The sequence below is a fragment of the Hyalella azteca genome, unplaced genomic scaffold (genome assembly GCF_000764305.2).
Source record: "Hyalella azteca isolate HAZT.00-mixed unplaced genomic scaffold, Hazt_2.0.2 contig1885, whole genome shotgun sequence".
Lineage (NCBI taxonomy): Eukaryota > Metazoa > Arthropoda > Malacostraca > Amphipoda > Hyalellidae > Hyalella > Hyalella azteca.
In genome coordinates, this window is record NW_025932180.1 from 150473 (window position 1) to 272714 (window position 122242).

A 122242-nucleotide genomic window follows, 5' to 3' on the forward strand; every position below is an offset into this window, starting at 1 on the left:
GTTTGTATTTATTTCATTTCGAATAGTTTTCAATAATTTTTTTGATCTTGGGCAACATTGTTTCAAAATGTTTGAAAAGGGAAAAAGCCAATTTTTTCAATTCGTATACATTAATTGCAAGAAACTGATTCTGTTATTTTCAAGTTATTTTTTAAGACACGATGCAAAATAAGCGACATAAGGTAAAGCCTAGGAGTGAATTTCTCTGAGCAAAAAATATTCATGTTAAATCTTTCCCCAAAAACAATTATTTTATTCTATTCAATAAGACGAGCGATCATTGTTGCCGAGAACGAGTAGTTATAAGTTATGTACATTTGAGAATAAGCACTAAAGTGAATAAATACCATCCTTATAATTGTACAGAAACTGTTGCCACTTCTTCTCGCTGCTTCAGGTGATTACCTCGAAAATGGCTTGTCTCGACCATCACCTTCGTTGAACTTCAATTTTGTGAGTTTAAACTCTAATTTGAGGGAATATGTTACACGAAAATCATTTAGTAATACAAATATTTAGAAAATATATCTCTGGTCATTATTGAAAAACTTAATTTTGTTGCGATAACTTGGTTAATTTAATGATAGATTTAGTTCAATCTTCTTGTGAATGAGATTATTTTTAACCGATGAAACCGGATAACAAAATCTTAAAATTATTTGAGCGGAAAAAGTGAGCAAGATTTTCTGTTCCTGGTGCTAAAATAATTCGTGTTTGTATTCGTTTCGAAGCGCTCGAATATCTTACATTTACCGCTATCGACATACTATAGACTGACATAAAGTAGGGAAGCCTGTGAAACCCGCGCTTAAGTTAATATTATTCAATGACAATGTGAAGGCCACTAAATTAAGACACGAATATTTTCTCCAGATTCTGACTTGATTTGTGGATGCTGGCCCCGGGCGCTGTAAACCGAACGCATTCTCTCTTCTGCACTGTTATCTTTATTTCATTTATAATAGACATCATCTCCATTCTATCATATCATTTTGGGTGAATAAAAACCATTTATGAACAATAAATTAGAAAATGTAAATCATTTTACGAAGATTTATCGCCGCTGATGCGTTGAATGAGTAGCAGCCATTCACAGATGGATGATTTAAAACAGAATGATTTGAAAGAATTACCAGATAAATCAGGGCAGCTTACAACATTGAGCATAAATGATATCGCATGCCTTCGAAAGATACTTCAGGAAAATTCACGTACAAATTTGTAATTTGTCAATATAGTATCATTCAATTGATGCTTTCGAGTTTTTACTAAATTGCAATAATGTTCTGAGAAAACCATATAATTAATATACATTGGTATCACAAAATAGATTAGAAAAATAAACAATTCTCTGACGTTGACAGTCAGACAGTGCTTCCTTATCCTGGCAACAACCGACTGTGAATTAGTGAGAGACTACATACATCAATAATCGGAAGCCAAAATTACTGAAGGCTTTGTCCACATTCAAAAATATATAGCAGCCCACTTGCTTCACCAGCCGTCCTTTTATTGTGCGAGAAAAACAATTGGTTGCCGATCGGCTCGCAGAAATATATCATAAAAATCGATGTAGGTTACGTTAGGTATTTAAGATCAAAGAATCTTAAGCCTGCTGTACACGATATTCTCTTCATCAAAATTATATGAATTCTCAATAATCGAGTGTGTTGTAATCAGAAATATTAATTGTATGATATATTATCTCTACAAAGGAAATGTTATGCTAGCTGTAGTCCACAATAATGTATCAATGAGTTGCAGTGTTGAGGCTTACGTTTGAAAGGGACAAGGAAAATGTTGAATGAGGATGGTATGTGCTTTGTTTTAAAATTTGTAATCACATTCCCGCCATAAGTCATTTCAAAACACTGTTTAACTTCCTACTATAACTTCCTACACGTGTCCAATGTATTTTCATATTTCAATCGAACATTTTTCGTGTGTTTTCATATTTTTCCGCTAAATTCTAAAAAATTGAAAATTTTGCACGTGTCCTTTAACAATAATAAACTACCCTAACAAAATTTAGAGTCGCCCCAGCTTCTGGTAGTCCAAATCAGAAGCTGCCGCGTCTGTAAATTTTCACTGGGTAAGTGGAAACATAGTGTGAGGTTTCAATTCTGTTATTAAGCCGCTACCAATTTATGGTCAGGTGCATAAATATTTATTGTCTCGTAGAATATAAAATTATTTTTCGATGCCAGAAAACTAAACTACGACAATCATAAATCAAAACACATCATTAATATAACAGACCAATGAAATAAAATGAAAAAAATAACAAGAAGTAACAATAATTGCTGGTACAAATGCCGAAAGATGTTTAATAATTTTAATTAACGTCATGACTTTTGCACTACCTTGCCACATACGGTGCTATTCGCTTACTGCAATCAATTAATAACAAAAACAAAAACAGCAAAAACAATCACGGTGCAAAATATTGAAGCGGTCCTAAATCTCCAGTATGGTGCAGTGAAGTATACTTATAGTCTAGACAAGCAGAAAATGGCACCGAAGATATTGTTACGTGGGTGTGATGAGAAAGACAAGCCTGTCATCTATACAAACTTACAAGCGGCTTATTATCAATTTGTAGTTGTCCTAGAATCAAGCCATTTCAATATATTTTATTTCCCGCTGTTATTCCGTAAATAATCAAAACGTGATTGGTCAACCTTTCGAGAAGTAAATGAGCTAGAAGAAAGCTCATTGTCCCCAAGAATAAAGAGTCACTTAAGGTACAAGGGTGCCCTCTAGTAACACGTGATGGAATATCTTCATCTAAAATACACTTTGTTCTTGTTTGTGAAGCCTTAAATCAATCAAAACCTATTAGATGATTATATATTAATCTTTTTATATGTACAGCAGAGTATTTGGGAGTGAGGGAAGAGGTCCTCAGAGACGATAACAAGTATACTTAATTTGAGAAAAACTTAATATTTATATTCATGACGGATTTCTGGGAGCGCATCATAATTTCCAAACAGCCCACAATGATGAACATATTAATAAACTGGTGCCAAATTCCGTAATTAATATTAATGAGCCTTGTTTACATAGACTCATCACTTTATTAGCGATGCCTATCATCAGGACATAAACTATCACCAGTTCAATCACAACCCAGAAATAAGTTTTCGTTATTCAGGTAGTCAACAACTTTACATGTGTAACCATTAGCTTATAATTAGATCAACAGGATAGCAATAAGACTTTACCGCTTATCGCTTACCAGGAGGTTTCTGTCCGCTATTGTGGATCTGAATATGCTTTGCCAAATGAGCTTTTTGCCTGAAGCATTTGCCGCACTGCGTGCAGTCGAAAGGCTTCTCGCCAGTATGTGTCCGCAGATGAACGTTAACGCTGTACTTATCTTTGAAGCCTTTGTTGCAAACGTGGCAGAAGTGAAGAAGTCTACCTTTAGCAGTGGCTTCTTCAGAAGTTCCTCTTTTAGTGTATTTCCGTTTTCTCATTTTAGATTCTTGAGCGCTAGTCGTTGTTGATGCTGCAGGAGCAATCTTAACCGAATTGTCGACTGAGGAATATTCATCTGTAGGCACCGGAATGTAATCATAAGACGAGTACATTCCGTTTGTACTTGTAATTTGAGGTTGTGATGGAGGCAGGCCAAAGTTTTCATTTTTAAAAGCCGTATTGATAGACGGGAGTGGCGTCATGTTTGTCATGACGGTCAAGGTTTTCTGGACTTGCGGTCCACCACTGTTGCGTCTCACTGTGCCTCGTAAAGCGCCTTCGAGGATGGTCGTTCCGTCATGTGCAGGCGCCATGTACGAAGGCGGGTAGCCGTGAAATGATTCCAAAGACGTGATTTCTTCGTGTTGTGTGCTCATGGAATCTATCGCGGTCCTCACCATAGAGTCGAAGTCGCAAGGGAGAGGCGAGGCGTTGTCGTTCGAGATACCGGAGTCGCTGCACGCTGAAGCACTGACATACGACACGCAATCTGACCCGGGGGAAGGGTGATTATGTGAGGTCATTATGTCGATGGGCTTTTCGTGAAGGAGAGTTGAAAACAATGTCAAATTCTCTACTTCGGTCTCTGTCGGCTGTTCGATAGGTTCACTTTTACAAAAGGTGTTGTAAAAGATTCCACCTTCTGTTTTGTTCGTTTTACCGTCGTTGAGCATCCCTCCAACTCCTCCGCCCCACATTTTATCGCTGCTGTTGTCTGCCTCCCTGTATATAGGAGGCAGCTGTGTCTGCTGAATCCCATCTTGGTAGAGGGAAAACTGGTTCCACTGCTGGGACACAATCTCGCCATCATTATTGTTCGTTATTCTAGTGTCGGCGAGGTCCTCAAGGCTGCCAAAATCGGTGGGCGTGAACTGCAGGTCGACAAGTTCCAACAACCTCGAGCTGTCGACGTCGAACGCCACATGATCGTCCAACCGCAAGGTCGGACTCACGTCCATCACTGATTCGCTGACCGAGTCCGCCCCGGTGTCCTGTAAATATCATCGAAATTAATCATAGAGATAAATTTGTCTGAAAAAGGAACATCTACCGATTCTATTCAGTATTCAAGAAAATAAAGCTACTTTTGATTTTAAATTTATATAAACTGTGAGTAAATTGACATTCGCATCCAATAACATCTAAATATAACACAAACTTCTATAGATGAATTTATGAAACTCATCGTTATGTAGGTTAAATGCTGCACTTTACTACACTCTGCTTAAACGTAGTGATTTTTTTTAAAAATGATGAATATTATGATAGGCATTTAAATATAAACACGATCATCCTCTAGAGCACCGTCGATATTCTTTCAAGATCTTTTGCACTAACTATAATAAACGATCGTTGTGCTAACTATCCAACAAGCTGCATTTACGGATCTTACAATCAACCAGGACCGTATCTGATATACAGTATTCTCGTAGAATAAATCATTCTTAAATAATCTAAAATAAAAAGGATTGTTGTGGCACATTTTTGTGGAAGCCACCAATTTCCGATGATCAAAGTTGAATTGGTGGATACCATGAAAGTGATCTCTCTCCTTTCAGGCACTTAGGAAAGCAAATACTAAAATCCGCCCTATCTCTTATGCTTGCTTTATACCCCTATCATTTATGCTAACTTCAATCCCCTATCTCTGATACTTGATTTATATCCCTATCTCCTATGCTTACTTTATCCCTTTTCTCTTATACCTGCTTTATACCCCTATCTCTTATACACAATTTATACCCCTTTCTACCCTCCCTGTTGCCAGCTCACTGCATAGGCTCAGCAGAGCGAAGAGTTCCGTCGCACGTTTGAAGTGACCGTCGGTTTCTTCTCACTCAACATTCACTGAGATCGTGAAATTTTTGCTGTAACTTTTCTTGTGCTTCGTGGTTCTTGAGTTGAAGTATAGTTGAAGAAGTTTGTTGGAATATCTCTTCTCTTTCAGTTATGGTGCTCCTCCAAATTTCCCCTTGTCTTCAAAACGTGTAATTTTGCCGAAATTTTTTATTACAGTTTTATGGTAGCCAAATATGTTAATAATTCTGACAAATGTGAATATTGAGAGGTAACGTTCTTATTGAGAAGGATTATTATATAATGCAGTTTGATGCTCTTTGTGAGATTCGTTCCTTTTCTGCAGGTACATGTGTCCCAGTAAATTCAAGTAAATGTTTGTAACTTGACTAATGGTAGTGTTGAGGTGTTGGTCCGTTCAATGGATGATTTTTCTTTCTTCTCAGCGTTGCTTTCTTTTTCTTTCTCCTTCGTGGACCTGCCCAAAAGAAAATGTTTGTTACTAATTTTACAACACAAAAATTCTGGTGGTATAATATAAACTATAGATAAAAAATAAATTCGGTGACTTTCCAGAGCCAAAAAATGCTTCCTATTGAAATTTTCAAATAAATACTAATATATTGATTTATCACTTTAAGTCGGTTGATCAACGACCTTCAGGGCATTGCAGTTTCTCCTACAATGTGAAGCATCGTGATCTGTTTACGCTCGAAAATATCGGAGATGTTGCAAAATGAAATATTCGCGCTTGGACACGTAGATTTTTTGAACGATTGATCATTAACTTAATACACTTCCTACAAATTCTGCTACTCCATAATCAGCAAATCATTCGTAAAATACGTAAACGAAATAAAAAAAATAGCAAGGTTTTAAACAGTCACTTCAATTTTATTTACCGTGAAAATAATAAAACATTTGAATAGTCAATAAAACAGCTAGCATGAGTACGCTTTCACGAAATTTACCCAAAATATTATTCCAATCTGTAGCAACATTGAGGATCATTATGGCAATGAAATTTCACTGCATATTTTGAACTCTTTGCTTAAAAACTTTTGCTGTTTGTTCCATTACGTCGAGCGTTGAAACGTCATCAAGTGAGAAGATTGTTACATTTGAAGATGTAAAAAGTTATAATTTGTTGTTTGAGTTAATTTGCGTTTCATTAATCGTATTCAATACTTGTTGAAATTGAACCTGTTGTTTTGGAGATGATATGCAATCCCTCTCTATTATTTGAACAAATCTTTCTCTCCCGATTTTAATTTTTCTAATGGTGAAATTAGTGGGATCAAGCGGTGCAAATCAATACTAATGAATTCAGATCGAAAAAAAATTCATATGAATACAATAAATTCGTCTAATTCTTTTATAATATTTCCGGGAAGTACCTAAGATTTTAATGCATAAGTCTCTTCATATTTGTCAGCAATGAAACCTGCAAAACGCAACGCGAATTTGAATCTCATTTCACGAGTTTACAAACCGCATGCAGGAGCTCGCCTGTAATTAACATGGACTTCATCATCGCGCAATAATCAAATTTTGTAAATTGGAAGCGCATCTCTTGACGAGCCACGCAGCCCTCTACCAAAATACATCTCTCGGTCCGCCAGCGTTTGGCCAGTTGAGTTCAATTCCACACCTGTTATTTTTCCTGCATCACTCCTCGAGGAAGATTGTACAGAAGCGTTGCAATGTTATTAGACTCTTTCGGAAGTTCGACTTCAGATGTATGTTGTAAATTCAGCAAACAAGATCTTGAGACGGTTTCTCTTCCTCGTCGACCTGTTCTCATCATAAGTTTCTTTTCTTATGAATTTAATATTTAATTGAACCAAATTCGTAGTTTATTTTGCCTAATTTAGTTATCGCAACGATATCGGTTAGGTGAAAACCAACAACATCAGCAATTTAATTTAACAGCACATGTATAGTTTTTATGATGCTGAGATAGCAATGATATTCCACCCTCCTGTCATTTCAGAGAAGTATTTGCTAGCCATGATAACCATCCGATCCTTCCTGATAACCATACATTTTACTAGTTATGAAGGACACCTCAGGTACGCATTAAACGCGGGCACGAATGAAATAGTTTGTGCAATAATACTGATGTTCGGAGGACTCAAGGGAGATTCTTAAATAAACTTTGCAGTTGACACAATTCTATAAACGTTGGAGTTGACACAATTCTATAAACTTTGGAGTTGACACAATTCTATAAACGTTGGAGTTGACACAATTCCATAAACGTTGGAGTTGACACAATTCCATAAACGTTGGAGTTGACACAATTCCATAAACGTTGGAGCTGACTCATTTTATTAGTGAATGATATTACTTTTTTAGCTCGCGTGATGTTTCATACTCTCCAATTGGCGAGTGGATGTGTCCAATAGACTGAATAGAGTATACTTCGATAAGCCAGCACAATTATATGACTTGCTTTGGTATAATTCTCACAGAATGTTAACCTAAATTTAGCTCACATATGCCTGAAAAATATTTTATTTGAAATAAACATTAAATTGCGTTTCTTCACAAAATTCATTGTTAATTTTTCCGAGCAGCAGTCGTGATGGAAACTAACTAAATTAATTCAAGAAGAATGAATGAAACACTAACGTCTAAATTGAAAAAATCGTCCGATTTGAATAAAAAAATCAGCCTAAGAAAAAGTTCTGCGTATTCAAATTATTTCAAGATAAACTGTGTCGTCTGGATGATTCCCCAAATCAACAAAACATTAATCCGTCTTCGAAAAGATCAACAAACAAAAACAAAAAATCAACAAAAACGGCAGTTCCTCCGTGGGTTTGCCCTCGGTTCTACGGTGTTCGGGTCACGGCAGTAAACTGCTTAATGTTGACCACGGGGTAAATTTGAGGGTAAATCGGGAGGATTTATTCTACAGTAATGTACGTTTTCTTCAACTTAATTCTCTACAGATTAAATTTTCTACTTCTTCTCAGATTTTTAACTACATTCGGGTGCCCCGCGACCTTTTTGAAAGACGGATTATCTCATCCTGTAAATTTTATGCTCCCATCAGCTGAAATCGGAAGATGATCAATAATTACAATCAATGTGTTCAGTTATATTAGGCTCTAGCAAAGATCAGTCACGTAAATTCAACAGGTTCACTCACTTTCCATTCATGAATGCATATCGATGAGAAAATTTACTTTGATATGTAGCTATTCTTTCCAATCATTAAATATACTAATACAGGTTAATGCTAAACAGGGTAAAACAGAAAATGCACATTGACAGATCACCGACAGTTTCCATTAAAATTGTTACCCAGCCTACATATTAAGACAAAATTATTTTATTATATAAAAAATTTATTTTTAACTCTCTGTGCCTCAGTGTAACAGTGAAGACGACAGGAGCACTGATAATTTATACTGTTTTAATTGCTGTCCTAAATTTTCATATACAATTCCTATGAAATGACGAAAGGTAACAAATGAATAAAATAAAAGGGAGAATTTATTATTCGTCCTCTTTGATTCTACAGATTAATGTTTCTAATTAATGTTTCAGCTAGAAAATGATGTTACTCATTCGAGCACCAAGCATCCGGAAAAATATTAAAATATATATCAACAGAAAATTTTTGTTCGAGGTTCATAAAAGTTAAATGATCTTTCGTTAGTGTCTCTGCGAGTTAACTCATAGAATATTTTTTAACTCCTAGTATTTGACTCAAAATAAGGCACAATTAATTATGTTGCTTCTATGTAAGGATAAGTACGAAATGATGCGCTAGGAGCTTAGAACATTAAACTAGTTTAATAATATCATTAAATGAGATGTTTACTGAACGTCTCACTTTCAAGCATAACAACGCTAACAATGATCTTCATAGAAACGGAACTTTACTCTAGATACAGGTAACTGGCTACCAATTTTCGATCTGCGTGACGACATTCTTTTTTTGACAATTATGTAGGAAAATGGTTTACCTCCTCGGACAATTTTGGCATTTTCGTAATTTCTTTTTACTAGTTTTTACTGTCATCCTAAGTAAACACTTGCCCATTCAAAGTACAAGCACAGTGGCCATCATATGGTCTGGCACAAAAAGGTAGTTAAATATTGGGTCTGATATCCGTGGATTTCACCAAGAGAGTGTCAGCGGGCAAGTCTATGAGGTATTTTTTCCGAACGATATAAATACCTTCGAATGCAACTTTTCATTATCTCTCCCTCATTCTCAAACTCTCTATTTCTTCATCTCTCCTCATTCACCATATTTCCCTCATTCACCATCTTTCCCTCATTCACTATCTCTCCCTCATTCACCATATCTCCCTCATTCACCATCTCTCCCTCATTCACCATCTCTCCCTCATTCACCATCTCTCCCTCATTCACCATCTCTCCCTCATTTACCATATCTCCCTCATTCTCAAACTCTCTATTTCTTCATCTCTCCTCATTCACCATCTTTCCCTCATTCACCATCTTTCCCTCATTCACCATCTCTCCCTCATTCACCATATCTCCCTCATTCACCATCTCCCACTCATATTCAATGGTTCCACACCTTCATCACCTTCACATCACCACCACCACCACCACACCCTCACAACCATCACATTCTCAAATACTCTTCCCACTCAATCTAAACATCTTATACGTGACCATTACACACCAACACACACCACCACTACACACCACCCCTACACACCACCACTACACACCACCACTACGAACCACCACTTCACACCACCACTACACACCACCACTACACACCACCACTACACACCACCACTACACACCACCACTACACACCACCACTACGAACCACCACTTCACACCACCACTACACACCACCACTACACACCACCACTACAAACATCTCCCTCATTCACCATCTCTCCCTCATTCACCATCTCTCCCTCATTCACCATCTCTCCCTCATTCACCATCTCTCCCTCATTTACCATATCTCCCTCATTCTCAAACTCTCTATTTCTTCATCTCTCCTCATTCACCATCTTTCCCTCATTCACCATCTTTCCCTCATTCACCATCTCTCCCTCATTCACCATATCTCCCTCATTCACCATCTCCCACTCATATTCAATGGTTCCACACCTTCATCACCTTCACATCACCACCACCACCACCACACCCTCACAACCATCACATTCTCAAATACTCTTCCCACTCAATCTAAACATCTTATACGTGACCATTACACACCAACACACACCACCACTACACACCACCCCTACACACCACCACTACACACCACCACTACGAACCACCACTTCACACCACCACTACACACCACCACTACACACCACCACCACATCACCACCACCACATCACCACCACCACATCACCACCACCACATCACCACCACCACATCACCACCACGTCACTTTCACCCACCAGCGCCGGCCGCTTCTCGTCGTCCGCGCCGCGAATTTTTCCTCCAGCTCATCGGCCGGCGGAGCGGAGCGGGTACTCAACTATTTTATTTGTTTCCCCTCGTGCTGTCTTGTTTCCCCTCGTATTACTTTCTATTCTCTCGTATGCTTTATGCCCTCTTGTATTCATTGTTTGCACTGTATATATTATTGACTCCTTTTCTTCTTTCCCATCGTATTACTTTTTATTTCTTCGTATGCTTTATTACCTCTTGTATTCATAGTTTGCACTGTTTTATAGACTCCTTCTTCATCTCTTATCGCTATTTTTATCCTCCTTAATGCAATGTTCCCCATCGAATTGCCTCGTTTCCTGTTGCATTTCCGTTGCTGTTTCATTTGCTGCATTTGGTAGCTTTGTCTTTTTTTGCGTTTTACAAGCGAAATAAATTTCTTACAATTTTCCTTCCTTCGCATTGATTCACAGACCTTTGCATTCATGTTGCCACCTAATATTTTTTCCTTTAATGGTTGGGTCCCCCTGAATATTTTGTTTATCCTCGCACAAGATTATTACTTTTACTCACTACTTTTTTACGATTTCCCTTGATTACCTTATTTTACATTAAAAACTTGTTCGTCTTCTATGCTTTTAATTTATTTTTTTTTTCATCCTTATGCAGTGCTGATAATTACTCTGTTGACTTTTCATTTCCCGTTTAAACTTCTATATTTTTTCAAATTCTTTCTTTAAACAGTCGCACAACCTAAGTTCATTTGCTCTCTTCCCTTCTTTCTCTTTCCACCCGTACTCTCCATTGCATCGCAGCGTCTCTATCTGAAAAGTCTGACCGTGTCGTCGCATTATTCGCTCAGTTTGACCACATGCTTTTCAGATACATTTCATTCATATACAGCTATTTAACCGATATCCTATTTTCCTTCGTTTTAGCAATGTCATGATTTTCATCCCATTATAAGCCACTCATCTTCAAAGTAATTATCGACTTCTAGCCCATTCATCCTGATTATCACGTTTCAGGGAAATGAATCAAACTGATTCAATGTAACTTGAAATGAAGTTGACAAATTTAAACAGGTATTCATTTATTGAATGATCTTATCAGAATATTTTATACCAAGCTTTTCCTCATCAAATTGTTTCACCATCTGTTATGTGGGATCATTTAACCTCATTAGAGACAAAATCAAAAGAAACTGCATAAAACTTATCGACTAAAGCACATGGAACTCCGCGTAATGTGCTTTTTTTCGCTTGCAGAATTTCACGTTCCAGCGTTTGCGATGACCGAGTGAAAAAAAAACATTACCATTACTGACGTAGGTGCGTTAGCTTTTCGTTAGCTTTAGCGTTGTGTGTCTGAGGTAGCGTCTGCTTTAGCGTTGTCTGTCTGAGGTAGCGTCTGCTTTAGCGTTGTCTGTCTGAGGTAGCGTCTGCTTTAGCGTTGTCTGTCTGAGATCAATGACGTGGTCCTTGATTCCAAAACAGAATCAACGTCTGTAATCCATACACCCAATATTTCAATGGTAATAAATTACAGTTAACAAACTTGTGAAGAAATAGAAAAAAAATCAGTTAACTACCGGTTTACGATTGCCACAACAATTTGTCACGGATCTGCAGGGCGGCTAATGAACAATCCGCGACGCAAGCAGTTTCTGGATGAGCGGCTGGAAGTTGTACAAGTGTGATTTCAGAGTATTTGAGTGAGGATTAAATATGAAATTTTCACAACCGACTTCATATTTTCGCTTAGTGGGAGAAATTAATATCTCAATCTCGAAAATGTATTAAAAGATCCATACATTCTATCGGCAGGTTTAAAAATATATCCATTGCAGGCTAATTCATTTTAGCTGCTGGCTGCAATGGACGAGGATAACTTGTTGACAATTGAACAGCTAGCAAGCCAAGCCATTATATATTTTAATGAGTTTACGTCGAACATTAGCCATAAACTAAGTTGGTTTAGCCATCTGCACTACAGGAAGACTTTGGAAGGAACCTCTTATTATTCAAATTGAAGAAAAAATTAGCTCAAAATCTTTACTTTGCAAGGCAAGGCTATATGACATTCTCTGAGTAAGATCATATTCTGCTGGCAAATTCTTGGTTGATATAAAAATTGTTTGCCAATTACTATGCAGCCTGTGAATTTTTGAAGTACACTAATAATTTGACAGTATAAGAAATGAAATGTAAAATTATCTTCTACCTATTATAAAATTGATTAAATTCCCTAACATTCAATATTAAAAATCAAAATTATTATTGAACAAAACACACAAATTGTAACGATTCTTTGTCAATAAGAAGCAATAAAAATAATTTTAATCTAAGAGCAATAATTGTAGTAAAAATCAGGGTTGCCATGCTCACGCTTATTACCTAAAAGGAAATCGTAAAATTTTATACAAACTTCACTCTCAGTAATTTGCTGAATTTCCTGAAAATGCAGACACGTTTAAAATCATGCATACAACTTCTCGTTTGATATTAACTTTTATTAAAACTTTTGATTGCCTTTAACAATTAACATTTTTGCCGCAGTAGATCGTCGTTGACATCAATGCTACGCATAAAATGCAGTCTTTGAAAAACTTCAAACCCAGTTACGATGAGAAAAACTCTAACGATATTCTTCGAAATATCTTAAGAAATGCGTGCACGCTAGAGGCCGGTTATTTGTGATCCACACTCTGAATAATTTCTTCAGGTCAGTACGATTTATGCATGAACAGCCGATGAATAGAGTTCGGTCACACCGACGTGTGCTATATTATCGTTGGTACAGATATATTTGCAGGTATATATGTGATCACTGCATATAACATAGCAGGTCGAAGCAAGCCTTCCATAACAGCAAGTTATATTGTTCAATTATGCTTTATCTAAATTTTTCTTCCCAAATTTTAGAATTCATTTCTCTCTTTGAGGCCAAGAAATTGCTCTTTATTTGCTATGGATTACGTCAGGAACCCAGCTAAAGATAGTGATAAGATTTCATAGTTTTAGGAGAATTTGAGAGCACAATCTATATATTATTACCCCCTTGGGATAATTCTAAATAAAATATTGAAATAGTAAAGGAAGCGGTTAGTTGATCCGATAGACAATAACCATTCATGGTTAAAATTAAACCTTTCAACCACAAACGACTTGAACCCGACTCACGATCATCTTATAACTTTTTATCAACGTAACACTATACCTATATTTTTTATTTTTCCGCTACCGACCTCTGAGAGACGCAAATAATATTGTGAAGCTGAGACAGTGTGTATCAATAATCGTACAAAATGAAAGAAAATTTTTCGAAACGCAAAGTCCATCAATGCAATTCATCATCAAACAAGCTTCATAAAATATAATCGAATTAAATCTCACACGTAATATTTTTAGTCGTCAGGCATATATAGTCTCACCTGGATATATTTATCTATCAACAATTGCAATCTTCTTCTCTTATAGCTCATCCGTGGACGATGTGTTAACCAAACTATAAAAACCAGCAATCAACTAACAAGTACCTTACAATTTATATCTCAACATTAAAATGTTCTCAGATCACGATATTTTCGCTTGTCTCCCGCGCTTGTAACCCCCTATCCAACGTTCGCACAGTTACCCCCCATCCGACAACTGATCCCCCCCCCCCCGGAGCCAGATCTCACTTTCAATCGTAACTTTCTCTATTTTTTTCGCGCTTCGCCAGAGCAACTGCAGTCTTTTTATTTATGTCGTCGCCGTTGTAGCTACCGTCACATTGATGCCGTTCAATGAGGTTTCATTTGTGAAGAAAAAAAAAACAGTAGAATTAATTACGAATGAAGAGTAACAGGGCCTTAAAAGCTGGATTTGAATCTTCGTCTAATCAGTCTTGAGAGAATTCCAGAAAAAGAAAATTCTACACTATAGGGAGGGCCTTTGCAATAGTGTGAACGACACTGCGCTTGTGAGAGAAGCTTGTGAAGACGTTGCTTTGTAAGCCATTGAATTATAATGGCTACAGTGCTGACACTTAACCGTATGCAAGGCAACTGCTCATTAGAAACAAGTTTCCGCAGCAATCAGGTTTCTCTTCTAGAGTGGTGACCAATTCTTTATCATTAATAGGTAAATAACTGGACATAGTTGAATTAATTATTTCCAAAGATATATGTAAAAGTACTGCCTTAAGTGTGTCTATCAATAGAGCTAGATCGAAGAGGTTAACCTTCCAAAGCCTGGCACGTAGCGCCTGAATTTGCACGACAATACCGAAATTGAAGATAGCAATAAATTCTGACTGACGCTGCACTACCTCAAGTTCCTTTTATGTATACCCAGCACATGCATTCTCTACTCATCGCCGTTACTCGTACACTGAGCGTGCGTTCGGTGCTGTAGAGACCCTCTCTAGAACACGACAAACAAGCCATGCGTTTACACTATGCGAGTCCCGTGCTCAGGTCGCCATACTCATGCGAGAAGCTGCGTCTTGGTGGCGGTTGCCTAAGCAATGTGGTGGGCCCTGGGGCGGTCAGTTGCGCAAGATATTCTTCTTCTCGCCCAACATGACACTGCGAAAATCTCCTACACTCGGTCACTAAGTTGTTAGTGAGCCGTTGCAGAGCATTCAGTCCTGCGCACGAGGCTATCGTCCTTGCGGCATTCGAGCAAAAGACATAAAATTCCTTGCACTTGTCGGATCTTGAAACACAGACCGGTTCCTTAGAACGACAGAGGCGCAGCCGCTAGCGGCCTTAGCTGAGGCGACCCATGGAAAACGGAGAGCCCGGTATTAACGAGGTATTATTGCAGCGTGACTCATCAACTAGCCTCATGCTACACAACGTGCAAATGAAAACTGAAAAATGCACAAAGAAAATAATTTAAGAGAAGTTTCACCCCTACTTAATGATGCAAAAAATAACCTCGCAATACCTCGTTAAAATTAGCAAGGTAAAATTTTCGGAATAATTTATGACTCGACGTATAACATAAAAAGTGCGGTGTGACAAAATGAGCTATGTTTCCACCCGCAATTTTAGTCTTTTTTTACTATGATGCATCAATACAATCCTAGTTCATGAATTGAATTCCACTAACAGAGTGAAAGAAGTCTTAAACATGTTTATAATATATAAAGCCATATGTAAAACAAGGTCTAGCATATAATGAATGTGTCCTTTGACACCATAGTTACCCCTTGGTGGTACAATACTTGGCAAATATTGCTGCAAAGCCTACGGCTTTATTTTATTTATAACAATGTAGCCTGCTGAACTAGACAATCCTATGATCCTGGTTGATATGTAAATGAGATTGCAAAAATATCGGGCATGGGTGAGTGTGTGATGGCGGCGGAGTTATAACACTTATTTAGATTTTTTTCAGTACTCCGATTCAGAATAAAGACAATTCCAGATTGGCATTACTAATCTTACTGTTTGATTTGTAAAATGTTTTCCTATCATTGAGTTCCGACTAATTGAACGAGTCTCAGTGCTTGATTTCTGAAATGCTCTCTTGTCCATCAGTTCCGATTGGCAGAAATGGTCTCAGGAGTCGATCTCTCAATTACGGTTGGTTTGCTGAACTGCCAATGATTTAGAGAGGCCGAATTATCAACTTTTCCGGTTGATAACTCGGCCCTTCAATCGAATCATTGAAGGGCGATGTACTCCATCGAAAGCCTCAATAATAACGTGCCTTCATAAGCGAAAGTTGAGTGTTCACAAACGAAGCCAAAATCAAAACGCTAAAATTTTCTAGGAATGTTCGTCATTATTTCAAAACTCTTTATTTTTATCTCTTCATCTGTTTTAGTACCAATGATTACAGGCAAATTTTTACAAGTTTTGAATGGGTATAGAAAATTTTTGTTCTCAGTCATTCTTAAACTCTGCACAAAGTTGAAAATAGAATCTCAATTACTAACTACTGTGTGCCAAAAACTAAAATTAAAAACGTTCCAATACATAAAAGAAACTAATTGGTTGCGCAAAACGACTGAACTTTAAAATTCTGTTGAGTGACGAAAAAATAATGACACTTTTTTCGAAAGTATTAAAAAACACTTCTCGATTAAATTTATTTTAATTGCTTTGCAATCTGTTGAAGTCATCGCGCCAACACAAGTCTTTTTATAAGGGTCGTGTCGTGCAGAGAAACAAAGTAAACAAACCAATTCCTTCTGAATACATTTCCACATCATTCATTTTCATAAAAAATTTTCGTGTGACCTTGGGAGAAGCGAAAAATGAGGGTGATGGAAACGCTCAAAACCGTGGCCTCAAGAGGACGATCTTCTTTTATACAATTTTTTTTCTATAAAAACAAATTATATTTTTCAGTGACTTGATACCCATGAGACCAAAATCGACCTCGCGTAGAGGCAAACAGTCTGTGCATGTTATTGAATACTGCAATGCAGATCATTTCAATCATCCAGTTCTGTCAGCGATAAAACATTCTGTATGATCCTTAGCACTGATGACTTCAGCCAACCTCATTACCATTTATAGATTCCTTGGATACAGTGACACACCGTTGTTGTTTTTCTTCTTACTTCCCTCCTAGAAGAATGCCGAATAATAGAAATAAATCATATAATAGAAACGTAAAATATTTTAAAAGATTTTTTAACAGTTAAAAACCTTAATTTCCCAGTAGCTCTGTAAAATACCAAAGTTAGTAAATCTAAAATTTTTCTCGTTTACCAAATTTCTTTACAAATATTTAAACGAAAATTTTTATATGAGGGAGTATTATTTTAAGCTATTTTTCTTTATGAATGGCGGGTTGGCTTTGTTTGACAGGAGTGAAACAGGAGCTTTTTTCAGGAGTGTTATAAATTTAATATCCAAAGAACAGACGGTTTCCAGAACTATTTGAGCGCCATGTGTGCAACGCACACGTAAGTTGTTAAGATACATGGTTTGTAGGTTTATATTGTAGATGTATATTGTTTAAGTACAATGTACACGTAAGTTGCTGTCTTAACCACACTGTAGACGCCATCAGACAGAGCGCTTCAGCGATCTCGTCATATCGCAGGAATGAGGTCAACTCCTGGAAATACCGTCGAGCTGAAGGCATCCTTCCTGCCACAAGATACGAGGTCAGGACGCGTGAATTCCAAGACTGCGGTGTTACTCAGTACAATTTAATATGAATTAAGCGTGAAAACTATATAAATCCTATGCATTCTTTTTTGTGCTGCTTCTCTAATACAGAAGCTAAAAGTAAGTTTTTGTAGAAAATTTTTATTGGGATTCGATATTTCTTTTTTTCATTTTTAACTTATGCATGGACTTTAGCAGAATAGTCAACTTAGGATATTAATTCAACCAAGAACAATCAAAGGAACAAAAAATATCGGTTTTCCAACAACGATCGAACTGTCTTACCTATCAGCGTTGGCCTCTGCAAGTCTATGCCATACACGATAAATTTTCACAAGGAATAAAATTAGAACTTCGTCTGTTTACTCAAGGAAAGTCAGAATGTGAAAGTAAGTGCTGTGTTGTTATGAAAGCAAAGATGAGCTCGACGCTTATTCTATGAAAGTGAGAGCAGTGAGTACTGTGTTGAAAGTGAGAGCGGGGTTGAAAGTGAGAGCGGGGTTGAAAGTGAGAGCGATTACAGCGGGTTTCTGCCGACATCAAAAAAATGCTCACGTAACTTTCAGCAGCCGCTGAATGTAAGAGTTTGGCACCAAATGCGACAACGCTGTTGATTGAAACTGTTCCTGTCAACATATACGACTTTGACATCAACTTTGTTGTCCAAGGAAAATCATTAAATTGATTTTACTTAATGGTTATTCAATGCTCGATAGTTACACGGAAAATTGTATCGTGGCATGACTGAATATGTGCGATAAATTGAAACTTCATGTTAATTTAACGAATAAAATTTGTATATGTTATTTAAAAATAATTAGTATTTTAATTATTTGTCTAAAAAAATCAATAATAAATGAACAAATGAAGATATTTTCCGAACATTTAACTATATTTGGAGCTTAAAACAAAAAGCGCAATGGTAATCCAACTCCAGTTTACGACAGTAACAAAAAAGAGTTGAACACAGCTAGACATCCTGTTTCTTGGAGGTTTTCCAGCAGACTTGACCTGTTAGAACCACATCCGGGTCTCTGACTCGGTCTTCGGCATCTCCTGCACACACACAACTTCTTGTGAGCCGTCACGCCGAAACACACATGTATGATTGTACGTTTCTTCAATAAACCATTTCCCATGATTTTAATGCGTGCGACAAATCTCAAATGCCTCGTTAGTCGTTAATATTTCTTCCATAAACCATTTCCCATGATGTTAATGCTTGTGACAAATCTTACATACCTTTTTAGTCTTTACTATTCCGATAAGAACTTTTTATATTATTTTTTTTGGTTGAGCATCGCATTCGTTGTGAACAAATGGAGTATTTTTTACATTGTTAATACTAGAAGCAAACATCTTAATACAAACAGCGTCTTAGAAACTATTATTAAGACACGGAGCTGTAGTAATACTTGAAACATAATTTATATTAATTATTTGTGGATCATCATTGACTAACGCTCTTATATATCAGTTCACCCCCGAAAGTTACGCGTTAAAAAACTTCACTGATTCTACCGTAAATTGAAAATGTATACCCATTCCTCCAATTAAATTAAAGTACAACTTAAACACCTTAAAATAAATTTTCGTGAGCAATATCCCCACTTCTTGATTTATTCCTACATTGTGAGCACCCATCAGTCGATCACAACTGATTTCTAGACGTTATAGTGAAGCGGAAGCTAAGCGCGTTTCTCATACACGAATGTCATTTGTCCTAATCATGAAGAGAGGAATAGCCCCCGTATTCAAGACCGCAGGCCATCGCTCTGGCTTTGCAGTGTAATTTGTCTTTCATTTGCGAGCTAAACGATCCTCGAGGTAATCTTGCTCATTCCGCTCTCGCTCAGGGCCATCTTCACAGTGGCTGAAACGGGGACCAATGAGCAATGATATATTACAATAAACAGCATCCTTTGCAGCAGCAATTGGTGCAAAAACTAAGCAGCAGCGACATGTAACTGACGATTGAAACTGAGACCACTGCAAGAAATGGCGAATGACACTTTATTTGGTCGAAACTGACTTCAATTTGAGGTGCTGCGAATGATGCTCTATTCCGCTGAAACGGAGATCAATATAGCAAGAGCCGCTATACTCGATCGTGATTTACGTTTGAAAACCTAAATCGCTGACCAACGGTAACTAATTAACAGTGTCCGCTGAATATATTTGGAAAAAGCGGACGTTTCAACTGGTAATTTTAACTAGATTCAACTGAACAGTTTCAACTAGTTTCAACTGAGCAGTTTCAACTGGTTTCAACTGAACAGTTTCAACTAATTTCAACTGAGCAGCTTCAACTGGTGTCAACTGAGCAGTTTCAACTGGTTTCAACTGAGCAGTTTTAACTGGTTCCAACAGAGCAGTTTTTACTGTTTTCAATATAGCAGTTTCAACTAGTTTCAACTGGGTGTTTCAACTGGTTTCAACTGAGCAGTTTCAACTGATAATTTTAATGATAGTTGTGAGTGTACGTCACTAACCATCATCAATTGATGTTTCTAAGCGTCAGTTGATTATTAAAAATTGATTGTAAGATTGATTGTTTATTAATTGTTGGTATGATTGCTGTTTTAAGCAATACATACGCTGTTCAAACCATCATTTATAAGCGCCCTGTAATCGTTCACATCATTATGGTGCTTATGTTCTCGTATAAAATCTGAAATAAAAAATTCAAATAATGGATCTGTATAGAGGTTAATACTTGTGTCTGAAATTATGAAGGACAATTTATCTATTAGACTGATTTTTAAATTATATTGCACGTTTTTAACGACCAAACACCACGGTTGTAAATTTGCTTCATGTGAAACACACACAGAAGTACACATTTCTCAACCGAAGCCAATTGATTGATTAACACTAAACCTGTCATCAGATGATGATTAATGATAATTTATGACTTTTTAATTGAGGCATTCAATGATAATCGATTCTATTACACGTATAGAGGAGTCACCGGGAGTGCAATCGCCTGGTTGAGCTCACGACTTGACGATAGCGGCAAGGCAAGTGTGTGTAGGTGTGTATGTGTGTACACACCACGCATACACCACACATGGCTGCTTCTACGCACCGATACACGCAGTGTGTGTAGGTGTGTATGTGTGTACACGCCACGCATACAACACACATGGCCGCTTATACGCGCCGATACACGCAGTGTGTGTAGGTGTGTGTGTGTACACGCCACGCATACAACACACATGGCCGCTTATACGCGCCGATACACGCTGTGTGTAGGTGTGTTTGAGTGTATTTATTTACGGGCTTTTTAAAAGTGTTGTGTGTTCCTGAGAGTTTGTGTGCGTGTTTACGAGTCGATGAGCGTGCAATAATTAATTACGATCCGTAAACAGCGTTGCACAAGTCCAGAAATGAAAGCATGTGCAGTCAATAGTAAAAAAATCAACAGAGCGCAATCTGACCGTAAATTTTGTGCAACAAGATGCGTACAAAGCTACGAACCAAAAATATAAACAATAAAAAATCATATTTTCGCATTGGTAAAGAAAAAGTGTGCATATGCAACAATAAAAGAGAGAGCTAACTCAATTATTAATCGTATTCTTCTTTCAGGCCCAATAGAAACGTTCACACGCATTATATAAGCAACTTACACACGCTTAATGAGACGCGTACACATATTTATGAGCCGCGTACACAGGCTGTATTAGCAACGCACATATGTTTTATGAGTCGCGAAAACAGGCTGTACAAGCAGCCTGCACAGGCTGTACAAGCAGCGCACACAGCCTGTATAAGCAGCGCACACAGGCTATACCAGCAGCCTGCACAGGCTGTACCAGCAGCTTACACAGGCTGTATGAGCAGCGAACACAGGCTGTACAGGCAGCGCACACAGGCTGTATGAGCAACGTACATAGGCTTTACCAGCAGCCTACACAGGCTGTACAAGCAGTATATACAGGCTGTAGAAGCAGCCTACGCAGCCTGTATAAGCAGCGCCTACACAGGCTGTACAAGCAACGCACACTGGCTGTATAAGCAGCCTACACAGGCTGTACAAGTGGCCTACACACGCTGTACCAGCATCTTTCACAGGCTGTATGAGTAACGTACACAGGCTGTATGAGCAGCGCACACAGGCTGTATGAGCAGCGCACACAGGCTGTACCAGCAGCCTACACAGGCTGTACCAGCAGCGTACACAGGCTGTATGAGCAGCGCACACAGGCTGTACAAGCAGCGTACACAGGCTGTATGAGCAGCGCACACAGGCTGTACAAGCAGCGTACACAGGCTGTACAGGCAGCGTACACAGGCTGTATGAGCAGCGAACACATGCAGGCTGTACCAGCATCTTACACAGGCTGTACCAGCAGCGTACACAGGCTGTACAAGCAGCGCACACAGGCTGTATAAGCAGCGCACACAGGCAGCAGAACTACACAGGCTGTATGAGCAACGTACACAGGCTGTATAAGCAGCGCACACAGGCAGCAGAACTACACAGGCTGTATGAGCAACGTACACAGGCTGTATGGGCAGCGCACACAGGCAGCAGAACTACACAGGCTGTATGAGCAACGTACACAGGCTGTATGAGCAGCGAACACATGCAGGCTGTACCAGCATCTTACACAGGCTGTACAAGCAGCGCACACAGGCTGTATGAGCAACGTACACCGGCTGTATGAGCAGCGCACACAGGCATCAGAGCTACACAGGCTACGAGCGCGCGTGTATAGGTCCAGCTATACCTGCCCGTCCGCTTTCCTTGCTGAAGAGAAGAGAAAGTTGAGGTGGTGATGAAGGTGATGGTGAGGTGACGCCAAGTTACATGGTCACAAGTTGGTGGTGATGCAATGGATGATTGAGGGTGATTAGGAATACTTTTACTAGTTATGATACTTGTAATTGCTTGTGAATGGTTATTACAAAATCAGTGCATGAGGAGAAAAGGTCGTAAATGTCTAAATAAAGCATGATTGTAGTTATCGATTTATTTCTAATTGATTACCACTTATATTAAACAGCAATACAAAAGTAAGATAGGTTCTAAAATTTTGGAGTCGTACATTATTTTCAATCCAAGAAACTATGTTCGTAAAGAAAACAATCATTCATAAAGAAAAAGTAAACCATAAGGAAAACAATGCTTATGTCAAACTATAATTCATTAGGAGAACCATCATCCATTAGGAAAACCATCAACCAATAGGAGAACCATCATACTTTAGGAGAACCGTCATCCATTAGGAGAACCTTTATCCATTAAAAAATCCATCGTACATTATTATAACAATCATCAATTAGGAGAACCATCATACATTAGGGGAACCATTACCATTAGGAGAACCTTTATCCATTAAAAAATCCATCGTACATTATTATAACCATCATCAATTAGGAGAACCATCATACATTAGGGGAACCATTACCATTAGGAGAACCATCACACATCAGGAGAACCATCACCCATTAGGAGAACCATCACCCATCAGGAGAACCATCATCCATGCTGAAATCAATCAACCAAATGAAACAACTTTACCACGGACGGATATAGTAGATGTATGACCGTGAGAAGCTGCGGTGATGCTAACATCACGAACCAATAAAGCATTCGTGACTGTATCATTGAGACGATTATCGTGCAGCGATAAAACTCTCTAATTTGCGACACGACAGCGAGACATGATCGTTAAAAGGAATTAATTGAAAAGTAATACTCTCAATTATCGGTAGCTTGTCTGCCTCTTCGGGATATTTGAACTTCATCACTTTCTATTTTATTTTTCACAGCACCACGATCTCCATCCCAAATCAGGGACTAATCATTGAAATCAATTTAAACCTAGATAATTAACAGGTTTTTAATCATTAGTGACAGTTGTATTTTCAAACCATCGCCTTCTCCGACTTCATTGCTGAAAGAACCTGAAAACTTGAGTTAATTCCAGAAAAAAAATGTTTGAGATAAAACCACGTGATTAACTGAATATTTTCATCCGAACCTATTTTGCAGAACAGCTTTCACTGAAATATGGTAGAAAAGTCGGAGCAAATTCTCAAATTTGTGAACAATTTAAATTATTTGTAATTTTCATATTGGGCACTGGAAGGGAAAATTCAAATGAGTGGCGATTAAAATTGCCAAGCGTTATATAATTGTTGGTGATTATGCGATAAAAAATATTGTTCCTCCTCGAATGAACTTCATCAATTTTTAGGGCATAATTAGCTTCAATATTCCTAATAATTCAAAAATTGGCTCACACCTGATAACCGGCAAGCATTTTTTATCTTAAATAATTTAATTAGGCATTATTTTGCCCGATCCACCGTATAGGCTGCGCGAGAGAACGTCCCAACAAATGTGCTGGCGCGTGAGCAGAAGCCGGAGCAGACATCAAGGAAGTTATATTTATCGCAAGCCTTGTTTAAAAGCCTGTCGCGTGCTGCCTATTATCATGCTCACACGTTTTTAACTCTTTGGTTCTTTGTCGGTTTGGCATTTACTAGTCTTTCTAAGTGAGTGATAGTCTTTTCTATATATTTGCTTTACTGTTTATCCTGCAGTTACAAATACTTTCTCTAATGTTATGATCAGATGTGACTTATCAGAAAACATATCAGGACTATGTACATGCAACGAGTAGTTTGCATGCAGGATACATTGCTTCTTATTCATCTAAGACCGTATCCACCACAACTAAAGGGATTTAAAATGAGCTCGACTAATCCTCTATTCGCTGCTCGTCAAGGAATGCGATTTACGGAATGGAAGGCAACAAATTGCAGGGATTGATTCCAGCGTAGCAGTGAACGGCCCTGCAACTCTAAGTTATTGCCGGGATTGCTCGACCAAATCCCTGCGATGAAAAGCCGAGAACCTCGTAGCCTGGCTACGAGGAATGCTCGCGATGCCTGACAACCGCAAAGCTTCGATAATTCTTGGAGTTCGCGACTAAAACTCTGTACATTGGGGTGCAAGATTATAAAGAACCTGTCTGCTAGCTCTCAATATCTCTAATTTCTGATCCAGAATTATGATGGCGAATTATTGCCAGCTTGTGTGCTTAACCATGCCAAGATTTTCCACAATTATTTAATTATCTGATTGTTTATAGCTCACAAATTTTAATTTTTTCGAATGCCCTCATATGGATAAATTTCTAACATAACAAGACTTTAATTAAAAATAAAAAACGCTTTATAGCACAAAAGATCACGAATGAAATCGGGAAAAGAAAATATGTTTGTGCGTCGTCTTGAACTAATTTTTATAGTTTCCTGCTACATCAAGGCACAAAAATGATTGCTTCAGTATCAAATATAAGAAATCATCATTTGTTTCACAAATCTATGTTATTTTAAATTTAAATGTTAGACAGTGCAATGAGAATTTCTATCTAACTCAACAATTGAAAGCAGAAGATATTAAGAAATTAAATATTACTAAAAAATCCAGCTTGGATAGTAAATTGAGCCAAACCGCATTCATCGGATGGAGTGTTCAATTTTTTTATTTGGCTCAGTGCATTTTTTAGCAGCTCTCAAGTTCACAGAAAAAATCGACCTTCCTACGTAAATAAATCTAGGATGAACGAAATTGCTCCGGAGTCTTTAACTATATTGACATGCATGTATGCCGTTTAAAGTTTAGGCCGCGAACCTAGGTTAACGTAATGAGAGGTTCCAGATAAGCTTAAATGTACTAAAAACACTTCGAAATAGGGATTTTTAAGTCTCTGGAGTCACCCTAACAATGTTTGGCATTCATACCATGAAGACTGGTGTTCTAATCAATCCTGAACGGGTTGCTCTAGCTAGGCTGTTACCTACGTACGTAGGCAAGTGTACGATATTCTAGAAATGTTTTTTCATGCGTTGCGCAAAAATGCCGATGCGATATGAGCATCAGCGAAGTATTTGCGTCCCAAGACTGACGTTTCATTTAAGTTCGAGAAAGGCTGCACGTGCGCTACGTACATAGACCGACGTTACACAAGTTAGCAGGACCGTTACATCATACGAGCGGCCATTGATCTCATAGATGCTGTACACGAGAAGTCGTGGCTGGCTTCTTTTGGGCCATTTGCTCCTGCTAACCTACTCCTCCCTGACAAGAATTCCAAAAAATAAAACCTGGAACCTGTCGAGCCGACTAACAGCTCCTACGACTGAAGAATTTGCAGACTACTTCGCTCGGAGTCACTGCCGTTCGTTCAGCAGCTGAGCTTAATCTTGCGTTCAGTTTCGCTTTCTCTCCGATGGCGGACGAAGAACTAACTGTAGCCTAGGACACTAACAGTTGGTCGGGTTGATGTATACTAACTGTTAGCCGGTTTACTGTCAGCTGGCTCGCCGTAGTTACCTGTACAATGACTGGAAGCTACATCACTAAACAATTGGCGATTATATTGTTCACTGGTCCATTAACTGTTAAATCATTATAATAAATCGCACCCTGCAGCTGACCGGCGCATCGCAGTCTGCTGACCGGCGGATGTTCATCGACTGGGAATAGTTAAAAAGATTTTATGTATCCAGGCCAATAAATTAAAATCGAATTCAAAATGCTGGTCCACCATTCAAATGTTTCCCCACAGCGCTATATTGTCACGTTCTTTTAGAAAAACTCGAACTTGTCCATATCTTTTTTCAAATTCATCCAGATGAACCATTTCAGCATTAAATTAGTGAACGACGAGTGTCCAACATTCCATGAAATGCCATGTAATGTAATCTTGACACGCCATGTAATGTTAATGCAATTATTAACAAATATATCAATTGTTTCATGTGCTCAAAGTAAAAGCAGCCAAAACTTAGACAATAACAGACTTCATTTGATTAATGCCCAGAGATCCAAAAGTCCCCTTCCAGCTTCACTTTATTAAGGCTTCACTATCTGCGCGAGGCAAGTTTCGCATCTCATGCTGAATAAGCAGCGGCAGAGCAGATAATTTCTATACTCATACCTCGGTTCTGCGTGGTGTTATCAACACAATAAATTTTCCGGTCACGCAATTGACTGAATAAATCTTGAGGGCATTAATCATCGCATGCAGTTAGGTTAGAGAACTGGTCGTGCTAGCTGAGGGAACTTTTACAGTAAAAGTTTGCGTGCTTATAGCATGGTTGGTAGCTCTAATGCCTCAGAGAGACCGCTACGGATGGCAAGAATTAAGATAATGTCTACAGTTAACACATTGGCTAGACTGGCAATGTTTCTAAACAAAAAAGTTCTGAAATTGCAGTCCCTTGTTCGCAAAAATATGCCGTCATTCTTAGGTAAAATTACGTGCGAAGTAAATTAGAGGTATAGATATATAATTAAGAAGTAAATTAAAGGTAAAGTAAATTAGAGGTATAATTGCATGTGAAGTAAATTAGAGGTATAGAGGTTTAATTAAAAAAGATGAATTAAAGGCAAAGTAAATTAGAGGTATAATTGCATGTGAAGTAAATTAGAGGTATAGTTAAATGAATAAGTTTTCTTCAGAGCGAGGCGGCGCATGCAGTGCACCGAGCGCGCACGCCTGATAACGGACGACTCTGAACTCGCGTTCGTCTTGTTGACTTCTGCGCTCAGGCGGCGCTGTGGCTCAGCGAGATGAACTCGGTGAAAGTTGCTGCTGCTGCCGTGCTGCCGTGCTGCTGCTGTGCTGCCGTGCTGATGCTGTGCTGCCGTGCTGCTGCTGTGCTGCTGTGCTGATGCTGTGCTGCCGTGCTGATGCTGTGCTGCCGTGCTGCTGCTGTGCTGCCGTGCTGATGCTGTGCTGCCGTGCTGCTGCTGTGCTGCCGTGCTGCTGCTGCGCTGCTGTGCTGATGCTGTGCTGCCGTGCTGATGCTGTGCTGCCGTGCTGATGCTGTGCTGCCGTGCTGGTTGCTGTGCTACTGCTGTGCCGATGATTTATTTTTGTGATCAGCTGGAACTTTCGGAATTGCTTGTAATTTGTAGTGAGAAGCTGACTAAATTATTCATTTCCGTGCCTCATTCAATATCCTTGTTCTTTGCTGCGGGTAACTTTGAGCTTCTAAATGCAACTTAGGAATCTTGGGCAGCTGGGAATCTTAAGCGTTGGAGTGCAACTTAGTAATCTTAAGCAGCTGCTAATCTTAAACAGCTGTAATCTTAAGCTTTGAACGTTTGTCGTTGACAAAATTACGAGTGGGGAGCACCACGATACAAGTTCGATATGACAAGTAAACATGAAGGTGAAAAGAACTTGACAGAATTGTTACTTGTTTTTGTTAACGGCGAGCTACACATCTTAATTTAATACGCTTAACTCATAGTCATAATTTCATGCATGTTACATCACTGAAATGCTTCTCTGTCCTGCTGCAGCTCAATCATCATGAGGTGATGACATGCGATGTTGCACTAAATGCCTTGTGAGGCTAAATGCATGAGCTTTCAAGCTAGATTTTTGAAGTAAAAACATTTACATTTATTTACGTTCTTGATATGGATTCATTCCAAAAAATACTTCAAGCTGGGCTTGTTAATAAAGGTTCTAAGTTGAGTTTTAAGACTGTCTTAATAATTTCTTCTTCTTTACGCGTGTGATATAATAATAAAACATTACATATTATGTCTTCCCAGAATCCGTGAGCAATGAGGTGTACCTGCCTAGCTTCTACTGTTGTCCAGTTCATAGCACTATAAATAACATCAAATATGTTACTTTGTTTGTTATTAATGAGATATTTTTATTTATAAGTTATAATAATAAGATATTATGTACTGAGTATATTTTGATCATAGGAGCTCAGTTCAGTAAACATAGAGACGACTTCTACAACAAATGGGGATAGTTACTTAATATTTGTTTTAATGATATTATTTATCTATTTTTATTGTTTTATTTTTTATTAGGATTTCTTTCTTTTCTTGATTTCTTCAACAAATCAAAATGAGCAATAATTTAAATATGAAATTAGCTGCCTTAATATACGCACGTATCAGTTTACAACTTATACTGTAGCTGTTAAAAAGACTGCCTATTGTTTTTCTATTTTTCGATCGGAATGCACAAGGCGATTGTAGCCACGAACATCGTAAATTTTCTTGGTTGAATAACGCGTGGGAAAGTTTCGGCTCTACACTTGAGGGCGGTACGCGCGAACACTTATTTTGCATGCATTTAATTACGTTACCATAAATTAGGTAAATAATTTTGAATAATTTTATTTGTTGCTTAAAAATGTGTTTCATAAGTCGTATTTATATATGACCAAGTTTATTAAAAGATAAATTACATTTATTTTCCTGTAAAGTCCGTCTTTTTGTTAAGTTAAACATTAAAACGAAATGAAGGTTCTAATTTGGCCAACGAATTCCATTTTTTTTCTTGCATTCCGACTGACCTTCTGTCAACACTGTGAATGAGAATGATCTTCTAGCAAGCAATACGTAATTTTCTGAGAATTTTTTAGCCAAAATAACTACTGATCAAAAGATGACAGATTTCTAACACTCAAACCGTGCTTCCTTTTTTCAGTTGCTTTAAATTTTTTTATTTTTATTTTTTATTCGTTATTTTTAAATTATAATACTAACTAAAATTCTTAGGCTACTACATCATTTGCTTGCTTTTGGATAGTCGCATTATCTCACTTATATAAAGCATGTGTGCTAATATTTACTCGTACTCATGTTTATTCAAGAATAAGATAGTAAGGCTCCCCGGCAGAGTCGTGCTTCAACGGAGGATCCATCGCAGTCATCCATCACAACAAAGCCACTGATGACACTCAAAAAAATTACTGGGGCTAATGTACCCCGCCTGGATTAGGAGATTTTCAAAGCACTATGAGAAACTTGAAAAACTCAAGATGTTAAAATCTATTTTGTTCATTCATGATAGGGGTAAAATTACAGTTTGTTTCATCTCGATGTTTAAAAGTTACAAATGATAGCTACAAAATGGCTACGTGTTTTTCAAATCACTGCCAAGTGAGATTTTTTGATAAAACTCTTGTTAGGTTAATAAGAGTTGTGTTGTGTTAAGAATCCAAATTTAATTTCATAAATGGTGATGCACTTTAGTATAAATGCAACTCTGTAGTACAGTAATGTATCACAATTTCAGTATTGGAAATGAGCCGCTCTGTTGAGTATTTTAGATGATATATATACATATACGCGATTGAACTATGAATTATCGTAATGCAAAGATTGAAATATTGAAAATTTAGCATTACCTTTAGAGAAGCAGGTTTTCAATTTGCATGGTCGATCAATGTCAGCACGACATAATTTCCTTGATAACAAAAATGTTCGATATAAACACAAATGAAAGGAATCATTTAATTATATTCAAGTCAATGAAACTCTAAGAAGATTCCGAAATCATCACAAAGTAATATTTAAGTCCTTCATTTGGAAGGATTGATATAAGAAACTGTATGAAAACTTAACCAAACGGTCAAGCAGAAGACAAGGACGGAAGATAAAAATGTTCGCTGAGTGAGTTTAGAAATATTTTAATAGAATCACAGCAAGTCTGGTAAACAAGTCGCATCTACCAAGAAAGAAACGCATGTGCCCGTTACGTTATTTCCTCCGTTATAGCCAAGCTAGGTCACTGCACAGCGTACTGCATGCACCATTGTTCTCGTCCTTAACAAGCTCAATAACAGCCAGGCAATTAGCGAATGCAATATCACGTAAGCTCATGCGGCCGTCCCTTGTTTGAAAAAAAAAACACCAAAGTCAACAGTGAATGCCATTTTACATGTATGGGTTTCTTGAAAGTATGCGAAACTCTATCAAGGATAATTTAAAGTTATCTATAACTTAATAAATTACCGATATTTTCTACATGAACCGTGTTACTTATTACTACTTTTTTCTTGTAATGTGAAGCTATCAATTCAACGCCCGTTTATTTTCTTTACACTCAGATGTAAATTTGGGTGGTTTCGCTCATGCTCAGTGAAAGATCGTGCGCAATTTGCAGACCATGGAAAATTATTAAACAGAAAGGTGTTTAAAAATTGTTAGTATTGAGTCTGTGAACAGAACTAATTCGATGCGGGAAAATATCCATTTGGGCAAAAATCCATGTTCCTCAAAATTTCGAAAATTTTTGTAAGCGTATGAAAAGGAATCAAATTTGTTCGAGTTGTGAAAATATCTGCGTTTTCTTTACATAAACTCTGCACAGAATAGTGAAGAATACAAATAAGAAGATAAACACTCTCAAGCAATAAAGAAACTTTACACGAAAACTACATAATAAAAATTTGCAGAAATACCGTACTGCTGAGAGCAGTAAAACAAGTTTAGCGAACGCTTCAAATTTTGATAAATTTTCACGAATATAATTTAAATATAAACAAGAAGATGATTGCACACTAATGTTGAATTCTGGTCCAGCTTGTCGAATTGATTTTTACCCAGCTTAGGTAAAGCGGAATTCGTCAACGATTCTAAATTAATTATAATCGGAAGAATATTAGGAAGGACATCTGCATGAGATTACTTTCTACTGCGCATTGAAGTCTCCATCAAAAACGTGACTGTTGCGAGCTCAATGAATATTTGTGGCTTAGTTACGTGTTCAAATTTTAAATTCTAATTTGAAAAAAAACTTATCGTAAATAATTTCATGAGATTTTCTATTAGATGCTGCAGCAAAAATCATCTAAGTTTACGATTTAATGATTATTTTCTGCGGAGCCACTCCACATCATATGCAGCTGTTAATAAATTCTAAATTTGTCATCGAATGAATTTATATACTTTTTTAAATTTATTAAATTTAAACAGTGAATATTCTTATTAAAACGGTCATATTCACTCAATTCCGAAGTAGATAGACTCATGTCCTTACAACAGCCGATCACTCATAGGTGAACCGTCCACTCTGATATCACTTCATGCAACAGAGGCCTTATTGGCTGTAAACTAATTGCCCTTCATTACGTAAAGTTGCATAAGTGGATCAAAGTTGTTTGTGTTCGATAGCAGGTCATATGAAACAATGGCCTACTGCTTCCTTGTATCCCTTGCTGTTGCGTTTGAGTGACAGCTGCACAGAACTAATTATGCACGTCCATTATATGCAGTTCTGTTACGGTGAAGTGTGTGTGGCAGTGACACAAGACTTGTTTACAATCACAGTTTACTTTGGTTCATTTTCTTGCTTGAATGTCAGCTCCATCCTGATAACGTGAGACTTAATACTATATGGGCGCTCCTACAAAAATTACATGTAAGTTTTCCTGTATAAGAAAATCTCCCGTGGGTTATTAAAGCAGATAAGTTTCAAATAGATTGACTTGTCCGAGTAATGATATTGTTGGTATAGTTTTCGGTTCATTGTACTAGAGTTTCAATGTGTCGTCCACACGCTTAAGTCAACATCGGAATGATTATAGTTGAGTAATTTTGGTAAATAGCATTGGAAGCATTATAAAAGTACTAGCTTTCTATTGAGTAAAGCCGAATTTAAATTTAAATGTAGCCTGTAAAACATAATCTGCTTGAATTATCTTATCCCCGAATTGTTTCAGTGAACTCATACAAATGTGTATCGTCGTTTATTGGATGCATTACTTCTAACTGAAAAATATTTGAATCAATTTAAAATAATTTATGAGTCATATATCTAAATATTTCTCATTTAAGCCCTTTGTACCATTTTAAGTATAATCTGTGCCATGACAAGCCAGCAAAAGTGTCGCAATGCTCCTCATGTCATATGGGCGAGTTTTTCAACAGCCCTTCCTTGAGGTGTCAATGGCCTGTCCACTTTCCCTCTCAAAGCCGCACGCTTCGTCTTCCATTTTGCTTGTAAATTTTGTCATCGCTGTGACTAAGCAGACAAGCGCGTCAAGATATTAAATCAGATAAACGTAATTCTTATGTGTCCGCATCACGTTTCGTGCGCCCAAAAGGCTGTCCATACTCACTTGATATAATTAAACGAGAATTAAACCATCCAGTTTATGAATCTTATATTCTTAATTTCACTCTAAGTTTGCTTTGCAGCGCATGCATTCAACAACGATGGCCTAAAATGACAAGCTACCAGACAGATCCTACACGAATTTTTATTTATTTGAGTTAAATTTAAAAAGAAATACTAAAAAGTATGGCCTAAAAAGGAATCATCTAGCGTACGTATATTTACTTTCTGCATTACGTACAGTTTTTACTTTATTTTATGTATATTCTTACTGGAAAAATACTCTTAACTTTAGCTTTTTAATGATTTTGATTTGCCGATATATGTGTTCTTGTGTATTACAGGAAAATCCTAGAGCCAGAAGCACAACTGATTTAAAATCCTATAAAATTTTTCAAATGAAACCCCGTGAATCCTCATCCGTTTTTTCAAAAGAGGTAAAAATTATCAAATTGCTATCATGTACTAAATTTCAATGAGCTGCACCCGTCACATTATGCCTTTTGCTAAGACTACGTAACATATACCTCAAGCCAAGCACCTCTTGCGTCCGATTATACATTTTTGCTCACTGCGAAAAATCCCTCAAAAATCTATTGAAACTTCATGCACTCACCTGATAAAGAGGCCTGAAAACGAGCTTGGTAGTATCCACCTTTTGCACTATTTTTTTAATAAAGAGTGCTGATCAAATCCACTCTTTCCAAAAGACTTTATCGTTCACTGACAAACAAAAATTTGAACAAAAATTCACTCGTACGTATTACTTAGAAAAATATTTGTAAAAATTTTTGAAAACAATAAACTCTTCGAATAAATTTCAAAAGTTAGGAATATTCATTGGCAACACCAATGCTGTGTAATTATTCAGAAATGAGAAGTGTACATCAAATCGTTGTGAAGATGAACAATCTACGTCAAACACGACCACTCTCGTAATCCTTTCCTCACGCTAAAAAATCGTTTAGTTATAAGTTGCTGCAGCTATCACGAGGCATCAGCAGCACTGAGGCCTCCTACAACTCATCACAGATCTCCTCTACAGGCGTCCAGCAACGACCGTCTGCAAAATGAAACTGAAAGCTGGTGACCTCATTCTACGATGGAGGGAAAACAGCAGTCTTGCTGCTGCTAGTGCTGCTGCTGGTGCTGCCTTTTGCTCAGCTCACTGGTTCGTTCGTAACCCATCGCTTGAAATGGTGTTCGTCGTACGTACCTGTTCTAACCAGCGAATTTCTCTTCTGTCAGGCTCCTCCTTCGAACCGATGCCGTCATCTCTAGCGCCTCCTACTTCGAGAAACCAAGCGGTCTCCTAAGTCTTTCTTTAAGAATTATTATTCTTTATCTCCTAAATAACTACTAATAATTATTTCAAACCTGAAGAAATTTTACAAGGCTAACGAAATCCAAACTCAGAAAACATAACGCGCCCCTGCTATCGCATGGAAGATTTACTTTCGTCCAATCCGTTATCACTTTTGGTTTCATCGCAGCATGAACGGCCGGCAGCGTCAGCTGCGGCAACTTTCTCTGGAAGCAGAGACTCCGGTTGTACCTCCACGTCCCCCTTACGCAAGCTCCGTAATTACCCCGCCTTGTACAAGGATCCAGTAACCTAGCTAAGGCAGTGAAGGACTCCATGCAACACCGTTTCAAGTCCATGCAAGTGACTTGGCAGCACCTTCCTCTTCTCAAGGAATAGTTTGGCAATGGGGCGAACCCACTCTTATTCGTGTGCCGAAGATGACAATTAATTCTCATCGGCTGTGATGAGGCTTTACGAATGTCTACGCCATCAATGTCACAAGCAACAATGTCACAAGGAGTGATGTGCGTTGTGTAATCGCATGATATGACCTGTCAGCTCAAACTTTAGTGAGAATTTCACTATTCTGAAAGATGTGTCGTGGAACTAACAATAATATCATAATATTTTAGACATGTAATTGGCAAGCACGACATGAGACAACAATGCACAAAACCAAAGTTATTGAGAAGAGATATATCAGAGGTTCTCAAGTATTTTAAATTGTAAGCATCTCAAGGTTTCTGTCCAAATCTAAAAAATCTTATACTTTTCATTCAGCGAATTTTTCTTGGTCTGAATAATAAAAAGCATGTTAATTAAGCTCCATTGTATACTATGTAGAAGCATGCCATAGTAGCGTGTTGCGTTGCGACATACGTTCAATACAAGCTTGGCTTTCTTTTTGCTGAGCCGTCACGAGTGAGAAGTTCTTAATTAAGAGAAAGAGCGCGCGCTATGCAGCGCTGCAATGCTGGCCGACTCAGCGACCAGCGCTGCTCGCGGGACCAATGAAGGAACCTCAGGCTCGTATATAATTGTGATATAATTTAAGTATCTGACCAGAGATCTATTATGTGATTGTTACTTATGCATTGTCACCGAAATCAACGATTTTGACTTGAACCATCGGCATAAAGGATCTTGATTTCAGCCATCGGCATAAAGGTTTTTATTTCAGCCAGCAGCATTAAAGATTTTAATTTCAGCCATTGGCACGAAAAATATTGATTTCAGCCACCTGCATGAAAGATTTTTCTTTCAGCCATCGGCATAAAGGATTTTATTTTCAGCCATTGGCATGAACAATTTTGATATGAGCCATCTGCATGAAAGATATTTATTTCAGCCATCTGCATAAAAGATTCTGATTTCAGTCTTCGGCTTGAGGATTTTTGCATCAGCCATCGCCATAACGAACTTTGCATCAGCCATCGCCATAACAGCCATCGGCATAAAGAGTTTTGATTTGAGCAACTGGCACAAAGGATTTTGATTACAGCCAATTGACATAAAGGATTTTATTTTCAGCCACCGGCATAAGTAATTTTGATTTCAGCCATCTACATGAAGATTTTTCATTACAGCCATCAACATAAAAGATTTTATTGCAGCCATCGTCATTAAGGTTCTTGATTTCACTCATCGGCATAAGGTTTTCATTTCAGCCGTCGGCATAAAGGATTTTGATTTCAGCCATCGGCATAAATGATTTTGATTTCAGCCATCTGCATGAAAGATTTTTATTTCAGCCGTCGGCATAAAGGATTTTGATTTCAGCCATCGGCATAAATGATTTTGATTTCAGCCATCTGCATGAAAGATTTTTATTTCAGCCGTCGGCATAAAGGATTTTGATTTCAGCCATTGGCAGAAAAGATATTGATTTCAGCCATCGGCATAAAGGATTTTGATTTCAGACATCTGCATGAAAGGTTTTGATTTCAGCTACGGGCATAAGGGATTACACTTCAGATCAAACCCATCTTTTGCGCATTCAGGACTTGTGATTTTAATTCGTTTAGGATTTACGAAAACCGTAGTAACGAGTGAAAATTAAGTTCCAGTTCCATGTAAAGAAGGTATGCAATAATGGAAACCAATTATGAGAAATTTTTCACTGCTAATGCCAGTCTTTACAGGAAACTTCTTGTGAAAATATGAAAATTTACGCCGCATTGTACCTTCAATTTACTGATTGCATATGTTACGATAACCAGCTGTAGACCGACTGTATAAGAACCAGCATAAAAGCTGTATTGAGCAAGATTTTCTTAGAGATTAATTACATATCAAAATATATTTTATTAATACATTTTATTGATATTATATTAATCAAATTTTTGTCAACATTATCGAAACAAGGATGCTCAAACATCGCACAACAACGAAGCACCAGCGACTCTAATCCAGTTTTAATGTCAACTCCACAACGTTAGACACCATCAACATGGTAGTGTGGAAGATAATTATGAAATCATTTGAAATTTATTTATCTTGCATCTATACTAATTACACCTGAAGGCATGGACTGTAGAAACGAAATAGATACTTGTGATTCAATAAAGTCTGGGCGTCATTTACACACCGATATAACTGACAATATATAAATTACTCAAATATTTATGCATTTATTATATCATCCATGCTATTGATTAAATAACGTCAAAACAATATTTGATTTGAAAAATTCATACTCAAAATTCAAATAAATTTACATTTCTCTTTGGAATGGTCAATTAACAGCGATATTCCTTCAATCTACTATCTATTTCAACTGCAATAATTTATTAAAGAAAATGTCTCATATCCGAACTAGAACCATGCAACTATTACGAGATAGTCTAACGCGATCTCTGAGCTTTACGCAAACCTCATTAAAATGGTATCGTGCGCTGAAAATACTCGTCGTTTTCTCAGAGAAAGCTGCCGTGACTCTCGCTCTCGGTGCTCACGCTCATCTCACGCTCACGCTCTTCTCATGCTCACGCAACCACCGGCGTTCATGCGAGCCTCAGCATTGCCGGCACGCGTCACTCAGGCGTCTCACGCTCTCAGTTTTACCAAAGTTTTTTTCTCGGCACTGCGCAGCAAAAGAAAATTTCAGGCGTTTCGATTTGGAGAAGAAATTTAACAATTATATTGTGGTATTTAACAAATGTAGTGTATATTAGATTTAGCATAGCCTACTGCAGTGCTGCGTGGAGCTGCATAACCATCCGTAGTGATATGAATGCCTCCATAAAGCCATAAGAAGCGAACTATTTATGCAGTCTCATAAAATTTATTATTAATTGAATGCTTGCATATTTATTGTTCCGCTTAGTGCTGCATGCAGCGGCATAACAATCACAACAGGGAACAACACAGCTCATTCTCACTCACAAACCCAGCTCAGTTAGGTGCACTGTATCCAGGTGCACCACACGCTGCAAGCTACGGTGCACTGCAGGCAGGGACACCACACGCTGCTAGCTACGGTGCACTGCAGGCAGGTGCACCACACGCTGCAAGCTACGGTGCACTGCAGGCAGGGACACCACACGCTGCTAGCTACGGTGCACTGCAGGCAGGTGCACCACACGCTGCTAGCTACGGTGCACTGTAGATAGCTACACCACACGCTGCTAGCTGTGCTCATCACAAAGAACGGAAGAATTCGCTGCACGCAAAGGTCATCGGAGGCTACGCTGTGCTTTCTTTCAAGTCTGCAGCTTTATTCCCGGGCCACAAAGAGAAGCTAGCGGCGCCCCCTCCTTCAGGACGTAGCATGGTCGCTGTTTGACTGAAGGTAAATTAAAACGTTGCTTTTTAAATCAGGTAAAAGCTTTCGTTGAGTTCTGTTGTGATGTTAAAAATAATCTTTAATTGTTTACTTGCCTCAAGTTGTATTCAAATGCAATAGTTTTTTTTGAAAACTATATACCGCGTGAGAAAGCGGAAGTTTTGGTCGGCTGACACTGATTCAGCTCCCACAGCCGAGACCGCTGAAAATTGAGTTATGGAGAGGATTAAATAATAGAAAATATTGAAATTCAAGTGAAATGTTCTCTTAATGCTCATAATTTATATTTGTACCTAATAATTTTAGGTATTTCATAATTCTGAAAGATTTTGTATTCACCCAGTAGCAATTTTGTCCCTTACATACGTTTTTATTGCGGTATAATAGCTATTAGAAAATAAACAAATTTTGTGTAATCATTTTAAACATGGAACAAAATTAAATTCATCATTTTGAGTTCTCAACGTTTGTGAAGTTTCAACGTATTGCTTTTAGATGTAATTATTCCAAAGTAAGGCAATATTATCCTGTAACTAAATTGAAGCTGCTGGAAGGCAAACTCAGCGCATACATGTTGCACTCCTCATCACTGGTCGCCATTTATATTGCATTTTCAATTATTTTCACACAAAATTACATGTGGACTCCAGTTTGCAGTTGAAACAATCACGATTAAAAGAAGTAAAGAACTCTAAAATTTGAAATTAGGTGTAGAAACCTGAGTTACATCGTAAAAAATAATTTAATTACGGTTTAATTAATAGCTATGTAAGCTTAATTTTCAACGCCAGGCTGACGATTTTCCAGCGAGATTTCCAGCAACGTTTAGGGTCCCATGGGCAAGTGTGCGAGGTACGCTTGGCATGAGGGTATGCGAGATGGGCGCTCAAGCAAATCCACCCGCAGATCCATTTATGAAAGAGAGAAAGCCACGCCCAGCGAACTAAATTCCACTTGCTTCGTATTTGCAGATAAAATATCGAGCTGGCCGACGTTAGCTTTCCCTCTGCTTTGCTTTAGTCGCCAACTTCCGAGGTGCCGAATTTCGTCCTTTGTCTCTAGCCAAGAGAAATGCACGGAAACTTTTGAGTTATCCATGAGAAAGTTTCTGAGCAGAAGGCCACTTGCTTTAAATTAGCCAATAATTCAGACAGAAGGAGCAAAATTATTTTAAAGAATTTTTGCTCTAAAGATAATCCAGAGTATACTTTATATTCGATTGACTGTGCAAATAAGCGAGTCGCATTATTCCCAATCAGATTCAGAGCAGCCGCTGCATATCAGTGCAGATGTGGGAAACCACTTCCCCTATAAACCCCATAACAATGCACAATGTAACGCATGCTTTCATAAATGGATAGATATACATTGTATATAAAATTTTTCAACTTTCAAGCAACAGCCAAGTATAACTGATATACAGTGTATAGTGAGCGCTGTTTAATGTTGTTTCCAATCCTGTTGGCGGCACGAAAAAATAATTAAAACATTCAAATCCGACGATGTACAACTGGTAAATAATTTATTGATATTAGCTTTCTGACCAGGCAATGTTCGGGACGTTCTGTAACATTGTTTTACTCTATGGTCATGGATAGAAATTAGCAAAAAGTGAGACAACATTAGAATTCAATCCCCTCGAGACGCATCGAACATACTTTTTCTTTATACTAATCATCGGTTGCCAAATTTCCGTTGTATCCTGATATTGCAGAGACTGAGGATATATTTTCGCAAAACTCCTTTACAACCATACTTCAAAAGCACAAACCGAACGGCAATCCACCTTAAAGTTTATCCGGCAAATCCCAGTGGTTGAGAACGATTAGAAATTAACTAACACGTCAGGTTAGATAGGTGTGGTAGACATATCTAGAGTTGCTTATAGGAATGACTATTTTTCGTGCAACCCCTCGGGAGTAAATGCATTCTAGCATAGATATAGATAAAATTAGAGCGGGTAAGCGCTCAATGATATCTGTTTTTCAACAAATAAACTTACACGCACGTACAAACTTATAGATTTATTAATATAACATAAAACTTGAGTTGTGCACAATTTGAAATGCCATCCTGAAAACTAATTTTAATTTCAACTTCTATAACCATCAAACTTTCGGCTTACGCAACACTGCAAAGCATCAACAAAATATGGCGTTGCATTCTAAATATGATTAATTACTACGTAGAAGCTATTTAGTTTTCGCTCACAATGCAGAAACCGTAATAGTAACAAGTATAGTTATTGTTATAAATAATTTGTTACCAGTGACGACGCATCTTGGACTCCGCTCGTTGTTTTGGAAAGTGAAATTTCCGAGAAAAGCTTCATCTCGAAACTAGAACTCTTGCTCCCGCCATCACTGCAATGGATACACGACTGTGTCTCACTCGCTCTCTGTTTAAGGCATTCACCCGAATAGCTTTCTTCCTCACATTCAAACTCAAGATTTGTGCACAACTCCGCCTTTGAGCTCATTTTCCTGGGTAAAATTTTAATCAGAATAAGCTGTTGTTGCTTTCCAGTGGTCAACATTAAGTCATTATTTAGAAATTATTATAGTTCAGCAGAAGTTGTTTTTAATGGAACTTTTCCGATGACAATAGAATAACTTTTTATTAACAATTTTATTAGAGATTGTTACTATCCTACTAGTGCTGATTAAATGCGGCAGACGACACATTTCCTGTCATGATAGAAATTTAGATCAACAAATGAAGTTTTTTTTTGTGATTTTTCCCATAAGCAAACATTCGAGCTCCAACCATTTAAAAAAACTCCACTCGCCGGAACTTAATTGGTGTGAAGTTAAAATGGAGCCAAAATACTACACTATTTATAATAGGATACCTTCAGGTTTACCTCAGGTAAAAGCAAATTAATTACTGATGATGTTCTGCGAAATATTTCTATAAATAAATGTAAATGATTTTAGAATCTTGAAGCAAACTGAAGAGAATCTCAGTTGAGATTCTCTTCAAGAGAATCTCAGGCCCCTACAGACCTAATCAGTTCATCACGTCTGCCACCTTATCGAAAATTACTGTCCCCCTTATCGCGTCACTGCATTTTATGTGAAAAATTGAATGCAGAATATCTTATTTCTTAGTAAGCAAAGTTGCCTTGTATACATTAATACTTTATTGAAACTAGTTTAAGATATAAATCATTATCCGTGAAGCTTAAACAATGCTAGCGGTTATGGAACACCAATATTTACCACAAACTGATATTTCTGCAGCACCAATGTCCCGGCCCCAAATGTGGTTTTGTGACCCAATTCTGAAGAGCAGCGATATGAGCAGCCGGAAAACCTGGATATGTTACAGGAAATGCTGCGACTCTGACACGTATCTCTGGGGCTGGCTGCAAGCATTCCCAGAATGCAGCGTAAAACCCAGATTAACATAATTATAGAATGTTTAATCGTCTTAAGATTAGTTTCAGGATTTTATTAGCTGACGAAGTTTGTTGAAGTATAATAAATTTAAATTGTCGATTTTCGTAGGTGCAATACTTTGCACGCCTCACACCTAGGAACAGTTAGAAAAGTGCAGAATGCTACAGAAAAAAATTAAGTGCCGGATTTACCAAAATTTCAAAACTAATTAGTTTATTAATGAAGAGGGGAGTGTTTTTCCGTTGGTGTTCAAGATTGTGATTACCGTAGACCTTTCAATTTTCCTAAATTTTAATTTGCTGGAATAGTATGCAGTTTAGATAAATTATTCAAATGTTTGCTCCTTTCAAGATCTTCGTTATGAGCTGAAAATACTGGAACAAATAGAGCGACCTAACTCCTGTTAACGGAATGCACTTTCTACCGCGCTAAAAACTGACTATCAAATCTCTTCAATATTTTTTCAATAAAATAAATTTTCGAAATAAAATGGCTTGCAATTACATTGTAAAGATAAAAAGCCAGTAAATTTCCGATCACTTCCGCATTCCATAATATTCCTCAATTCCATTGACTCGATATTACAAATTTATCAGTCTATTCAAATCACCACTCAAGCTTAAACTACAAAAATACTTAATTTCTACAGGTATAAACCGTCGTCCAGGAAAGAACCAAGTTCCTGAGCTTCATTGGAATCAGAACCTCTTCAAAAAAACGGCCTGGTCTTGAAGAGGTCAGGAGGGATTCCCTCGGCTGGTTTCTGATGCAAGACTCAGGCTGGCCAATCGCAGGCCGTCCCGACCACAGCCGCCGCTGCTGCATACAGCTCATCCTTGACACAGTTCAAGCACAGCGGCCTCACTGCGTTGTCGGCTTACTGCGTCATACAACCACGATGCATTCTTTCCTGAAACCGTGAACACTCCTAAAATATGGTTGAATCGTTTTATAGTTTCTTAGAAGCAATATTGCGTGCTCGCAATTCTCGAAACATAGTTAAATAATAACGGTACAAACGTCGTGATCACGACTGAACACCGAAATAAATATGAGAAGAAACATTCCGATTTCATGCATATTCACTTCCAGCATATCGAAGACATTGGTGTAAATTATCAAGTAATTTGATTTCGAAGCACACAAATGGAAACTATTTGCTGTAAAGTTGGTCAACTCCGTCATTTCAACATCAGTTTTACTTTCTTAAAATACTTATGTACGATGTAGCACTAATATGTTAAAACGTTAACCTCTTTTCAGACATAAATTTAATCTCAGTTACAAGTGTTCTCTTTTCCATCGACCCTGGAAGAGAGTCACAAGCTCATTTCCATCGGTGACTTGGAAGGCTACTTATAATGAGGACCTGTAATGTACGTTTTTTAGAGTTAACTTGATTTACGACACAATAAATGTCGAGGAAGCTTCCGCAACACAACGTTATTCTGCGATTTGCACCTCCAGGGATGAGCAGATGTTTGAGTTATTGTTATGTGCAGGCAGGATAGGCACGCGATTCTCCCGGCTATAATAATTCTTCTTGTGTAAATTTTATGCTCCTGCCGAAATTGTTAAATATAATAAATAACAATAACCTTACTGATGTTACACCTTCATAAGAGGCTCTGCATAATGATTACCCAAACATGAGCATTCATCACATGAATATATACAACTACAAGACTTCTAAGAAGTAGATGTAATAGTGAAAAATTCCAGACGTATTGTGCTGAAACAACGATTTGATTTAACATTCGGCTCAAGTATTTCAAATATAATTAAAAATAATGATCATTGTTAATATGTTCTGTAGAAGAAAGCATTATTTTTAGTTCGAAACTAAATGAGCCAACAGGAAAATTGCAGAGTCAGCGCGAAGTTAACTCGGCATTTATAATCGAATTCACTGTTCGCCATCCTAATCAATCTACGGCGATTAACAAACCAACGAACAACTTAAGGCAGCCTCGTCAAAGTCTCTAGACTTTTGAGGTTGTCACACACAAAGGTTGTGGAAACTTTCAGTTCATCCGCGTGAAAAAAAAAAAACTGAATTTTGTTCTTATGAAGCAAGTAACTATTTGTTCGACTTAAAGATCTCTAAATGCTTTAATTAGTACATCAACTTGAAGCAAGTTCGACAACAAAAAAATAATAGGTTTTGCGGCGCGTCATTACTTCGAAAAAATTTTCCTTTAAGGTCTAACTAAATTATATGTAGTGTTTATGATAGGAAATATTTTTTACTTTCTTTTATAGGAAAATGAAGGCAGATCAACGTATATGCATCAGCTTACGCATCTGAGCTGATTTTCTTTTCAAATTAAAATATTGGCTCTATATATTTGCTATAAGGTTATTTATTGGCATTGGTACCTTTATGTGTTATAGGCCGGGAGGCTATGCTCTCTCAGATTTATGTTCATATCTAGGTTAATAATGACTGGTTTTGTCAGTTTTATATAGAATTTGACAGTTTTATATAGAATTTTACAGTTTTATACACCGAATTATTTTTTCCAAAAAATAAGAATTTTAATAACTGAACATACGATTATTTAGGAAGGCTGAATAATATTTTAGAGGTGCTGAAGCGCCCCTAAAATTGGCCTAATGACACCACTGGACCAGTCGATAATATATTTATAATATCTCTAAAGATGTATTTGAAATATTCTTTTTATTTTGGAATTGGAATAAATTCCAAATAAATTGTATCGACCTCCGAAATACGCTAGCTATGAACCATGCGAAACCACTCGGCGACGGTGTTCAGCATTATTCTCACTTCGCCCAAAGTATTCCTGTTTCTTGCTCCGTTCATAAATAGGAGCAATGTAATGCAACAGAAAAGGCAGTCATGCCAGCTGATTCATGTTGTCGTTGTATGGGTGCGAACGAGTGCACTAGATTTCACTAGCAGTCGTTCTTCCACTTTTGTGGATGTAAGTCAAATCTCTAGAGGAGCTCTCACTTTCCTCCAGCACTTACACTCAGTAGCACACTTTCCTGATCGTCACACTCTCGCTCTCAGCTGCGCGTCAGAGCCTTGTGCGCCACGCTTATCAGACTGGCAGTAGCGAAAGCGATCGTTATCAAAATAAACTCTTCTAGAGGAAGCTAGAAATAAATTCAAAATACTGCCTCATTATTTAGTTCTATTTCTCACTAATTGACTCAATTTTGGTGTACAGCTAATACGTGAAATCTTTATTTGTATGTAAAAATGTGAGCTGTCTTAGACATTCATAGAAGAAATCTCACAAATAAATCATCGCCTGAGCACAAAAGCATCCTAAGCATACTAAGGCATACTAAGTGTAACAGAATCTCAGTCATCTATAGTCCGTATCACACACATCTTAACTATTTGAGCTTTCTTGGACTATATTTCGATATGTCTACTCTCAGTTCCTCTTAATTGATGTTCAAATGATGCCCACAATTCAAATCAAGATAGGTTTTACTAGGAACAGAAATTTTGAGCATTTTTCATTCGCGTTCATACAGTTCTGTTTACGGAGAAAATTAGTCACAAGGAGCCTAGAAGGTTAGGTTAGGTTAGGCTCCCTCTAGCACCGGCAGCAGGAAAGATATTGTCGCGAAGATCAGTCGCTCAAAAGCCCACCTTTCATACTTTTTATGAATGCATGACGCTGGCGTTTTTCATTGTTGGCATTAGCACCGATTTTTTGCGTTCTTTTCGCTAATTCTACAATCGGATGTTCAAATTTCGAAAAGTAATAATGCCAAAGATTAGTAGTAATTTTTTCATTTAGTAAAATAAGCTCGAGCATTATGCATAACACATTAGGATAGAATATCCTTATATCACGCTATTTATTAATGAATGTAAAGGGTATATCTTTACTACATATACAAATAGAAGACCTGGGTTTTTGCGTCAGATAATAATGCGGAAAATTATATTTGCACAAGATGATGTAAGTAGACAACCGGCGGCCTACAACTCAGAACCGTTGCTTTGCCTCAGCGAATAAGTGCCACATTGAACGCCAAGAATGCACTGGGTCGATCTTTGCCCCGTCTTAAAGAACAGGTCTTTTGTTTGGCCACAACTGTAACGAATGCGCATGTGTGGCGGTCTTTTGATCGCTCAACAGGTTCTTCGTGGTCGCCCGCGACCAACTTTCACTGGCAGTCAGTGTTGCCATACGGCGTGCAATGTTTAATCAGCGGTTGCTGCTGAATCGTCGTACATCGGTGCTGCAGTGCAACTTGTTGTAGACCTTCCTAACTTGAAACTCTACTTGTAAAAACTTCGTTTCAATAATCTCAATCTGTGTCTTAGTGCTACTTATGCGCTTATTTACCAACAAGCTTTCTTAAAAAATGCGTATCGTTCTCAATTCCTCATAAATTAGATTTGCAAGACAGTGTGCAAGAGATTATTTAAGAAGATGGTAGCAGCTTCGGTCCAAAAATGCTGGAAATAAAACTGCTGAGGAGCTCAGTGGCCAGCATCGAGTGAAACTTGGCAGAGCCTTACCGCCAGAAGAGCCTGTTTGGCTCCCACAGCACAAGCTGCACCACCGTGGCTGCACCGGTCCTAACGTCACATCTCCGTGGTCGAAAGGGCAGAGGCTTACTGTATCTGACTGACTTGCCGCACAACTTCATCTTACGGTACATATGATAAAAGATTTAACAATGGTGTTTTAACGAGGAACTCTGGCTTAATTTAGTAAATGGTTGCTCAAATTTGCAATTCTGATATACCAAGCTTAGTAACGACAGCAACTTCGAGGCTTTAGCAACTTTAAGTAGCTTAAGCTGGTGCCTATGTAGTGACCCAATCACCGAAGTAAACTTCAAAGTTTGCCCACACGCATTGTTTATATGATATCATGCGCATATAACTTGCATCACATAAATTTGCTCACGATTGCGCTGCAGTTAGAAAGTGAACCCGAAGAAGAAAGTATCACTTAGACGCCCAGGGTTGCCAAGGTAGACTAAGCAAGCAGACAGTATTTTGATAGTAAAATGTCAGTTTAGACAGTATTTTGGTTATGAAATATATAAGAAAAAGATTAGTTAAGCGAAAGAGTTGATTTAAAAGACGTAAAAACTAGTGAATAAATTTAACTTCCACATATTAACATAACATAGTGATGTCGGCGCTAAAGAGTAGGACTGATGTGGCCTGACGCCGATTCTTGAACTTTTCGTGATTTGTTCACAGAAGATCTAAAATCGTGTCATCTGACCGGATCTTTTCAAGACTGACGATAGTTTGAAATAGCTACTAGACTTCCACCGGCTTCGATATGGTGCTAGGCATTTATTTTTCCATAGCTATATCTAGTCTGTTGCTGAACGCGTATTGTACTAGGAATTTCAAAAATGTCATAATTATGTGTTTATTTTATTATGCTTCAAGTCTAGTGCCGTCATAGTAGTAGAGCCTGGAGAAACAGCATCGACATCGCGAATCGCAATTCGTGTAGCCGTGGACCGCAATGGCTGCCACGCTCGTCGTCAGCTGCTCAATTGTCGGTAACTGGCTAGCACTTAGCAACACAGGAAGCAGGTAGGTTGTAGGAACACGACTTTCTACAGCCAAGTGCTCGCGAAATAAACAGTAGGCACTGAACTATGTTCGGCTTTTGTTTAAATTTTTCATTTTCAGCTAGAGCTCCTGATTTAGTCGGAGCTTGCCTAGATTAAACAGGTTCAACGTAAACAAAATAAAAATTAACTAATAATAGAAATAGTGACTTCCGTCAATCAATTGGACTTGTCTCGAATAACAAGTATACAGTTTTAGTGTTCAGAATTACCAACCTTTTTTTATTGAAACATTAAATTAATGATGTTGAAACATCATATAAGGCTGAAACTTTGAAGACATTTTGGAAATTCATTACGCTGGTCAACGAGCGTAGGTTATAAATAAATATTGTGATGCTTAATTATTTGATAAACAAGAACCCGACGGAGTTCAGCCAGAATGCTGTTAACACAATTGTTCCAGCTACGTAAAAAAAATAGCCGCACGACTAAAACGCAGAAACTAGTACATGACACTCGCAAGAGAACTTTGTATTCATAAGTTTTCCATCAATGAATCCAAACTACATAGACTTCCTCTCCAGCCTTTCGAACAAGACATGCGGATTTCCCTATGGACAAGGAATTGAAATAAAAACACAGAACTTGTCATTGCTATGTTTTAACATTCCTCTAACATTGTTTACATGGAAAACCTGTAGAAAATCCTTACACCGATGACATTATCACAGATGACCATAAAATTAAGCAGACAGGCAAGAGATAACGGAGCACAGTCAGCTGATGGCGTTCCAAGTAGCGCACAGCTAGCGTATCGCTATGTTCTTCAGAGCATAATTGGACAAGCACAACCATAGACACGCTGGAAACCAGTGAAATATCATATTTTAAAGTAGCCTAAATTTACTTGTTCTACTTACAATTTGAAGGTAATCTAAGCGATTAAAGCTCTATTCCTACATTTAACTACGTCACCGAATTCAACTAATAAATCTAATGAAACCTGGTCTCGTGACATCAATATCGAAACCAAATAAGATTCAGTAGGGAAATTTCAATAATGAACACATTGGAAACAGTAGCTGAAACGTAAACTAACACGGAACTTCCAGATAAAGTGGGCCAATATATCAAAACTGAAGATGATAAGCAGCTCAACCAATTTCTTTACTTTAATGAACTTTCGAATCTAATTGAGTTCAAAGAAATTAACGAATTATTAAGAGTACAGATGTAATTATAAAAATTAAAAGATTAGTGGAACGATTAACAGATCCCTTGGTTACAAACTGGAAGCGGAGTATGATCGATATACATATAGTAAAATATACCAGTTCGATCCATAAATGGTCAGGGAAACACAAAAGCAAAAAATTCAGCAGTTTTTATAATTGATATTGATATACCCTAAGTGTATTCAGTTAGTCTGATAACTGATTGTTAGAGCCGGCAACCGTAGATGACAAAAGCGAATGATATTTACGGACCCCTTGCTACATTTATCATCATTATCAACGCTGTAACTAAGAGGCAAGAAAAGTGGTTCAAGTACACGTGGGATATCATTTTAACAAATGATACGCACCTGGTCACATTCGCACTTGCTTGGGTCAAAAACTTCCACAAAACACGAGTAGAAGAAGTTTTAAATCATCGTAGCGTGACCGAGTGTAACCTACACCCTGCGTTTTGGTGAGAACAGTATTGAAGTAAAGCATAGAGGTATCTACTCAATTGATTCAGAAAGTTCTTTTTTAACCATTAACTGTCACAGACACCTATTCCCTGTAACGTTTCGCATTTTCACAACATAAAAACCGCAGATTTTTAAATCGATAAGATGATAATCATAATGCAAATTAGTTGCTATACCACATGAAGAAACGTTATGTTAAATTTTTTTTAAATGGTGGCTCCGCAGTTTTTAATTATTAAGTTTAGATAGCATATCGACAATGGGCACAAGACAGGTTATACATGAAGCACCTGGTAAATGGCAGCACAAATTCAATTAATTAAACAGACATCACTTCCTTATCATTGCTCGAATCAGAACAAACTTCAGATCACTATATCACGAAACCAAAATCCATTCTTAGTACAAACCCACCCCCGGACTTGCTCTGACTGCTACGATAGAGCACCATTTGTGGAACAATTACAGCTAATATGCGATTATGATAATTGACATCAACGGAGCATATTGGACACTCCACAAGAGCCATTAGCACAAAGATTACCCCATTAAAGATAATTAATTTTGATAACAAAATCACGCTGGGCAAACAAAGCGCACCTGGGTCGCCAAAAAACTCCCTGACAACCACAGATCCGAGTGCCATCATTTGCATTACATCTACTGGCAATTATTATCAAATGACGTCTTCAAGAAGAGAGGTGTACACTAACGGCTGAACTGAACGCTGTCACAGAAACCAATAACCCGTGACGTTAACAACAACACTAAAGTAAATATGGATTTTTTTGTTTGCTGCGTACAGAAATGAAAACGCTTGAGTCCAACATCTAAAAGAATGTCAAAATTCGACAGATCAAACTGCAGGCAGAATATGAAAACTAGTTATTCACATGTACAGGAGTCCGGAGAACAGGAGGGAAATATCGTAATAACAGATAATTTACTGACTCGAAGAATAATTGTTATTATTGGTTGTTCCAATTTTTTATCGACAATTTTGAACATTTTAGAATTCAAAATTTTCGCCACAAAAAAAGCCGCTTATTTCAAACGTTAGGGATCGACCTTTATACTATGGCCACTCAGAATTTCCGCAATTCTAGGCCTTGAAAACGTGCCTTTCCTAATCTACGGACCAGAAAACTAAGAAAATACGAAATTTCAGTAAAAATTCACAGGAGCACGTCATACCGTATTTTCACGGCAAATAACATTTACATCCTCATGGAAAAAAAAATATATGAATTAGCTTATTTAGCAGCAAATGATAATGATAACTTTTACGTAAACGACAGTGAATCCATGTAATGAAATATAACGTTCACCAAACCTTCATTTCTGATGTGAGATACGTTGGAGACACTACAAGGCCAAATATACTGGAATTTACTTGACATAGTGGAGCTTCAGATAAACTTTAACTAAAGCAAATCAAGAAAACACAGAAAAACGCGAGAAAACAAATTATTCTAGTTTAAACTGCGTATTGGCTGCTTTAAATTCTCAATCATTATTATCGTGTTGCCCAAGAACAGCATGAATTGCACAGGAGTTTCCTCCGCGCTCTCACAATAATACAACATGGAAAGCAACAAGTTAACTCTAACACTTCTTTGAGTCCGACACACCAGAAACGGCAACATCGTCTTCTCGTATGCAACACCTAATTAATTTGTCCTTAAATTACGCAATAAATAGTTAAAAGTACTCAGCTGATCACGATCAAAACATTGGGAACAGCCTTCATATGCAGTAAAGCACAGGGATCAAACTAATGAATGGGAGCCTTTCTGGAAATCTTTTTCTTATCCTTGTTTCTGCATTATATACCAGCATGGAATCCTATTCAATGACATATGAATTCAATTCATGAAGCTCTGAACCTAATTCAAAAGCTTTGAATTTCGATTTTTTCATATCACTATGAAGGGACAAGCGGCCAGCCTTGCGAAATAGCAGATCTTTTGGTACACGATTTAACCCGCTAACACAAGTGACATGAGAAATCGATTAATTTCATGTATGAGGGAAGAGTGAGGCGACTATAACAACGACCTGGCAATGGAATTTCCACCACAGCACTGGCCGGAATAACCACCTACTATGTTCAGTAAACTCTCTCCTGGTAAGAAGATATGTTGTCCTGATTCCTGGGCGGCATGACTTGTTGCTGCGGTCCCGCTGGCTTAATGGCGCCACGTCTGTGTCGCGTAGGCGCGAGGTACTCGAACATGCTCATGGTGTGATGCGAGAGCGTCGTCGACAGGTCAGCTGGCAGGGGATCGTTCCAGAAGAAGTCGTGGTCTAGAGCCAAGGTCGCGTCTATGCGCTTGCTTGGGTCCAGTACCAACAACTTGTCTATGAGCTCCATAGCCTGCGCGTGAGTTGAGTCAATTAATAGCACAACCAACATGTGGTTAACAAGAATTATCAAAGATAAGAATGAGAATTACCATTGCTCACACAATAACAATCACCATGACGGGCTCTGGAGTTATTGCATGAAGAAAAATTTTTCTGAAAGAGCCAAGCCAAATTCGAATGTACACTCAGAAAAGTTTAATGCTTAGAATATTTACAACAACGCATTTTAAATGTAATTACAATAACTACGAGTATATAAAGGTGACGACGATGACGATGTTTATAAAAATTTTGTAAAATATTTTATGAACTGCACACAATTACCGAGTTGTCTTTGATGTATGGCAATAGTCTGTCCTTGGTTTTCCTTGGTGCATTGGCAAGTAGTTCTATTTTACCATACATCTCTAGCTCCACGACACTAGGCCAAACTTCAGGAGTAATGGAACCGCAGAGCTTAGATATGAGGTACAGTTGTCTCTGCTCTGACTCGCCCTGCAAACACACAGCAAACGGATCTATTGAATGCATCATCAATAAAGTTTATGAAATATACTAGACGCAAATGACTCAGACTGATTATCAATTTACAGTGTACAAATATGTAATTCATACACTGCTTCAATGGAACTACACTGTAACAACTCATTACTACACGAATGCAATACAAATTAAAGCCGGTATAAAAATTGCATCAAACTACAGAAATGTCAGGTAAAAAATAATTACACGTTAATTGTGCCTTCAGTGAACAGGCTACAAAATGAACATAAAAGAAACAATAAAGTTACACTCATGGCATATTATGGCTGTTTGGTGTAGGCATTGTTATAATATTCATTTGTAGAGTATTACCTTATGCTAGAAAAATACCTTTTCTAGAAATTATATGTGGGGAATACAATAAAGTATTTGAAAAATTTAGCATGTATTGGGTAGTTTAATCATATATTCGTGATAAATGGTGTCTTTAGCTTTACACTCAGGTTTCAATGTTGTTTTAATCCAAATAAGAATGAAACTTCCAGGCACGAAATAAAGATGCGGTGGTGGCCTAACACCTTTGCCTACTCAGAGTAAATGGACGAGTCGTTTGATCTGTGACATCACTACAAATATTCAAATTTTTTTATAACTTTCAGTTGATTAAAAAATTACCTGAAGGATAGGGGAGCGCACCCATAGCTCTGCCATGATGCAGCCCGCGCCCCACATGTCCACATGAGGTCCGTAGTTACGCTCTCCCAGCAGCAGCTCCGGAGGGCGGTACCACAGCGTCACCACACGGTTTGTGTACCTGGAAGTATAATGCACATGAGCAACCAAATATCTACACAGTTCCAGTGTACCGGTAGTATAATCACGTGCACATGAGCAACCAAATATCTACACAGTTCCTGTGTAGCTGGAAGAATAAACACGTGCATATTTACAAAGTAGATATGCAAGTATAATCACGTGCATGATCACATAACCAAATATCTACAATTCTTGTACGTGAAAGTATAATCAATCAACAACCAATAGCCTAATCGCTTTGTGAACCATAAATTGTAATAAAATTCAAATGAGCAACCAAATACATGCGTGTACACATATAATCACGCTTAAGCAAGGAACCAAATTGTGTAATCTCTTACCATGCAAATGAACACAAGATCATTAAAATAAAAAGAAACTGATTCAGGGCAAATTTAATGGCACTCAGTTAACAGGAGCTGGCAGGTAGAAAACTTCCCGTTCAAATGACAGAATAGAATAGAATCTTGTCAAGCAATCATAATCCACCATCAGTGCATAAGCATGACACAATCTTGACAATTGACATTGCAAAAAAAAAACGCACTTGATGCAGTATAGTATATTCATGAAATATATGAGAGAATGCTGGGAAAAGCTATACAACATGGAGTCAATGGTTAAAAGTCTTAATTTAAAAATAAATCTCTGGTGAATAGTTTACATTAAATTCACAGATCAGCAGGGGATTGAATTGAAAATGGAATTTGCAATGTATTTGACATAGGTATATTTGCATTGCATAATTTTGGAGTTTATAGTTGAGTTTATTGAAGAATACTTTGCACTGCCAGAAACAAATTCCACCACTAGACCATAACCTCTCACTGAGTATGTGCAGAACACTCAATTTAACTCAAATAAAAATTATTTCTTTAAAAAAAACAAAAGCATGACTTAAGTATCAATATAACTCATCCACAACTAGGTACCTCACTTATTTAAGTATGTAAACTAACCGGTTTTTCTGGTTCCTAGGTTTACTAAATGCTCGAGCCAGACCAAAATCTGCAAGCTTGAGAACACCTTTCTTCGTGATAAGAACATTGGAAGCTTTCAAGTCACGATGGAGGATGTTGTTGGAATGAATGTAGTACAGGCCATTCAGCAGCTGCTGCATTATCTGCACATTAAATCGTTCAGAGATTGATATGAGTAAATTTGGTGGAGGCTGCATTCCTGCTCAACATATCTACATGATTTCAATACGAATTAATACATTCAATATGTTGGCTCTTTTCAGAGATGATGTAATGAGAAAGTCAAATATTTATCAATTTATAACAAAAGTTTAATAAATAAATTAAGCTAACATCACTCAATTTACATGCTTCCTCTATTATACCTACAAACAAATACACTTCCACCTAGAGATGTAGAACAAATATACCGTAACTCCAAAAGTGATCAATGAATTATCAAGCAGTTCAAAAAATGATTTTAAAATCTCTAAAACTTTTCAACAAACTCTGAATGTACGGTACAGCTTATCATCACTAACCTTTTTGATTTCAGCCATGTTGAACTTGACTGCAACATTAGAGAGCAGTCCAGCAAGATCATGTTCACAGAATTCAAAGACCAGAAAAAACATTGACACGTTGATACCAAAGGGGGGTCCTGGAATAAAAAATTCATTATCTAAGAAATTCTTTCACTTGGACAATTTGGATACTAAATTTATCATGAATATGGATACCCAAATTTCATACAGAACTGGATTGATTGAAAATTATTTGCACATTCTACATTGCTTTTAATCAATAAAAATATAATCATGGATGTATTTAATAGCAAACAATCTAATAATATTTAAGAATATTATACACAATGCATAACTTGGAATGTACATTTAAAAGAAACTTCACTGAAATGAATGGCATGAAAATAAGTATTAACAATGGTAAAGGTACTATGCAGGGAAATTAATCAACATAAAAAAAATGCTTGTTTGTCTTGACTGACCTGGATTGTTTTTGTTGGAACTTCCTGGAAATAAAAAATGATTTATTAGTTCACAAATCAATAAAAAGAAGTTTTTTTAATCCACAAAATTTTCATGGGCCAACAGTTAACTTGAAATTTGTAACAATTTGGTTAAGATTCAGTCACCTAAGAAATTGTACCGTACTTCAGTAGGTAGGTATATAGTACCTATATCATCTTAAGAAAAAATTAATCTATTATAACCTTGGTGTTTAACCAACCTTTGCCAGCTGTTTTGTGCTGGAACCCTGTAACATAAAAGAAGGAAAGAACATAATTAGAGTCAAATTCAACTCAAGCTAGCTGAAAAAAAAACACTACCGTATTAACAACATGTTAAGTAGATCAGGATACTCTTTAAATGTTTGGAATGGAACAGAATTTGTAACTTTAGATTCTACAGTTTTTATAAAAGATTCATGTCAGCAATTCTTTCAGAATGCATAGGCACACTAGACAATTTTGGATAAGCATAAAAATAGTATAAAATAGAAAAGTTCCTCCCATAGTCTCACCTTTTTGCCTGCTTATGCCCAGTAGACTCACAACATTTTCATGATTAAGCAACTTTAAAATACGGATCTCGCGAAGAGCAGTTATGGGAAACTGGAAATGAATTTACATTTTAAATTATGAGATTAGAACAACATTATATTAGAATAACAATTACAAGGCTTACTTAATGTAATGTGGGGCAATGCTGTAATAACCTACTAACTTGCTAATATCAAATACAAATGAAGTGTAAACTGGCTCTTAGTTATGATGGCAGGTGCCTTACAATTAAACAAATCATGCACACTAAAAACAAAATGTTCCAATTATATACCTAAAATGTCAAAATGTTTTCTCTATAAACAATGGCTAGGTACGGTACTATTGATGTTAAAAATGCAATATTAATTAACTTAGCCATAAAAACAAATCAGGAAAAACAAAACTAAAAATTAGTCAGAGAATTTTGAGATAGTGACCAGCACTTTTCTGTAAATATATCTGTACATTTATATGAAAAATATGAAAGACTAATTTTACAAGTTCATTAAATATTCAAAATTATAGATAAAACTATGTACTTTGAACTGAAAAAAGATTGAAAATAAATCAATCCTGACTGAAAAATTAGAATTAAATTAACCTGACTTACCCCTTCTTTTTCATTGTCCATCAGGATCTTCTTGAGCGCAACAATTCTGCCAGAGTCGCGGGCCCGAGCTTTGAAGACCTCCCTAAAAAATGTTAAGATCATAAGTAACAGTACACTGCAGACTCTAATCATGTTTTTAAAGTAGCTGCTTGCAATACACTGTCCTTATGAGTAAAAATACATTAGCATACTCTTATGTTACAGTCTAGGAAGATGTAAGTATCTGAAGTTTGAAATTTGTATACCTAAGCATGGAAAAATACACAGCTTGAAATAAAATTTCAACTATTGAAATTATTCATTATGACTGCAAGTAACAATATTCTTTGACTCTAGGCTTTGAAAAATTATCTTCAGCCCAAAGAGTGGATCATTTCCTGTTTTTTGGATTGTGATACTAGAATAAAACGACTGTACAAAATAGAATTTTTTGAACCCCAAGTAGGTATATATATTATATGGTATATATAGGTACCTATATCTATAAATTAGTATTAGATGGCAAAAAAAGCTTGTTCAAACTAGGGTGGTTAATGACTATAGAATTCATTGATATAAATTTTCAGATGATGTTGGTTAATCAAAATGCAGGTTTTAGGAAGTAGGTAAGTTTAATTTATCATGGATGCTTCAAATGTGACAACATTCATTTTCAAGTTATAGAAAGTGTGACCGGAAACACCGCCGCGAAGTTGAAATAATTATGAGTAGCGTGCCGACTTGACGGTGACTTACGTATTGGTTTTAACACAAGGGCTAAAGAGTCGCTCTTTGGTCCGGCTCTAAATTCCCTTGCGTTTGGAGAGAGGAGGAATAAGCACGAGGAACTTTTCTTAATATATTGGTGATCTTCGGGCGATACACAATTCCTTTATACAAGGCACACAATTTATATCATAAATTAAACCCTTTAGTTAACAAAATAATAATATCACAGTTAAATGAAGTTCCTTATTTCAGTCACAAAATAAATGTTACATCAATTGACTGGTCACTAACCTAGCACAGGATTAATAGAACGTACAAATAAAAAAAAATATACCACGAAATGAGCATCCCGTCATAAAAGCATTGAATACTGGAATTTTGGTAGAAATAAGTACCGTATATGACACACATAAATATGATGTGATATGAAAAAGAACCATGAAAATAATTTTGAAACCATCTGAAAGATCAGAAAGTCCAGTACGTAGTTATGAGATGGATAGCTAGAGAGAGACCAGTCAGTAGAGCACTGAGAGAAATGGGCGGGTCTGGATGACCCACTTTAACGAGTCAACCGCGTCCGAAAATCGATGCACTTTTTTGACTCTCTTGCCCCATTTGTGGGTCATACTGACCCATTAAATTCCAGGCATGACTCACTTGTGACGTCAAATCCCTTATGACGCCACCCGTAGCATGGATACGTAGTTAGCATCTGGGCGTCAGAGCGATTTAACGCCACAAGTGAGTCATGCTTGAAATTTAATGGGTCAGTATGACACACACATGGGGCAAGTGAGTCAAAAAAGTGCATCGATTTTCGGACGCGGTTGACTCATCAAAGTGGGTCATCCAGACCCGCCCATTTCTCTCAGTGAGATGTCAGGAAAGTCCATGAACAATATTGAACATGAAGATGATGCTGTTAGGTTCTTGCAGCACAGTAGCAGCTACAGTTTCATCAAGTTTGATGCTGTTTTTAGGATGATGCTTGATGTTGATATAATGACCTTAAGTCCATGACTTACGAACCAGTGTTGAATTCTGGATAGGTAATATATTCTCATGTTTATATAAGAAAATGGATCAAAAAGCCTTCCACATTACACTTTTCACAGCGGTGACAATTGATACACCAAGCTAATCAGAAACTGTGGTGATTCTGATATCATGCATAGTTCAAAATCGGATACTGGGTCAGTAATGCCTTACTCAATTTTATTCACTACCTAGTCAATTATTTGTAACTGACAAATTTTTGCAAAGAATATGTTCCAAAATAAAGAAAATTATGTCAGCTTTGATAGAAAATTTTCATAATTTTACTAATACCAACAAAATTTGCGAAACCACAAAATGATGAGATAAACCGCAAATCTTTCACAGCATTTGGCACATTGTGCTGTGATGTGTAGATATGAAACAATGGTGTCCCATACCTTGTTTTGGTAATGTCAAATTTGATTTCACAATAAATAGATTTGATCCACATTCCACACAGAGTTTTAAATTAAGCAAAGTTGTTTCAAAATTTAAACAACTTTTGATTCCCATCTAGATATGAATACTTCATGCTATTGCCCTATTTGTAAATAACTTCACTTCAGATTCTGACAGAGATTTTGTCTCCCATCACAAGTTTTTGAAAGTTTATTAGAGCTGCGAGATTTCCATACCTAGGGTAAACGCGTTATATTCCGACATCGTGGGTAATTCCGACACCTCTCTAGTTTTTCCTTTCTATTAAGCTTTGTCTTAGTTCCACGCATTTGTTGATGGTTGAAATAGTGACGTCATACCTTTGCGCACCAAACTATTGCCAAAACAATAGGTTTGGGCTGTCTGGTGGGAAAATGTTGAGATACAAAGAGAGACAGTGCATGCTACCCAGTGAGATCATCGAAAAATGTGTCAAAGTTGATAGTTGACCTTGCTCTACCAAATAGTGATAAACTGCTTGTGTAGAAAAAATATTATGGTTTGAGACTTTTAAATACATCTGTGAATATATTAGGAATCCTTTAAGTATACCGGTACCTACTTGTATTTGCTGATTTCAAGTGGTAAATAAATTAATAGATGATTAAGTTAAGAAACAGATTTAGACACATAAAAACTAATTCCGACACAACTTGAATTGGACACACACAGCTCGCTCCAAGCTGTGTGCAAAAATTAAAATTTTCTTAATTAAAAGCTTAATAGCCGTTAATTAAAAACCTAATTAAGTAGTGTTCAATATTCAATAGTGTTCTAATTCAAAGCCATGTCATATTCCAATGCTGGCATGAAATATATCTACTTGGCAAGCCGCGACTGAATTTTTTGAGCCGTGGTTTTATGGACTTGCCAGCCATGATTCCATTTCTTCAAGCCGTGATTCCATTTCACCGAGCCGTGAATTCCATATCTCAGCCATGAAAAGCCATTTACAAGGCGCAAATTTATTTAGAATGTCCAAGCACATGTTACCCCAAATCTCTAATTTTACCCTAAAACAGGCAAACCGCAACAATAAAATTTGTCTTTACTGTAAGTTGAGCACATGGTAATGCAGTCTGACCACTTTGACATGCCCGCAACTATGCGCGATCTTCAACAAAATACTTAGTTGATTTGTTTACATTACGATGTTTATGTTTTTTCTGCAAGATATTTTGGCGGGAATGGTAAAGCAATGCGTATTGCGCAAGTTGACAATTTTATGAAATGACATGTTTGCAAAGTGCAAACCGCGATTTTTCAAATGAACAAAAATTTATGACATTCAAGCCGCGAGATTTCATACCTACCGTAAAATGGGGTAACTTAGACCGGCGGGGTAACTTAGACCACTTTTTGTTTTTTTAACAAAAACCCCCACAACTCAAAAACTATTTGACATAGAAAATTTTGTCAATGGGCATTAAAGGCCTAATACTGAGGCTACATAACACAATAGAAAGATTTGAAAAGTTTGCATATCTAATAGGTTAGAAAATTAAAAATGTGACTCACGAAAAAAAGCTATTATTTAAAGCCTGTCAGAGTACCCCCTCCAATTTTTTTTATTTTTTGGTTAAATAACTCCAGGTTTTGATGCATTGTAGTAGAACTCCTCTAGTTACATATGCAAATGACAAATTTTAGGAAAGTGTCATAGTTTGCAAATGGGGGGTGCCGCCCCGAAATGGGGTAGGTAACTTAGACCACCTAATGTCAGCCCTGACGGGGTAACATAGACCGGCTTGGAAGTTAATATAAAATTACCATATATAACATATTTTATGTTTGACAGCCTATTTATGTTTTTTCTTTATGTTTCAGACTCTACAGAGTCTTATATATGGTAATTTTAACTTAATTTTCAAGCCAGTCAATATTACCCCATCAGGGCTGCCATTAGGTAGTCACATTTCCCTCATTATGGGGTGGCGCCCCCCATTTGCAAACTATGACACTTTCTTAAAGTTTGTCATTTGCATATGTAACTAGAAGAGTTCTACTACAATGCACCAAAACCTGGAGTTATTTAGAGTTATTTTACCAAAAAAAATTGATTTTACCACCCGGTCTAAGTTACCCCAAGAGCTGGGGTAACAAAGACCATCACTTTTTTTGAAATTACATAAAGACTATGAGAGGCAGGAGCCAGCAATTTATGGTGAGTGAAGCTAGAGTATAGACATGTATTTTGCATGTTTCAATTTAAGTTTAATTTAGCTAGTAAGAAAATGGCATCATTTATAAGAAAAAAAGTGGTCTAAGTTACCCCATTTTACGGTACTGAAATTATATGATATTAGAGCCACAATATTTCAGACAAAAATAGGACTTTTCCAGCCCTGTTCCAATACAGCTCACACAGCGATCAGAATTCGAACACATGGATGTCGGAATTACGTATTAGTAGAGTTTGAAATTGAAGCGCGGCCGGAATTTGTCTCACAATGTGCCAAATTTAGTCACAGTCACACACAGCGTCGGAATATAGGGATTTGGTAGGTTTGCATTCTAAAGGCTTTTAAATAAATATGGCAACACTTTGTGACATTTCATCGTTGCTGGCGCGTAGTGTGGTGTTTTGAGAGAATGAGAGTCATGTAAAGCAAACAGAACTCAAGTAATGCATACGGCTATTTTTTTATAGTTTTTCATTTCTTGATGCATCCTTAATGTGTCGGAATATACCGCATTTACCCTACTGACCACTGTGCAGAGAGTGGATGAATATTGCAAGATCTTTGGCAACACTTCAGTAGCCAAATTTTCGCCTTCAGAAGATCTTGCCGACACATTTAGATTGAAATTCTTGCATTCAATATAATTCTCAGTCTTCTGCCAACTATTTAGAAAAAAAGTAAGGTTTCCGGTACGTTGGATGGATTACAATGCAGCGAAGCTTGTCCGGAAATCAGTTGCGATGAGTTCCCGCAAAAAATGTAAACAACGTTTTTTTCGATTGCGTAGTTTCGGTCACATTAGAGCGGTCAGACTGCTTTATTACATGTTCAGTTGACACTTGCTGTACAATCGGACTGTTTTTAGGGTAAAATTAGTTATGTGGGGTAACACGTGCATGCATTGCCATGCCACTATGCAGAGGGTGGATGCAGCGTCGGCAATATATGGATTTTTAAGCCCAAAGCGTCGCCGGCCATTTTAAAGATGTGTCGCCGGGTAATTTTTAATGAAAAGCCATTTACGCTGAGTAATGACAAACTATTTACAAGCCACGAACTTTTTACAAGGTTGCATGCACGCAGTGTGGAATTCTAGAGGGATATTAAATTAACCAGTACACATAGCATATTGGAAAGCAGGACCTGAAAGCTTGGAAAGCCCAGGAACTTTACACTTTCAGTCAATTATTTACATATCCTATCCCTTTCCAGAATTCCAGTTGTGAATTTGGTTGATGGGATTGTGATTTTTAGCCCCTTTCAGCTTTCCAGCTGTGATTGGTTAATGGAATTGTAATGTTATCTGCTTTCTAGCTGTGATTGGTTGATAGGGAGGCCTTCCAGCAGTGATTGGTTAATGGAATTGTAATGTTATCTGCTTTCTAGCTGTGATTGGTTGATGGAAATGCTTTCAAGCTGTGATTGGTTGTGCCCATAAGCCCCGCCCCTAATATGGTATATGTACTACAGTACTGGTTAACTAAATAATTAACTTAAACTTGATCATTACAAACAAAGGGGCATGGAAAATTTTCAAAAATTCCATTAAATAAAATAAAAATATCTATCAAACTTGAGACATCCAAATAATTCTATAACAAACCTAATGTACTATACAATTGAAACAGTTTGTCCACTTTTGTTCCACCTTTTCATTTATAGTCAGTTACCTGGCAGAGCACTGTATCAAAGGAAAGCTTTTCACCTTGGGTGGAAAGCTTTTTTATAAGTGAACTTCCATTCTTAGAATTCCAGCCTGCATGCACGTGTTACCCCAAACAACTAATTTTACCATAAAAACAGTCCGGTTGTACAGCAAGTGTCAACTGAACAAGTAATAAAGCAGTCTGACCGCTCTAATGCAACCGAAACTACGCAATCGAAAAAATGTTGTTTACATTTTTTGCGGGAACTCATCGCAACTGATTTCCGGACAAGCTTTGCTGCATCGTAATCCATCCAACATACCAGAAACCTTATTTTTTTTCTAAATAGTTGGCTGAAGACTGAGAAATATATTAAATGCAAGAATTTCAATCTAAATGTGTCGGCAAGATCTTCTGAAGGCGAAAATTTTGCCGATAATGCGTCGCCGTAGGTCTTTAAATCTTCGTTCACTCTCTGCACAGTGGTTGCCATGCAACCTTGTAAATAAGTTCGTGGCTTGTGAATAATTTGTCATTACTCAGCGTAAATAGCTTTTCATTAAAAATTACCTGGCGACGCATCTTTAAAATGGCCGGCGACGCTTTGGGCTTAAAAATCCATATCTTGGCGACGCTGCATCCACCCTCTGCATCATGGTGGCAGGAATATTGAAAATAAAATGATTTAAGCAAGTATTTCTTGCATCAGAGATAATTCAAAGTTTGCTAATGTTAACAGCATTATAATACATGCAGAAACGTAAATTTTTTTTAGAGATATTTAAAATTTAGGCTCTATGACTTGTAAGTTGTATACTATACAGTCGAATGAGTCGATAGGATTTCAAGTGGATGCATTCAAATTCAAATTCGGTCCACCACACCCCACGGCCAGTGTAGCTGTCAGCTGACTTTCTTCAGAAGTGCAAAAGCTTTTGCCGGTGAAGGTGTTTAACGATCGGTCCGTAAAGAAGCGTTGATCGGTTCAAAATGACATAAGAACAGGTTCTTTTGAATAACCTATGGATTGCCACCATGCTCTGCATAATGGCCTACTGATTACTGAAATTATATGATTTTGGAGCTGCAATATTTCAGAAAATATAGGACTTTTCCAGCACTGATTGTGTAAACGTGCATGAGATTTTGCTCACTTAAATAGTGTTTAGGGTGTGAATCATTTTAAACTTTTATTGGTGACATGATTTGTTATTGATTCATAAATGTTAATTTGTTTTGTTTGACTTAGAAGTTAGAGACAAATTGCTAGTGAACTACTATTTAATCTAATTGAAATCTTAAAATATTCAATGTTGCAACTTGCAACCATGGTGAAACCTACCTACATTCTTGACTCTTTTAAGTGCAGCTTAAATCCTTTTTATTTTTATTCTATCTCAACTAAAATTTATGGACCAAAAAAGTGGCAGAGGTTGATCAAAAATAATATACAAACCATAATTTCAAGTATTCTATCCTGCTATGAACATTTGTTCACCGTTTGACATTCACCGTTTAGTAGGCTAGGTCAATAAGTTGAATATTTTTTTGGGACATCTTTGCTGCGCAGCCTGCGCTGGATTCCTCATTCCTGCTGGCATGAAAAGTGAAAACAAACTTTATTGAAACTAATATCTAATTGTAAGTTCACAACTTACCCGAAAGTTCCTTGCCCAATTTTCGTGAGCCGTTCATAGCCAGAAATATCTTCACAGTATGGAAAGACCAAATCTTCATAATATGACGAATTAGGAGGAAATTGAGTTGGCACGGGAGCTGGAACATTTTTCGGGGTTCGAGAGGTATTGAATCGATTGGTATTCATAGTTCCGTTTGTTTTGACGAGAAATTTTAGAGCAAATTACTAATATCACAAATGAAAATAGTCCAAAAGTATACGCCAGTTTTTTCGATGGGCAATGCGAAGCAGAATTCACGTGAATTTGCTAGAAACGAACCAGCTGACTATTTCAGTTCGAAGTCTCAAATGAAACGCAAAACGAATATGTGGAGATTTTCGTTTTAAACTGGTCATGTCGGCAATAATTATAATTGAGTATTTAATAAGATACCTTGATACCTACCACAGCTATACAAACTTAGTAACAGAAGAAGATGGTTCTTTCCTAATACTTCAAAAATTGATTCAAAATGTACTTTTCAATAAATAAATTCATCTGAGATGTCACATCATGTACACGAATTGATAATCGAAAAAATTTACATGGATAAACTTTGATCTATAGCAGGCATCTATAATCTTAAATAACGCTTAGTCAAACCTTTTAAATTTTGTCGTTTTCAAGTTAGGTGGGTAAACGTTACTCTGCAAAGGTAGGTTCACGAGTGTCCTTAAATTAAGTTAGATCCCAACGATGAAACCAATTACTTCCAAGAAAAAAGCTAATTGTATTAGTTCCGATCGGTATCGTATAGGTGGCCTAGTATTTGATTTTAATATGTCTGCCAGAAACAATGTCAAGTGTTGCTTAAGGTATGCTCCAAGCACAAAAGCCTACAATTTCTGCGCATGGTGCGCCGAAAAATGTGCAGCTGCGAGAAGATGATCGATACATGAGTTGACTGGGCTTATACATGACATCTGTGTTTTAATGGGGAGCGTAGCCGTGCACCACCAATTTTGTGCACCAATAAGCCCTGAATCGAACGCCTTGGATCTCTCCGGACATCCACCAATCAGCCGTGAACCACTCGGCTTTGTCCTCCTCCGGCGTTGCATAAAACCTACCTTGCACCACTAGGCCGCGGATTGAATATGACTTTCGGGTATCGTTAAATTACGTAATTTTACGTTCACCGCATCTGAGGTTAGGTTTCAGATAGCATAGTTCTGTTCCAAAATTTATCGTCCTTCGACGAGTGGCCGTTCGACCGAGGGCTGGTTCGACGCACGGCCTAGATATGATTGTCCAGAAGTGTTGAAGTCTACGTTCTGGAAGGCAGGAATCATGATGGTCCATTACATCCAGGGCAGTGGTGGTCTTCGGCAGGCGACCCTTTTAATGCTGACTACTGTAACGTGCTTCACGCTTGTGAAAATGATTAAACAATAGGATACAATATGTTAAAACATTTCTGCAACGATTGGATAGTAATAAAAAATTAGACAGAGGAAGAAGATTTGGTAGTTTATGTCGACAAGAAGTTTATGTTTTATAGGCACATTTAAAGTAAAATTTAGAATAATCAAAACTGGAAACTCTCCGAAACTATAAAAAGACAAAAGATGAGACGAAGGTCTTCATGGACGGGCAACACTGACAATTCTTGTCTTAAAGGCTTGATCTTTTGAAGCTTAAAAGTCTTTGTTTTTGACGTTTGCTTAATCACGTTATTGATATATATGCAGCATAATAATAGCTTGTAAAAGATAGCAGAAGAATTAATAGTGAAAATGGGGAACAGGAACCAACTAGTGGCCCATGGTTGCAAGTTTGAACAATAATTCGTCTCTTCTCGATATTATCGCGCAATATGGTTTGCGTAATATATTGACGGCAGCCTCTAGACGTTCAATATTATCGCGCAATATGGTTTGCGCAATATATTGACGGCAGCCTCTAGACGTTCAATATTATCGCGCATTATGGTTTGCGCAATATATTGACGGCAGCCTCTAGAGTCTAGACGTTCAACATTTTTGCCCCTGCCAGAATTTCAAGATGTCAACATTTTGAACGAAACTGAATCTCGTTGTGTCATAATTATACGCCGAAAGTTAATGAATAAAAAAGAGAAAAGGCTTACTGAAAGGGAAATATGTTTCAAGCACTTGTTTAATGGAGCATGAGAAGTTTATTCACAAAAAATTACTATTAACATCCCATAGAAGTGTGCAGACCACTATGCAGCTAAGATTCTTAATAAATACCTATAAAGCCCAAAGGTAGGGGGCTACTTTATACTTTTTATCGTTTCTAGTCACCGAAACGTGTAATAGGCTTTTCTGCAGGCATCGTTGACACCCCGAGTTTGGATGTATTCAAGAACTGACTAGATTAAGCTGTGCAGGCGAATTTGTTTAGATTTGAGTATGTACCATTTACGGGCCTTGTAAAAATCCAGAACCATTTTAGTTACAACGTCAGTTGTGAAAATATCTGTGCAAAAAATTATAGATCCCCTGTGAAATAGTCACGAACATAACAAGAATCGGGAACAGACCGAACTTGATCTGTCCTGCTGAACCGACACTATACTTCGCTATACATACAATGCGTTGCGGCGCATTTATATTAATGACCTATTTTTAGAATATCCTCCCAGTCGCTTCAGAATTGACAGATTTATGCGGTGGGCATTTGCGCAGAATGTGAAATTTTACAATTTAATCATAAACAGGGAAATATAATATAACGTCGAATAAGTGTGAATTCACATTTGCGCGATGTGTGATAAAATTCACCAAGATCAGTTCATAATTGATCGGATTATACGCAGGTCACTTACCCAAAACGGGGGCTTTTGCGTCTATGTCCGCTGTCGATTCCGCCTATGGATGTGGAGAAATGTAGATTGGATAATGGCTGATTGAAGCAGTGAGTACTGGTTAGAAAACAGCATTTTTGCTATGTAAAGTATGCAATGTCACGAATCTGTCACCGGCTAACAGGTCTAAATTTTCAACGCATTAATCACGATATTTAATTTTAAAGATTTGTCTAAAAGAAATTCTAATATCAGAACGTCTTTACAAGAGTTTCCTCGCTGAACTATTACATTAGTAATTCATCAATGGATCGAGATCATTCAATGCATGTATAAGTTCATGTTTTTTCGTGTATGCACTATATTATATTATAATATATTATATTATATTATATTATATTATATTATATTATATTATGTAATATTATATTATATTATACATAGAGGTTTCGACGTTTGCAAGGCCGTAGGCCTTTCGCCGATTCCTAACATCGCAGAACATTCGTGGAGTATACATTGAAAGTTCAACTTAAGGGAAAGAAATCATAATTGTTCTATTAAGTTTATTCAGCAAAAAATGCCTATCATCATCAACAGCAATGCAAGAAATTTTAATAACTTAACGCAATAGAATATGGTATTAGCTTATCGTTCTATGCAAGAGGAAAACGCATATTTTTTTTCAAATGTGCCCGATCATGTTTATACTCCTTCGACGGGAACAGAGCATAGAGCTAAATTTAGATTGATAAACTGAACTTATAAAAATACGCATATGATCTACTACTTACTTAAATCAACTTTATATGATATATAAGACAAACAAGACACTAGGCCCAATGAGTAACTTTACGAATGACAAAACATAAATAATTTTAGTTCTAAAAGGCACGCTATGCAAATACTAAAAGTTTAAATTTAAAGTGAAATCTATGCTACGTAATCTTTGAGCTGAATATTACTATTATTTAAGTAAAAAGTCGGGATTACAGGTAGAAGACAAGAACTTCGGCGAGTGCTGTAACATATTTATCCTTTACACTACAGACTTTAGTTTATTGTTGTAGGCTTACATTTGCAGTATTTGCCTCTATTTGATTGTTGTGATTTCAATCGATAGACAAAAAATGAACTGATGCACTACCCATTAATAATATTTCAACACAATAAACATTAAATTAGATTTTCCCTGAAAAGAATCGAATAGATAATGATATTTTTGAAAACGATAGCAAAGAATCAGTTATTGTATTTCCAACTTCGAAAACGGACGGTTAGAAATGAATAACTCAATCAACAAATTTACTGTCTAGAAATGTATTTTCTAAAAAAATGAGTTCAATATTGCTTACTTATATTTGAGGTAAAACACAACGTTAGATCGAAATCTGCAGGTCAATGAAAAATGACTCTTGTACGAACAAATCACAACATCGATTGTCTAATGAAGCGGTTTACTCCAGCTTCAACATTGCTCGAATAACTTGAATTATTCTCGAACAATTAGTTGTGTGTGGATTGACATTAACGTTTAAGTTGATTGTTGGTGTAAAGAAGGGCCACATAAGATGACATGAGGTCGTCCATCTTGTAACCCTGGGAAGTCTCACAAAGAAGCTTGGTGTTGTTGGTGAGGTTGCCTATGGTCAAGTGGAAGAAGGTATTGCCAGACGACCAGTTGCTTACGCTTGTGAACGGGTGAGTTTCCAGAATCACCTGTAAATTAATTGAATTTTAAAATTCGATGTGAATTTTAAAATTTTACATTATTAGGATCAAATTAAATCGTGAACGTAACACTTTTTAGCATTGGTAGTAAATGCTCTCTTAGTTGCCCGTGAATTATCGTGTGTTATCTGAAATGAGATGAAATATATGAAATAATTAACTATTTCCAGATCACTAACGTTACCTTCGTTGTAGTGTTGATGAGCAGTACGCCGTTTCGGTTGATGGCCACAAGCAGCTTCGTGGGGTACTGAGGGTCGCTGTTCTGGCGCACCTCGAAGAAGGCCGAGCCAAATGTTGGCCATTGGAAGATGACTTTCAGGAACTCGAGCTTGACATCTTCTTTCGACATCCCTTAGATAACGAATAGAATTTTTAAATACATTTTTATACTCTGAAATCTACTTATATTATGAACTACGGTCACATGATCTCACATCACCTAACAGACCTGTTGAACTTACCTGTTGATATTATAAAATAACGAATAAAAACTGTAAAAACAGTTCCACTTGAGACTTCAATCTTATGTACGAGATAAAATTCTGCGGTAGTTTTTATTAGTGATATACTATGAAAAGAACGAAGCAGCAACGCACCTGCGGTGTCATTGAAATGCTTGGTGATCTGCTTCTTCCAGTCGCTGGTGCTGTAAGCCTTCAGGAGATCTTCGGGCACGAGTGAGGGCAGCACGGATCTGCGACGGTCCAAAGAATCCGGCGTATTAAATTGAGTAAAAATTAGATTTATAAAAATCGACAAATTTACTGATATTGAGCGTAAATGCCTTTGTTTTATATCAGTGGCATGAGCTAATTATTCACGTCGCTGCTACACAAGTTCCGGATATATATTCACATATTAGGTGGGAGGTTTCTCTGTACAACACTGTACAACATATATCATGGAGATAATAGCTCACTCAGGAGACAAAGTTCAGGATTTCAAGCCTTTTCCGATAAAGAAATTAATTAAATAATGATATATTTAGCGGATGATATCTCAACATACCCGACTTGAGAGAGGCCTGCTCTGTCGTCGCCGTAGCGCGCTTTGAAAATGATACTCGCAAGCTTTGCCGCTATTTCCTTGGTACACTTATGATAACCTGATGGAAATAAGAGGGGATTTAAATTTACAAATAAGCATGGATTTCAGGCATTTAAACGATTGCTAATGTAGACACATCTGCTTGCCGTTTATATATATGTAATTAAATAAAAAGTCATTCCGCAAACATTACCAAAAAAGCAAGTATCCGTGCCAATAAATACCCAAATTGGGAGCATTACATGATACATTTCCTTAATTAAAAATTATTGTTCAGATAAAAGAAAACGAAATAACTAGAAGTATTGAAACTACAAGCTAAAGAATACTCCACTAATCTTTGAACTGAATATTACTTAAAGCTTATTTTATTGTTGCTTAAGCAATTACCTCGCAGGTACTTAGGCAGTTCTTGGTTGTAGTGGAAGATTAGGTCTGCATTACGGTCCTGGCCCGGCACAACGTTCGTCCAAAGTTTCCTCATGAAGAACACGCGGTATGTGAACAGCGCTCTGCTGCCTGCAATTGCGTAGTATTTTAACAAGTATTTGATGTAAATAACTTGCATTACGATATCGAATGCGAATGTTAAATGTGAAGAAAGCTGATAATATAGCTGCGAAAGTGGTCGTGGATAATTGGTGGTACGAACGGGTTACACGAACTTTAAACCACCCTATGAGCGCATGTTAAGATAATTGCCTAGATTATGAAGATATTTGAAGATGAGAAAAGTAATATTAAAGCCAGTTACAGACTGATATGAAACAGAAACAATCATATTGTCAAAGTAAGGTAAGCCAGGTCTTTTCTTGAAAATCGTTACATGGCGTTTAAAGTCCGCATCTTCATCGAATTCTCTCCTCCTGATGCCGAAGAGTTATTGGTGACACAAATCCTCGTGTGTTACCAGCAGACCTAGTTAGCTTTGAGTCTACTGTGTCACTAAAAGCTTGCCTCAGACGCTGAGTCAACAGCTATTACAGCATATGTGTCACGAGGACAAGAACCCGGTGGATGGAAGTTATAATTCTATAAAAGGGCTGTTGACCTTAGTAAGGCCCCCTGTAACTGACTAGTACGCCGCGATGTAACTCGCATTAGAGCTACTCCGACATAACGGTCGACGTCTCTGCCTTATACCTCTAATATAACTCTCGTGTATAACCACCTCGTACCAAGATAAATTCCATAGAGAGAAGTCTAGCTCTTATTTATCCCTCACGAACTAAATCAACGAATCACTATCCTGAGGTAGAAATACCTTTATATAATCATTCAAGTGACGCTTTATATCGCCGCCTGACACCGATGTTTCATAAATCCCCATAGATGTAAAGCAAGATCCAATATGTAACTCGTACCGTCGCGGTTGGGTCTTGTCTTCCTCATCCAATCATTCAGCAGCCGAACGAAGTCGAAGAAGAAATCCTCCTCAGGTACCGAGATAACCCTGTCAGAAATCATAACGAAGAGGCTGAAGCCTTCCGAAGATTTGATGTTCAAACGCTGAGCGATTGAGTCGATGAGGTCAGCAGCCGAAGTGCCGGAGTTCACTTCGAAGGCTTGGTCCGAGTCGTCGGGGAAGTACACCTGAGCATCCAGGCAGAGAACGAGAGTCAATTTCGGACGGATAATTCGGTGGATAATAATTGAGTATTAGGTATACATTCTTTCAGGGAATAACAATAAAATTTATTTACGCCCATGATGCGACATTGTGAGCAATTGATTACGCTCAGTGAAATTCCAGGAAGAGTAAAAGGCAAACGTTTGCTTACTGCAAATAAATACTTTTCGGATACGTTTAAGAACTACAAAATTCTAGAGCCCATTGGAAATTGAAATAATGGTCCATGTTTAGAAACTAGACGAACACATAAGAAAATTGTTTAAGCACACAAATAACTAAGTACACCATTGTGACAGTTCTGGGTCACAGACCACGCAATACTTAAAAAAATATAGAAGCAGACACTTAAAACCATCAATAATCAGCATCTGATACATGGAACGGAGAACGTGAAGAGAGATTTAATTTACAACCTTATGGAAGATCTGAGTGGTCTTGTGGTGGATGGCCTCGACTTCGACTTGATGAGGCGGGTACTTGCGCTGGCCGTGCTTGAGCGTCTTCTGCAGCCTGACCATCGCGTCTCGGGCGATGGGGTGCTTTCTCGTCTTCAGAAACAGGTTCAGCTCCTGTTCGAATGGAATATTTTGTCGTATAACGTTGTTGACTAGAATCCTAGATAGTGTAAAATGTATCTATCTAGCAATTGATACTCGTAGGTAGTGTAAATAGTAGATTGTTGGTACCTATTTTTGGATGACATCAATGAGACCGGTCTCATTTTAATAGCCGCACTTATAATTTTTCAGAAGCAAAACAATTACTTAACCTCGCCTCTGATGAGAAGAGTGCGCACCAAAAGTACATTGGTACAGTAAAAGATACATATTAATAATAACAGTGCAGACATATATAGTATACAGTACAGATATATATATTAAGAATAATTGCAACAGCGGCGGCCACTTTTGTAGCTACACGGGGAGCGCCTCGATGAACGGAAATAGCTGCGATCTAGCCTAGGGCATATAAAAAATATAACTCAGTACTCACAGTAGTGAGTGACAGAGAGCGCATTTAGTCGTCGACGAAAACTTGAGGTCACGGACAGACGGACGGACGGACAGACAGACAAACAGACGGACATGGCGAGCACAATAGTCATTTTTTCCATAAATGAGAAAATGCGCTAAAAACATGGCCCGCCATCTGGTAGATTGCTTGTGTCGTAGTAAGTCAAGCCCGACATTTGGAAGAGGAAAGACTGGGTGGTTCAGCATTTATGTTGTCACACCTAAAGTGAACATTGGTCCCCTGACCTTCATTAGGGCTGGTGAGCAGGTGAAGAGACCTGTAGCAAGCCACATCAACTCCCAGCATCTCTCTTCACTCAGCCGATTGCGGTTGTCAGTGAGCTGCTTCATCAACTGACAGTAGCACTCATCTCGGAGCAACTCCTATTAAAACGATTACAAAGAAAATCATCTTTATCAGACAAGCTTGAAGTAAATAAATCATAATTGTAGAAAAAACCTGAGACTTTTATTTGCAATCTAGTCTGAAATAATTGACGTGAAGTTTTATCCTGTAGTGGTCGGAGTATGAAGTTTATGACGTTTTTTCGTGCATATGCAATAGGACAGTACAGCATCTTTTCGTGTCGATGGTGTCTTGCATACAATATGGTATATAGCATTTTTCCTTTTTAGTTAGTGCCACCCACGCATTTATTAGGACAGCAAAGCATTTTGAAATTCTTTACTAGGACAAATTTTTCCATGTAGCGCATTTAGCAAGATAGCAGAACATTCCCCCCTTTATTAGGACCACTTATAATATAATAATAATAATAATATAGCGGTTTCAGCGTTATTAGGCCGTAGGCCTGTCGCCGATTCTTAACATCGCAGAACATTCACAGCATTTTGCGGTCTCGAACTCGCAACTCACTGCTACAATTCTGCTGTGCTTAACCGCCCGGCCTCCTCGCCGATTCTGGCCAGAAACTGGCGCACAGAGCTGGGATCGAACCCGCGCCTCTCTAGTGCGTCAATCTTGGTACTCTGAACTGTAACCACTGGGCCACCCTGCCCACAACTATTCACAACTGCCCTGCCCACAACTTATTCACTATAACAGCATTGCCATGTATTCCGTAGGATTTATTAGTGCGATGTATTCATAAGGACAGCGTAACATCTCACCTCTTTAATGGGACCGTTGAAGACCTTGTCGGTAAGATCTGTGTCGGTGGGGGCAGAACGTGTAGGCAGTTCCCCCGTGTACTTCAGAATTGCTGTGTAGCTGTCCACCGCCATGTCGCTCAACTGCTGACTGTCCAGAACCTACGAAATAAAAAGAAATGACATTATCAACGAACGTATAATATTCGCATTCTAAATGAAAAGAATAATTATTCACTGTATATTTTTGGCATTATCAATGTTAATATCGACGATGATAATTATTGTTATGTTTATGGCAGTATAGTAGACATGGACAAGTAGAGAGTAACTTGAAGACACCTGTAGGGATTTAGATTGACATGTTTTGTTGCGAGTAGGTGAGGAAATAATTGTACTTTAACAAAGTAATTTGAACAAACTTCTAAGCTCACTCTACATTTAAGCGTGACAATATGATTAATGGTACATGGAATTTGATTATTGGTACATGAAATTTATTCAGTTGAGAACTATCATGTATTTTGTGCTTATTTTTGTGCTGTCATTAAAATTTATTGAACAAAGAAGTATTGAAGACGTATTACTAATTTTTAATAATATAAAAGTACCTGTGGTCGCCGACTTCCCTAAGCATGTAACAGCCATCTTACCTTGAGCAGGAGCGGCTGCTGCAGAGGGTCGCGGGAGTGCTTCCACAGCACCGACGAACCCTTCCGCGCTGCCGTCATTTGACTGCGCCGCGACACCGTGCCTGCCATCGCAGCTCTAGAAAGTCCATGCAAAGCTTTAGAAATTTTTCAGATCATTAAGACTATGATTGAATATGAAGTATTCAATTACGATTGTTGCCTGAATAAAGGTAATTATTGTATTTCAGTAATGAAGAGTTTAAAGTTAGAAATTCTTTTCAAGGAATTAGATTGCGTCCTTTCAGAACGCTAGCTGTGTCCTAAAAACCCGAATGCTGATAAATTTTATGAAGAATAAATAGAAGAATTTAATATATTAGACCTGAAGTTCTCAGCAGCATATCGTTCAAGAGTGTGCATCTTCTCAGCAGGTTCTGCATTGTTCTCCTCGGACTCCAACATTCTGCGAGCTCTTTCTGCCTCCTCTGTGGCGTACAGCTCCTAGAAAGAAATTAACTAATAAAATAAGTAAGTTTTTAATAATGATTCCCAACTTAGCTGCAAATACACTGATTTAAACAATACAAAAAATTTAAATACACTGATTAATAGGTTGTAGATAATTATTTTATTGCGTCTATCTTGGGGTGTTCCATGAGATGAGAAATTTTGTGAAGATAGAAAAACACAAAGAAAGCATAAAACTAACGACAAGTTCGCGGTCAGGCTTGGTCATTGTAGGCACGACGACGATAGTTTCAGCGGGGAAGTTTCCAGACTCGTTGGTTCTGTCACAGCGTCCGATACACCAGCCCATATTCAAGGCAGTTTCCCCCACGCAGTCTTCCTGAAGTTGAATGAGATCGCCTCGCTTGAAAGAGAGCAGCGAGCTGTCGCCAGGAGACCTGTAGTCCTGCAGTGCCACTACAAACTTCGATCGTTTCTTCAGCCCCTCGATGAAGAAGAGGATGAGGGTGTGAATGTCCTGGCTGTTGACTGAACGGAATTTGAAGTTTTCACCCCGCACCGTCGCGATCGTGACCGTTTGACCGTACAAGCCTTGACCAGGAACTTTGTTGAACGTCGCTGTAATAATTTCTGGATACGTCAGCTCGCGAAGTATCTGGAGGTCAGAAAACAATTATTGCATCTCGTTATTTGTAACATTTTGTCATTTGTAAAAATTCTTTATTCTCAGAAAACAAAAGCATAAGAAATATTGCATCTAGTGACTAATGGTAGTCGAATTCGTGGTTGTAAGAAATTCACTCTAAATGGAGAGTCTTCGTCTTACAGTGTTCTAATGGACTCAAAGTATTGTGATTTTAACAGAGAAAAACAGAAGATTTTCAAGCAGGCGAAAAATACAATAAAAAATTATATTGCAATGATGTTTCAAAATTACTGCAGGAGCATCAGAAATAAATTTCGAATGTAACATACATTTTCTTGGTCATCGACGAAATAAATTCCTGTCCACGTGATGGCGATGATGACTTCATTCTTCTCCAACGGCGGCCCAGCGATCCTAATTTTCAATAACACAGAATTAGTTGCTTCTAAATTCTTTATTCAACGCATTGCGTTTAATATTAAATGGTTTATCTCTCAGTAAGTTCATCATGGTGCACATCTACCCTGACATTTATCACATTATTCACAACAAATTATAAATAATTCCAGGAAAGAGAACCTGACGCCCTCGTAGAAGCGCGAGAAGAGCAGCGGCCACTTGAACTTGGCGAAAGATACGACATCCTCCTTCAGCCTGAGGTACTCAACTCGCTCCTTGACGTAGTAGCTTTTCTTGTAGGCGCTGGACACTAGCTTCGTCCACCTTAGGAACACGGCAAAACAAACTTAATAAATTGCAGAGGGTAGGGAATAGCATCTTCAATTTATCGGATTACAATCTTGTATCGAATTACAATATTGTAATCGGATTTATCGCCCTTGTATTCTAAATTCACAATGAGATAACGAAATTTGAGAAACGAAGGAAAACATGAAGCTCAGGAAAACATAATTTGCACCGCAATAAAAAAAGCACCACACAGTAAAAACGCATGCATTCCAAGCTTGACAGCTCTAATCAACATATCTGAATACTTGGTAATCATCATTAAAACATATTTAGAAATTTGTAATAATTAAAATACGTTATGGGTAATTTACAACTCTGTAGCATCACTCATGACTCTATTTACTACATAAACGTTTTTGTTACTTGTCAAGATTGCCGTCACTGCTGGAGACGTATGCGTCAGGAATGTAGCTCGCAATGTTGCTGCGCAGTCTCTCTTCGTGCATCTCAGCGCCGAACTCGATGTAGAATTGCTGCGCTGCAAGCATCGCTAAGTCTTCTTCCTTGTCACATTGATACTCTCCGAACTTGACTCCCCGAACGATCTAGAGCAACGGTCCTTGCAATTAGAATTAGTTGAAGATCATGGTTGTAGGATAGGCAGTATAAGATCACTGTATAATCAAATGTAGAAATTATGATTACTAATTAGTAATTTTAGGTGGATCAACATCATTAAAATTACATCGTTTCAGGTTATGTTTCCTACAATTTTCAGAAAATGTAGCTTCATTCTCTTTTGCTCCATAACATAGAACAATCTGTTATAAATCCTTTTCGAAAATCAGTGGCTGAAGTTTTACTCCAGGTATTTACGATAACAAAATAACCTGTTGATATATGAGGTTGGTGGCGACGTGATCCTCGGTAGGGTCGTGCCAAGGCGCGAAGATTTCCTTCCTGAAGAAGAGCCGCCAAGGAGCGTTCCTCTCCTGAGCTCCTTGCTCCTTGGCGTACTGCTCGCACTGGCTGATGGCGTCCATCACGTGCTCACCCTCACTTCCAAGTGACGACACCTTCAAGAAAAAAATAAAAAAAAGTCTATTTTATGATTCTGAAATCTGCACAAATGCATATATGTGCATTTTCTGGACAAATCTTTTTTGTTCACACTATTTGCAATGAGTCGAGATATTCCGGAGTCGAGATAATCCGGCATAGGTATTCTTCGCAATGCGAGATATTCACACCCAAAATTCAATTCTCAAAATTTTACAACCGGAATCAACGCTCCAAATCTATCATTCCACTATCCTGTCACGAACCTCGTGCTACAACGACGCACTGATTACCTTGTCGAAGAGAGCGATGTAGAGTGAGAAGCCAAATTGGTCTCGGAGCGACACCTTATCGGTGAGCTGGTTACACAACTCCCGAGCTGTCGACGCTGAGTCAGCGTGGAGCGTCTTCGTGGTGCCGTCCATAAACGTGATCGGGATCGATATGGTACTCTTCGTCTTTGTGGCCTTTAAATAGAAACAATTTATTGTAACAATTATATAATCGGTGATTAGTCAATTATGTTTTTTAATTATAATTTTACTTTACATATATGAATTTTATTTTAGAGAGATTTCTCTCCCTAATAACCCTTCCACGTTCAAGTCTTCATGAAACGACTGATATTTCATTCCAGACAAGATTACTCTGAATGCAATCAATCATTAGTCAGTATAAACCTGGAGTTCGAGCCAGCTGGGAGGTTGAGTCCGGGATCCATTGGCAAAAGTTCTCCTGAGTCGCTTGTAGCAGTAGGGAGCGTAGCCCTGGGGGCCTCGGTCGATGAAGTTGTAAAGGTAGTTGACGAATTCCTCTGAAGGCGCAAAGCAGCCCACGCAGAGAGATAATAGAATCCAACCACGAGCGTGCGAGGATTTGCCAGGGTTGTTCGACAGCTGCTTGCATATTTGGCAGTAGATTTCGTCTCTGTTGAGTATCGCGAATAAATAATAAATGTTTCAAATTTTGAGCTATGATTCAGTATGATATGAAAGGAAATAATCCATCTACGATTCTTAACGAGACATGTTTGAATAGATATTTTTCTTTACCGTAAGTAGTTTTTAGTACGACGTTAGAAAACGCTGAGTCAGGAAAGTATCTAATAAGAATTCACTGCCACCAACCTGAGCTCTTCTCTTAATATGCCATGGCCGATAATAAAGTGCAGTTTCTCCATGTTAGAAGTAGGCCGCGATTCAAGCCACTGTTGATAAGTGTCAGCAGCCGCGTCCCCGCCCTTCAGTTGTTGAATCAACTCTTCGGTGATCTTCCCTTTACGCTTCAGGGTCATAGAGATGAGCTTGCGTTGTTTGCTCTGTTGAGACGAGAGGAAAATCCGAGGTTTGAATGTAAAGTTATGTTCCTGTGCCAATTGAGAGAGATTATACAGCTCATTCATGGGAATTCAAAGGTGTACATTTTGAAGTTCAATTTCATGAACGTAAAAATGAGCTTGTGATGCTTATCCTGGCATTGCGGTAACACAGACAGAATAACAGACTCATTTCGTTCTAAATTTCCAGTTGTTGATGCTATTATTACCCTCGCGTGATAGCCAATCACTAGGGAAATTGAATGATCCAATTTTGCCCTAAAATCTCTGGCTCCGTTACGTTACGTTTAACTGCAAAATTAAACCGATAATTTTTCTTTTCATGTAGTCACTATCCTCTAAAGTCAGCATGACCAATTTATAAAGTAGTTCTTTTCAGGCTTACAGTCATGTCAGCAGAACCAGATTCCAGTGCTGCCTGAGCATCTTTGAATTGTTTTGATTTTGCGAAATTTCTGCCCAGGGTTCCGCTGATGATGGCCATGACGGGCGTGTTGTCCTTGTGGACGCTGCTGTACTTCGGCTCCGCCATGTCGCCCATGAAGCGCAGGATCGTTACCCACAGGGCCAATGCCGCCTGAGATCAGGTTGTGTTAGCTTGATCAGAAAAATAATATTGTAAAAGATGAACAAGTTATTGAAGCTTGAGATCACACAGCATTACAAGCTAGCATCTTTACGAGATTTTGTGAGTTGAATTTTTGACGGCGACTGGATAATTTGGACTAAACTTTAAACGTCATATTGTGAGAATTTTTTTCTGACAAACTTTGGATACTGCATAATCAGGTTATTATTCAAATGTTTGTGCTATTATTTCATTTCTGACTGGCTCTAAAGCGAAAGCTATTACATTTGATATATTTGCGATTCTAAATTTAACTGATCACGAGGAAATAAAAAATTAATATTAAATTATTAATTATAAAATTGATTATTATTATATGATAAAAACTATTATTAATTATTAAATTAATTAAATTTCTGATATCTCCGTGCATCAGCACGATAAAAAAGTGTTTTTATAATAACAGGGCCATATCACGACAAACGTAATGTCGAAGATTCTCATATGTTTGTTTCGTTGTTGACTATGATTAATAGTTCAAATTTTCTCAAATAATGATTCCGATGCAAATAGCAGTAAGTTGCACTCAGTTGTCTGTTTACTGATTAAGTAAAAAATGCTGTCAGACGGTTTCTATCAAGTATGCAGGATCTATTTTCTTTCTTTTTTACCAGCATTTCCATGTTGATCTAATTCCCTAGCAAGCACATTATAAGTTAACGACACTGAATCATTTTCTATCTGGTCATGATTCGATGAATTTTGAATCGATCAAAATCCCTCGACAAAAATACATATAAAAATAACCGCTGAAGATCAGTTGTCGAGTGTTTTGCTGATTACTTTACGCCCAATGAAGCATCGCTTCTGCAGCTGTGATAATCATAACTTATTTTAATGCTCGCCAGCTCGGTTTGACCGAAAAAAAAATGTTATAATTCTGTTCTAAATAGGCAAGGTGACCTGTTGGTTAAGATTCGGTTGAAAATCACTATATTTTACTGTATTATATTTATGTTCATACCACTCTGTCCGCGTCGTTCTGCAGGTTCAGTAGAGGCTGCTTGAGTTGTCGCCTCGTGTACTGATGAGTGACGTTGCCTTGGAAGTAAGTAGAAGCGTACTTCTGGAACGTGTATTCCGACACGTCCTCCTGCATCCCTGATGACGGGAAGGCCTCTTCCAGGCCAATTGGAGCCATCGATCCCTGCGTTCAAGATTTGTATCAATGTTACAGAAAACATCATACTGACTTTAGAGAAATAGTTCTGGATCGGGTCAATTCCTTGTTGTAATGCCTGATTTTAGAACTTTAACAAAAATTGAATTTGAACAATATTCAACAGCGGCATTTGATCCAGAGAAGGACAATCATGGAAAAACCTTATGATCCGAGAATAATTTTCTGAGAAAAAATCATAGCATTGTCACATGGCTTCTTCCTGCTTCGCTTCACTGTTTTGAAACAATTTGGCTAATGGACGTTGTCCTGTCATTTGCTAAGCAGGCTTTTATTATTCACGAGTGATATTACCAATTCACCGACTAAATAACTACTCAATTATAAGAATTAAAGCAAATAAATGATAGCTGAACACACCACGCGCACATTAACAATTGCTTAAGTCTCACCCTCCTGCGCACGGTGCCGCCCTGCAAGAAGCCGAACATTTCGTCCACGAGCTGCGGGTCGTTGACGTTCTCGTCGTCCTCGTCGTCGTGCACCGGCGAGATCATCTCCGTCGTTTCGTCCAGCTCCATGAGTCGTTTCTGATATTGATATAGCATTATAAATATGTATGAATAATATTATTATAAATATGTATGCATAATAGCATAATCAATATTCATGAATAATAGCATTATAAATATGTATGAATAAAAGCAATATAAATATGTATGAATAATAGCATTATAAATATATATGAATAATGTGACGTCTGTGATGAGCAGCGCTTTCGAGTTAGCCTTCAAAATTAGATTATGACGTAATTTTGAAACGATGCATGAGATTGAAATGAAACCAAAATAACATCACAAATTGAATGCAGTTCCGCGGTTCTCTTCGTTGTGACTCCCTAGATTCCTCCTGTGAATTGCTTATGAATTCACGAGATTTTATTCCATTATATTTTGTTTTCATTTACGGGTGGGAATTTCGTAGTTCATACCGAAATTAGGACCAGTTTAATTTATAGCACTATAGTTTACATCCTGTTAAACTAATATTTTTGAATGCCCGTAGGATTTAACAGTTTTTTTTTGCTATAAAACTGAAAAAAATTGCCACATAATAAAAAAAGAATTAATAATCTACTCTAACATCGTGCTAAACTTGCATAAAGAGAAATGACAAATTCATAAGCTAACAAATTTATAACAAAAGATCGATTCGTAAGCTGATCAATTCACAAGCTAATATTTATATCAATTGATCAATCCACAACAATACAGTAAAAACAACTCGCCAAGACGCACCTGGTAGTTGAGGTCGGCAATTTCCTTGGCCTGTTGCTTGTCCCCTCGCCGCCGGAGTTCAGCTTCCTCCTTGTCACGGAGACGCTTGGCCTGCAGCCGCTGCTGGAAGCGTCGACGCGCCAGCAAACCTCGGCACCGAGCCTGGCAAGTTTATCATAGAAGTCATGATTGAAATTTTCAGGTAAAAATACATTGTGAATGTTTTCCGTTATTATTTAATCGGACTTTGGTTCAAGTTCATGTAAATAATGAAAAAATTAGAAAGAAAATTTCGACCACATGTTCAGAAGCATGACAGAGAGAGCGAATGTTTCGCTGACTATGATGAGTGCTTCATCAAAAATAGACTAATTTGTGAGCGAGATCCTATTTAAAATTTTGCGGTGTGAAGTTAGCATCAAGTCTTCAATCCTGCATCCAGGGTAATTGATCAATAATCACTGAAACAATAATCCTTAGAAGAGATTAAAATGATAATGAATCGTATCAATACCCATGCAAAAGCACGAATTATAAAAGCACAGAAACCAAATTTGCCGTCACCTGCAGGCCGGTAATGGTATTCCTGAGGTTGGTGAACTTGTGGTTGGCACGCCTTGCTTTGATGGCGGCTTGAAGACGTGCGAAGCCGCGCTTCATCAGCTGATAACGCCACCAGACAACCAGGAAACGCGCGTTTTGTTGAATCAACAAGAATCTGCAAACAGAATTTAGGAATTACAAAGTGCAATATTAACTCTCTGAATGTCATATTGCCTTGGCATGAGGCAGGTGTCATGCATTCAGATCAACATAACATAACATAGTGATCTCGGCGCTGAAGCGTAGGCCTGATGTGGCCTGTCGCCGATTCTTTTCCTTTTCGTGCATTGTTCTCAGCTGATTTTTACTGAGAAGGTGCAATAGAACCAATGTTAACTTAAGTATTTTTGTCCCTTCTAAATCGATATTAAAAACGTTAATAAACGTTTCAAATATTTCTAATGCTCAATTAATTGCTGAAGGATACGATGAGATTGAGGCAGGTTTTTACGCAAAGTACATTACCATAAATATTTATCATAACTAATGTGCATTTTCTAGGTAAATCCCTCTTTGAAACATTGTTCAATAATTACCGTCAGAGTTTCCTACAAAAAATGTAACGCTGCAGCAATTTTAGTCATTTTAAGAAATAAATATGGTTAATAAAATAAATTAAACTTACATAAGGTAAGACGAACCTAACTCTTCCAATTCAGCTGTTTCTTAGCCCTTTGTCTACGAATACCTTAACTATCGTCAATGCCATTCGTACATAAAGGCTTGGGACCGAGAGGCCCCGTCAGCACACGAAGAGTGTTAACCGTCAAATTATACCTCTTCCTGTAGTACCAGCCGCGCATGCAGCGCTGCAGGATGGTGATCTTCAGGGAGAGCACGCGGTCACGTTCGCGCTCCAGAAACACGTCCTGCGCATCCTTCAGGAAGACTTTGCTGTGCCCGATCTGGTAGTCCGTGCCTTTCAGAACCTCCTTGCAGATGCGCTTGGCAGATGCTGAGTTATCGCCCTTGTAAATTAAAATTCATTAATTGCGGAATATATGTTATGATTAAGTCAAGAGTTTATTTTAGAAATTATCCAACGAATGACAGAACTATGCATTAGGATTGATGGCAAAAATATGTACAAAGTTGTGTAAAAAGTTAAAAATTCAAAAATAAGTAATAATATACAACTAAATGACGACTTAATTTGGAATTCCTGAAAATTTTAGAAATCTACATGATCGTTCTTTGGATTCAAACAAACCAGATGTTAACAGCAGTTAACAGCAAGTAAGCTCTTACCTTATGTGCGGGAGGGCATCCGTGGATGAGGAACCTGTAGCGCTCGACGAACTCCCTGAAGGTGTGGCGGATGGGGTAGCCCGCCCTGCGGATCCTGATGGTCTCCATCATGCCGGAGTAACGCAGCTGGCGGCAGCACAGCTCGCGGTCGAACAACTAAGAAATAAAACAAACGGAGGACTTGGATTATTAGGCGATCAATCCACTAAAGTGTCAGTGGAGAACTATGCTTGAGTTCTATGGTGATTATCGGTGTAGACAATGAGTGTCCAAAGTAGACGATTTCTAATGGAACAGCGCTAAAATTTAGAAATATTATATAAAATCGCGTCTGATATGAAGTACAGCATCGGCGGAGAATAAACTAACGTAACTTATTGTGTGATCAAAATCCTGCGACGGCTTTACAACAATTTTACAACATACGACAGAGAGAACAATTTAAAGGCTTTGTTGCAAGATGTAGTACATATATCATATATAGTTGTGTTGCTAAATTACACTACTAGAGGTTGTTACTTTTGTGCAAATGCACCGTTCCTCAATTCAAAGCCCTAGACTGACATTGGGGCTCTTAGTCTCGTTGGGCTTGACGGTCCTGACGAAATAGGGCTGACAACTGCCGAGTGTGCCCATGAGGGAGTCGAGTGAGCGCTTGAACTGCGAGGAGAGCGTGCGAGCTTGTTTTTTCGTCGTACTTCCCCCCGTTAACTCTGTTGAAATTAGTTTAACAATAAAATTCCCTATCACCGATTAAAATTCTCTTAAAACAAAATTATATTTTTTTCGATGTTTCTCTATGGCTGATTTAAGGTCGTTTAAAATTCGTTTTTATGTTCAATTGAGTATATTCGCCAATTATATCAAACTATTAAATTAAGTTAGCCGTGTTTTCAATCATTTCTACATTTATTCAAAGATTTTTCTTTATATTTAAGCTCTATTTGGAACAGGTAATCATATCCACAATCTTATCATCAATCCATCAGGAACATAAGCGGACAAGTGTAATATTTTTGGTTAAACACGATTGTTCTTGTATCAGTCCCCTTTTCTTAATATGAATTTAGCATTTCCATAAGGATTAGATGTAATTGGGCAAATTTAGAATTACTTACCATCTTTGTCGAAGAGGTTTTTCAGAAATTGGTTTTTGATGAGCGGTCCAATGACAAGGTTCAACAGGTCGACACTGAACGTATCGCGATTCTTGTCCAAGAAGCCTGGGCAAAGATGGGCATGAATTGAATGTAGATTAATGCGAAGTAGTCATATTCAATGTACTGTGTGTAACTCTGTTGATTCCAACAATGTAATAGTAGTCATTCGACTTAAAAATAATCCCAATCTGTAAATCACTCTGTGAAAAACTGAAATCCGAATGTATGAAATGAACGATCAGGTGTATCTGGTCTCACAGGCAGCAGAATGCTTTTATTCAATCAAGTCATTGTCATGGTGATCCCGAGCAGCACTAAACTCATTTTACCTTTGGCACTGTAGTAAACTGTGCCGGCAAAGTGGCGTATCCCGAAGGAAAGCTGAGCCTGGCTCCTCATCTGGACGAAGTGCGGGTGGCTTTGATGTTGCGAATAGAGTTTCTGGACCATCGTGCTGTCTGTGCCCTGGATGCACCCAGCAAAAATTAAATCATGCGCAGCAGTTCAGCGATTTAGGTTACTTTACTTTATTTTTTATAAACGTACATTGACCATTTTATGTCCAAAAATCGACGTAAACTATCAATTTCTACACATTCGCATGGTTACATCCGATATTTATTGTAACTCACATGACTTTTGAGTTAAAAATAGGCTTGCCAACGGAAAAAGGGGGTATAAAATATTACTATTTATTGCCATAATTTTTTTAAAATATCTAAAAAAAAAACAACCAAATTTAAATGCCCCCAAATAAAATATTTTAAAATGATTACTTATTGTAGTTACGTGACAAAGATCTTTACTTTGGGGAACTTGGATTCTTCATCCACAAGGGCCATGATGTTCATTGGCCTAATGGCGATCATGTCGAGAGTGTCTTGGTTGTCGACAAACTCGATGTGCTGCCAGTTGATGTTCTCTGCGTTGTACTCCTCCTGCTCCAGCTTGAAGATGTGCTGCACGAAGAACTGCTGCAAGTTCTCGTTTGCGTAGTTGATGCAGAACTGTTCAAAACTGAAAGAATATAGAAAGAAAGAATATAACTATCAAACTTCTGAAAGAAAGAATATAATCGTCATAAATTGTTGCGTGTGAGTAGTACTTGATGTTATGGTGCAGGCAGAATCGAGAGGCATATTTCCTCCTTGAGTGAAATTGCCATCGAATAATTTAGTCATCTACCATTCTTAACTTCTTAAGAATGGTAACTTCTTAACTTAACTTCTTAAGAAGACTTAACTTCTTGAAAGGGAAAAATCCGCCAATTATCAGATCTCATAGATAATGGGAATACTGTAATAGTACATGCAACGCCAAATTACCTATTGGTTTGAAAGTTCTCAAATCCAAAGATATCGAGGACGCCGATGGAACTGCTCTTCTTCATGGATGGGTTGTAGATGGCCGAGTTGATTTTGGCAACAATCCAGACGAAGAGGTTGCCGTAGATGCCTTTCACGAACGCGTCTCGAGTTGCAACAGCGTTGTCGAGGCTCAGAGGCGACACCTTGCAAAGAACTCAATTATGAACTTTATTAAGAGGATGTGCTAGCAAATATCGGTTCCAATATAATTAAGTGCCAGACGCACGCTAAAACTTATTCAATTGTCATCACTGATAACCAGGGAAAATTTGGCTCGTTGTAAAACATAGAGAGGGAAATAGAATTTCTCATGGATGGGAATAATTTTACATTTGACATTAAAATAATTTACATTAAAATTTACATTAAACGATTGAGTTATGGAATCAATCACATTAATCATGTTTTACGAAGCAAATTAAACGCTGACGATCTAAATTGCGTTGATATTTAAGAATGCTTTACGTTAAATTTGCTTCAAAATAGTTCAATTAACAACTAAACAACTAAATCAAGTAAACATCAATGCACAACAACCATCATGCATGTATAACGATGACTAGTATGCAACAACGATAAATTATGAAACCCTATGTGGAAATAAGAAAATTTCTATCACTTGTGGTCAATAGATCAAAATTGTTACCCAGACATGTCCTAATCATTACTAAATGCAATTGAGTGTTTGTAACTCACGACAGTCTCGCCCTGCGCGGTGATGGAGCGCGACGTGAGTCCCGCTTTGAGGTGCCGCGCCTCCACTCCCAGCAGCTCAGCCACCCACGCCAGCCCCGCCGCGTCGGTGATCTCAGAGCCATCCATGTTCGCTACGAAACTCCATCATTAACAGACAATATCTCCATTTGCTTCACTTATATAATACTTTTGGATCGTTAATAACATAAATTGAAAGAAAACTGTGATAATTTTCGTGCTTTTTAGCCATCAAACTAGTTACTAACTTTCATTTCGTCACTTCAAATTGAATGCATGCTGGAAAATATTCCATATTTTAAGCCATCGCTGAATATTCATTTTTAAACCTACAATAATACGTGGTTTTGTGTACTCACCAACACTTTTTGGTTTAAACTTTAAGTTGCCCATGTGAAGGATAGCAGCAAGCAGCTTGAACATTTCGTAGACTTCAGCGTCGCTGAACATGAGAACCTTCATTGCTGACCTGATGTCAGCGAATTCCCTGACATCGTTTCTACCTTCACACGTGATCGTTTCGCCCTGGTGAGCATGCAGGGGTAATGCGAATGTTTTGCCAGGATTAACATTATTATATTTGTTACGCGAGAATTGGGTGCAAATAATAACAAAATAAAGTTTATACGGTAATGGAGCACAACTATCTTTCACTGACTAATGCAATAAATTGAACATGGTTCACAAGACGAACTACTTACTTCGGTGAGATACTTGTAATTAGAAGCTGACTTCAGTTTGAGCTGCAACAGTTCATCTTTCGGTAGACCGGCAAGCATGCAGTAGAAGATATGGTAGTTTCTCTCTCCTTTGCTCTGCGACACAAGTCTCGACTTCTCCAGCAGGTATTGCTCGATCCTGGCTCCCTCGATGACGCCCTCACCCGAGAAGTGAATGTCGATGTACTTGCCGAAGCGAGACGAATTGTCGTTTCGTAGAGTCTTGGCGTTGCCGAACGCTGCACGGCGCAAGTAACAAATGAAATTAAAACTTGAAAAATCGGACGCAATATTAAAAATATCAAGTTACGCAGTGAATAAGATCAGAGTATGCATTAAAATTTTTCTTCACGTACCTTCAAGGATAGGATTTGCCTCCAAAACCTGTTGTTCTATCCACGAGTGTCGAGCTGAGATGGCTGTCAAGTACTGCAAGATGAGTTTCGTGTTTTCCGTTTTTCCAGCTCCGGATTCACCACTTTAAAGCAAAAATAATGGTAAATAAGGATTTTCGTGCATCTTGGAAATACTTATAATGCACTCTTTCAAAGAGAATGCAATATTAATTTTTCTAAGAACAAGAACTCCACCGAAAAATATATGAAAAACACGCACTCGGTGCGTTATTTCCCAAAATTCTTTATGTTTTTGGCAAATATCGAACAGCCTGGCTAACCACTAACCTGATGACGATGCACTGGTCACGGTGAAAAGTGTTCATGTTCGAGTAACAATTGTCGCCAATGGCAAAGATGTGAGGAGGAAGCTCGCCAAATTTCTTCCCTTTGTAAAGCCTGATCTGATCGGCTGTATAGATGGGTAGATTCTGATAAGGGTTGACTGCAACCAAGATGGACCCCGTGTAGGTCTGTCAAGTAACAATAAAAAAAGCGCTTACATTGAGTTTTTACTGGCATTATTCTTTGTCTCTAAATTTGTTGTCATTAACTTTTGATTACAATAGGTAGTTATTAACTGACTGGCATAGTGTATAAATCCTTAACTTTGCGCCAGCGTCTAATGAGCAGGTTCCGAATGATGCTCGTGCTGATTAGGCATGCTTGATAAAAAAAAATACTCACATATATGAGGTTTTCGTTGTATCTGATGAGCAGGTTATGCAGGATGTACCTTAACATGACTCACATATATGAGGTTTTCGTTGTATCTGATGAGCAAGTTACGCAAGATGCCAGCCTCGTGCAGGTCGCCCAGGCTGATCATGTCCTCGACCCCTTGAACAGACGTCGGGTGCATCGCCTTGATGCGACGCTCCGGCGGCAGCACAATCGACTGCGTAGAAGTGAAAAAGTTTTCATTCATCCTGGTATTGTTCTCGACATCCTGCTGTATATGTTTTCGCACTTAAAGTCTTACAGTTTCTACATAGTGTGGTAGTAAATATTGCCTTCTAAAATATTTATTCCTATAAGGCAACAATTCCTTCGTGAAAGATTTTTTGCCTGTTCAATTTGACGGTGCATTAAATTTATTTATTTTCTGAATTTTAAATATATATTCAGTTTATATGTGGACCATGTACCTTCCTAGCGTCATCCTGGACTGTCACTCGTCGACCGTCGATGCTCAAAACTTTGGCTCCGATGGCAACATCGAACTCACTTCCAGAAGTGGGCTCCACCCAGATGTAGTCGCCCTGCGATGCACATGGGTAAAATAAAGCACGGAAAATTGATTTTGATTGTTCACAAGTTAGAACATGCCAAATATCAGGTTGATAGAAAATAGTATGCATAAATATACTGTACCTGTTTATATCAAAGATCTGTGACACTCCATATGACACAATATGTATTATGGCTCGGATTTTGGCTCTGATTCAAATCTGGTTTTCAATATGGCTCATTTTTGGTCGATTGAAAATAATATACATACATATTGCAGTAGAAATAGGAAAATTATGACCCCCGAGGTGGTGGTAGCACTGTTTGTATTATGGTTCTGATTTTTACTTACTGGGAAGAAATTTGTGGCATTCTTTGCATTGCTCCCTCTTCTTTTGTCTTTTGATTTCCTCCTTTCATCTTCTCGACCCATTGTTACTTATTTAATGATGCGTTTGGTTATTTTTCATACATTTGGCCAAAAACTGATGAAATGAAACTTCAATTTTAATTTTTTTTGCAATATGTGATTATTAATCGTTCTGAAAATACAAATTTTTAGATCATTTCCCTTAAGCTCAATTTTAATTGCCAAACACTGTTATTTATTTATGTCATGCTCCATTTATTGAGTACTTGAAAGTTTTGGGTATAATCAATATTTTTGCTAGACAGTTTTCGGCATTGAGCCTCCCCTGAATTCCGCATTGAGCCTCCATTGAGCCTACTCTCGTCCTCCCTGGAATTATGCGTTTCCTGACATCGGCTGATTTATTTACGACAGTAAAATTAAACAGTCGCAGTCGGAACTTTTCATTCGAGGCATTAAATTCAGATCAGAGAGAAATAAAGTTCTTGGATGGAGGTTTCCAAAACCTTTTGTGATCATGTGGCACTTGGAGTACAGTCGACAACCTCGTTCCCTTGATCTAGAAACTTTATTATTGTTTCCCCTCTTTTGGATTAATGCCTCAGCTGAAAAGTTTCGGCTGTCGTACAAAATGTCAGCATTGTGTAATTTAAGAGGGCATAAAAAGCTAATGAACGATATGCACTTTGCCTTCAATTTAATACGATACTTAGATAATCGAACTATTGTTTAACGCGGCATCTCACTAATGAGTATGTGCGGTCGCTGTAACGACCTATTTCCGAATTTACGGTTTTTTCTTACTGTTTTTAACAACACAAACATTTGTTTTTGCCTTTATCTGTCATAAATTTTTTCTCTTTATCTTGAAGTGTGAAGAGCCTTTCCTCGCCCGTTCCTAAATTTATGTCTATACGGCCGAACCATCTTAACGAAGAAATTGTGACACAAAAACCGAAGCAACGAAGAAATTGTGACAACATAAACCAAAACGTCGAAGAAATTGTGACAACATAAACCAAAATGAAGAAGAAATTGTGACAACATAAACCGAAACGTTGAAGAAATTGTGACAACATAAACCAAAATGACAAAGAAATTGTGACAACATAAACCAAAATGACGAAGAAATTGTGACAACATAACTTCGCGGAGAACATACGAGTTGGTCGCGAGTGACCCTGACTAGATCGCGACTATACAATCGCTCAAGTGATAGTTTGGTCACATGGCCATATTCTTCGTCTCGCTATTTATTGAAAATTCCATTATTTTCCATATTTTTGCTTAGGCATTACTACAGCTATATAGTATTCAACAAAATAAGCTTTAAACGATCAAGTTATGCCTTGCTTTCCATTTCATTTATAGCGCTGTTTCAGCGATCATAAAAGTATAGTTAACATAGGAGGCTGTCATTGCTACAGCTGACTAAATGGTGGGACAGTTCTGATAATGGTAATCACCGACAACGGGCGATAAGTGAACGATAAAGCTGCAGGATACCTTCATCAATACGACCACCGATTGAACGGAAAAGCATGCTGTATGACTTATTCGGACACATAAATTTCTTAATTTCTATCTAGGGGCTTACATTCAATTTAGCAATCAAAAACTAAGAGAAATAAATTGTATCAGGTCATAAGATTGCGACTTTTTGTAACTGTTTGTCGATTGCGAACCTCGATTTGTGAACTAGACCCAACTAATTGATTCAGGCCGATGTAAATGACGCCTGATTATGCAATGCACTACCCTGAATCACTTAAATTTGGATTTCTCTTGTTTTCTACCAATGGCAGAAACATTTTATCATTTTTGCAACAATTCTTACCCTGTTTTAGGGCTTAGGAATAATCTCTTTAGAACTTGTCAGAGATTCATCTGCAGAGTAACTAATCGTCTACTTCGTTTGCAATTAGTCGACTTTAACTCACATTTTATGTATATATTTAATTAACTCTCTCACATTTATGTACAGAGGAGATGAAACGCATTCTAGTATTCAATAACATTGAATTGTAGAATTTGATTCAAATAAATTATTCTTCCCGGAAAAGGTTATATGAAAATTATGAATTTTTGCGGCTTATTTTTGCTATCAAATTTCTGGTTAAAACACGGTTCAACCAAGCGTGTAACATTATAATTCTTATAATTATTTTATGATTGTTGAAATTTTAAAGTTTATATGCAAGAAAATTATTCACGATGGATTTTTCACTTTCCTGAGCTCTAATAATTCAAATCTGAAGGAGTCAACAGATCAAGATGTTTTTATATCATCACTTCTCCGTATATTATATATATATACATATTCAAAGATTCTAGCTCTATTTATTGATTCGAGTAAAATTTTGCAGGAGCCGGATCTTCTAAAATAAGGCATAGCAAAATTCACTCTATGTCTTTTAACTTCATTTATGCCTTTATTTCGCTTTTCTAGTTAAACACATCGCATGGGTTCGTTCTCTCGAGACTGTAATGACACGTTAAATTAACACATTTTGAAGTGCGGAGTAGATCTGCAGCTAACTAGTAAGTAACCTCTTGTGTTCATCACTGCTGATGTTGCAGGTCATCATTTCCATCGAGTGTTCATATCTCGTATCTTATCTGTGACTGTTATCATTGATGTATGTCGTCAGCAGACGGGTTAATTGCATACAAATCCCCTCATGCTGCAAGTTTATGAATAAAGTCAGAAACCCCAGCTTGCGTACTTTCATTCATATGTTTCTAAATAATTCTTATTGAATGTTCTAGTATTAACTGTATGTACGAGTATTTTGCGTTTCTCTGAGGCGTTCTGTAATGGCAATCATTTGAAATGCCTTTCGGCTTTATGACTTTTTATCAATAATTGATGCTTAAAATGAACGATTTTTTAGTTCATGCGATCATAATTAATTGAGTCATTGCAACGAGTTATGAGCGATTATTACAATTCCTATCATCAGCCCTGCTCACAGCTCAGAAATTGGTTGAACATGCAATTGGTCTTGCATTATAAGATTTTATAAATTCACTGAGAAAACTCTTGCGTACAGCTTAACTGTCAGTGGTTCGATGCGTTCATCTCATATGAGTTGTCCAACAATTCAATTTCGAAGTGTTTTCTTATTAGCAACATATTCTTTCTTTGTGTTGACATTGTTTAGAAACTGGTGGACTCAAGTGCTGGTAGAAGCTTGGCTGCAGTAGTGACTAAACATTAGACGAATCCAGCATTTCTCTAAAAAAAATTGTTAACCTTTGTATTCAACCTCGTTGCATAGAACTCGTCTATAGCGTCAAACCTGTAACAAAGTCCTCCCTCGAAGCATAATTAGCATGCTTGAGACGACGTTATTGGAAAGTAAGAAGTTCTTTTATAATACAAATTTTATTTATTAAGAACAAAGAAATCGATGATCAAGTGCTTCAATCGTCTAATCTCAAACTGCAAACTGTCAGGTAATGCCGTTGAAACTAGCCAGTTAATTAAGTTCAACTACGAACAGGAGTAACGGAATTTACGAATCTCATTCCAACAAGGAGCCATAAAGAACGAATGTTGCGACATTTATTAGTTTTAATATTTTATTTATATACATCACGCTAAATAGCTGAATTTACAAGAGATTAATTTGTGCAGTGTTTGAGCATTACTTCGATGATCAGAGGAGCGAATTAGTCGAACGAACAGGTAGTACGTCTCTTACCATATTTTGGATCAAACTCATATGGCTAGAGAATCCAGATGATTAGCTAGGCTCCATTATTTAAAAAATGAATGTAAAGTTGAGGATTACAAATCAAATTTAACGATATTAGATATCCAATAGGAAAAAGATAATATGAGCATTCATCGAGTAAATTAAATTGAGCGATATAGCTAAGCAGCGATATAGCTACGATGCTCGTGATCATGAACAGTTAAAGGACTGATTTGCCGAGTTATATCGTTCAGTTCTTCTCACTATTCGAGGGTTCGGTCTCACGACACGTATCTTACCTAAGTCATTTTCAACATATTATTCAACACAATAATTGCACAAAAACAATTCTACAATAATATTGCAATAAAGTTAGAAATGTGATACATTAGTCTAACCAAACCTAAGGCTAATATTCACAGAAATAAATAAACTTATCTTGAAAATAAGCATCTATTTTTCCACCTCGGCTGGAATATTATTTCCTCAAAGTTCTCTGCTTGTTCATGTTGGTGAGCATGAGGGATATGTAGGAGGTGAGGAGGTCATCCATCTTGTAGCCGAGCGTCGTCTCGCACAAAAGTTTCGAGCCGCGCACGAGGTTGCCGATGGTCATGTGGAAGTAGGTGTTTCCTGACGACCAGTTACTGATCCGCGTAAACGCATTTGTCACTAGGATTTCCTGTGAGAAAAAAAGTATATGATAAATTTACGATCACTTTTAGCCCTCTACCGCAGTATGTCACTCTTCGGGAACATACAATTATACGTAAACTATTGACTGCAGCAACCTGCGGACGTTTGTACGCAACAGAGAACATTTTAAGCGGCAACCATCAGTGCAAGTTATTTTGCGCTCACTAGAACGTCTCCTTTTTTGAAAATAAAATTTTTTTGAATTAATACTCTTAATAACGTATTAAGAGTATTAAAGATAGAATGAGTATTCTGTGATGGAGTAATCCGAGGAAATACAGTAGCACTGACGCCATAAATTACTAAATTGACAAACAAGCTATTGATGCTCCGATCGTATCAATGTGGTTCAGTTCTCATCCAGACCATTAAACAACATAAAACATTCCAAGAAATATTTGGAACCAAGACAGACCTTTGTTGCGGGATGTATGAGAGATACGCCTTGTTTGTTGATGGCGATGAGCAAGTGGTCGGGGTAGTTAAGGTCAGTCGTCTGCTTCACTTCGAAGAAAGCCGACCCAAACGTTGGCCACTGATATATCAGCTTCAAGAAAGCTATCTTGGCGTCTTCAGGACTCATGCCTGCATAAGCGAGAGACAATTGCATCATATTTCAATTATTTCCGATCAATTTAGTCCTACTAAAATCATTCTATCGTGCTTCTGACAGATATCATCAAATCTATCAATGTTATTACCCGCAATGAAAAAACTATTTGATCACTCACCAGCATCCTGAGTGTAATGTTGCTGGATGTTCTTCTTCCAGTCGCTGGTGCTGAGGCTCTTGATGAGATCAGCGGGGACAAGCTCTCTCAACAGGTTCCTGATGAATTAGGGGACTTATTTAAGACGAAATACGAGACGCTTTTATTTTCATGAAAAAGAAGCGTTAAACTAAGGTTTGAAAACTAATGAGATTTTTGTCTGAAATTCAAATTTTCACGCATTTTACAAAACAACACAAAATTTTACAAAAAATTAACCATGAATAAAAAATGCCGATCATTTCTTCGGATCAAATAAAGAAATAATTCTTGTCAACATATCTAAGAGCATTTATTACTCACGGGAAAGCGGAGAACTCCTGCTTACTGTCGCCGAAACGAACTCTGTATACGTAAGCGGCAAGTTTCGCAGCCTCTTCCTTAGTGCATCGATGATAGCCTGAAAAACGGATGCAGAATAAATATAAATCAATCAAAATCAGAGCTGAGAATACTTCATCGTAAAGAATTTTGGGTTTGCCATGATTGTATTCAGAGTATGACTCTTGGTAATAAAGATATTGGATTTTTCACGTTTCTTATTTTTAATAATAATCTAACTAACCTCTGAGGAGCTTTGGCAGCTCCTGGTGGAAATGAAAGATGATGTCGGCATTCCTGTCCTTGCCCGGGACTGTGTTGGTCCACAGTTTCTTCATGAAGAAAACTTGATAGGTAAAGTGAGGCGTGGATCCTGAGGTTTAAGGAATAATAAACAAGTTATAACATTCGCATGGATACTCATTGTAAAGTAGCTAAAAGAAACATCTGTGCTAGTAAAAATTTCGACTGATTTTAATTATGGCTGGTATAGAGATACGTAGTTCTTTTATCACATTTCTTGGGAATGAAAATTGTATACACTCATAAAATTTAAATACTTGATTAATGCCTGGACATGCTGAGTATTTTCAGTTGAGCTTAATTTATTTTTCTGCGGGACATTGTGAACTACAAGAGATTGCAAAAGACTTAAAGTTTGAAATCATTTGTTAAAGACGCCAGATAATTCAGGTCTTCTTCCAAATCGTTTCTCAAAAAAGTGCTAGTATATATCTTCGAGAAATCATCTCGGTACTGCAAAACTTGATTTTTTTACCGTCTCTGGAGGGTCGGGCTTTCTTGATCCAGTCGGTAAGATGTCGGACGAAGTCGAAAAAGAAGTCTCCCTCGGGCACTGAAATTACTTTGTCGGCAATCTTAACGAAGAGTGAAAATCCTTCCGGGCTCTTCAGATTAAGACGATGGGAAATCGATGCACAGAAATCTTTAGCTCGCGTAGAAGAATCAACTTCGAATGCTTCGTCTGTGTCATCAGGGAAGTACACCTGAAAAACATGGCGCTAATATGTAGGCTTTCACACAAAATTCAGACTTAATTGGGGCTGAAATTTATTTTTTATTTGTAACTAAATGAATGAGCTTAAAAATAAAATAAAATGTAGTCATCTAAGACATTAAGCACGAAATTCTAGCAACATTGTAATTAAATTTGGATCTCCATTTACGGGTATAACTGGAATCTGAATTACCATTGGATCATAACAACGCGTCAACAGATGAATAACCCGCCGCCAATGCTATTCTTAACCAACAAATGAAAAACTTGACGCCAATGTCATTCATAACTAACGCCAGGTAAATATACATTATAGCTACCATCAGTTATATGTTACCCTACGTACCTTATGGAAGATCTGAGTGGTCTTGTGGTGGATGGCCTCGACTTCGACTTGATGAGGCGGGTACTTGCGCTGGCCGTGCTTGAGCGTCTTCTGCAGCCTGTGCAGCGAATCCTGCGCTATCGGATGCCGACGCGATCTCAGGAACTGGCTCAGCTCCTGTTACAAAATTTATTTTGCGATAACTCAGATATCAAAATGAAACCATATATAATGTTTTTTTACCACATTCGTGATTTAAGAGACCCAACTTAACAAAATTCCAGAATAGAAAGAAGATCCAGATGAGTCAGAGAACCCCCCGTATATTAAAGTGACGGAGTATACATCACAAGAACTGTATAAAAAGCATGAGAAAAAATCCAATAACACAGAACACATTTGCATAGTAAAGTTGTATCACTACGATGGAACTATTTGATAGAGCGGTCATTAAAAATAGATTTTTTGTTATTTCATGATAATTTAAAACCAATAAAATCCATTTGTATGTCTCTTTCTTCCATCACACTCATTCCGTTTCATCGCATGTCATTACCTTCATCAAGGTCTGTGAGCATGTGAAGAGACCTGTAGCGAGCCACATCAGCTCCCAACCTCTTTCTTCACTCAGCCGATTTCTGTTGTCAGTGAGCTGCTTCATCATCTGACAGTATATTTCGTCCCTCAATATTTCCTGTAATATAAAAAATTAATATATTTCTCCAGACAAAATCGTTGAGAGTGGATATAATAAAATAAAAATGAAGGTAATTTTATAAGATGCTATTTTATTATAAACACACAATAATTATATTAAAAAAGTATACCTTAATGTAGTGGATTAAAAATTCCCTACTACTGGCCATTAGACCGCTAAGATCAAGCGTGACCAGCGTAACGTGAGCGTTATATTTTTTTTTGTAGCCGTCAGTCAGATTAAGCTGCTGATCCCGAACGGCGTACTGATTCCTCTCCTATAGGATTTTAACTCCAACGCTAAGACGAGTTGTTGCATGTGATAGTGTTGGGATTAGTATATATTGACAAGTACTGGGAAATTTGTGAATATAATTGGATTGTCCTGTGTAGGTATTTATCCTTTGTTGTCTATTTTATGATCACGCTCTTAATCTTTTAACTCTAGCTCTCTCGTTTCGTGTCCTATTTGCAAACATTTTTTCCCAGTATCAGATTTGTAAATTTTTTAGTTTCCTATTTGGCATCAGTTTTGTAAAGACTACCCGTTCTGATTTGTTAAGTTAATAGTTTGCTGTTTATCTTTAAATACTTTAGCTTTGTCATTGGCGTTTCGACCCCGTCCAGCCAAAGCTAAGCATAGTAAACCAATAGGGGGAAGCTTGTTACAAATATCTTCCGGTAATTGTTAGGCGTGACAAGAAGACCATCCGAAGTTTGAATTGTCATTTGAATTTCTGCGGCTAGTTCGTCACATATACTATAGTATAAAATTTTAAGTGACAGAAAAAAAACAACGAAACTATCCAGCAAAACCCGGTGGAAGTCTAGTAGCTACTTCAAACTATCGCCAGTCATGAAAAGATCCGGTCAAATGACACGAGTTTAGATCTATGAACAAGGCACGAAAAGGAAAAGAATCGGCGGCAGGCCACATCAGGCCTACACTTCAGCGCCGACATCACTATGTTATGTTATGTTAAAACTTATTAGGACAAGGTAACCTCCACTCACATGCTTAAGTGGTCCGTCGAAGATCTGATCGGTAAGATCGTTGCCAGTCCTGTTACGCCTGGATGGCAGATCTCCCATGTACTTGAGAATAGCAGCAAATGCGTAGACGGACTCTTGAGCGAGCTCCTCCTTCTGCAGGAGCTTCTTCAGGAGAGGTTGCTTGATGGGCTCGCGCGAGTACCGCCACAGAGTCTCAACGCCCGGCCGCCTTGCTGAGGCGAGGGTGATCGAACGCGACATCGTGCGTTTTGGCGGAGGTCTGAGAACAAATATTAGTTGAATTTTCCGCATTTTGGAGCAAAGTTATGAGAACGCAGAAGTATTTCTTAAAAATATAATGACACACTCCAATATCCACGTCATAATATTCAAATAATTCAAACATAAACTATAACTTCTCGTACTATGTGTGGGGAAACTTTTAAATAATCGACGCGAAGTGAAATTCATTATGCTGGAAGGGGTTTAAGAAAAATAGGAGTCGCTCACCTGAAGTGGTCGACTGCATAGTCTTCGAGAGTGTGAGGCTTGTCCGCGGGGTCCGAGCCATTGAGCTGCGGCGTCACAAGCCGTCGGCCGTGTTCTGCCCCTTCGGCGCTGAACAACGCCTGAGCACAACAAAGACGTCTCATCAGTTGTATATAAACTAATAAATGCCAACTGAATTAAAACTGTTAGTTTCCTAATACAAAAATAAAAAAAGCTTTGCTTAACGCGCAGATTTTTGTTAGAACAATGGCTGCTAAACAAATCTGTCACACGCTTCTTTGGTCCATGTGAAATGGGGGCGTTCAAGAGTTTTCTTTTAATATTATCAATGTAAAATGAACTAGCGCTAACCTTCAGCAGCTACTAGATCTCTCGGAACGTGAAAGTTTTTAGAAATTAATTTGTATAATAGTATTTTCCCAGAGCTTGAAGTTTACACGTAGGAACATATGGCAAGCTCATCTAATTCCGTGGAAAGTCTCGACAATCAAGTCTCGGGAACTTGACTGAAAGCCCCGAGACTTCGAAAGAGAAATCAGAACGTCAACATTGCACACAATGAAGCGGTTCTAACGAGATCGAGTGTATATGTTTACTTATTTCGTTAATAAAACATACAATACATACTTACATAGACATTTTCGGATGTTTGACATGTTTTCAAACAGTAAAAAATGTACCAAAAAGCTGAGAAATTAATTTTTCATTGATTTAGGATGCGCCCAGTGATTACTTATCAGCATAATCTAAAGACACGATTCACAATTTTCTGTATATTTGTAGTAGCTGAACATAAAATTATCCAGTTTTATTTCCTTAACAACTCTTTCAGAAAGGAAAACTCGGCATTGAGCAAATAACGCAAGTAAAAACGAGTGAAAGTTACGAAGGTATTTTTAAAATATTCCGTTTTCCATGATAGGAAGACCAAGGATAGCATGACGCGCGAGGCTCGTGGGAAGAAAGTGCGGTTTTCTAACAAGGATATTACGCATTGCGTTTATAATTATAAATTTTTCATAGAAATACCGAAACGTTCAGGCATGAATGAGTTCAACTATTCGCGCGCCTAAAAAAGCATGTGAACCAACTACAGTATTTATTCATAGAACTCCCAGTATGAATGCTACGAAACAAATATTAAGGTATTAAAATGTTCCAAAATAAACATATTTCTCGCCGAAACATCAAAAATGCGCTGCAGGATTTCTAAATATTATCTCAACGCGTGCAAAGTGTATGCACATGTATACATCATCAGTACTTTGTATGCTTTAGAAGGTTTGTTTGCTAGTGAGTTTGTAGCCTTATACAGTATAGCTATTTAAGAGATATTCCGACGCGTCTCTAGCTATGATCCCTATCATATCAGGAGAATCTGAAATTGATTTTAACGGAAATTTTTTGAAGCTTCGCTAACGGATATTATTCAAACGGATTATTATTATTCTTCATCAACGGATGAAGCTGTTGGATATTATTTTGGCAACTTATGATTTGAATGACATTTCTCTGTTTAACTTATTTCAGCTTTAAAAATTATTACAATGTCAGTCAAAGCATTCAATTAAGGGATTCTTTGGTATTATTTATAGGAGACTACGCCGGGCTCGCCTGCCAGTTGACAACATTTTTCATGAGCGCACATTTATTTTTCATTTCCTCGTGGTAGCCAGGCTTTCAAAACGCGGTATAGCTGCTGCTCTATATCGCGAAAATAAACCAAAGCAAGTCCTGACTGGAATGGCCTCCCACATAGCAGACGCGTGACCTACACAGACGCTATGGAGAAACCGAGAAAGTAAGGGAAAGGTTTCTTCTGAAGCTTCTTCACCTAACCCTGGCCTCTACAAAAGACAACCGCGAATAGTCCCTTTTTTATTGCACTCCACCTGGCCAGCTCCCTAATTGAGAGGGTGACTTGAAATTGTGCTTCACGCTGGAGCTGAACACCATAGCAAGATTTAATACAAGAAAATACACAAAAAATTGTGCTCACAGTCAATCAGACATGAATATTATTGCAATGAAGCGTATTATTATAACAGAACGCATGACTGATAGATCTGTATTCCACATACAATCTGATAGACTACATATGAATGAGCATGTTGAAGTAAGTTTTATGTAAAAAACACTTTTAACAAGAAATTTATCTATAATAAGCTATTCATCGTTACCGAAAAACGATAAATTTTCGTTCATATAACGCGTGTTGCTCTTATACATATAAAAATATAGCCTATCAAGATGAAAACTAAAATACGTATCACAAACAAAAGATGACCTCGAATGTAACAAATAAGTTCGTTTACTAAAGGATGTCTTGACATATAGCCCATTATTTCCTAAACAATTGGACTGCAAGAACTACAGCGGGGTTCCATAACAGTATTCTTATCACGTTCATGAGATGTGACAGAGCGTTTGCTGCATCGGCAGGAGCATTAAAAGGACAAACTAAGGACGAAGTTTTCGATGGATAATATATATGTGAGATCGAATGGAAGAGTGAAGCGGCGAAATCATCGAATAATTTTGTATTGCACGTTGATCATAAAATAAAACCAACACCATATATGCCTTGTGTTTGGTGTACATACCACAAGATTACTTGAAGCCTCCACACCATAACTCACAGAAGACCATGACCAGAACGCTACACTTGACGAATCACGTTCATCACCATGACCAGCATTTATCACAAGAGACTGGAGCTCAACGTAGACCACTATATAAACCAACAATGAGATGCAACACTTTAACAACCTTTACTGTTTTAATGTGAGGCTAGTGCCCTTCATTAGTGTTGACATTTAGAAACTCCTTCATTCGATGCATATACTTCAACCGCGATACAAGCTATCACTTTTAAAGCCTGCATTACTAATATTAACTATTTTAACAGCGCTACTTCACCCGCACTGCACCGTTTTGTCTTTGCGTATCATGATAACACATTTATTTTTATAATTGTATATCTGAATTTCCTGAAAGCATATCTACACAAAGCGCTTACTTGCTGTGACAAGCAGGGCTTGATGGTGGTGTAGGGGGGCGGGGGCGGAAGATATGACATGCTACCGTACATGGACGGCACCGGAGCCGGCATCATCCATGGAGGACAGTACTCAGGAGGCGGCGGGAGCAATAGCTCCATCATTGTGATGCGATTATTTCACGAAACCAAATATCTTAATAAAGAGGATAAAGAACTCCTATAGAGTACTCTTGTAACTACTCTTGTAAGTTGTCTTTTAACTAATCAGTCTTATGTTGTCAAATCATTTCCAGGTTTCGACAAATGGTCTGAATAGTCACAAAGCACTTCCAAACTCGTAACCACTTCTAAACTGATTTAGTTCATAAAATCTGAATTCTAAACAACTGAAATGTAAGAATGACGGAGAACAAAAACCTGACATTATGAGTAGTCATTCTAACATGAAAAAAAATACAAAATAAAAGAACGTCTGACTTTCTAGAGACTCGTGAGTTCAAGTTCTCAAGGATCACGGACTGCAGTGGACCTGTTTACGAACACTGAATGTATCTAAAGAGCGTGAAGGAAGCTCGTGCTCAATCTAAACAACAGTTCAGATCATAGCGGGAGCAGCGGCGGCGTGACCGAGAGTTACGCGCTTGTTTGAGTAGCGGTGCGCTGCATGCGAGAGGCTGCGCGCTGACCGCCGCCGAGTTACGAGCGTCGTAGGTGAGAGACCTCACGACGGAGCGAACGGAAGCCACAAATTTACTGTGCAGTGTGCATGGCAGGCATATCACCCAAGCCTACATGGTGTGTTTCCTTAGTATATGTTTGGGACGTAGCAGTCCCAGGCCACGATGGATCGCCGCCTCTGATTATCGTTCATCCGCCCTCATTTGGGCCACCTGATGCACGATGCGCGATGCATGATGATTGTGTGTGCTGATAAAACGAAGGTACTTTCATAAGAAATATTCGTAGAATAATATTATAAGTGACATATGGTGTGTGGAGATCTACTGAAGCAGATAAAATTTTTGCACATAAATTAAATTGTTATGACTTTTGAAGAAATTTAGGATAGTTTTCACTAAATTATGAACGCAGTGCTGATATAAGAACTGTAGCCCCTTACTTGAGATTTTTATGTAAACCATTCTGCGACGCCCATCATCAGACAAGTCACACCATATCGTTTAAAATTATGTTCGTTCCGTACTGACTTTCTCTACACTGAATATTGACAAGATTTACTTGCGTACACTTCAGTAAAAATAACTTACATTCACAAATTTAACCGTTGTACGACCATTTCTCAGATTGGGCAAGTATTTCTATGTCCTGAATTATTAGGAAACGTCTAAATATTATGATTCATTTGTATATGAAATGAGGCATAACTGTGAATTAGAAGCAAATTTTAAAATATGCACGCAGATATCCAAAATACTCAAAAAAGGTTTAATTGATCAAGATTTTCATTTATTTTTTTTATTGACGGTAGCTGATGTTAAATTGAGGGTTGCTTCGAATATCATATTGTCACGCAGGAAACTAGAAGTGAAGATTCCATAACTGACAATAGAGAAATGTTCAGGCTTGAAGGCCGGGAAGTCTTATCTAAACTTCCCTTACTTCTTTTGATAAAGCAAATAGCTGGCAATGCTACACCTGTTGAATGGACTGAAGAAGATCAATTTTCAGCATGGACTACAGTTTTCAAGTGAATTAGCCCACTGGGATGCAATTTACATTCCTGCTCAAAGCTTCAAAGGCCGTGACACAATTGACGTTATTGACTTCTACGGACGCTATTGACAAATGTCAATAAACCTTAGCTGCCAATTCATTAAGAGCGATACATTATTTTGGCCCAAAAATGGTACTAAACATTATTTGCCCATCAATATGAAACAGCGGAAAAACTTGCTTAAAAGTTGCCAATGATTGTCAATGTCATAATATACGAGTATATTATTTATTTAACAGATAATGCAAAAATTCCTTCAGTGCCAAAAAGAGCGTGAATAGAACCAGCTTTTAACATGTAAAAATTCCATGATATTAAAATATGACTCGTCTAAGAGATATGTAGTGTAATGATCACAATGCACTTTCGTGTTCAGCAACCCATTGTTTCTGAAGCGTGTGTACGCTGTACAGTACTTAGCACACCTAATATCACGATATAGACGTTAACGAATGCATTATCTAATATCTTTTGTGACCTAAATGGAGAAATCATCAATGCGGAATTATCTGTACACTCGATTTATAACACTCCTCGCCAACACCCTGTGGCTCAGTGCAGCTTATACCGCTTCTCTTTATTGAGGAACTAGACCGTAACCTTCCATATCACGACTCACAAATAAGGTCATTCTTGCAATAACGCTGGCAACATTGCAGCACCTTTTCTCGGTCGTAACCATGCAGGATTTCTGTAACAACTCTGTGGAACAAATTTCTAGCGGCAAGCTCTTATACAACTTTGAATCGCCACGGATATTAAGCGCACTGTGAGCATCATAGCTGAGAAAATCATGCATAATCGATTTGAAATTTATTGTAAGACATCGCTTATGCTGTGGCTTTGAAAGAAAATTTAACATATTAAAGGAACATTTGTTAAAGACGCTTGACATATTGGCACCTACGAAGGAAGTTGACGTGAGCAACATTAATCAACAATTTTTGAAGTTCAGCTATTTCTATCAGTCACTCGCAGACTTTGCAGGGGAGAGCTCGTATTTCATCACCATGCGTCCAATTAGAACAGGAATTAATTCATTATTTTGAAGCTGTTCGTGGCCGTTTTAGTTTAGACTTTAGGGACGTCGGAATGCGGAAAATGTGATTTACTAGATTATTGTGTGGTGTGAAGCCAGAGCGAAGATTTGTAGTGTGGTCCTGAAGTGTATTATTAAATTATGATACGTGAAATGATGTGAATCGATGCATATAATTTGTGTTGGTTTATTCTATTTGTATATTCATTGCTTTAGTTAACCATTCAGATGTTTAATTATTCATTTATTCTTTTACGAAAGCCTTAAACCTAAGACATGACACTCGAGACTTAAGTCTTCTCCGATGAAATATCAATTTAGCCAGCACGTGGATTGTTTATACTATAGTGGATAGATTGTGCAATAAGTGATTTTAATAGAAGAATTTCAGTGACCATACAACCATGTTCGATCATGTAGGCCGAGTTAGTGTGTCGGCGACTTCAACAATGTGATGTATTAGTGCTCAACCCAGCGAACAAGAGATTGTACGCTGCGCATGAAACCTGGGAGAGGGAAAACTAGCGACCGGTAATGCGCGCAAATTTGTCGGCGCATGAGGCGTTGCACGCACACCGCACCAGCCCGGAAACTGGTGGCAGCGCAAAGCCAAGGATAGATGACCTACTTAGGTTGCGGTGCCACCGAGCGACCTGCTGGTGGCGCTTCCCATTCGGACTACTGCACACTCGCGCGCTACAACTTTTTCTGCAACAGCAGTAATCTGGACCAATTCCTTGGCCGCTACCCTGGCCACAATAGCTAGGGGATAAACTGCTACCGTCTGGGTTGGAGATAAGTGGTACTGTAAAGAAACTGTCCGAAGATTTTGTAGTCTAATTATGGCTACCGTAAAATTAAGACTTGCATTTCGCTTTGCTCGAGGCCAAGCCTTGTTCTACATTCATATAAAAGAGCGAGACGAAATAAGTTGACTGAGTTTGAGATAAACAGAGCCTACACCCAGAAGTGAAGACTATAATGTTTTATTATACGAAGTAGACGTCTACTTCCGAATGCAGATCATCCGATCAGTAGGGCCCCTTGAACCGGTCTCAGAAGAGCGGACAACGGTACACTCAAAGCGCTTCAAGCTCGACAGCCATTCGATGCTCAAACGCTCCAGGTGCCGTCATTACGATTATCTACACGATGCGTTAGACTTCATTAAAAACACCTTACACTTAGCTACCTCAGAGTGATTTCATTCACTTGTTCTGAAAAGTTCCTTATTCTTTTATATCTCGAGTTTATTGGCGCTAATAAGATATTTAGGAAAATTAAGGTATGCATGGCACACAACAAAAATGAGGTAGCTATGCAGTATGCACAACACAACTTTCATTTATGCTTAACACACACAAAAAAAATATATAGGTGCTAGACTTCGTGACAGAGTAGGGTGAAATTTTTAGTGTAAATTTTGTCGATACTCGACTTTGTCATGATCGAAAAGATTAAAAAAATTAAAATAAAAGCAGCACTAGTACAATGAAGAATACTTAGCTTTTGTGCTAGCTCATTCGTTCAATCCAGGTAACTTCAAAACATAATTCAATTAAAAATTTTATGAGATCATAGGTATCGATATATATAGGTAGAAAAAAAAACAGAACTATATAAATGAGTAGATGTCACGTTCAGACCCTAATGCCCTCCATCATTCAGCAATGCTGGAAATCAGATCAAACTGGTAAAATTGTCAATGTGTGTACAAGTATTGAATAAAAACCATGACAAGGAGATTTATCTGCACAAAAAATTGATTCGCAACAATGGTTGCAAGCTATTACCGGGACTTTTTAGCAGTTAATACGACAACAGCTTCCACAAAACGCTTATTTCTTTGCGTCGAGCGAGATTCGAGTTACTGCACGTTATCGTCAGCAAATCATTATTTTTAAAACTATAAAAAATTTTGGCTCAGACTAGCTACTCCATGAAAAATTTTTAATACTAAGCTGCAGATTTTGAGCAAAAAAAATTCGACCGTGGAGAAAGAAATGCTTGAAATGATCACCTCCGCCGAGGCTTTGGCATTGCCCACCAATTTCACGAATTTACGGCGTCAGCCTAGGAGTGTGAACGCGACGAAATACTCAACGTGCAGGGTAACAGACAACCAGATCATCCTCGATGATAACAATAATTGACGAGACACAGGGCAGGGTGCATTGACAATGAATGGTTAATATTCGAGGACACGAGAGAAAATTAAATTATTATAAATAATCATTTCTATTCAAATTTAAAACGTATATTGATAGAATGAACGTTTAAAACATTTAAACTGCCTTACAACTGTCTTACAGTAAGCTACCAATAAGTAGAAACTAAAAGTCAAGGATCGCCGAAAAAAGTCCTATGACCGGGATAACTTTTAAATAAAATTTTCGAACTCGGTGCTCAAAAATCATTTCTTTCGGTTTGTTAACGTGACTCCATACGACAACTCCTTTGAAAAAGCTTCAACAGTCGGCACGGTTCGAACAAAAACGTAACGGGGCCCTGGTAAAGAAAAAATGATCTAGGTCCAAGTCCCGTATAGTTGCTCGAGTCCGAAGCATCGGCGCACAACCAGCAAACACGAAAGTTCCCGATGCACTGGCGGTAAGAATCGACTTGGAGTGCTGGCAGGAGGGAGGGGGGGAGGCTGCGAACAATTTACCGGCTTTCATCCAGGCAGCAGTGAGGTTACCGCCTTTCTACGCTGAAAATGATCATGAAATATTCTAGAAGCCATTTTTTCATTAATTCTGTTCAGCTTGAAAGGAAAGAGGAAAATTCTTCAATTTATAAGAAAATTAGTACTTTGCCAACTTATTGTTACTCCTAAACTATTGACGCTTGCTTCATTCAATTATAAAATAAGATGCAGAATACAACCAAGATTTATTAGTTTTTGTATGACTTATAACTTCTTTGGTATTTACAACCAAAATAAATTCATATTTTTCGTAAATAATTCGAATGTTGGAACCTAACCGTAACAAGTCCTTGCATTTTTGAAGATGCTATTCAACATAGACTGTATGTTCAAAAACAATTTCTGTGAGGTAAACCTCTATCTAATCAAGGGAAAATCGTTAACACCATCGCCAGTTGTCATGCCGACGCTGCATTTGTGCGCAGTGCAATGAAGGCTGTGTAATGATATCAACATGCGTTGTGAACGACTATTGCTCAGGGACGGTTCTACCAACGGGACGCATGTGTTTCTGGAATGACTAAGCATATTTTTTTGACGGACCTTAGGATCGTTTGAAAAAAGGGAAGATCCAGCAAACACGAAGTACAAAGCGAAAGGTTCAATGGCATACGAGATAGTAAGATTCATAGAGCTACTTCATACCGGTGCATAAATAACTTATTTTTACGTTATAAGAGGCACTTTCTAGTCTACTAAAATTGCACAGTTTGATTACAATATCATATCGCAATGTTTTATGTCGTGACTAAACGTAAGAATAAAATAACGTTAGGCAAATTTCTCTAATTATTAATCCAATTCTTGCAAAGATTCCGGGCACAAATTATCCTGAGTTTATATTTAGAGTATTAATCTTAAGGTTGATGGTAAACGCCGCTGTAAATTAAAAACATCGGAAATGCGATTCATTACTGAAATTTCTAGGATGAGATGACTTTTGAGAAGCATCATTGAAGGCAACAAATCGTTCGCCTTTATCAAAGGAGGGTGGATCGCACGTCGATCGATCAGTGACGGTCGCTTGAGTTGCGTCTTGGTTGAAATAAACTCAGCGACGGAAGGCGTGAAGCACTCGAGCGCTTACTTGGGTGCTCTATAATTAAGAGACGGCATTAGGAACAGTGAACTATTTCGGCATACTACAAATTTAGTCTGAATAAAATTTAGTCTACTTCTGAAAGAAACACCATAAAATCTATAGAATTATGATCACTTAATTAAAACGTCGGTATTTCACGACTAACTCCTGAATAAAATCTGGCCATGCATGATCAAATTATGGCGGTGCATGTCTAGTGAAAAATGTTTTAATTATTTTACTTGAAAATAATGCAAATTTATGGATTACATCACCGCGCAGTGACATTTGACACTCGTGGTCATAAAAATCGCGTTAAGATTAATTAATTATAAAATAAAATGAGAGTTTTATTTTTTAACACATGCGGAACTGAAGAGTCCATTCGACTAGTTACCATCGTCTAAAATGTCTAAGAACGGCTTAAAAAATAACTGAAAATACAACAAGGTTAGCTAGATTTGCAAGCTGACGAGTCACGAGAGTGTAAGTTTTTGAGTTACAAGGAAATCAAGTTTTCAAGGAAACACACTTGATCAAATAAACTCAATTTATTCAACCAAATTTTTTGGACGGCGCAGGCTCTTCCAATTCTAACCAATTCATGGTTAGAAAAAATGTAACGTACAGCATCTCTGCTTCCTGAAAATTGAAGTAATAAATGTACTCTGAAGCAAAGCCCCGACACTGGGACATCCCGACGTAACTCTTATCAAAAAAATGGTTGCTCCTAGCCATGCAATTTTTAAAGACCGTCAGGAGCCCTCCTGGCTACGGTGACAGGCTGCACGGCTCTCATTTGTCTCAGTAGCTCGAGACTCTCGTCGTCTAAATGTGACGCGGAGGTGCAAATCAAACCATAATAAGAGCAAGTCATGCTCTGATTACAGTGCAGGATACGACACTGATAATCTAACGTCATTCTGCTAATGTGATTTAATGCAGGAAGGATAATTCGAGACACTAGCACCCAATATTTGCCTCCATGCCACGAATTTAGCTCCATCTTCCTCAATATATAGCATATATAGTCACAAAATTACTATGACAATTATTAGTCCTCTAAAAAATCAATACTTTCAGAAATACCTGTAATATTGCTTAGTCCAAATTCCCGTGGATGACATAAATTTAAAAAATTCCATTTGTTCTATAATCATCAAATGAATTTCTCTAAGATTTTTTTTAAAGGCCTCCCACACTCACCATTCCAACAAAAAAAAGGAATTGATTTTATTTATTAAAAACAGGGAATGGTTTCATGTCAATGATCAGGGCCCCGACCTTAACGCCTCTGATGGTGGCCGACCTAAGTGATGGTGGTCTAAGATAACAGCGCAATCACATAAATATTAATATTTATACACTTGGGTAAAACCCTAGCTGTTAACAATTTCTTTTCGCGATGCTAACACCAGTTGAGAAACATTTTTACTTGGGTTGGAATTATTTGTTGATGAATATGAGTACAAATGACATTGACTGAAAATTTGATTAAACATGGACGATTCAGAATAGTCATGAAAAAACAATGGCACTGCTGAATATTGGCAAAATCACACAAAACTAGAACTAAAGTTAGATAACCAAAACAATCTTCATCGCGTAAGCCATCAAATATATCAACGTTCATACAAAAGTATAAGCGAGTAAAATAAATTGACATGACGACCGCCCGTATGAAGCACTGCGTTGCGACAATGAAGGGAGTCAGCAGCTCACGCAAGAGTAACGTTCATTAGATACCAGTAACTCTGCCCAGCAGGTCTGCCTTGCAGCTTTTGACACACGGAGTCGTGCCAGCCCTTCAATACCGAGGAGGCGAGCTGCCGACCTCACAGTAACCTCTGAGCAGCACCCAAGAGGTCATGGAACCCTTGTCATGCTCAAGAAAGGGTATGCCACATGCCAAGCATGCATGGAAAGAAAATTCCTACGCTCAGGACCAGTTTAAGTACAACTCTACAAAGTCCTTTAAAGAAAATGGGGCGGTAGGAATGGAAAATGCGTCCATTGCTTTCTCGTAGTTTTTCCTCATGACTCTTGAGTTTTATCCCAGAAGATTGTCCATTTGAATGTAATCTTCGCAACCTTTGGTGGATCTCAAATGTAGTCTTTTATTACGTATAATTTTTAAGCAAAAGTGAGTTAAGCATCCTCACAAGTCAAAAATATGAGTTGAGAGCGCTTGTTGAACGTTATAATCACATAATTCTTGTCTGACTGAGATGCAAGAACCCAGCTTTATGCTCGATATACATTCGAGCGCACATGAAAGTATAAAAATAATCGATATACGTTGATTTCGATTGAATATGAAGAAATAATGAAAGAATTTTTCCACGTTGCCTCTAAAGCTTAAATTCGCATCAGAACGACATGTAGAGAATGTGAGCAACGATATAAGTTTGACTTATAACATAAAGGTCACATCTGAAGCTACAAAAAATCCGCAAAGAAGGAAGTAACAACAATAGAATCCATCAGCAATGAGGAATAAGACCCAAATATTTTCAAGACCATCTCGGGATCAGTAAGTTCAAGGGTGTTTATCGCGGAGCCAAGTACTGCTTGATGTTTCATCGGAAAAATCGTCCAATTTACCAATAGCCGCATTCACAAGCAGGAATATTTAACATTTTGAGCGAAGTCTCGCACGAATTCATGTATCAAGAGGGTCGTATCCAGCATGTAAATAGAAAATATTCGTCATCAAAAAATCTATGTGTATTTGCCAAATTATATAATGTAACGCAGAGTAGTAAACATGCACACACAAATAACTTTGCGCATTCTGCTGTGATTTATAGCTAAATTTTAATTCCATTGCATTGAGTTAGTCCGCATATTGCTGATCAGTTGAAGAAATTCAGCAAATGAGTAATTGGCGGCCAACTGAAACACTCGAGGCTTGCGACACCAGAGAGCCCTCAGAGCGGACTGGTCAGCAGGCATTCAAATATAATGCATGCGCCTTCCTCTACAAAAGGTCAGGGAAACAACAGATCATTAGCACGATTTAGAGCAAAACAGATTATGACTATAATTGATAATGATTATCATTGATGAAAATTCGATTGGAAAAATTCATCTTCATGTCGTATTTTATTTAATAATGTTGATTCAGAAGTAATAATGGTGGTGAGAGTAAGCAGACCGAGTAAAAAATGGTAAGAATGTGCATTTATGCGTAGCTTTTAAGCTATCCCTGATCTCATGCCAAGGAAGTTCGTCTTTCAATGGTAGTACCGTAACTCTAGATCTAAAATGAAAAAAAACAACTGCGCTGATGGAAAATAATACTTAATAGTACTTAAAACTTAATAATAATACAGCTTTGAGAAATTAACGTCGGATAATTGTGAAAACTAACACGACAGTATAGTATAATCGGTTCTTGCGAAATCGTTATAATTCAAATCGAATTTTATCATCAAATCAAATTTTACAATTGAGAAAATACCAATTTGGTTCAATTTTACTCCGAAAAAATTTCAGAATAAGGTGTTTATAAATATATAGTAAAGTAATTTAAACATTCTTGTATAGTTGAAAAATGTGAATGATACGAGAATTCGGACTGAGTTCACTTTTACTGGGCAACTTTCTCTCCACTGCGATAACATCTCGCCCCCCTAAACAACGTCTCGCCATTGAGAAACAGGAAAAGGAATGACAGTGCAGCTGTACGTCTGCAAACCTTGAAAGATGAAAACGGAAAAATCTAACTTCAACGGAGGAAATGGAAAAATAAGGGAATCATAATTTTCAATTTTAGTGAAGCGTTAAGAGAACTACTCTGCGAAACAAATTTCGAAAACGCATCAATATAAATTTCAACACAAGAAATAATAAATGGATTTTGCGTAAACTTTATTTTCACGCTCACAAAACGCAATCAAAGAAGAACCGACACTGAAATGTAGAGAGAGAGAGGCCCATGTATAGTGAGAGTATCAACTGCCGCAGCCACTACCTTGACTTGCACGCAACGAGCCAAAGATCCGAGAGAGGCACGCCATTCAGTCACGATACATGAGCTCACCATACTGGTATGCGTGCTACGGTGCAGCATCCACGATACCGCCAGAGTATCCTTATGTTTAGTTAAAAGACTCGTAGATACGAACTTTCCTTCAATGAATTATCTGAAGACGTCATAGAGAGAGAATTACGCAACAGTGACGCAACGGTTGAAGGCATAAAATGATTTTTTCGAACGCGTACTGCGAATTGGTGCGAGGGTGTCGACTATAGAAACAAATCATTTATTCAATGGGATTTGTTCTTGTCTCGAAAATCAAAGCTTTAAATGATGTTTAGTAGTAATCTATAGATAATACTGTATTTAAATTAAATTTTCCGTATCACGGAAACAAATATGGGTAAAATTACCATAGCATATCAAGTTTATGCATAAAGGAGCAATAAATAATGTCAAAAATTAACTAAATAGCTTCGAAGTTATTGTTTATACTAAAAACGTTTTAATCAAGATGCATGCATGCATTCACTTAAGTACTGTGGTTCAGACATTCGATTCAATATCCAACTCGTATAACATAGCTTAAAATGCACGTACTGTACGTATATCTAAATGCAACCATAATGTACATTGAAATTCTTCTTCGAAATTAGCAAAAATATTTTACAGCAACGTTATATGTCATTATTTTCCCTCTAAATATATCCCAATATTCGAGAAAAACTTTTAACATCATTTTAAATTACCGTAAACCTATTCACTGCCTTGAACAACAAATTTGATTGATGCGGAAAATACAAATAGCAAATAAAAATGAAAATCAAGCACAGAGGCTTTATCAAAAACTGATCGTACTCGCGCGGGAAAGTCTGTTTTTTTCTTCACACCCGAAGCTTTAAAAATTAATAACACAATTATTAAAAAAGGTGGCTCGAGTCATACTAAGGTGGCTCGAGTCATACTTTATTATTGAACTAAAATTTGTTTCTTGATGAATTACTGGAATAAGACTGAAATTTGCTTTTCATAGAAATAAAATCGAGAGATTAACTTTGCGCAATGTGGTTTTTGCGCCAGAATAAATCAATGTCGCGGTCAAAGTGAACGCCCATGGCGGCAGTGAAAGGTCCCAAAAATACTACAAATATGCTCAGATTTTCTGGTCTCAAATACTTTCTGGTCTCTGGGCAAACGCTATAGAGGAGCAGAGTGCTCTGATATTCGAAAACAAAGACACAAAAAGTTACTTTTTACCTTTGCTATTCGCGAACCTTGCATCGCTGGGAATTTCGTCAAACTTCGATTCACATGAACTGTTTTGACAAATCTACGCTACGCTTGTGTGCTCTTAAATCATGGAAAACGATATGACGAAAAAAGATTAATTCTGGGGAAGTATCGAGATTAGCGCAATGAGAATTATTATTACCTGTACAAATAAATATCCAATATAGATATATGGTACGAATACAACGCTTAACAAAAATTAAAAATATTATAGCAACCGTAAAATAAAATAATTTAATCAATATGAAAAATATTAATGAAAATATTAAAAGCATATTAAAAATTATATGTAAATAATTGGCACTAAAGAATGTTTTGAGTTAGGTACTTCTATAATACAATGCAGTTTGAGAGAAGAACCTGGAAAATATGAAAAATTCTGTTTACGAAAAGCAAATTTTTTATCTACAAAAACACAGCAGTAATATTTCTCCATGATATATTCATTCAAATACACCAATTGAAATAAAATATTAAAATTGTAAAATGATGAAGAAGAAAATGAGAATAGACAGACATATCTTATAAAAACAATTTTCTATCGACAGCGATGTGCCAACAAATTTAATTGGAAGCACCGCCATATTTTGAGCGATAATTTACGGATAAGATCGTCGACCGAGCTCTGTACGTGACTGGCATTCCGATCAAACTTTCTTCACGCTCAATTTACTGTGATCGGCTCCATAAACTCGCAGAAAATCATAAATCACAAGACAGCGCACAGAAAATTACCGTGTGTGTGGGAAGATCAGATGATCCATTCTGGATCGGATCGTCTAATATCCATTTTATGTCTTCACAAATAGAAAATAAACTTCCAGTCCCATGACTTTGCAGATTCAAATACCTTTTTGCATTTGTTAAACAAGTAATCTAGCATATGATTGTTCTCGGCGAGCGACACGCCGCAATAATTAAAAGCCCCATTAAAATAAATAATGTAAATAAATATTTTTAAAAAGTGAATATGACAAGAACTAGTGTTTAAAAAGCATTGAAAATATAGCTGTTCGCAGAGGCGTTATAAGATGTAAGTCCCATCTAAACTGTTTATGCACCATACATACACCCATTTGTCAAGAAACTGTTGAACTGAAAAAAAAAACAGAAACTGTTGAAAAAATGAAGTCCAAAATGAAGGTCAGAATAGTCAGTGACCGTAAATATAATACGAGACCATTTCCATTTACAAACGAACATGAGTAGAGAAACGCGTCGAAAGCTAACTTGATAAGCTAAATGAGTTCGTGACTGAAAGCCACATTAAGTCAGTGCAAAGAGCGTGTCTTGGGCCGTCATTTATGCGTGCTTTTAGCGCGTTGAAGGCTCTCACGAGCGAATTTATTTCATGTTCTCACCTACACATATAATCATTGGTCTATTTAATTGACTCTTACGTTTCTATAAGTAGGGAAAACAAACAGCTTCTGTGCCACAAAAGAAAAGAGATTTATCTCTAGAATTCGTGGTGTCGCTCGAATAAGTTAATAGAAACGCAGTAAGTGCGCACTAGGAACCGTTTATGACGCACGAAAGCTACTCGCGTCACCAGAGCGCGACTGAATGCCTAAACAGAAAGTCGCGGTGTAACAACATCAGACATCGCTAAACTGATACAGGTGTTGTATTTACACTCAACAAAAACGTAAACGGAATCTGTGAGGGAGTATCTAGTCGATAGCTTTGCAAAAATTCGCAGAGGTCTTTAAAATCTCCTGCGAATGCAACCGGCAAAGAATAATATTCCTTAAAAGTGGAAGAGTTCTATTTTAATTGTTCTAAGTTAACTGGCCCAAAATGTGTTCGTGTTTTGGTTTTTTGACAAGTGCGCATTTATATGCGACCAGAAGCCAATTACTGGGATGAGAAATGCTTCCTACAAACAAAATTATAAATGCTGCAGCGCTTGCTACTTCAGGTCCTTAAAAACACACAAGTCTATTGCTGCTTCAGTCTACCATCAACTCGTCTGCAATGGAGCAAATGAATCGTATTCATAATGCAGAGAGACAGACCTTCTTTAATTAATGACCTGGTGCGGTCTATAGGCAGTTTTAAACTGTGCGAATGACCGATATTTATTCTTAATAGTATTCATATACACCGAAAACAATGGATATGATGACGAAAAAAATGAAGACAGCCTTTCCACCGCTTACGCGTTTTAGAAATAAAAAAAATCATTTGTCTGACGCTGACAAATGCTAGCTGCCGGGTTGATATTTTGCCGTATACTGACGCCACCCACGCCGACACAAGAGTAAGAACATGGGATGCGCAACGAGGTTTCTTCAATAACTACTTCACTTGAACTTTCACCGAAGCGCCGGATCCGATTATCGTGCAGTGACACCAATTCATCCTCAAGAACCAATGAGACGTTGTGCAAGCGTAACCCTTAGAGAGACAACGATTTAATTGCGGCACACGCTGCACTCAGGCTGTTGCGTCGCAGTGGCGATAAGCAACGACTGACAAGAAAGACCGAGGAAGGAAGACACTGCATGGGTATCAATTATTGGAGATCAAGCATCATTTGTTACAAGCAAAAACACTAAAGACATCACCGGCAGGTTTGCCAGGTTAGTCGTTTCCGGGCCACGTTCGGCAATTTAGATCATTTTTCATATGACTTGCTAGCTAGAATATCAGTAGCCGTTTTGTTAGTTTTAGGGCCTTTTTGCTGAAAATTTGTGCGTTTTAGTTTTTGAACTGGTAATGTGTTTTCCGACTCGAAATTTCAATTCAATTTGTTACGCGACTCGGAATAATTGAATTGAAATCTAGACATGTGTCGATATAAAAACTCGTACCTGTCCGGATAGCAACACTTTTTGTGATCCAGTTCCTCCAATTAAACTGAAATCATGCACATTTTTCGCACTAGTGCAGTGCATGACTTTTTCGTTTACTCTTCTGAAAAGCGACTGAATTTAGCATCGATTTTGCTAATAATAGCTGATTTTTATACTTCTTTTAAAGTTTCATGAATCGAACATCCGCTGACATGATTAATAGATTACGTATCGTATATATCAATGTAATGATGCCCAAACGGACGTCCAGACCAGGGAATATCCACTCAAAAAGCCGCGAATAAATCTTCGGGGTCGCGAGATTTGCGTGAGGTGAATACAATGTTTTGAATTTCTCACCAAAATTGCTAGTTTGAGAACAATCAAATCATTACGAAGTTAGGAAATGCAAATGCGATAACTTTCAGTCGTAAGTTTTTTGATAATAATTATGTTTGTGAATTCGCCTTTTCTAATCTGCGAGTATATGTATATCTATAAAGCCTGAAGTAATTTTATTTAATTTTTTGTCTAAAAATTGAACTCTCGTGCAGAATTTTTTTTAGTTCCATAGATTTTAAAACTTATTTCACAATATTAAATTAAAAGGCGTTTGGGGCCTTTTTGTGAGTTGATGGAGTTTTTCAAATTGTCAAATCAGCCAACCCCGATCCCTGGGAGAGCTTATTGCCCGAAGAAAGAGTGAGCATTTTCCGGGGCGTGATAGTTTATGAAATATATTTTTTACCCTTTTTGCTACGCTACGCCTCGTCTTATAGTGGTTTCTGTAGTGAATGAAAGATCAACGTGAGGCTACGTGAGTGAAACTAAGTTGTTTGCAACCAAGTAAATCTAAATTTGAAATAACGTTCCGACAGAAGTTGTGGTTTGTTGGAAAGAAAGCGATTGAGATCGCCCTCAAATCCACATCAGTATTTAATAATTTACTAACTTCGCTTATTCTTACTATGAACCTCTTTTTGTGGTCTAGTTGACTTACACTCCCAAGAAAATGGGAAATATTCTAATAATTTAATGGGTGCACGTAAATAATTGCTAATGGCAACCCAAATAATTTATTGACGAATGTGTGTAAATTTTCCTTCGAGAAATTTGTGCTCAAAGGCTCGACACAATTGTTACAAGTAAGGCACCTTCGTCACGATTTTTTTAGAAATGAATGCAAATATACTGGTCGAATGATTACGTGTGAAAAGATGCTTATGGTCCAGCATGCAAAAGAAGAAAAGTTGTTTCAAAAATTGAGAGGCATCAGATTTTCATAAAGTTGAAGTTTCATCAGAAACTGAAAAGTTTTATAACAATTTATATCAATACGTTTTCAAATTTGACGTCCACAATGATTGAGAACTCATATCAAATAAATTTTTCTCCACGCCCTCTGACGTGATTTAAAATCTTGCCGAAAAGGAATTTTAGATGGGGGAGTCGCATCAGGGGAATCATTAGGTAATTGTCATTTTTTTATTACGCGCAGAAATCATTCATATGTTCAAGTCAATAGCTTTGTTATACTGATAAATGATAGCTGGGCTGGATTTATCACAATTTGTTCATCGTAACATATGATGCCCAAGGACCTAATTCCATGAAGCTCGCAATTAATACTGGCTAATTAATTTCAACAGTTTAAAATACTGGCTTGCAGTTTTATCAGCGTCAGTAAAGCATACATAATCAAAACCTGAGTGCATTTGGTGAAATTGGATATAATACAATTAGACTATAAATACTTACCTTCAGCGGCCAGCGGCAACTGAAGAATCGTTGTAGGATTCTCAAAGGAAAGGATATCTCACGCATGCGCATAAATCCGTGAGACTTGCAATTAAACAGTAAACTAATATTGCCTCATTACATAACTAATTTAACTGTAAGGAGGAATTAGCAAGGATTTTGGACTGATATCGACATATATGAGATCTAGCAGCTAATATTTGAAGTACTCACCAAAATGTCTTGCGGAGGCTTGGTGACGGCTGGCAGAACGTACACCATTTCTGCAGGGAAGTCTCCTCTTTCTTTGGTTCTCTCGGACCGCCCCACACACCAGCCAGAACTCTGGACTGTTTCACCGGTCGAGTCTTCCTCGAGGAGGATTAGATCGCCTTTCAAGAACGACAGGAACGAAGCAGACTCGCCTATGGGAGTGAGAAACGAAAGGAATGCTTGTAATCTTCATCGAAATCAGAATGAAAGCAATACTTGCTACTTGCATAAATGCGCGTGTTGTTCCAAGCACGCAAAGCCTTCTGAAACAATTCAAATTTTAATTCAATCCCTATTTCACTATCTTCAATTCAATTCTTATGCCGCTTATCTTCAATTCAGTTCTTATGCCGTTATCCGGTCGCTTACTTGGAGCATTGTAGTCTTGAAGAGCAATTACGAATTTGGATCGTTTCTTCAATCCCTCTAAGAAGTAGACAACGAGATCCCTCACATCTTCGCTATTCGGTGACTGGAAGGTGAACTCCTCGCCTCTGACGGTGCTGACTGTGAAAGTCTGCGTGTAGACTTTTTCCGTCTTGCTGCAGCTTACCATCGTGATCTCGGGGAAAGATAACTCCAGGAGCACCTGCATTGAAAGAGATGCACTCACTGTCAGGAAAAGATGAGTTGAAGAAAGGAAAGCCAAAAGTTTCCGAAGATATAATATTCCAAAAAAGGGAGTCAAATTCCAAATCATTTCATCATTTTCGGTGCGAGTAAATAAATCAGAATAGTGAGAGTTGAAACTCTTGCATTATTTCGAGCGAATTTAAAGCGAATACTACGCTATAGCATAGGAGCAGCAGCCATTACCATAATTAGATGATCAAGTCGAGTAAGAGGAAAAACTATTCACATAGGCTAATAGAACTACATCAGACCTGCTCCTGATCATCCACGACGTAAACACCGGTCCAATTAACTGCGATGATAACGTCATTCTTCGGTAGGTTTGGTCCAGAATACCTGTTCAGGGGAAATTACCGATAATTCTATTTTAAATCAATTAATTAACTAATCAAATTTAGTGATTTTCGATAGTGACAACCAAAAAATAAATTTCGATGAACGGATTTCATTTGCATCGAAAAGTAAAATTAAAAATTTAACTTATAGTCTAAACAAGTCCACTCACCTAAAAGCTTCGTAAAATCTTGAGAAGAGAAGAGGCCATTTGAACTTGGCGTAACTCACGACGTCTTCCTTGACTTTGAGGGCAGGCACTTTCTCCTTGACGTAATATGACTTCCTGAAGGCGGTTACAGTCAAACCCGCCCACCTACAAACGCATAAAGGTGCTGAATATGTTGATTATAATTTAAAACTGAACCCATGGTTCAGTTCTAGAAATTGGAATAGATATTTTATATGACAATGCGTCGCGTGCGACAGTAGTTTAGGTAGATACACGGACAGCCAATTGAATGTTATTTGGTTAAGAAATATACACGTTCAGAAATATCTCAAAATTTTCATAAACTCAAAACTTAGGACGAACATGAAATTCAAATGGGTCATTGAAAAATGAATTATTTTCCCAAAATAATACAAATTCGCTACCGGTTGGTTCCCGCTGAGAAAACAAATCCAGAAAAGGGCCTCAGGCGAGGTGATGCAGCAAAAGAACACGAAAACGAAGATCAGTTATAGAAGATCCCAATTGTGCGATATTTATTATTCTACTTTGGGATATTATCCATCCTTATGTTGTTAAAGTTTATGACCTCAAAAAAATCGACTAAAGCCTTCTCAAAACTAATCAAAACAATTTCAAAGGCTTAGTATTTTTTTTAATTACGATCAAGTATAAGTTATGATCGAGTAGACCAGCGACCACTAACTTGTCTATGGCATTTTCGCCGCCCGAGACGCAGTAGTCAGGGATGTAGCCGGTGAGGTTTGCCAGTAGCCTCTCTTGGTTGAGGTCGGTGTTGAACTCGATGTAGTATTGCTGGGCAGCAATCATCGCCAGATCCTCGTCGCGTTCACAGCGATACTCGCCAAACTTGACACCCCGTACAACCTGGGGATGAATAGCCATAATCACAATCGTGTGTGTCGTGCACTCTAAACACGCAATTGTATGTATTTATTCTTTAATTAGCACGAGTTATGGAATAAATTTATTCGGAGAAAAGGCCCTTGAAAACTGTGCGTTCGATCATGGTCAAAATATTTGACAGTTCTGAAATGTTTTATTGTCTAAGTTTGATTCAGGAGTAGCCTTGATTGTTTTTATGAGAGGAAATAATGTTCGTTGGAATCTTTACTCAGATACTCTTCTTATGTGATTTTCTGCTATATAGCTTTCACCAGATGTATGAGGCTATTACAATTCATTCTTAAAGAGAAACATGTATTCGCATTTGTCCTAAACGTCCAGGTTTAAATATTCGACCTATGTGAAAAATCTTAGTCGCTGAAGTGATCGAACTAAGACCAAATTACTCGGCGTCAACCTTCATAATTTTTTTTACTTGACATTCGTATTAGTAAGTGCTGAATGAATAACTGCTTGTTTTCATGAAAGAATAACCTGTTGATATATGAGGTTGGTGGCGACGTGATCCTCGGTAGGGTCGTGCCAAGGCGCGAAGATTTCCTTCCTGAAGAAGAGCCGCCAAGGAGCGTTCCTCTCCTGAGCTCCTTGCTCCTTGGCGTACTGCTCGCACTGGCTGATGGCGTCCATCACGTGGTCGCCACCGCTACCCAGAGATGACACCTGACAAACAGTAATTCGAATGAAAATTCGAATAAATTTTTTATTTTCTTCTAAGTGTATGTTGATCCTTATGTATCAAATCTACCAGAAACGAAAAGAAATATTATATTGATTGAATGAAAGTTAGAGAGAACTTAAGTTCACAGATTAAGGGAATCTATTTCAAACTACCCAAATCTTTAAATCGTTTCTTTGTCTAACAAGTTGTGCATTGAGAGAAGTTAAGGCGTTCCTATCATTACACATGTAAATTTGCATTCCAGTGCAAAGAAAGTAATCTATATTCAGCTAAAAATGGAATTGACTTCGAATCTTAGAAATATTATGGATGCAGACACCTTATCAAAGAGAGCGATGTATAGAGAGAAGCCGAACTGGTCACGGAGGGATATTTTGTCGGCCAGTTGATTGCAGAGCTCCCTGGCGGTGGTGGCAGAATCCGCGTAAAGCGTCTTTGTGGTGCCATCCATGAACGTGATGGGCAACATCAACGGCTTCTTCGATTTAGTTGCCTGACAATAAATTATTTATCTTATTCGGTGCTAATACAAATGGGTGACGGAAATTTGAAAAATAGTGATACCAAAAACTATTTACTCATTTATGTTCAAACTTAGACAATTTTACACTACAATTTTATATCAATTCTTTCATGTGGTTCAACCAATAGCAACTACTCGCACCTGGAGCTCGAGCCAGCTTGGTGGTTGGTTTCTGGTGCCATTTGCAAAGGTCCTCTTGAGACGCTCTTCGCAGTAGGGGGCATACCCCGGGGGGCCTTCGCGGATGAAGTTGAGCAAATATTTTACGAAGTCTTCGGACGGCGCAAAGCAACCAACACACAAAGACAAGAGAATCCAGCCTCTGGCGTGGGACGACTTTGATGGGTTTGAGCTGAGCTGCTTGCAGATTTGGCAGTAGATCTCGTTCCTGTTCATTCAGAAATAGCAATCATAAACTACGTACACCAATTTGCCAAAAAAATCGCAAAGTTCCATTCATGAAATGAATACTGAGGAAATATTTCCTAAAAAATTGAAAATTTACAGTTTAAACAAATAACTGCATGGTCTACCATTTTTGCGCTTATTTTAATACCTCTGTCAACATAAACTTGAACAAGATACGAGTAGCTGTTATTGTTACCTGAGTTCGGCTCTGAGAATGCCGTGACCGATGATGAAGTGAAGCTTCTCCAAGTTGGACGTGGGACGTGACTCCAGCCAAGACGAGTAGCTTTCTGCTGAGTAATCATCATCCTGCAGACGTCGTCGCACATCGTCGCCCAACTTGTTCTTCCGCTTTAACGTCAGCGAGACAAGCTTCCGACGAATTGAACGGTTCTTCTGAGACAAAAATCATAATTAATAACTTACAACTTTGCTGGGAATCATGTATGAATTGAAAAAATTTGTAATTGAAAAAGGTCGATAAAGGGGCAATGATTTTGCTTCGCTCGAAACGCGGAATTTGTATCATTTAACATGGTGTACTGCTCCCCCAATTCTTACTTCGCTTATTGGGTCAATGCCCATCATCTGGGCTTCCTGAAATTCTTTACTCTTGATGAAATTTCTTCCGAGTGTCGCAGAAACTTTCGACATGACGGACGTGGTGTCTCTGTCCATCATGTGGTACTTGGGTTCCGCCATGTCACCCATGAAGCGCAGGATGGTAATCCATAGAGCCATCGCCGCCTTAAAAGTTGCATGATGATGAATAATCCTTTTAATGCTAATTTACATAATTCAATGATGAAAATAAACAGAGTATAAAATTGTGCCACAAAAATTCCAAACGGTATCGGATTTTAAACAAGATTTGGTCGATTTTCCGAAGTGCTTCTTCTCTGTGTAGAATGTAGATTCAGTCAAGCACAGAACGATAGCATATTTCACAAGAATTCATAATGACAAATTTGAAGTATAATAATTTTTTACCAACTGATCGCCCTGAGTCTGCAAGTTAAGCAGAGGCAGTTTGAGCTGTTTTCTCGAGTACTGGTGATTGACGTTGCCCTGGAAGTAAGTCGCAGCGTATTTCTGGAACTTGTACTCCGACAGATCTTCGTCGTGTTCGGTCGTGGCTGGTGGTAATGCTGTCATGATGTCGTCTGCAGACGGCGAGCCCCGACCGGGTGCTGGCAGGTCCTGAGAGGGCGAAGAAGGAATCCATAAGTAATATTTTAATTTCGAAATACGTAGCAGTATTCATACTCGTACCTTAACACATAAATCAACATGCGTCCCGCTAATCGTACATAGACTTGGGCATGGCGTTAAACATGTGGAATGGAAAAAAGATTAAATTGTCTACCATATTTGCTTCATTCCGAATATACAAATTTATAGAGCATATTACTATAATCTCAGACTGAACACAAACGACATCTGCTTGTGAATACGATCAAACGATAGGAGACTTAAATATATTATACCATAGAATTTGCAAAAATTTACTGGTCATAATACAATAATCTCAGACTGAACACAAACGATATCTGCTTGTGAACACGATCAAACGATAGGAGACTTGAAAATCTTATGCCTTAGAATTTACATACTTGACTGGGAATATTACTATAATCTAAAACTGAACACAAGCGAAATATGCTTTTGAACACGATCAAACGATCGGAGACTAAAATATATTATACCTTATAATTTGCAAAAACTTACGGGCATATTACTATAATCTCAGACTGAACACAAGCGATATCTGCTTGTGAACACGATCTAACGATAGGAGTCTTAAATATCTTATACCAAAGAATTTGCTGAATTTACTGAGCATATTACTATAATCTTGAACTGAACACATGAGATACCTGCTTGTGAACACGATCAAACGATAGGAGATTAAAATATATTATACCTTGAAATTTGCAAAAAATTCACTGGGCATATTACTATAATCTCAGACTGAACACAAGCGATATCTGCTTCT

The 122242-nt window shown here is 37.8% G+C and overlaps 4 protein-coding genes across 4 annotated transcripts; all 4 read right to left on the reverse strand.

The window, feature by feature from the left end:
* Positions 1-2110: 2110 nt before the first annotated feature.
* LOC108676330 (B-cell CLL/lymphoma 6 member B protein) lies at positions 2111-5755 on the reverse strand. The gene is made up of 2 exons (XM_018164394.2): positions 5257-5755; positions 2111-4475 (listed from the first exon to the last, which is right to left on the reverse strand). The coding sequence occupies exon 2, from the start codon at positions 4440-4442 to the stop codon at positions 3231-3233; it is 1212 nt and encodes a 403-aa protein (XP_018019883.1). The 5' UTR covers positions 4443-4475; positions 5257-5755; the 3' UTR covers positions 2111-3230.
* Positions 5756-47385: 41630 nt separating this feature from the next.
* On the reverse strand, positions 47386-63339 carry LOC108676329 (cyclin-dependent kinase 9). Its single transcript, XM_018164393.2, has 10 exons — positions 62912-63339; positions 55238-55319; positions 54606-54696; positions 54312-54338; positions 54070-54093; positions 53606-53724; positions 53064-53227; positions 51964-52102; positions 51130-51300; positions 47386-50815 (listed from the first exon to the last, which is right to left on the reverse strand). The coding sequence occupies exons 1-10, from the start codon at positions 63076-63078 to the stop codon at positions 50549-50551; spliced, it is 1251 nt and encodes a 416-aa protein (XP_018019882.1). The 5' UTR covers positions 63079-63339; the 3' UTR covers positions 47386-50548.
* A 2918-nt stretch (positions 63340-66257) lies between these two features.
* Positions 66258-88039, reverse strand: LOC108676327 (myosin-VIIa). The gene is made up of 39 exons (XM_018164390.2): positions 87881-88039; positions 87447-87560; positions 87050-87196; positions 86587-86771; positions 86260-86381; positions 85886-86142; positions 85544-85709; positions 85167-85297; positions 84429-84613; positions 83910-84120; positions 83433-83568; positions 83062-83166; positions 82508-82656; positions 81944-82099; positions 81473-81663; positions 80657-80810; positions 80114-80254; positions 79268-79405; positions 78660-78842; positions 77453-77644; positions 76859-77049; positions 76412-76658; positions 76025-76198; positions 75563-75748; positions 75096-75277; positions 74562-74705; positions 74312-74396; positions 73578-73991; positions 73251-73369; positions 72890-73004; positions 72258-72398; positions 71373-71510; positions 70527-70682; positions 69845-70073; positions 68871-68999; positions 68442-68538; positions 68030-68127; positions 67615-67784; positions 66258-67418 (listed from the first exon to the last, which is right to left on the reverse strand). The coding sequence occupies exons 1-39, from the start codon at positions 87959-87961 to the stop codon at positions 67227-67229; spliced, it is 6351 nt and encodes a 2116-aa protein (XP_018019879.1). The 5' UTR covers positions 87962-88039; the 3' UTR covers positions 66258-67226.
* Positions 88040-91276: 3237 nt separating this feature from the next.
* LOC108676328 (myosin-VIIa) lies at positions 91277-121442 on the reverse strand. The gene is made up of 21 exons (XM_018164391.1): positions 121237-121442; positions 120808-120993; positions 120443-120642; positions 119980-120226; positions 119635-119808; positions 119111-119296; positions 118416-118597; positions 117710-117853; positions 117456-117540; positions 116941-117160; positions 116533-116723; positions 96929-97047; positions 96440-96698; positions 95286-95423; positions 94751-94906; positions 94165-94393; positions 93631-93759; positions 93369-93465; positions 93027-93124; positions 92711-92880; positions 91277-92281 (listed from the first exon to the last, which is right to left on the reverse strand). The coding sequence occupies exons 1-21, from the start codon at positions 121399-121401 to the stop codon at positions 92078-92080; spliced, it is 3579 nt and encodes a 1192-aa protein (XP_018019880.1). The 5' UTR covers positions 121402-121442; the 3' UTR covers positions 91277-92077.
* Positions 121443-122242: the final 800 nt, after the last annotated feature.

What these genes read in the sequence shown, in the direction of transcription:
- LOC108676330 (XM_018164394.2), bottom strand. Translation starts at nt 4,442, where the DNA reads ATGGACGTGAGTCCGACCTTGCGGTTGGACGATCATGTGGCGTTCGAC.
- LOC108676329 (XM_018164393.2), bottom strand. Translation starts at nt 63,078, where the DNA reads ATGAATACCAATCGATTCAATACCTCTCGAACCCCGAAAAATGTTCCA. An exon ending in GGGCATAAGCAGGCAAAAAG is followed by an intron (nt 54,339 to 54,605) that starts GTGAGACTATGG and finishes TTTATGTTACAG; the next exon opens with GGTTCCAGCACAAAACAGCT. An exon ending in GCACAAAACAGCTGGCAAAG is followed by an intron (nt 54,094 to 54,311) that starts GTTGGTTAAACA and finishes TTTTATTTCCAG; the next exon opens with GAAGTTCCAACAAAAACAAT.
- LOC108676327 (XM_018164390.2), bottom strand. Translation starts at nt 87,961, where the DNA reads ATGGGTCGAGAAGATGAAAGGAGGAAATCAAAAGACAAAAGAAGAGGG. An exon ending in AGTTTACTACAGTGCCAAAG is followed by an intron (nt 83,167 to 83,432) that starts GTAAAATGAGTT and finishes ATCTTTGCCCAG; the next exon opens with GCTTCTTGGACAAGAATCGC. An exon ending in TCAACGGTCCCATTAAAGAG is followed by an intron (nt 71,511 to 72,257) that starts GTGAGATGTTAC and finishes TCGTTTTAATAG; the next exon opens with GAGTTGCTCCGAGATGAGTG.
- LOC108676328 (XM_018164391.1), bottom strand. Translation starts at nt 121,401, where the DNA reads ATGACAGCATTACCACCAGCCACGACCGAACACGACGAAGATCTGTCG. An exon ending in TATGCAGTCGACCACTTCAG is followed by an intron (nt 96,699 to 96,928) that starts GTGAGCGACTCC and finishes ATTTGTTCTCAG; the next exon opens with ACCTCCGCCAAAACGCACGA. An exon ending in ACATTACACTCAGGATGCTG is followed by an intron (nt 92,881 to 93,026) that starts GTGAGTGATCAA and finishes TCGCTTATGCAG; the next exon opens with GCATGAGTCCTGAAGACGCC.